The sequence below is a fragment of the Schistocerca serialis genome, chromosome 2, assembly GCF_023864345.2.
Source record: "Schistocerca serialis cubense isolate TAMUIC-IGC-003099 chromosome 2, iqSchSeri2.2, whole genome shotgun sequence".
In the NCBI taxonomy this organism is placed as follows: Eukaryota; Metazoa; Arthropoda; class Insecta; order Orthoptera; family Acrididae; genus Schistocerca; species Schistocerca serialis.
Genome location: NC_064639.1, coordinates 409,857,471 through 410,001,649, shown reverse-complemented (window position 1 = coordinate 410,001,649; position 144,179 = coordinate 409,857,471).

Genomic DNA, 144,179 nt, shown 5'->3' with positions numbered 1-144,179 from the left:
GAACCGGATGCTTAGCATGCCACACAACTTGCTGTTCTTCATAACAATGAGTGACTCGCATCCTGTGTCATCTGGATCCTTGCAAACCAATACCAGCATCTCTGAACTGCACAAGTGGGAACTCTCCCTGCAGTATATCCTATGTTCCCATAACCCTCCTGGCCTCAACCTTCATTAGTCATTGTCCTTATCCATCTACCTCCTTCCCTGTTCACATACCAGCACCACACAGCCTACTACCCCACCAACTCACACACAGTCTTTTTTACTTCTCTCCTTTTCCACTAACACCTGTTACTCCCCCTGCCCTCTGTCTAACATACCAATGGCACCTAGTTGCACTAACACATCCCCACTTCATCCCTGTACACTCCCACAAGCAGCACTTTATTGTCCCACACCCCTACCCTGCTATCCCTCCCTCCTCCCCACCCCAGCCTCCTCCTTTCCCCCACCAGTCAGCTGATTCTCCCTTCATGCACTGCTGCTCTCGGTCTGGCTTCAGTAGCCAGAGAATGTGATCATGGGTGTGTGTGAGTTGCATTTGTGTGTGTGTGTGTGTGTGTGTGTGTGTGTATGTGTGTGTGTGTGTGTGTGTGTGTGTTGTCTATTTCTGACATATGCCTAGTTGGCTGCCTGACATATGCCTAGTTGGCTGAAAGTTTAGTTTCTGACAGTCTTTTTGTTGTACCTATCCACAACTCAGCACCTCCACTATATGGTGAGTAGCAACTATCCTTTCCATAATATTGTAAATTTAAAGAAACAAAAGATATTGGCAATCTGATGTCTTTCACACTGAGGATAGGATCTGTTCTTGTCCTTGATACATGGGATGTGCAACACAAAAACTAGATCCAACCAGTTAGATAAAATTGAACTGAAAGACTTAAGCATTGTAAGTTTTCATTAAAGTTATTCGTGGATTCCTCAAATAAAACGTTTTTGTGTTCTGCTGAATGGTGCAAAAGCAAAATAATTATATGATAATGACTTAATTTATGCTGCTCAGCAGTATGCAGTATCAGCTTGATTCAACAGTTCATAAAAATGGGGAGGAATAAAATTTCTTCTGTTATTATTAGAATATGTAGAAAGTTCACAACCTACTATAATGCATAAGGTTCAGATAAATCTTATAATAGTTGGGTAGACATGCACAATGGAGATTGGAGGCATACCATGCAACAGCCTCAAATGATTATTAAAAATGGTGATCAACATCCTTTACTGTCAATACAGTGCCTCTTCCTGAAAACTACTATCACAGTAATTGCAAAAGGAGTGTGCATGAACAGTGTTTGATAACTGTTGTACTGAAATGATTGTATGGTATTTTTGGCCAGGAGATCCCATCTGATGTTGTTCAGCTGTCTAGTGCAAGTCTCTATATTTGATGCCACTTCAGAAATTTGGGCAACCATTTTAAGCAAGAAGAAAATTCAAAATAATGATTTAAAAAACTAAAATGTTCTAATCCAGTTCTTTCTCATTTTCATCAAAATTGGCTTGCTATAATAATCACTGTCATCTAGAAATATGACAGCAAAAATTCAGGTATACATCCCAATATTGCAAGCTGAAGATGAAGAGGCAGAGAAAGTAAATGAGCCTATTGAATGGCTAATTCAGCATGTAAAGGGAGATGAAAATCTGATTGTCATGGGGGACTGGAATGTGATTGTACAGAAAGGAGTAGAAGAAAGGGTTATGGGAGAATATGCACTTGGTGCTAGGAATGAGGAAGGAGAAAGATTAACTGAGTTCTGAAACAAAATTTCAGCTAGTAATAGTGAATACTCTGTTCAAGAATCACAAGATTAGGATGAATATATGCAAAAGGCCAGGAGATACAGGAAGACTTCAGTTAGATCACATCATGGCCAGGCACAGATTCCAAAATCAGAAACTATACTAGATTGGAAGATATATTCAGTAGCAGACATAGACACAGATCATAATTTAGTGGTGATGAAGAGTAGGCTGAAGCATAAGAGACTAGTCCAGAAGAATCTATGCACAAAGAAGTGGTATACAGAAGTACTAAGGAGCTAAGAGACATGTTTAAGCTCTCTGAAACTATAAATACTCCAATAATGAACATCTCTAAAAAGGGTAATCACAGAAGCTGATAAGAAAAACACAGGTACAAAGAAGGTAACTTCAAAGAAACTATAGGTATTATAAGAAATACTCCAGTTGATTGATGAAAGAAGGAAAACAAAAATTTTCAGGGAAATTCAGAATACAGAAATTCAAGTCACTTAGGAATGAAATAAATAGAGATTGCACAAAAACTGTGAAGAAATTAAAAACAAATGATTGTCAGATGGACTGACTCAGCAAACAGAAAAGTGAAAACAACTTTTGGTGAAGTTAGAAGTAAGGGTGGTAACATGGAGACTGCTATGGAAATCCGCTGTTAAATGCAGAGAAGAGAGCAGACATGGAAAGAGTACATTAAAGGCTTGTAGGAGGGGGAAGATTTGTCTGATGACGTGATAGAAGAAAAAGCAGGAGTCATTTAGGAAGAAAGAGGGGATCTAGTATTCCAAAATTAAAAAGAGCTCTGAAAGACTTCTAATCAAAGAAGGTAGAAGGGATAGATAACTTCCATCAGAATTTCTAAAATCACCGGAGAAAGTGGCAACAAAATTGCTATTCACGTCAGTCTGTAGAATGTATGTTTCTTGTTACAATATTAGCTTATTCCCAAGAATAAGCATCTTTCTCTCAGTTAATACTTGGCAGAAATCAAACCTGCATTTGGATCAGACTTCCTTAACTCTTGTGCTGAAAGGTGTGCAGTATACAGCTGCATCCATTTTCAATAATTTACCACTAGAATTCAAAAATCTTAGCAGTAATCCACAAGCTTTCAAATCTAAACTGAAGAGTTTCCTCACAGGTCATTCCTTCTATTCTGTCAACGAGGTCCTTGAAAAATTAAGCTGATTTCTGTTGTATTGTTGATTGTGTTTACTGAAACTTATGGTTTGACATTTTTGGGTTCATAAACATTTTATTTTTATCTGTTGCTACTTTTATATTGTAATTTCATGTACTGACATGTTCCATGACCTTGGAGATTGCTTCTCAATTTGGTCCTATGGAACTTGGCGTGTAAATAAATAAAATAAATAAATGGAAACAAGACTAAAGAAAGATCAGGACACGTCCATAGGATTTGTCAACCTGGAAAAGGCATTAGACAGTGTCAAATGGGGCAAGATATTCAAAATTCTGAGAAAAATAGGGGCAATCTAAAGGGAAAGATGGACAATATACAAAATGTACAAGAGCCAAGAGGAAGCAACAAGACTGAAAGACCACAAATGAAGTTCTTGGATTAAAAGTAGTGCAAGACTGGGATGCAGTTGTTTGCCCCTACATTCAAACTACACATCAAAAAAGTACTGATGGAAATAAAAGAAAGGTTCAAGAGTGGAATTAAAATTCCAGATGAAAGGATATCAATGATCAGATTCAATGATGACATTGCTGTCCTCTGTGAAAGTGAAGAAGAATTACGGGATATGCTGAATGGAATGAGCCATCCAATGAGTTCAGAATATGTATTATGAGTAAATCAGAGAAAGATGAAAGTAATGTGAAGTAGCAAAAGTGAAAAGAGTGAGAAACTTAACATCAGGATTGGTGATCACTAAGTAGATGTAGCATTCTGCTACCTAGACAGCAAAATTACCCATGATGGTTGGAGCAAGGAGGACATCAAAATCAGACTAGTATTGGCAAAAAGGACATTTGTGGCCAAGAGAAGCCAACTTGTTTCAAACATGGGCCTTAATTTCATGAAAAAATTTCCGAGAACTTACATTTGGAGGACAGCATTGTATGGTAGTGAAATATGGACTATGGGAAAACCAGAAAAGTCAAAGCGTTTGAGATGTTGTGCTAAAGACGAATGTTGAAAGTTAGGTCAACTGATAAGTTAAGGAATGAGGTGGTTCTCCACAGAATCAGCAAGGAAAGGAATGTACGGAAAACACTGACAAGAAGAAGAGACAGGATGGTAGGACATCTGTTACGACAGCACAGAATAACTTCTATGGTACTAGAGGGAGCTGTATAGGGTAGAAACTGTAGCAGAAGACAGAGATTGGAATACATTCAACAAATAATTGAGGACATAGGTTGTAAGTGCTGCCCTGATACTCTGAGATGAAGAGGTTGGCACAGGAGAGGAATACATGGCAAGTCGCAACAAACCAGAAGAATTCAAAAGAAGCCTGTGTCCTCATTTGCATCTCCAGAATGTTTCCGACATTCCTATGTTTATTTACTTTATTTATTCATTTATTTCTTTTGCTTTTTTTTGAAAAACTTAATTGAACAATGATCTGCAATCCACATTTTAGTAAAAGAAGGGCATAAAATGTAGAATACTACAAAACTGTCATGTTTCAAAGGACTTGATAGCCTAAACAGAATGACTTGATGTTTTACTTTGTAATGATATTGTTTTCACTTGAAAACACTTTTCACATATAACATTTTTTATTTGATGAAAGTCAAGAAAAATTCAGAACGTCAGTGAGATATCTGAAATTGTGTTTCTTTAAGCAACTCCTGAATGTTTGGCTCAAACTACTTAAAGCACATCTAAGATCACTCTCCATGTCCAAGTGACTGTGTTGTTTTGTTTTCATGGTGGCTAGTGTTGAGAATGTGGTCTTACATAAGTATGTGGAAGAGAACTGTATGAGGACTGTTAAAATTTTGTTTTCCTCTTCTAGATAAATAATAAGGAAACTGGCCACAAATTCTTCAAACTTCATTTGTTCAAACTGTTCTTTAGCACTCAAATCACATTTCAATTCAACTGCATTCTCTTGTGTTTTATCAGGAAGAAAATGCACATCAATTGTGAAGGATGAGCTCACTAATTAGCACTGCCAGTCTTCTAAAGTTAAATGAGAAAAATAAAGTTTGAACTCTTCTTGGAGCCATTACAGGTGTTCACTGACGATAACTCTCCACTCACTGACTTTATACTGTTGTCTGTCTATAAATTAACTGAATTGAGGGAATGATGAAAAAGTTACTTATGGGAGTATGAAAATGATGCTTCCATACTTGTGTCTTTTCCTAGATGGCTCTTATTGCACCATCGGCATTCATTATTATGGTGTTTCTACTTTTTAGTTTCAAATTCAGATTATTCAGAGTTTCAAAGAAGTTTTCACGGTATGTTAAGGAAATATATAAAGTTGTAATCAGTGAATGAATGATTAAGCTTAGCTTTCTCTTGACTAAAAATAAGTAGTTGTACCTCCAATATCGATTAATACAGCCTGCTAAGCATATTTCCCTTTAAAAGCCAATGGACGTAAGGTAGAAAGATTAAAGATTGGTGTCCAGCACTGAGATCATTACACAGGGCTTAGAAAAATGAGTATTTACCATCCTGACTTAATTTTATTAACTGCTCTGATAACTACTTTTGGTGCCGTACTCAAATTCTCAGGTAAAGTTTTAGAAGCCAGGGCTTGTCTGTGGATCACACAGTGAGACAAATAGGTTTGGGCTTTTTCTTCCTGTGGCAATACTATTAAAGCCAGGATGTGAACCATTTCAGTCAAAAATTCACTAATAGCAGAAACTACGTCATAACCTTCAATGTTTTTTCCAAGTTTTTAGAAAACATTATTTCTTCCATTATTTTCTTCGTGTCCACAAATCAGCAGTATACTATTAAATGACATTGTTGTACTATATCAGTATAATCGTTACACTAAATAAATAAATAAAAAAACAGAGACAATTCCAGTCTTTTAAATAGCTCTTCTTTCACATTCATAGCCATTTATTCACATCCTACTTTGCACAGTGTTGTTTGAAAGAGGTATCTTGTCCATTTTTTGCTATCTTTACCAAAAACAATTATCACTGCTTTAAGAATGGAAGATTTGATTAACATCTCATAAATGGGACATTTTTTTTTTTTTTTTTTTTTTTTTTTTTTTTTTTTTTTTTTTTTTTTTTTTTATTTTAAACAGAGAAACTTCCTGTAATGCTTCAATAACTTTCTCATTTTCCTACTGAAAGATCTGAGTAGACTACAGTTTCATGTGATATAAAGAATTTCCTTTTTCCTACAGAAAAACTCTTTTGGTTTATTTTTTAACACCAGATGAGCTGTTGTTATATGACACTGCAGATGCACAGGCTGCAATGAATTGTTACTGAGCACATTATAACACACATCACACTGTGACAGTTGGACACTGTCTTCTTCAATAAATGTGAATCTGTTCTTAATATATTCTTCATTAAATGATATTCTTTTAACAAACATTTGCACTCAACCTACAAGACCAATGAAAATACTTGTGGCATTGATAGGTCACATTGACCACACAAATTACAATCTTTGGAACATTAACCGCTCTGATGAGCTTCCATGTTTAATTCAGTCTGCCTTTGTACTTCATGCAGTGTTCATGTGTATCAGTCTTTATGGTAAAATATATGTGTATACTGAAAACTTGGGTACTGTTTATTACGTATATTATGATCCGTATCCAGAATCCCATATTGGTAACCCCGGACAAAAAATTCTACGTCTTCCACAATGGCCACGCCGGTCATATAGAATCAACAGATTTCACATCCAATGCCATGGCTACATCACTGAACATTCTTTATGACGATTTGGAGGCCCAGCTCTTAGGACCAAGCCAACACAACCCTCACCCGTCGGTTATTTTGCAGCTAACGGACAATGGTCTATGATCTTCAACGAGGATAACCTCTACTTTAGCAACTCCACAATGACAAAGTGTTATGCAGTTACCTCAGATTATGGACTCAGGTTTTGTTTCATCAGATTCCACACAATAATAAGTGAAAAGTGAAGTGGACACTCTACTAAATAGTGTGACGATCGATCGTTCATATGAAGTTCACAGGGACCGAAATTTGCACACGTGCTTTGATCCTCTATGCGCCATGACATTGGTTACAGTAGTCCCATGTGCAACACCATTTGTGCAAAAGAGACACGCAGTCAACTATTATCAAGCTATGCCAGCCTCGCCTTCCTCAGAAATCAGTAACAGACATTTTTACGCATCCAGTTCGCCAGAACAAAACACCGGATCAGCGGCCCAGTTTCATGACCACGTGGGTACGAGTTCATTCAACACAGCCTCTTCACCCAGCAATGCTGTACTATGTCAGTGGGACCGCCAACAGGTTTCACCAGAGTTTTATGGTCCTACCACGAAGGGTGCGGGGCCAGTGTGCTCAGAAAACTCTCGTTGTTGCACTTTAAGCTCCAGGCAACCCCCCCCCCCCCCCCATCCCCCCTCGCTCACTGGAGGCCTAGATTCTGACCATACAACTGCTCACTCCTTCCGCAGTACCATCTGCATCTGCTGTGCCGTTGTTTCCGAGTTGGACAATGTCAGTGCTATTCCTGCAATTTCCGGTCCAGTTTATGGCCCCTCATTACGCGCCACTCACCCGTTAACTTCCACAATACTGACCATGCCTGACACATCATGCTTTCAGGCGTCTCCAGAGACATTACAACCAGCCGGTGTTCTAAACGTGTGTGCTAGTAACATTTCCGCTCTGGTGATGCTGGATCGCAGCATGAACTCTTGTGAAGTGGGACTGTAGGCCTTCCAAGACACTCCGAAACAACCTTCATCTCCACCTCGATGCTGCCTACCCAAGCTACCTCCCCTATATGAGGAAAATCCAGTTTCATGGTTTGCACTGGTGGAGCGCCTCTTCGAGCTGCATCAAGTGACTGATGACAACTCCAAGTTCCTATGTTTGGTCACACCCCTTCACGACCACTCGGATTTAATTTGTGATCTCCTACTTTTGCCTCCGCTGCCACCAAAGTACGAGCTCACCAAGAAAATGATACTGGACTGACTGCAGATCAGCTGTATGCGCTCCTGCACCAGAAACACCCAGCTCATGCACCATCGCTGTGCGACACTACACTTGCTGTTTACCAACTGTCTGCAGGCAGGGGCAGGGCCCATTCTACTTCCACAGCTTCTACACCACCAGGCAGTACTCGTTCGCTCTCTCCTCATTCTGAGCACTCAAGAATCACCCACATTCCATACATCCCAGCTTACGTCCCAGAACAGTCACCGCCACTGCCTCATTCGGCCGATCCGTACTGTTGGTACCAAAAAATTTTTGGGGCTGAGGCCAAGAAGTGCAGGTTACCTTGCCAACACCCAAATGCTGATCGCAGGAACTAAGTGTCACTGAATACTGCAGGGAACTTCACAGGTGTCCCCTAACATTGCACTCCATCCACTCGTCCACTAGGCCAAGCGGTCGTTTATATGTGACAGATATTTTGTCGCAGTTTGTCTACCTAATTGACATTGGAGATGATGTGTCTATCATACTTCAATCATTGGCTCCTACTGACTTTTCACCAACGATGTCTCTCCTACGAGCTGTAAACACATCGACGTTATGAACTGTCGGTTCTGTGAAAGTGATGGTGCACCTATCCCCTTCTCTGCATTTCCCGTGGACCTTCTACATAGCCGACATCAACGAACCAATTCTCGGTGTGGATTATTTTGTCCCATTACGGGCTCTCCCCGAATGTAGTCCAGTGTTCAGTGTTACACTACCTGTCTAACACTCAGATACTGTGCTCTATCACCCATTCTCCTCGTTCCATTTCTGCCGCAACATGGGATTTAGTTCACGAGTGTTCCACTCTCGTGGGCAATATTGTAACCTGCATCACTAACGTACTTTCAGAATACAACTCAGCAGTGCACCTCCACTGGGAGAACGACGAGCTGAAACAATGCATTGCTCACACTTACAATGAGCTAGCCGTGGCCCACACCTCACAGTTAAAACTGCAATCTGCAGTTCCTTTACCAGATTGAACTTCATCACCAAGCATCAGTTTGAACACTCATCAGGTTAGTTCAAAAACATTCATTGCATGTGACAAATTGCGTTCAGTGACCTCCACACTGCCCAAGCGCCCACTACACCCCGTGCCTCGTGTTTCAAACAGTGTGTCTAATAACAGTCGCTCGCACAGCACGACCACGCCCACTATGCAGACAGCCACTCCACTCGTTGATAAACATTCCCCCTCTCCCATGCACCAGCCAAGCAACTCGGTGGCCATCGCTGTCCCTTGCATGATGCCAGCACGTCTCTTGCCTGCAGCAGTTGCCCAAGGCAAAGTTAACAACAGACAGTCACTGCCCACCCCAATCCGCTCTCTGCTGTGCACACAGCTGACCTCTACAAACAAGCACATGCCATGCTTGCATAATAGCATGTGACTTTTGTGCTGCCTTTTCCCACTCTTGCCGGCCGAAGTGGCCGTGCGGTTCTAGGCGCTGCAGTCTGGAACCGCAAGACCGCTACTGTTGCAGGTTCGAATCCTGCTTCAGGCATGGATGTGTGTGATGTCCTTAGGTTAGTTAGGTTTAACTAGTTCTAAGTTCTAGGGGACTAATGACCTCAGAAGTTGAGTACCATAGTGCTCAGAGCCATTTGAACCATTTTTTTCCCACTCTTGCTAATGGATATGCCTGATCGTGCCCCAATTGTTCCAAAACTCGACGTCAGAACATTACTCTGCCTCATGTGCAGTTGTCAGTTTCTTCCATCACTGACTGGATGACACACAAGATAATTACCACTGCTGGCCCTCCTATTGGACACAGGGTTAGACGCCTCAACTCCATTAAGTTGGTGTGGCTCGACAGCAAATTAATGAACTTCTGGAGGCGGGCATCCTACAGCCATCGGACAGCAACTGGTCTTCACCAATTCACCTCGTCACCAAACACGATGGTTCTTTTCGAATTTGTGATGATTACAGAGGTTTAAATGCTCGCAATGTCATGGAGAATTACCCTGTGCCAAACATAAATGATTTCACTCATATGTTATCGGGCACCACAATCTTCAGTGTGATTGACTGCATACATGCTTATCACCAGATTCCTGTAGTGCCGGAAGACATTAAAAGACTGCAATCATCACACCACTCAGTTTGTTCCTGTATAACTTCATGATATTTTGGTTTAAAGAACGCAGCACAAATGTGGCAATGTTTCATTGACTCCATTTTATGAAAATTCAAGTTCTGCTTCACATACTTGGATGACATACTCATTTTCAGCAAATCAACTGAAGACCATGAAGATCATTGGTCCCAGGTCCTCCAGACTTTGGCATTCAATAGTGTCAAGGACAACAAAGAAAAATTTTAATTGTGTCAGTCTTCTGTGACATTTCTGGGTTACACTATCTCTGCAGATGGAATACAGTCTCCCAAATCCTGCGTGCAGGCTATAATCATTACCACCCCCAATTACGTACAAAGAACTCAGACGTTTCCTAAGTACTATAAATTACTACCACCTTCTGCTGCTGCCATGCAGGCCCCGCTGACAGACTCGCTCTCTGGCAAACAAACTTCAGGCGTTAAACCAGTCTGTTGGACTAGAGGATTTCAGGGCTCTTAAAACATCATACTCACCCTCCCTGATCCGTCTGCCGATTTGTTTATCACTACAGATGCCAGCAACATCGTGGTCAGGACAGTATTACAACAGAGCAAAAGTGACGCGGTTTCACCACTTCATTTCTTCTCCAAGAAATTGTCTACAGCACAGAAGAAATATTCCACTTTTGATAGCTTCTGGCAGAGTACGAGGCTGTCAAACATTTCCACACTGACATCGAGGGCAGTCCTTTCTTCATTCTTACTGATCACCCCCCTCCCCCCTCCACACCACCCTGCCCCCTCCCCTGATGCTTCCGCTACTTCGACCTGGTCTCTCGATTTACTACAGACGTATGCTACATCAAAGGCATGGAGAACATCCTCGCTGATTTCCTCTTGCGGATCAATGCCGTTTCAAGTATTGTCAACTTATCTGATCTTGCCACTCTACAGGCTTTGGGCAAGGACACTCAGGGTCTGCTCACAGATCCGCAGTCTTCACTCGTGTTTACCAAGGCTAAGTTCCCTGACATTTTGGATGAAGTGTGTTGCGACTCTTCTACGGGCACTCTGTAGCCTTTGCTCCCACCCAAGCTGCACCGACAGGTTTTCAGTGCCTTGCATAATCTCACCCACCCTGGCATCTGAGCCTCCACTCACTCATCACTGAGCATTTTGTGTGGAATGATGTGAAACGGGACTGTCAAATATGGGCATGCAGCTGCATTTCCTGTCAATGAAACAAAATAGGACGTCAAACCTCTCCACCACTCAGCAAGTTTGACATCCCTAAGGGACGTTTCTGTCATGTACATATCAACCTCATTGGTCCCCTGCCTCTGTCAGAGGGCCACAGGTATGTCCTGTCCACAATAGACCGAATGTCTCATTGGGTGGAAGCCGTCCACTTACCCAACATCACAGCAGAAACTGTGGCCAAGGAATTTGTTTCTTCTTGGATCACTAGATTTGGCTGCCCATCCACCATCACAACCAACCAGGGTCAATGGTTTGAATTTGCACTTTTTACGATTCTCTTTAATCTTTGCGGTATTAAAAAGATCCATATGACAGCTTACCACCCGCAAAGCAACGGGTTGGTGGAACGATGGCACCGGACCCTTAAAACTGCACTCAGGTGCTAAGACTGTCTCTGGTCCGAGGCACTTCCTTGGGTGTTGCTGGGCCTACATTCTACAATTAAACCAGGTTTTACCTGGAGAGCTAATTCTCCCCCAAGATCCCAGGGATTCCCCCTCCTTCCCAGACTTTATCAGAAGGATGCATGTACACTTTAGAACCACTCGGCTACACCCACCTGTCAGGCATTCCCCACCTGACACTTACGTGCTGATCACACTCAGAACTTGCTCACATGTTGTCAGACAACCCTTACAACCCCTTACCTTGGCCCCTTCGAAGTACTTCAGAGGGGCGAGACGACATTCGACATAATGATAAAAGATCGCCCGCAAGCTGTTTCTCTACACAGGGTCAAGCCTGCCTTTGTAGACTCCAACACCCCTCTGCCATCCTAGTCGAACTGCCCAAGCATATGTTCTTTTGATGAACACGTTAACGAATCTGTTCCACCTATGGTTGGGTTTTCTCCACCCAATGAGTCACCACCTCTGTTCGCGGGTTCTTCAGGCATGTCATCATCATCCCCATTCACAGGTTTTGAAGACATTTCAGGTACTAGAGACGCGGATGCCCCATCCTTCGTTTTGCGCTGCAGTGTACCACCTGACCGCATTGATGATGTGCCGATTATGGTGTTAGATAATCATGTGCTTGTACTGCTCACTGACAGGACAGACCCAACCCTCACCGAGGAACTCAATGTCAAGATAGTGCACAGCTTCTCCCTCCCACAAGAGTGTGACCTGTCATACATTCAAGCTTTCATTTCTTCTGACGGCTCAGTATGCATTCGGGGAAGGCACGTTCACACGTCGCCTCCTCTCCTATACTCCTATACCGCTACTCCCGAGATGATAGGCTGTACTCTGTATTCTGGGGGGGGGGGGGGGGGGTCTGTGTGGCATTGATAGGTCACATCAACCACACAAATTACAATCTTTGGAACATTAACTGCTCTGATGAGCCGCCATGTTTAATTCAGTCCCCCTTTGTACTTCATGCAGTGTTCATGTGTATCAGTCTTCATGGTAAAATATATGTGTATATACAAAACATGGGAACTTTGTATTACATATACTATGATCCATATCCAGAATCCCATATACTATTTATTTTTAGAGCATACAACAGGCATAACACTGAGTTAAGAATGCAGAACACCGGCTGAAGAATGTTTTGTGTCAGCAGTAACTTGGTGACTTGGGAGGCAAATCTGATGATGTCAGTTCCAAAAAAAAAGCACTCCTAACAGTAACAACAGCTGCCTGCAATCATTCCTCCTCCCTCCCCAACCCCCTAAAAATTCTTTATGCCTTCCCAGCAGGGGTAGACCCCACATGTTGTGAAGCACTGCTGTAGATAATAAACTTTACCTTCTTTGGAAGCGGTTGTACAGATACTGTGGACTAGATATGTTGGCTTCAGACTCCTTTTGCTCCACTGCGTAGCCTGTGTTTGTCTGAAAAGTTACTTAAAAGACCAACTACCACTGAATGAGTTCAGACTCTTTTTTGCTGTATGTGTATTCAGTTCCATTACAATGAGTACATTGCATTTTTACAGTTGCTTACAGTTCCAAGTTATACAACATTAGCCTTTTTCAACATATGTTGTGTATCAGGGCTGCTAATGAACAGCTGACTTTTTCTTCCTCGAGGCGTCAACAGGAAAGTCTCCAGCTCCTGGGTTTCCATAGGATGGAGTGTATCGCCTAGGTGAGATTTAAGTGGCATGGAATAATCACTTGCTGCATCAAGGGCAGCAACATGCTGTAATATTTTCATGATATTCAAGTTTGCAGATATGCTGTGTGTGCCCCAGCACACAGTATATGTACAAAGGAAACAAAAATTCTGCACACAGAATGTGGAACATGACTATTAAACTAAAAAAGAAATTCCTCTTATAAATCCTCCCCACTCAGCCACGCCACCTTCTAAATAACTGAACACAAAATCTGCTTTTTCAAATCCTCGCACCATCTGGGGAACAACCTAGAGAATACCCTTACAAAGTAAGTGTGGTGCAACTCCACATTTGGTTTAAATTTCCAGAATTATTTGACTAATATTAGTAATTCTTCAAGCAGTTCTGCTGACAATCCATTACTGCTGCTAGCTTTCCTTCTCTTTAATTCCTTTTTTGTCTTTTCAAATTCTCAAAAATTTTCCAAAATATCCCTTCATGCTTTTCCAAATCTTATGCAGAATGCGGTGTACCAAGAGTCAAATCTACTTTGCCTTGTACCTTTTGATCTATTATCTCGTACATTCTCACTTTCATGTTATTGAAGAGAGACCCTGTGACAGCCTTCACCTCATTGTTCTAACATATCTAATTTCCCCTGTGTGTTTGAGAATTGTTCATGATTCTTTTTTTTTTAAACTCCCATTTGTTAAACTTTTTCATTCCTTAATTACATCTGACTGAAACTCCTTAGTTAACCCAGTTACTGTTGTTTGTAAGTTAGAAATCGAAGTATGCATTTCTTTTTTCTCTTCTCTAGATCCCTTTATATGTTTTTTTCTAAATTTGCAGACACTGCAGATAATTCTGCTCTAAGATCTACCCAGTTTGTATCAACTTTAGTAGACAATTCTGTTCTAAGATTTAGCTGTTGGTATTTAATGTGTTGATTGCTTTATTGAATTTCTTCTACAGATTGCAACATGCTTTGGATGACTATGGGCGAAACCAAGCTATAACAAGATCTACTGTTAAACATTCACTGCAGCCAACTGACTCAGCATTGACCTTACACTGCATCATACTATTAAACTTTATTGGACAATTGCACTCCTAATTATCTCACCCATAAACCACAACACTGCAATCAGATGGAAAAACAAGTATGAAACTACAGCTCACCACAGGTTTGTTATGATCTTGCTGATTAACACCGTGCAAGACATGCTAGTGCAACACAGTGGGTTAACTGCTATGCTGTTGCTGCTGCTGCTGCTGCTGCTGTCACCAGCAAATAGTTGATCAGACCATACTCAGCTGCCATACTTTGACACAGAACCACAGACATGCAGACACAAATCTTCTCAAGAATAGATTTAATACTCTCCTCTGATTCTCAGCTATTGTTGTGGGCATTAATATTTATGCTTAAACTGTTTGACCTCTTATGAATTTTCCGTTTCAACTGCAATGCCAATAATAACCCAAGCACCGGGTAATTGAAGCTGACCAATTGTTATGAACAACAACTGCAAATACTGGAGAAAACTTTCTTCATAAGGCAACAATTTTCTTTTAATGTTGACTTCTTCTTGTCTTCTCAACTGAATGTTATTACTTGCTAACATAGACATGTCCAATTGTCTCAGTGTGGATGATGAACATGCAATGTTTCATGCCAAAATGCACCATAATATAACTACATGTTGCCCCATTTTGCACATGCACTGTATTCGTCCTGGCACAAGGTGCACACACACACACACACACACACACACACACACACACACACACACACACACACACATGACTCACAAATGTCTACTACAATAAAAAAAGAAAATTTAAATTTCTGTTGAGAATCAAGAATATCATTTGTCAGATTGAAAGAGCCAGATTGAAAGACCAAGCTATAACACATGGCTTTAAGCCAAAGTTCCCTTAGTTCCCAATAGAGGCATCAGTATGATGGAGAAATGAAAATTGGAAACATTGCAGAACCAGGGCTTCAGAGGTTATGAGCTGTGGCAGAGATACTGGTCTCTCCAGTTTCATGATTCAAATGCAATGTTGGTGAGTGCCAAATTGAGGAGAGGTCATCAGATACATTGCAATATCCACAAAGTGTACAAGCATCAGGCAAAGAAAAGGCAGATTTGTAGAAAACAGAATTCATGAATGGGCTTCATGGCAGGTACACAGGAATTATAGCTGATGGAAGTGTCAAATGAGTGTGATATAGCCTTAGCCTGTCAAAATGTATGACTACAGTATGGTCTGCTAACTACACCTCAGCATCCACATTGACACAAGCACTGAGAACTTTTATGGGCCCCATAAGATGGGGAAAATTTATTTGTTTTGACTGCAGGATTTCTTAGTGAGGCTCAGCCCCCTGCTGGTAGGGTAGCAATGTGGTATCTTTGCTATCCCTCTTTATCTGCTTAGCATTTGCTAAGTTTAGTGGGAGCTCATCTTTCTTCCGTACCTGTCTTCATAAGGAGTGTCACAGTTGATTCATGTATGTGACTGTTACAGGCATACACATAGTACAGTGAGTAATTATCAGAATTATTGTGAGTTTTGTTAGCATAATAAGAAATCTTTATATTGTCTTGTGTAGATGCTGAAATCTGGCATTTGTTTTAGGATGAAAATTGGTAGTTCTTCATTTCTTTATTGTCGAAAGCTTGAAAACTTGCACTGATAAGGAAGTCATGAAATGTGTCCCTTGGTCCATGAGAATCACATCAAGTCTTCCAAAAGATATAACCAGATGAGTGACAAAAGCATCTGCCACTGTTTCCACTGTCATATTAACAATACTGGAATCAGAACTAGATAATGCAAAAAATTATTGATAAATGACAAAATGTATTTATATTCTTATGTTATTTGTGAAAATGGTCCTAGAATGTCCAAAGCTGCTAACTAAAAAGGTGTGGAGGTCTCACTTAAGAGTTTGCCACTGGATTCAGAGTCCAGCCTATTGTGCTCTCTTTGCTCAAGGATTGCAAGTGTGAATGTAATCTTCAATGTCACATTTTCATTCTTTTCACCACTTTTTGTTGCTGTTCATCGACTTCTTGTCTATTTGCCACTACAAAAGCTTGGATGGCACTGTGTTATAAAATTACACTTGAGCAAGTCTGGTGTTACCAATTGATTTTCTTGTGGAGTTTGATGATACAAAATGCCATCTATTTAAAAAGCAGATAAAAATTCACTTGATGCGTTCCTGAGGGACAATCTCAACTCCTTCCATATTATCACTGTAAGTGTAGAGCAGATGTGGCTTGAATTCAGAGAAATACTATTGACAGCAACTGCGAGATTTATACTGAATAAATTAACAAACAATGGAGCTTATCCCCTATGGTACACAAAAGAGGTCAAAGTACTGTTCCAGAAACAATGAAAAAACATGTCAAATATAAACAAACACAAAATCCCCAAGATCTTTTACAGAAGCCTGGAATTTAGTGTATACTTCAATGCAAAATGCTTACAATAGTTTCGACAACAAAACTTTCACTCAAAACCTGGCAGAAGATCCAAAGAGATTCTGGTCATATGTAAAGTATGCTAGCAGCAAGACACAATAAATGCCTTCTCTGCATGATAGCAATGAAAATACTATTGATCACTGTGCTGCTAAAGCAGAGTTACTACACACAGCCTTCTGAAATTCCTTCATTAGAGAAGACGAAGTAAATATTCCAGAATTCAAATCAAGAACACCTGACAGCATGAGTAACTTAGAAGTGGATATCCTTGGAGTACTGAAGAAACTTGAATCATTTAATAAAAGCAAATCTTCCAGTCAAAATTGTATACCAGTTACGTTCCTTTCAGAGTATGCTGATGCAATAGCTCCTTACCTAACAACCATCTACAACCACTTACTTAAGAAATATCTGTACCAAATACTGGAGGGTTGCACAGGTCACACCAATATTCAAGAAAGGCAGTAGGAGTAATCCACTAAATTACAAGCCCATATCATCAATGTCGATATGCAGCAGGATTCTGGAACACAAATTGTGTTCAACCACTACAAAATACCTCAAAGAGAACTGTCAGGGAAGTCACTGTTCATATTGACTGAGGGAAAATCATCACATAAAATAGAAGTCATTTCTGGTATTTCCCAAGGTAGTGTTACAGGGCCTCTATTTGTCTAAATGATTTATCAGACAATCTGAGCAGCCATTTTAGGTTGTTCGTAGATGATGCTGTCATTCATTGTCTATTAAAGTCATCAGAAGATCAAAAACAATTGCAAATGATTGAGATAAAATATCTGCATGGTGCAAAACTTGACCACTGACCCTAAATAATGAAAAGTGTGAGGTCATCCACATGAGTGCTGAAAGGAATCCATTGAACTTTGGTAACATGATAGATCAATAAAGTCTTAAGGCCATAAATTCAACTAAAGACCTAGAAATTACAATTATGAACAATTTAAATTGCAAAGAACACATAGAAAATGTTGTTGGGTAGGTGAACTAAAGACTACATTTCATTTTTAGATAACTCAGAAGATGCAACAGATCTACTGAAGAGATTGCCTATACTATGCTTGTCCACCATATTTTGGAGTACTGGTGTGTGGTGTGAGATCCTTACCAGATAGGATTAATAAAGTACACTGAGAAAGTTCAAGGAAGGGCAGCACATTTTGTATTATTGAGAAATAGGGGAGAGAGTGTCATGGGCATAATATAGGATTTGGGGTGGGCATCATTAAAACAACGGCATACCTCACTGCCGTGGGAGCTTCTCACAAAACTTCAACAACCAGCTTTCTTCTCCAAATGTGAAAATATTTCTTTGATGCTGACCTACATAGGGAGAAATGATCATCAAAATAAAATAAGGGAAATCATAGCTGACACAGAAAGATATAGGTCTTTGTTTTTTCTGTGTGCTGTTCACTAGTGGAATAATAGAGAAACAGTGTGAAAGTGGTTCAATGAAGCATCTGTCAGGCACGTATGTATGATTTGCAGAGTACCCATGTAGAAGTAGATGTAGATATAGATCTTCCTACACAAATTCAGAAAGAGTAGCTAATTTCTGACATTCTGCATCTTGTTTTTGCATCTCCTGCAATTCAGCAATAAATACCTCATCTGTTTGTACCATACACACTTTCCTGTTTAGTGCATCAGCACTTTGGTGTAATTTCCAAGGTTCATGGGGACCTAGTAATCAAATGAATTTTTAGAGCCACAATAATGCAGCATGATCAGTGAGTACTGTGAAATAACTACTGTAGAGGTAGCGTTTCAGGTAACTCACGATCAAATGCCAGAGCCAACAACATTTTCTCAGTTGTACTATAATTAATTTCTGCTTTGCTGAGATGATGGGCTGCTCCTTTACATCATTCTGAACTTCTCTTAAAACAAAACTGACAGCATGTTTACTAGCATTATTCACTAGCGTCATAGGACAGAACAAACAGTTTTTCCTAATCTGGGTAAATTAATAGGGGGGATTTTGTCGGAATGCCTTAAATTTATGTCATCATCATTTCACATTCAGCAGTCCAACTGAAAGGCATCCTTTCTCAACAACTTTGTTGAAGGCTTTGTGACAGTGGCATAATCTTTCACAAACCTGAGGTAGTAACTGGTACAAGTAAGTAATGATTGCAGTTATTCAGCATTCTTTGATGCTGGGAAATTGTCAACTGCCTCTGTGAGATAATGATCTTGCCTTACACCAGCAGAACTTGTAATGTGGCCAAGGTATTGCACCTGTGACTCTGCAAAAGAACACATTTCTAACTTTAAACTTATGTTGCCACCTTGCAAAGGTGATAGTACATTTCTCAGCCATTAGTCATGTTCTTCTAGAACCTGCAAAAAGTCACTGATGTCATCGAGATACAGAAGCACATGGTGGTTTTCAATCCATTCAGTAATAAATCTGCAACTGCTGAAAAGTAGGAAGTGCATTTCTCAAACCAAAAGTTCTTTGCAGAAACTCATATAGTCCAGAAGGCATGACAAATGCCAACTTAATCCTGTTGTGAGGTATGAATGTAATTTATGACAGACTGACTTTATATCTAGAGTGCTAAATTATTTGCAGTTTCCTTATCAGTCAAGTGTTTCATCAATACAGAATAGCTGGTATGTATTGGGGGTTATTACCCAATTAATGTTCTTCTTGTGTAAGATAACAGTAGACAATGCACAAGGGCTGGAGGAGCGCTGATTTATTCCAGTGTGTAATTGTTGTTTAATGCTTTCCTCCACAATCAAGTGTAAATGATAAGGAATGCAATAAGGCTTCGAGGATGTCAGCTGTACATTCCTTTCAGATTTTCATGCTGTATTAAAGCTGTAGCCAGTAAATTCTGTCTTCCTTCAAATGGGCACACCAATTCCTCCATTACTGTATACAGCACATTCCTGTCTGGTTCTGAAAGACACATTAATTTTTCTTTCAATTGTTTCCAAAGAGGTGGTGTGATTGCGTTCAGCACTGAAGTTTCTTTATATTCTTTTGATTTACATTGCCACACTCTCTTGTAGGCTAGCCAGTATTGCTCCACATTGAACTGTAACATTCTGTGTTCCAAAGTGATCTCAGACTCTGGTCACCATCCATAGAATTCTTCCCATTCCAACACACATGGTTTCCAGTGCACCGGCTTTCAACACTAAGATATGTAGTTTAGCACAGGCTTACGAAATAGGCCCTTTTGCAGGACATATTCACATATTTGTAGTGCTGTAACCACCACATTTTAGCCCCCATGCCATTTGCATGACCAGATTTCCATTACTTCTTAAGCCTCAAAATCTTTCCCATCCTTGGTCCTATCTACTGTGTGGTCAGCTGCAATCTGCACTTAAGCTGCCAGTCTCTCAACAAAAGGCACAACAAGAGACATGACACATATTGAAGTATGAGCTGGTAGCTTGCAATGCATATCATTCATCTTGCTTTTGAATACAAGGAGGGAATCATTGCTACAAGAAGAAAGTGAAATAAAATGTTTCCTTTGCTCTTGAAACAGTGCAAGACACACAAAATTACTGTAAAGAAAGGAGGGATGCCACACCCACCTCACAACAAATTTGCACATTTATCACCTCAGTAAAAGTATCTATTGCACTTGCCTCTGCCTCTTCTTGTATGGCGTTCTTTTATCCCTATTCCAAACCCATGACATAGGTTTGGCACAATATAGAATGAATATGGTTACAAATGCCTCCAAATCCTCCCCATTCAATTTCTGGAAACAATAACTTATGCCCTTTTTATCTGTACAACATTCTGCTAGTTCCTTAGCTAACACATCAATACTGCTTGCATTCTGCAGTCAGTCAACGGACTTCACATGCACTCTACCTCCTCCTGTCAACTTAAATCATATCACATTCAAATGAAAATCATCATGGAAGGAGCATCTGTAGCTGATACTGGTGACATTTTGTACAAAAAGTGTTCACATTCTTAGAGGGTTTCCTTTGAAAGAGAGTACAAAATTTACTGCAGGGAAACTGCTTACCAAATTAGTATATCACACAAGCAAGGGGACTTCTGTATGGATAGTGGGCCAATCAGAAGTTGTTTGGATATTTAGGCCAATTTCACTTGTAACTGTTCCTTTAGTTCATAATTTCTTAGCATAAGAGTCACTAATTCCCTTGCAGATCTCTGAGTGGATCACCACCAACCGCCTCTGTGGTTCTTATTAATTGTGACCATGCAGGAGGCACAATGCCCCCTCAAAGTAACAGGCAAAAAGTTCAAATTCTCTTATGCAGGCAGGCTACACCATCAGCTCAGGATTCTGCATTTGAAAACAAAAGTACAGCACCTCACACTCCCTACATCTCTTGCTGGCTGCTTAATAACTGAAAAACGTATCTGTAATTATGCTTACAATCTTTAGTGGGTGCAACATGATGTCACGAGAAATGAATGGCAGCAGTGTGACAAGAGAGATGGCGGTGGTTGACTGCTGTACATGTACAGCACATGATATGCTTCATGGTACAGAAGACTTTGCACCAATGCAAGACATGATATGCCTGATGCAGCATGGGAAGTCGGGCTGCAGCCAGGCTGCGCTTCCAGTGAACAATAAAGTAACAGCGTAGACTCTGTCTCTTAGCAGGCAGTACAACTTGTTCACATATTGCCTATTTCCAAGTCAGCCACCAATCATTTGATGTTTGATTCATGGTAAACTTTAATTGAAAAACTTGCAGCCTTACTTACATACCAAAAGATGAGGTGTCTCTCTTCTGACATCAGTTTATACAGATTTCAAGTGGTGTCTGGGATGTTTGCTAGGAGAACCATCCAGGATGTAGAAAGGGATAATGTGTTCTTTAATAATAAATATGCAAATCACAGAAGCTTCATCTGTATACTGTATTAATAATAAAAAATCTCTATACTGTGAGGGCATACTGGAAAGTAATGCATCTGAATTTTTTTATATGAAAATTCTTAAAGCTTTCTAAATAAAACAAATATTAGTAACATTCTACATCTTTATTCTTCATACCAACATATTTGCAGGCCTCTGTTGCTAGAGGGCTCCAAAACATAGCATGTAATATCGTGGTGTGTAACATAACTGTGTTGGTGCTTGAGAAACAGTGTATTGTAATGGAGTTTTGAATTTAGAGAGTTTGTCCACATATGGAGCACCTTCTCCTTCAGCATAACAATGCCAGAGAACACATGAGCACTGCAATGTCTGCAACAATCTGATGCCTTGGGTTCACTGTCATGAATCATCCTCCACACAATCACAACTTGGTCCCATTCGATTTTTGTCTGTTTGCAAAACTTCATCTTTGAGGACTTCACTTTGATAGTGAAGAAGTGGTGCATGCAGAGATGATGATGTGGCTCTGTCAATAAAGTCAAACAGTCTACAATGATGGTGCTGGTCTTTAATCAGGAGAAACATGTTCTTTGGCAGGAAAAATATGTTTAGGAATAAAAACCATAGAAATGAAGAACAAAGATCTAAAATGTTAATAACATTTGTTTATTTAGAAAGTTTTAAGCATTCACATATAAAATAGTCAGAGACATTACTTTTCAGCATGTCCTCATGATTACTTATCAATGGGAATAACCAGTTTTTGAAAATAATGTAATTGGACAGTTAAAAAATGTATTCATCAAACAGCAACAAGTTCAAACATATGTATAAGTTAAAGAAATGTGCAAGATTTCTTTCCTTCCCATCCCATCCAATAATTCTGCCCTGGCATGGTGTTCTGGGTTACTTTTATGTAATTCTCTCTATTTTCTAAACCTCACCAGTCCTTTTCCTTCATTTCTTTCCTTTCCCCTTCAGCCCTTCTGCCAGAAGGTGGAGGTGTTGGCACTGAAAGCTTGCACAGTTCCTTAACTTTCATGTGTGTTTCCTCCTGCTGCCACCGGCTGAATAAATTTTTTTATCTGGCCAATTACATTATTTCATGTATCGGTAACCAGAGACTGTGGTCATGTACGTATGAGTTGAGTTTGTGTGTTTGAAAGTCCTTTTGTTGTGCTTATCAGCGGCTCAACACCACTACTATTTGGTGAGTAGCAATCTATCTTTTTCGTAATATTGCAATTATATTATTTATACTACTTAATGATATTTGTTCGTACACCATCAAAATTCCATTTGGTAAATTGCAAGGAAAGCTGCCACTTAAAATTGTTTGTGCTTCCTTTGTTATACTGAGTAGCTGCTGTTTATTTCCTGTTGATAAGCTATTTGATTGCATTGGTGTTTTTGAAACAAAAAAATTAAAATTCATTACTGCTCATAATGTAGCTTTACAATGAATATTGCTACTTGCTACACAGAATTATCTGTTTAGTGGTACACATAAAGTATTTATTCACAGAAGCAAGCTGTAGGAATGCTAAGTTAAGCAGTTAACCACACATCTTGCAGAGACATTCTTTATAGCAAGTAGCAATGATCATTGTAATGGCATTTTTCAGTCCTTGAATGTGGTTATCATGCTCTGTAATCTGTGGGACTGGCCAATGAGATATGGTTTTAATTTCTTCTGAATTGCTTGGGAAACCAAATTTCTTGTTTTATATTAGTTGGGAGTCTACAGAAAATCATTGCACCAGAGCACATTACTCCACTCTGAACCCAAGCCAAATAGGCAAAGTCAAACTTAAAATACTTTTTTGTTTTGTACTATGATTGTGTAGATCATAGCTCAGCTGAAATTGATTTTTATTGTCAGTAACAAAAGCCATTAAGGAGTAAATATACTGGGAAGTTAGTGTAAGAATTCCAACGTCTCTAAAAATGTCCGTGCAAGCTATATTCCTACAGCTTGCTTCCTATGAAAAGTACTTTATGTGTACTGAGCTAAAAGACAATTATGTAACACAACAGTGAATTAAATTACACAAGTGTCCAATATCTCAATCTTTAAGTTAGCACAGTGAGAAATACTTCAAACTGAAAACATATTGAACTGGTTTTATTGTTTAGTTTATTAATGTGCTACCTCTATGTTAATATTTATTACCCATCTGGACAGAGAGAATTTTACACAGAGTGTTATTGCATTTGGTTTTTAAATTTTTGAAAAGCACCACACTTCCTTCCTTTCAAAGTAAGTATTTAAACTAGTAACGAACTAGAATTTTCATTTTTCTATTGTGATGTATTAAGATAAGAAGCGTAATTCACATCAATTTTATATTTTGCGCTATAGTGTCATCAAGTGCAGCTTTTTCAATGATATACGCAAATGGATGTACAGCTGTTCTAGAAATTCTTTACAATTAACTTGAATTATCTGGGAATATTTTTATACAACAAATCAATTTCACGAATCCAAAACACAAGAAAAATTTAATAAAAAAACTACATTATTTTCCTCCCTTTTCTTCACTTGCTTTGCAGGCTCTACCACTTTTCCCACTCTATAGCATTTGACGCACACTCAAACTCTTCTTGCATCATCATTGTTGATAGTCTGATATTTGATGAATGAAGGATGGGTCTCAAAGGCAACAGGCAAGGTGCCTGCCTGTGATTCCTCTTCCTTCAGGAGTAGGGAACACTGAGAGAAGAAGGCTTAGGAGGGGAATGTCTGCCCATTAACTGTAGCTGGTCTCTGCCAGACTCCTCCCTCTCTACTTGCCTACTCAGCATCCCTTTTTTCTTATGCAAGTCAAGAGAGAGATTACAAAAACCTGGACTGGCCTTGTGACAGCCTCTTCTTATTTGTCCACATAACCATGGTAATGGTTGGCCTATCCACAGATTTCTTTCCCTTACCCTTCTTAAGTGAGTTAGTCTCTCTTATTAAGTGCAGTATTCTTTATATTGTGTTTTTGTGAAAACTTAAGAAGCATCACCATAGTTGTAGCAATATTTTACAGAATTATTACACAAATAAAACTTTATTTTTCAGCATTTCAATGAATATCTCACCTTCCAGTTTACAGTTATTCACCTCAAGGTGACTACACCTCGTTCCAAAATGACTACCTGGTGAAATCACATCCCAAGGGAGTCTTCCGTACAATTGAAAGCACACTCAAAAATCATACACACATTTAAAAGCTTTATTTTGACTATTTGCCACAATCATATGTTCATGTTAACTTGATCAGTGCTTAATTGACAGCAGTTTGCTGCTTTTGTATTACATTAGCCCATTTTTCTATTTCAGAGCAAGAAAAATAATTATTATGTATAACACTAGTACCTGTGGAAGCTCACACCACCACTTATCATAAATTTGATAGTTTCTTGTGGTGACCATTTATTACATCTGCTGTACGTAAATTGCAGTGGGTTCAAAAATAAAGTAAAAAAAATATATAGCATCCAAAAGGAGATTTTTTTATGCAATATTGTAATTCATCATAAATTTATTCTACTTACCATTAATAAGTTTATTAAACAAGAAGAATACTTCACATAAGAAATAAATTAATGCAAAGAGTACAGTTCTACCTTCAGCTCAGCAGGGTTGCCATTTCACTGCAATCTCACTCCAAAACATTTAGTCACCCAATTTCTGTTTAATAAGACTACCTTATAATCTTAGCACGCAATTTTTAATCTGTTCTCCTAAAAGAATTATTATTACAAGGACTAATAATTCCATGGTATATGGAAACTCTCAGGTTTGTGCAGTTCTCCTTATAGTATTGCTTATTTGTTCATTTTGTTGCCGTGCAGTACTTACGGTTTCAGCCATTTACGTAAAGGTTTACTGAACTTATTAGTCTGTGGTGTGGATTTGAAGCCTTCACACCCCTGTGCCTATTCATCATGACTTCACACACGGCTTGTTATTCTTTGTCAAACTCACAGTCACAGACCGATTTGGAATAGATCCTTGTACACTGCTGACCTGCACTTCTTTCTGCAACTTATTCCTATTCCCAAAGCTCTTATTATCTAACACAACCATGTCCCATTTTAAGTTTATGGATTTGTTTTAACCCCCTGATTTTTTCATTCCAGCTTACTCTGTTCTGCACATTTCTTTACTTTCTATTCTTTTAATTTCACCTTTCACTGGACGCTACCACCCTTTTTTCTTTTTAATTTTGCAATTCTTCACATGAATGGAGAACTGCTCCCAAAAAATTATAATGACTAAAACATTATTGTGAAAACCAAAAGCAATACATAACTACAAGTACCTGAAGGACAGAAAACTATATAGAAAAAGGAAAATTGTTCTACCCAGCTCAAGAAAGTGCACAGCCACCCAGCTGCGAAGCTCCTAAAACAAGAAGACCCCCTCCACCCTATGTTTCTTAATTCATGTACCTATTCATTTCCAACACATTCCTTAGCACATTCAGCTTCTTTGACTTATGGTACACTTACTGGTATGCATTAGTGTGAGGAGAACTATACACTAAAAATGGGTCATGATAAATAATATGATTATGTATATTTACTTGATCTGCTTATCACTCAGTCCTAAGCCAATGCAAACCAATCATCCATATCTCTCGTTATTCCTCAAATTTTTCAGTGTAATGGATTTCTGAGGCATTCAAATCCTGGTCCTTACTTTTTGTAAAATCACAAGGTGGGTTTCACCTACATTTAACTTGAGCTGGAAGGCATCAGAATCGAGTTCACATGAATAATAATTCAAAAACCAGTGCCTATAATTGTGCCAACACTAAAATGAGAAATGATCAAGAAATGGTGCTCAGTCAAAATGTCATTAAATTTCAAACACAGTAGCACCTTGCACTTAAAAGCTTTGGGCAATTTACCCATCACCTGAAAAATTTTGAAACCATGCCCCCACATTACAGCCATTCCTTCTTTACTTGAAAAAGAATCAAAATAATTCTGCACCACAGCAGAATCTCTGAACGGTTGTTGACTAATATATCACAATCCACATCACCTATACATGGACATACAACAGTGATAACAGTAATTAAAGTTGGCATAGGATAATTTTCTTCACTCTAATCTTCAATAATGACTACACTCAAAAACTTTGTTACCTGGAGAATCTTCATTTTGCACTCTTGCCAGAGACAGGTTCATAAGTAGCCTATCATGAAGTGACAGGTGGATAGCTGCTGTGTCTCATATCACATTTCATGTGCATCTAAAAGAAATGTAGCGTTATTATCTACCCTTAAGGGTGGTTTCTGTTCAGATTTACCACCAAATACAAATCTATATATGCTTTCTCTTTCACTATCGGGCAAGTTTGTGCCTATCAACTTTTCAGCATTGATGAGTTCCAGTCTCTGTCCCAGTAGTGAGTTCTTGAAGGAATCTTGTTCTACATTATTTTTCCAAGTTGATATGTTAACTGACAACTAAATTTTCTACCTTTTACTTTCTGTCCTCCATTGGTTTGTTCCCTTTCAATAAATAGGATTGCAATTCTGAAAATAACACCAAATTTTATTCCATCAAGAACATCATGGTTGCTGGAACTGCTATACATGGGTTCATCCTGTGCAGGACGTGAGTCACTAGCAGTGCCCCATACTTGTCTCTGAATGCCAATGATGTCACCATTTCACATTTCTTTTCCATTCTCTTTAAAACATTGTTCTTCATCTTTAACATTTAAAATAAACATGTGAATCTCAGAAATCATTGTCTCTAGTCAGTCCAATACTGAGACACTATTTAGTTTAATTGGTCATGTGCAAGGTTTTCATACCCGACGTCACACAATGGTTTCCATTATTTTATAGACTTCAGGGTGTCCATCCAGGTCATGTTGTAATTATGCTGTGACCTGGCCAGACACTTGAGAAGTCTATAAATTAGAGATACACTGAGAAAACAGGTCACATATGGTTGCCATTATGTTGTGTGCATCCTGGGTCTCGTTACCAGTTCCAGCTACAAACTATATGAACTAGCTGGCTACCACCTAGCTTTTATTAAGGGTTCTTACTTCTGCCATCATGTGCATGCAAACTTACTACCCAAACCAAGATTTTTTTGTAATTGTCATAATTGTCCCTGGGTGCCACAATTAACTCTCAACAGATGTAGCGAGGCAACATTCTCTCAATACTGCTAGAAAATATTTACTGTCCTTGTACTGAAAATGCTTTCACTAATACTCACAAAAACCTTTCATTGTGCTGTGGTTTGACTGATATCATTCACCGATCCAAAAGTTAACCAATAATTCCTACTAAAATTGTATGGACCAATAGCAGAAATTTATCACTAAATTCTTTGAGAACAATGTAGACATGGAAAATTTCATTTACCCACTGAACTGCATCTACTTTCAGATGCCCAGTAATAACAGAAATCTGCTCTTGCTTCAAACAAGATACTGGTAACATTCTCATAAACTCTTTTATACACATTTCAATGCAGCATCAATTGTAGATCAAAGTAATCGAACTTAATACATCTTATAAATATAGCATCTGCTGAGGCATCTGGTGTATGATTTACCATTCATTGAGACAATTGTTTAATTTTGGCAGTTTCTTGTCTTCAGTAGTATTATGTGCCAGCTGTACACTTTGAAAAGACAAATGTGCTTTCTGCTCAGCATCCAGAGTTTGATTTGTCTCCCCTACATAGTTATTGAGACTAGAGCAATGTTCTTGAGTAATGTTAGTGCTTGTATGTGATAAATCATTATGCAAGACTTTCAAGTATGTTGCTTGCTTTCCTTCTATGTTTTCAGTGAAGATGTCATAAGAGTTTGCATTTGACTCCCACTTCTTCTCAGTGTTTAGCTTCAGCAATAAATTAAGTTCTGAATTGAAGTCACAAGCAATAACCTTAAATTTGAAATTTACATGTTCATTCAGTTGTACTATGTTGTTGGTAAACTGTTTTTCAATGTCCTGTTTCTCTTCCGATTTCAGGCAGAGATTTTGGTTGAACCATGTGTCCAGACATCATTAATCTCAGTTTCTACATTTCAATTTGAAGTGGCACTGCCATTTCTCAGTTACAATCTGAAACAACTGAGTATGTCTATTAACTGTTCATTGCTCACATGAATGACACTCATCAAGTACATGATTTTACTGTTCTATTTTGTCTACCTGGGGTATTGAGTTCACACCATTTTGAGTACCTTTCCATTAACTCTCCACCTGTTGGCTGCAACTATGATTGGCTTACAGTTACACAGGGTTGCATTGTTTATGAAACATTATTATAGCTTGGAGGACATTGGTCATCCATGTGAGTGCTACTGCTACAATCCAGAACAAAGCAAGTGTATGTTACTTTACTTATTTCCTAGATTCAGTCCAAGTTTCATGTGCACAATTTTAGGCATATTGAAACTAATTACAGTTAACTTGCTTATTACCTAGAATACTTACCTGTGAAAAGTAAATATTATCTATACCTTTAATTTGTGGAATACATGTCAAAGGTAAAAAGAACATAGCACAGAGGTTAGCAGATTCTTGTGTGACTGGAATGGTTCCATGAGCAGAGTGATGAAGATGCTGACAGTAATACTGCTGACTTTGAGAATGAGAACTGTGTACATGAAATAGTCATGATTGAGGAACAGAACAAGAAGAGTCAGGAAATGGTGAATAAGAATTGCAGAAATAAATAAATTAAGAGGACATATTTCTTTTAGGAAAAGTTGGAATAGTTAAATGGAGGAAAAGTAAATATCCTACCAATGTTAGAACAAGGTTTTGTAATATCATCATGCATTTATCTAGAGCAAAAAAATGAAGCTCCTACAACAAAGAAATAGATACTGCAAAAGTTATTTTTGGGTGAAAATACATTACTCATTATTGCAACATGTACTAATATTTACATTGATGAAGTTTGTGGTAGCTTTTCTAGAGAAAGGAGTGCTAAAGAAACAGATGTTGTGGAGATCAGAGCATTCGTTGGTTTGTAACATCTGTGTGGATGTATGAGACGATTTAGAATGAGTTTATTGAATTTGGGGGATAAATCATGGTTCAGTGAACCTGAATCATGCTGCTTATGCATGAGTGAAAATAAATTCAGATTGCATATGAGATGCCTGTGGTTTGATAGTATGCTTGACAGAGGTGTTTGCAGAGAGAATGACAAGTTGGCTGCTATCAGAGAGATACTGGAGCTACTTACAAACAATTGTCAAAAATATTTTTAACACTAGTGTATACCTTACTATATTTGTTTATGAAATGTATTATATTTAGATTAAAAAAAAACACTCCTAACGTCCTTCATATACACCACTTATTGTGTCCAGATACACCGTTTATGTTGTTATGACATTTATCTGTCTGACTGTGTCAGGAATTATCATGTGGGTAATGGAGGGTTAAAGAAAATGTCATAATATTTTTCCCATTTGATTTCACATCTGGAGACAGTTTTTCCTTTATGGATTCCATCATTATGTGAGTTTCAACATCATGTACTCAATTGCTTGATTACATCTGGTTCTATTTATCAATCTCACACTAGGCAATTCTTCATCAGTTTTTACATCATCTTTAATAAGAGTGGAATACATAACACAACTGAAAATATAAAATTTCTTCCATTCCGTTATTGTGGCTGATACAGCAATCAGTGAGCTAAAGATACAGTCTCGGTCAACAACAAAGACTACAATATTTTTGTCTCAGTCGAAAGGTTCAGTGCAGCTGAAGTCAAATTTAATACTATCAATATCAATATTATCTTCAGTATCAGCGGGTGATGTAGAGCCTACTTGTTCACTACTATCAGTCATTCTGTTCTGGAATATTACAAGAGTGCTTAGCAGTTATAGCACCTTTTGGCTTAGCTTCAATTGTGTCTCTCAGTGCATTGACTGCATAAGTGCTGCCAGCTGCCATACTGCACTTCTGTCTCATATGACTATCTTCTTTTTGTTATTTGTCTTTAACCGTGTGGTAGTGGAAGATTGTAGCACTCTCACTGCTGGCTTAAAGGACAGACCACCACCTGACAGGATCATTCTTACTGCATTTTTTTTAAAACTCCCTGTTATATGTACAATGCTTTCAAAACTCTTTTATCTCCAATGCTTTCAACATCTGTATTCGTCAGGTTCATCAGCACCTTGGTATCACTTTTCCAGTGGCCTTGTCATAGTGGTAATGCCAGTAAGGTAAGCACTGTCAAGCTTGGCTCGCACTTGGGTGAGTGACAGTCTGGGTCTGCCAATTGCTGTTGGCAAGCAGGTTGCACTAAGCCCTTTTGAGGCCAATTTAGGACAAAACTGACAACAGCCCAGAGAGCGATGAGCTGACCACTTGCCCCTCTATATCTGCATCCATTGATGGGTGTGGGATGAGGATGACATCGCAGTTGGTCAGTACCGTTGGATCTTCTTTGCCTGTTTGGATGAAATTGTTGTGACACCACTTTGTAGTTTAATTTGCCTATTTCCTACTTTGCAACAGTTTTCACCAGAAAGGTAAAATGTAAAAAATACAATGTCTCAAAAAAAAAAAGGGAAAAAACTATCAGCAGTACCAGATAGTCAAGTTACAGGCAAACACCATCACTCTCCGAGTCCCACTCACCTGCTTAGTCAAACAAGGTGCTAAGTTTAGTGATGGAACAGCCCATAAAACTCACATGCTTCACTTTCACTGCACAAGTTCTGAACATGTACTCATTCTGGCTGAATGAAATGATAAACCAAGAAGGAGGTTAGATGGGTGGCAAATAAACAGAAAACTTGTCTGGTAAAAACAGACTATATTTTTGATGTCCTGTGTCCTCCAATTATGTTGGTAGATTTCAGTGTCCCATTGTAATCAAAGCAATACGTACAACATACCACAATTCAAGGGGCATCATGAGAGCCAATGAAAACACCCAGGTTCCACACATTCAGAAATGTCTGCATAAACAGTTCTGCCACGTGAGAATTTATAAATTAAATGCCAGGATACTGACATACTTCATGGCCTACACACAAAAGATTTCCCCATCCTTATCACATAAACTCACTGTCATCCTCATAAGGTAACCGGTGATAAAACATTGAGAACATCTGGAGCAAGATATTTAACATAGCTCTACTTACCAATACAATGGAGAGCAATGACTCAGAGGAGTGGCATAAGCTATGTTCATTTGATCTAATCATGTCTGAGTCTATAATCATTGTCACAATTCTAAATAAAACTTTTGTTCAGCAAGAAAAATCACTTCCTATGCAACTGTACATATTTCACTTGTCAAAATCAAGTAAACAGCTACTTCTGCCTACTACTACATTGAGATTCAGTTGCCAACAGCAATATGATATCTGCTCTTGGTCAATCCTCATCGCGATCCACCTCAATTCCCTACAAGTAAACTCCCCCCCCCCCCCCCCCCTCCTCGCTGTGCCCTGTGCCATCAAATATGTCTCTTGCCATAACACACATAATTAAAATGCTTTTGCTAGCACAAAGCACAATCTGTGATGAATGTTTATACCCTCTCAGACAACTATTACAACAGTTATAGTATGTATATTTCTTATCCAAACAGTATCTTTACTAATGGACTCTTTCATGTCTCTCCCACCTCACAGGCAAAGATGAAACAATTGCTCTGGGCCCAAAAGGCCTCTTACTGTCTCTTACTTTTTAATTTTCCCAGAAATGTATCAATACACCAATCTCCTAGAAGGTCTGAGAAACCACATTAGTCCCTCCTTATAACACATCTTCTGCCCAAATTACCATCCCTGCTGTTTTGCTCTATCATTCCTCTCCTCCCCTTTTGGAACAATGGCAAACATGGCTTCCTCTCACTACCTTGAATTCTGCTGCTCTGCCATCTTCAAAACTGCTCAAACCATAATTCTGATTTATATGCAAATTGCATCAATTGATTGGAAATTTTCTATTGCATATTTCCCAAGCTAGTAAACAGTAATTTACTTTTTTTCTTAACTTACACCACAAGGTAAGATTCAACATATTGCTATTCCTACCTGGAAGAATTCTGTATTGGGACCTTGTGTCTCCAAGTACATAGTGTGAAAAATTATATATAAAAATAAAGATGAGGTGACTTACCGAACAAAAGCGCTGGCATGTCGATAGACACACAAACAAACACAAACATACACACAAAATTCAAGCTTTCACAACAAACTGTTGACTCATCAGGAAAGAGGGAAGGAGAGGGGAAGACGAAAGGAAGTGGGTTTTAAGGGAGAGGGTAAGGAGTCATTCCAATCCCGGGAGCGGAAAGACTTACCTTAGGGGGAAAAAAGGACAGGTATACACTCGCACTCACGCACATATCCATCCACACATACAGACACAAGCAGACATATTTAAAAGACCAACAGAAAGAGGAAAATAAGACGACAGAAAAGATTTCAAAATGCAACAGTGACAATAACAAACGTAATTGTTGGATTCAAATTAATGATATCAATATAATAGAGGGAAACATTCCACGTGGGAAAAATTATATATAAAAACAAAGATGAGGTGACTTACCGAACGAAAGCGCTGGCAGGTCGATAGACACACAAACAAACACAAACATACACACAAAATTCAAGCTTTCGCAACAAACTGTTGCCTCATCAGGAAAGAGGGAAGGAGAGGGGAAGACGAAAGGAAGTGGGTTTTAAGGGAGAGGGTAAGGAGTCATTCCAATCCCGGGAGCAGAAAGACTTACCTTAGGGGGAAAAAAGGACAGGTATACACTCGCACTCACGCACATATCCATCCACACATACAGACACAAGCAGACGTACATAGTGTACCACACACAATCTCATCATATGACCACCTTATGTGTTGGGAGTATTACTGACACATCAGTTTCATTCTTTCCATTTACAACATTTTAAAACTTAACAACTCGATGCTGATCCTTCATATCTGGAATACTTTCTCCTCTGAATTATTCTTTTATCCTTTTTTCAGACATACACATTTTACAAATATGAATGTTCTCCAAGTTTTTAACAGGTTCAGAGCTGGGACTTTTTTTAGGGCTACTTAAATGTTGCCACTCATCTTCCAAAATATTAATAATACTCCATGCCTCTAGGTCTAGTCCCCATCCCCTTCCTCCCAATAAACTATATAGTGTGGATGCCCTAGGCAGAATCTAATCTGAGTTACAAGAGCCCACACTTTCCAAGAACAGTTCACTGTCAATGTGTGACCAATGTGGATAGAAGTATAAAGTATTTCTCAATTCTGTCTCACCAAAATACTGACAACATTCCTCAAACTAGTAATTCTGCCTTCCACAAGCGGCGCACAGGACTGCAACCCTAATAACACATAACAACCAGATGTGAAACAGCAGCACTTGTAAAACAAATGAATGAGAATGTGAGAATGAATTGGAGACCATGGTGTATGAAGGCACACGCACACACACACACACACACACACACACACACACACACACACACACACACACAATCCTCATCCCCTTCAAAATACTCTCCATTACATCTAATACATTTGTCCCACCAGTATTTCCACTGTGGAAAACGTTTCTTGAAGTCATCTTTAGAAACGGCTCACAGCTCCTCCCTGATTTTTCTCTTGACTTCTTGAGTGTTGTCAGATCAGTGTCCTTTCATGCCCCTTTTCATGTGTGGAAATAAGAAAATCTCACACAGAGACAGATCAGGCAAGTAAGGTGCAAGAGGCAGAAAAACTGTCTAACAGGGAAGGCTGTGTGTGCAGATGCATTTTCATGGTGGAAGAACCAGTCTTCTGTCTGCCACAAATTGGGTCTTTCATGATTCACTCTGTTATAGGTCTACAATCTTCTTAAAACTTCCAAATAAAAGGTTTGATTGATTGTCTGACATGGGGAACAAACTCTGAATGATTAAGGCAGTTTATGGATGTCCAGAACGAGGTTTGTTATCAATCAACATGTTGCCATTTTTAAACAAAGAAAATCACTCGTACACATGAGTTTTGCCCATAGTGTCATCTTGGTTAGTTGTTTTCAACATTAAAACAGTTTCAACAGCATTCTTACTGAATAGATTACAAAATTTCACAGGTTCACTTAAACTTGCCCTCATAAAAGCGAAACAAGAACAAAGCAGCTCTAGCAGAAACAATCACTGCAGGTTAACGGAACAAGCCAGGCTGACAATGCAGGTGGCACTGAAGTGGCAATGAGTTATGCTATACATGCCTGGCTGCAGAAATGCATGCTACACAAGTTCCACCCTCAGAAATTTCATTGCAGTTTTGTTTTTTGGGTACCCCGTCAAATCTAAAAGAATCTCTCCGAATTACATAATTCAAGACGATGGCTTATCAGTACAGTAAGATGTTACTTCTGACATTTACCACAGGTTTGGAATTTGAAAGATGATTATTTTTCTTTGCAACTATAGATATTTTCTTCACCTTGCTCCAAATTCTGTCCATCTGATTTCCAAGAAAATTCCACTACTTTGAGATGCAGTTTAAATTTTCTGTTTCTCTGACAGTTTATTTTGATTCATTTGTCCCTGTTTGGCAGTTACTGTGAGATAATTACAAGTTCCTTAGCCAAAGATTTAACCATTCAAATTCAGATTATGAAAGAAAAGTAAACAGCTTAGTATGATTTACCATTATTATTGAAATCTTTCCTGTAAATGATTATCAATTTGTTCTTACTTGCAGCAACATACTTACAAGCATATTCATATTAGCAGCAGGTGGCTGTAAGTCTTCAGCACCTCGTCTCATGTGTCCACGGGCAACTGCTTGACGAATAGCATTTTGAGCATGAAGAATAAACAGCTTTGTAGTTTTCCCTAATTTTTTCACAAGAACTTGTCTGTCACAAAACACAGACCACTGAAAATTTTATCATATTTTTATTAAATTGAATGTAAATAATAATAATGATGCTAATAATAATAAAACAAGAAAGTAATTTTGCAATATAAAACTTATATAATGTTATTTATAATTTTCTTAACTATTCAAATTATTTTGAATGCTTTATCTGATCTAAAGGAACTAAGTTCTTCTTTTTCATAATAACAAGATAATCTTTTAGAAGTTGCATGGCATTTACCTCATCATTTATTTTCGTATGTAATTTGATACACTTCATTGTTATTTGGTTGACACATTATTATTCTCTTCATTTTATCAGGTTTGCTATTGTACAGCTAATATCTTTGTTTAAGGAGCAAACTGGAACTGTTTATCTTTGAAAGTATCTCACAGACATGGTGCCTGCATCTGGCGTCTTTCAGGAATTCAAATATAAATCAAGAAACTGAATCACATTAGCATCCCATTGGTAAAATGGAACATTAAAGAGACAACATTATCGCAAGAATAGATTTCTACTTGCAATATAGAGGAGATGATGACTTGCACACAGACACAAAAAGAGACTGCTATACATTTGAGCTTTCAGCCACAAGGCCTGGCCGCTGAGGCCTCAACAGCTAGAGACGGTGGTCATGTGTGTATGAGTTGTGTATGTATGAATGCGTGTGTATTTTCTACTTTGGAAGAAGGCCTTCTGCCCAAAGAGCCCAAATGGATAACTGTCTTTCTGTTGTGCCAGTCTGCAACTCATCTCCTTCATATGTCGAGTAGCATTCTTTCCTTCCCACAGTATTGTCGTTACTCCATACTGGTTTCTCCATTGTTTGAACACTAAAGATGACTTTTCACAGTCAGAATTTCTGTCCATCATGGGGAAGGAATACCAGAGTATAATGCAAAAAAGCAACTTATCATTAGTGAAGAAAAAAAAATTACACACATTGACCCAAATACCCACAGAAACAGAGTAATACTGGGATGAATTATTTTGTTCTTGTTCTTGTTCTTTTGTGCCTTCTTCATCCTATTGGTTGGATGACAGGTGTTGGCAACAATGCAGTCATTAGTGTCTTATCTGTTTGCACAGTCTATGAAAATTTGTCAAAAGCCTAACTTGAATAAAAAACTAATGAATGTGAAATGAAAACAAAATGTACAAATATGTTACAGCTGCTTCAGTGCCATAACTATGAAATATGACTCCATCCCATGAACAGTTTTGAGAAGGTGAATTGGTCTGTTATTCACAAGTGTGCTTATGTCGTTCATCCAAGCCTTACACCTCAGTCGTGTGTTTACATTTTGCAGTGTGCAGTTGCAGATGTAGTGGTTATAAAGCTAACAAAGCTGACAAAGTCATTCTTGCACTGTTACACAGTTATTAAATTTAATAGTTTTCATTTCTTTTTTGTGCTGTTTGTGGCAAAATAACAAATTAATAAACTTTTGGAAATGTTTGTTTGCTGTGTTTTTTAGGGTTTTATGAGCATTGAAGTCATTTAGTAAATTTCATGCTTTAGCTTTCAGCTGACATTTCTTATTCTTTCTAGTGAAATATTTCAGTAAAATTCTCATTCAGTGTTTTAACTTCATTGAGTGTTACAGTGGCTGCTTGAAATTTTGGTTTCAGCTAATAATTTTGTGAAGTTTTGTTGGTATTGGTATTATCAGTGGTTTACAGTATTAATATAAGCAGTTGCTTTCTTAGTAGAGAGAGAATCTCAAAACCGCTAGTGTTAGTTCTATAAATAGCTCTACTGGTGTAAGTTCTATAACTAGTTCTACTGGTTTAACTGAAGTTAGGTAAAAATCAAACAATGGAAAGTCCAGGATGGAATCTAACAATACCAGAGAAGGAAAGTTGCTACTCACCATATAGCTGACATGCTGAGTCGCAATAGGCACAGCAAAAAAATTACACAATTATAGCTTTTGGCCATTAAGCCCTTTGTCAGCAGTAGAGACACATACACACACGCGCGCACACACACACACACACACACACACACACACACACACACACACGCACACACACACAAACACAACTTGCACACATGTCTGCAGTCTCAGAGAACCAAACCCACAGTGTGAGCAGCAGCACTAGTGCATGATGGGAGTGGTGACTGGGTGGGGGTAAGGAGGAGGTTGGGGTGGGGAGGGGTAGGGATAGTATGGTGGGAGTGGCGGACAGATAGGTGTTGCAGTTCAGACGGAGGGCAGGAGAGAAGGTGCAGAGGAGGGAGGGGATAAGTAGAAGAAAGGAGAGAAATACAAAGAAATTAAAAGACTGGGAGTGGTGGTGAAATGACGGCTGTGTAGTGCTGAGTTACGAGGGGAATGCTCCTCTGTGGCTGGACTGTGGGACTTTGGGAGGTGGTGGGAGACTGGAAAGATAAGGCACGGGAGATTTGCTTTTGTACAAGGATGGGAGGAAAATTACGGTCAGTGAAGGCTTCAGTGAGACAGTATATTTTGAGAGGGACTGCTAGTTATTGCAGATGCAATGACCACAGGTGGCTAGGCTGTACGGAAGGGACTTCTTGGTATGGAATGAGTGTCAGCTGTCAAAGTGGAGGTATTGTTGGTAGTTAGTAGGTTTGATATGGACAGAGGTACTGATGTAGCCATCTCTGAGGTGGAGGTCAACATCTAGGAAAGTGGCTTGTTGTGTTGTGTAGGACCAGGTGAAGCAAATGGGGGAGAAGTTGTTGAGGTTATGGAGGAATGTAAATAAGTGTCCTCACCTTCAATCCAGATAGCAAAGATGTCATCAACGAATCTGAACCAGGTGAGGGGTTTAGGATTCTGGGTTTTTAGGAAGGAGTCCTCTAGATGGCCCATGAATAGGTTAGCATAGGATGGTGCCATGCGGGTTCCCATAGCCATACCACAGATTTATATGTAGGTAATGCCTCCAGAGGAGAAGTAATGGTGGGTGAGGATATAGTTGGTCATGGAGATTAGGAAGGAGGTTGTTGGTTTGGAATCCAAAGGGCATCTGGAAAGGTAGTGTTCAATGGCAATAAGGCCATGGGCATTTGGAATGTTAGTGTACAGGGATGTGGTATCAATAGTGATGAGCAGGGCATCGTGTGGTAAAGGGACAGGAACTGTGGAGAGTCGGTCAAGGAAATGGTTGGTATCTTTTATACAGGAGGATAGCTAACGTGTAATAGGTTGAAGGTGTTGGTCTACAAGAGCAGAGATTCTCTCAGTGGGGGCACAGTAACTGGCCAGAATGGGGCATCTTGGGTGGCTGTGCTTATGGACTTTAGGAAGCATGTAGAAGGTAGGAGTGTGGAGAGTGGTAAGGGCAAGTAGAGAGGTGGACTCTGGGGAGAGGTTCTGGGATGGGCCTAAGAATTTGAGTAGTGACTGGATATCCTGCTGGATTACTGGAATGGGATCACTGTGGCATGGTTTTTAGGTGGAAGTATCTGACAGCTGATGGAGTCCTTCTGCCATGTAATCCTTGCAGTTCAAAACATTGGTGGTGGAGCCTATGTCTGCAGGTAGGACTATAAGGTCGGGATCAATTTTTAGATGGTGGACTGTGGTTCTTTCCGTGGATGTAAGGTTAGTTTGCATGTTGAGGGATTTGGGGAATGATGGTGAGGCAAGGGTTGAGGTTAAGAAATTCTGGTAAGTTAACAGGGGGTGGTTTGGAGGCAGTGGGGGTGGATCACAGTTGGATGGAGGAGTGAACTGAGTTAGGCAAGGTTCAATATTGGTCTTTGGTTGAGTCTTATTGGTCATGTTGGTGGCAAAAAAGTGTTTCCACTGTAGGAACTGGGAGAAGGAGAGAAGGCCTTTAACTAGTCCTACACGGTTGAATATGGGAGTGGGGCAAAAGGTGAGGCCTTTGGAAAGGACTGACATTTTTTTGGGAGTAAGGCTTCTAGAGAAAACGTTCATAATGGTGTTGCAGGTCTGTTTAGGTTCTGGATTCTGTGTGGTGGTAGGAGGGAGTTTTGGAGGGTGGGGTAAGTGTAGTAGGTCTGCGAGACAGGGTGGGCATGGGGAAGGTTTGGAGGTTCTTGCAGAAGTGGTGGACAGTGGTACTCTGAGGTGGGAGTAGGAAGTGAGCAGAATGGAGAGCTTTTTGAGGTGGTGTTGTGCATGTTGCTCAAGTTCCTGCAGGGCAAGATTTTCAATGTGTGTTATGGGTTCCAGGAATTTGGGATTACATACCAAGAGAATTTTGCAGATGGAGAGAAGGTACTGCAAGGAGGACTGGGCTTGGTTGATATGGCTTTGCAGGATTATGTTGGTGAGGGCTAAGGATTAGCGGAATCTGAACAGGTGGAGGTCATTGTGGAAGGAGGGGTGGCAACCAGAGATAGGCTCAAAGTAGAGAATAACTAATCATTAATAAATATATGTATATTGTGTGGGTAGCAGGTTTGAGGGCTGATAAGTGTAAAGAAGGGGGATCGCAGATGTGACCAGATGAGGTGGATTTAGAGGGTGCAAACAGGGACAGAACAGAGAAAGTGTTGGAGGTGGGGAGGGGTTCATAGTTAGAGATGTAAGACTGTGTGGCACCAGAAAAGTTTGGGAGATAACATGCAAAAATACAGGAACTGACGCCGGGAGCATGATCAGTTTGAAGATGTAGGCTTAATTATATTGGCAGGAGTAATGTGGGACATAAGATGCTGCACCAGCAATCAGTGTGGTCTTGAGGCCGTCTGTTGCATGCAGCCGAGATGGTTGATACAGTGTGGCTCATAAGTAGAGCGTGCAGTGCAGTTTGTAAGGCTCCAAGAGAAACACGGGAAAGAAAAGAAAGAAGGACATTGAATATAGTGCTGCAAAATAAAGTAATTACAAAGGAAAACAGCACAGGGTTAGGACCAAAGAAAAGCTGTCAGGCAAAAATCCAGGATGGAATGTAACAATACCAGAGTAGGAAAGTTGCTACTCACCATATAGCGGAGATGTAGAGTAGGCACAACAAAAAGATTCACACAATTATAGCTTTTGGTCATTAAGGCCTTTATCAGCAGTGACACACACACACACACACACACACACACACACACACACACCACACACACTCACGGAAACACAACTTGCACACATGTCTGTGGTCTCAGAGAACTGAAACCACACTGCGAGCAGCAGCACCAGAGCATGATGGGAGTGGCGACTGGGTGGGGGTAAGGAGGAGGCTGGGGCAGGGAGGGGGAGGGATAGTACGGTGGGAGTGGCGGACAGTGAGGTTTTGCAGTTTAGATGGAGGGCAGGAGACAAAGTGCGGAAGAGGGAAGGGGTAAGTAGCAGAAAGGAGAGAAATAAAAAGAAATTAAAAGACTGGGAGTGGTGGTGAAATGACAGCTGTGTAGTGCTGGAATGGGAACAGGGAGGGGTTTGGATGGGTGAGTACAGTAACTAACGAAGATTGAGGCAAGGAGGGATACGGGAACGTAGGATGTATTGCAGGGTAAGTTCCCACCTGCACAATTCAGAAAAGCTGGCATTGGTGGGAAGGATCCATAAGGCACAGGTTGTGAAGCAGTCATTGAGATGAGGGATGTCATGTTTGGCAGCGTGTTCAGCAACAGGGTGATCCACTTGTTTTTTGGCCCCAGTTTGTTGATGGCCGTTCATGCGGACAGACAGCTTGTTGGTTGTCATGCCTACATAGAATGCAGCACAGTGGTTGCAGCTTAGCTTGCAAATCACATGACTGGTTTCACAAGTAGCCATACCTTTGATAGGACAGGTGATGTTAGTGACCGGATTGGAGCAGGTGGTGGTAGGAGGATATATGGGACAGGTCTTGCATCTAGTTCTATTACAGGGGTATGAACCATGAGGTAAGGGATTGGGAGCAGGGGTTGTGTTAAGATGGACGAGTATATTGTGTAGGTTCGGTGGATGGTGGAATGCCATGGTAGGAGGGGGGAAGGATAGTAAACACGCCGTTTCTCATTTCAGGACACGAGGAGAGGTAATCGAAACCCTGGCATAGAATGTAATTCAGTTGCTCCAGTCCCGGATGGTACTGAGTTACAAGGAGAATGCTCCTCTGTGGTCGGACTGTGGGACTTTGGGAGGTGGTGGGAGACTGGAAAGATAAGCCATGGGAGATTTGTTTTTGTACAAGGTTGGGAGGATAATTATGGTCAGTGAAGGCTTCAGTGAGAAATATATTTTGAGAGGGACTGCTCATCACTGTAGATGCAATGACCACTGGTGGCTAGGCTATACGGGAGGGACTTCTTGGTATGGAATGGGTGGCAGCTGTCAAAGTGGAGGTATTGCTGTTGGTTAGTAGGTTTGATATGGACAGAGGTACTGAAGTAGCCATCTCTGAGGTGGAGGTCAACATCTAGGAAGGTGGCTTGTTGGGTTGAATAGGACCAGAAGTTCTGGGATGGGCCTAAGGATTTGAGTAATGACTGGAGATCTTGCTGGATTACTGGAATGGGGTAACTCTAGCATGGTTTGTAGGTGTAAGTATCTGACAGCTGACGAAGTCCTTCTGCCACTTAGGTAATGCAAACGCATAATATTTTTCCAGTACCTGTAAAATTTTACCATGAGTGAGAAGTGTGGGCTCTGTCATAGGTTTGTGGGTAGTGGGTTATGGTGTGGGTTTTGTTCAAAGTATTTCCATTCAGGGGAATACAGTGAGGAAGCCAGTGGGCATTCGGGAACTGGCAGTTGGCAAGAAAGCAGCTATGAGGAGGAGGTATTCAGACAGTTATACTTTACGTATATGCAGTAGAACTGACCAGCTGTCAGAGTTGAGTGGTGAGGAGCCTCTTGTAGCTGTAGATGTAGGGAACATGCAGCAGTCCTCTGCAGTTAGGAGGCCTAGATCAGGTGCAAAGTCTAACAGATAGAAGAAGGTTCTGCTGCTAGGAAGTTCACACAATAGAGATGTGGACCAGCAGTTGCAGGAAGTGTTGGGGAGTGAGTACTAGGTCACCAGCATTGTGAAACCTAGTGCAGGGTTTGCTCAGTGACTGATAGCATAGGGGAGTTACGTAGGAATTTTACGAAGGAGGATTAGGTAGTGATAGTGGATGGAGCAGGTAACAGTCTTGTCAGAGATGAGGAGTATGATGTAGGTGGTGATCTAGTGAAGATAGCTACTCAAGCTACTCAAACTGGTGGCACAAATGTGCATTTCATGCAACTGTTTCAGCATCATGATCAGCCTAATCTTAATGCAGCTTAAAAATATAATTAGGAAGGCAAAGAGCGGGTAGTATGCAAACAGAATAGCTGATTCACAGGATAAAATTAAAACCATATGGTCAGTTGTGATGGAAGTGTCTGGTCAGCAGCACAAGGTTGATGATATAATGTCAGTTTGTAGTAAAAATATTTCTGTTACTGAGATGTCAGATATACGTATGGTACTTCACAATCATTTTCTGAGAATTGCTGGTGAATGAAATAAAAATTTAGTTTCTACAGGGAATCATATAACTCTCTTGGCAAATGTCTTTCTGAGACAGATGTCTGAACTACTCCTCTGAGATACAAACAAGGCAGAGACTGAGTCAATAATTGAATCACTGAAGACTAAGGACTCTCGTGGATATGATGGAGTGCCTAGCAGTTTATTAAAGTACTGTGCTGCACATGTTAGTCCTGTACTTAGCCATATTTGTAATTTTTCCTTTAGGAATGGTCAGTTTCGTGAACAATTAAAGTACTCAGTAGTAAAGCCGTTTTATAAAAAGGGAGAATGGGATAATGTAGACAAATTTAGACCTATTTCTATGCCATCAGTGTTTGCTAAATTTATTGAAAAGGCTGTGTATGTAAGGATAATTGTTCATTTTATATCACACAATTTGCTAACAAATTTACAGTTTGGCTGTAGAAGTCATTTACCAACTGAAAATGCTATATTCTCTTTTCTCTGTAAGGTACTGGATGGGTTAACGAAAGGTTTCGAACGCTTGGTGTATTTTTTTATTTAACTAAGGCATTTGATTGTGTTGTTCACATAATATTGCTCCAGAAGTTGGACCATTGTGATGTGGGGTCTGAGTGGGGTAAGGTCAAGCGGGGGGTGCCTCAGGGATCAGTGTTGGGGCCACTTCTGTTCCTTATTTACATAACTTATATGCCCTCTAGTATTAGGGGTAACTTTAAAATATTTCTGTTTGCTGATGACACTAGCTTGGTAGTAAATGATGTTGTGTGCAGCATTGGCTTGGTTTCAGATAGTGCAATTCATGACATAAGTTCATGGCTTGTAGAAAATAAACTAATGCTAAATGGCAGTAAGACACAGTTTTTACAGTTTCTAAAATACAATTCAATGCAACCTGACATTTTAATTTCTCAGAACAGGCATATTATCAGTGAAACTGAACAGTTTAAATTTCTTGGTGTTCAGATAGATACTAAACTGTCATGGAAAGCTGACATTCAGGATCCTGTTCAAAGACTTAATGCTGCCATTTTTACACAGTATCTGAAGTGAGTGATCATTCAGCATGAAAATTAGTCTACTTTGCTTATTTTCTTTCGCTTATTTCATATGGTATTATATTTTGGGGTAACTCTTCCCATTCTAAAAGGATATTTTTGGCTCAGAAATGGGTGGTTCAGGCAATAAATGGTATAAGTTCACGAACCTCTTGTAGATCCCTATTCACAGGTCTGGGTATTTTGACATTGGCCTCTCAAGATACATATTCCTTACTGTCATTTCTTGTTAACAATATTAGCTTTTTCCCAAGAATAAGCAGCTTTCACTCAGTTAATACTTGGCAGAAATCAAACCTGCATTTGGATCGGACTTCCTTAGCTCTTGTGCAGAAAGGTGTGAAGTATACAGCTGCATCCATTTTCAGTAAGTTACCACTAGAATTCAAAAATCTTAGCATTAATCCATGCACTTTCAAATGAAAACTGAAGAGTTTCCTCATGGGTCACTTCTTCTTTGTCTGTCAAAGAGTTCCTTGAAAAATTGGGCTGATTCTTGTTGTATTGTTGATTGAATTTAGTTAAACGTATGGCTTGACTTTTTCAGGTTCATACACATTTTATTTTTATCTCTTATTGCTTTTATGTTGTACTATCATGTACTGACACGTTCCATGACCTTGGAGATTTGCTCCTCAATTTGGTCCTACAGAACTTGACATGAAAATAAATAAAAATAAATAAATAAATAGAGTAGCTGAGGTCATCCTGACTAGATCCATCAGTGAAAATTGAGAAATCATTGTTGCCAGCATGTTATGAAAAATGATGTTACAAATTAAATTTGCAGTAGCTTTCTCCTTGTGTTCCAGAAAACAGAAAATTACACTGGGCCTTCTGGGAGTTCAGGATAAGAGCAGGCACCAACCCTTGTCAAGAACTGGAACATGGTCAACATTAAGTATCACAAGGCCTGTTATATGCATATTCCAAATTACATTTTCACTTGTGAAAATCTTATTTCCATCCTTGTGCCCTATATCACGTACAATACCAGTTACTGTAAATCAGAGACATTTCTATATGCCTGATTCTACATGAGGATTTCCCACCAGATGGACAATGCTGGCTCACTGGCTCGTTAAGCTTTGTACAGTAGTTCATAAGGTGTTAGTTCCTTAGGCTGCTGTAGACAGACTAATTCCCTAATGGCAGATAACCTTCACGAGCTTCAACATGTAGGTTTTACTGCTAAACCAGTTTCCATAATCCAACTGAAACCACAAGAAATCCTTGTAAAACTGGAGCAGACTGCCAATTGATCTTTCATATATTCATTCATTCATTGTGTTCTGAAGATCCCAACAAGGAACAGAACTTTCACGGCTATAGAATAACTCAAGGTACTGTCATAACCACACATGCACTTATAATGAAGTTTGAGGGTAAGTGACCTCAACTACTCTTTCATGCTCAAAATTGTGGCCCTCATCATCAATGCTGAGAGATTTGATATGGGTAATGAATGATGTAAATCCATACATACCACATTCTCTCCTGAGAAATTCAGGTCCGTATGTACGTTCTATTCCCAGAATCTTTTTAAAGCCAGTTGACACTGATGAGTTGCTTTTCTAGGATTGGGGGTAAACATTTAGTGAAACTGTCCACATTTAAGAAGCACCATAATGGCCTCCCTCTATGAGACAGGAAATTCACTTGTTTCCTACATTTAATTCAATAGGTTTTTTTTTCCAAGTGCATTACAGGGTGTTAAATTTAGTCCTCAAAGACCCTGTTAGTGTTATCTTTGTGGTGAATCAGGGCTGGACCCACACTGTCAGCACTGGTTGCTTCTATGAAATAGTTTGTGATTATCTGGAGTAGATCTCCTGGGATGGTCTTTCAGTAAACATGGCAAATGTAACAGGGCACCTAACACTTTGCTCAGAAGGGTTCAATGTGGACATAGTGAAGTGACCGATGATGTTCAGTAATTCAGCCTACTATGTCTTCTTGCTCTCATTCATAATTTGGCTGTATCTGTCATTACTAGAAGAAAGACTATCAGGTTCTCAGCAGAGACAGTGTGCCTTCCCCTGGTTACAAAGTGACACACTCCACCAGTAGCAGAGTCTCTCAAGATGGCTTGAAAGCTTTGGAATGGATGCAGCAGCAGAGTGGTGGATCACATTTGTGATATCAAAAGGCACATATGCAGCCAACAGCAATACGCTAGTCTTGCTGTTAGCCATTTCACCAGCTTTGTTTCATTTACTGCTCACTCTGCTAGGTGCATTCATATCAGGAAATATTCAATGAAGGACAAATTATCAACATCTTTGAGTCTCAGCAGTATCTTAAGGGCTGGAGAGGATACTGAGAGATGAATGGCAGAAAATTACTCTGTAGAGATGCTCTGTTGCCTGTTCAAGAGGCATAGTTCTTCTGTATATATGATGCTTATAACAGCTCAATCCTTGGGAAAAATAAATTACTGCAAAGCAGTACAGGATGGGGATCTCTATGATGAGAGTGTTGACAGCATCATTGTCTATAGCTTTGTTAGGGCGCAGCTAAGGGAAGTATATTGTTGTACAGTATGGCACGTGCATTATTGTAGCAACTGCTTACAATTGAAGAAAAGACATTTTTAATTGTTTGCATCAAAGTTGCTATTTTTTTCATTGGCTAATAAATAAATATTACTGATGTACCTTCATTCATGATGGGTGCGATTTCAGAGATCGCACATCCAAACAGTTCACAGACCTACTTGTGGAGGCCACCTAGGTTGGCCCCCTGGCACACTCTGATATATATATCTCCTCCTCACCATGTCTGGTGACAGCAACTCCATCAGTTGTTTGGTCTGTACTGTGGCAGGCTCGGATTTGGCTTGGAAATCCAAGCTTTGCTTTGAAGATCCAGTCGCACGAATTGAAATATAGTTGCCCAATGGAGTTATACATGTAGATGTAATTAGGCTTGGGCTTAGATTTGCAGAGCTTTTGTTTATAGTCCAGGTTCTTTATACGGATATGCTCAAATTATTCCACACTCTTGTGTACAGTTGAGTGCCACTCTGATTGGTGAAATGCAAGCTCCTCCCAATGTTTGCTTGGAATGCCACAGGTTGTGAGGTGGCATTTGATGGTGTCTTTATATCACACATGTTAGCCACCTTGCCGCCGCTTTCCACACGAGAGCTCTCAGCAGAACACCGCTTTGGGAAGTCTACTGTCGTCCATGCGTATGATATGGCCACTCCATGTCAGTTGGTGTTTCATTAAGAGAACTTCAATGCCAGGTAGTTTCATGGAATGCAAAATCTCTGTGTTTGGAACACAATCTTCCCATTTCGTGTGAGAATTGATCTCAGACAGTGAAGATGAAAGATGTCTAGCCTCCTAATGTTAGCTTTATAACAGCACCAGGTTTACGAGGAGTAAAGTTGGTAATATTATTGCTTTGTAGACCAAAATTTTAGTTTGTAGTCTGAGATCATGTGATTTACATACTCAGTGATTCAGTTTGCCAAAAACTAAGGCTGCATTGGCTATACGAGCTGCAGTTTCTGTTGTCAGGCTGTTGTCATTTCTAATTTGGCTACCTAGATATTTAAAGTGTGACACATTTTCCAAATGTTTGTTGTCCAACTTAATACTGCAGTCATCTGTATTGGAACCTCTAAGTGGTTGTTGAAGGACTTGAATCTTGGTGATGCTTGTGACTAAACCAAATCTTGTGCAGGAGTTATTTAGCAGTTTCATATATGTTTGGAGAGATTCAGGAGAATTAGCCATCTTGCATACGTCATCTGCGTAAAGAATTTCTAAGATAGATATTTTATTTACGTGACTTTTTGTTCTGAGGTGAGAGATGTTGAAGACACTCTGTTCTCAAGTGAAGACCCATTTGACCACTGCAGGCTTTGGGCTTTGGTTGTGTCTGTCATAGCAGCTGCAAAATAAAGTGAGAAGAGTGTGAGAGCCAGTTCAAAAATGGTTCAAATGGCTCTGAGCACTATGGGACTCAACTGCTGAGGTCATTAGTCCCCTAGAACTTAGAACTAGTTAAACCTAACTAACCTAAGGACATCACACACATCCATGCCCTAGGCAGGATTCGAACCTGCGACCGTAGCGGTCTCGCAGTTCCAGACTGCAGCGCCAGAACCGCACGGCCACTTCGGCCAGCTGAGAGCCAGTACACAGCCTTGTTTTACACTGCATATCATGGGAAATTGGTCTGAAAGCTCATTTTAATGGCAGATTTTTGCCGTCATATTGTCATGAAACTGTCTAATCAAGCTAATAATTTTGTCAGGGCAGCCGGTTTTCTTTAGTATAATCCAGAGAGCTTCCCATGGGACTCGGTTGAATGCCAGGAAAACCAGGTCTACAAAGCACATGAACAGAGGGTGATGTTGCTCTAAGCTTTTCTCTTGCATTTGTTTGACAACAAATATGGCATCTACTGTGCCTCTGATCAGGTGAAAGCCACACTGGGTCTCCGATAGCACTTTTTCTGCAAGGTGCGTTAGCCGGTTGTTGAGTATGTGAGCCAGGACTTTCCCTGCTGCTGAGAGAAGAGAGATCCCCCTGTGAGAACTGCAGTCAGAAATGTCACCTTGGACTCTGTGAATCTTGAAAATGTAGGCATCTTTCCAATCTTGTGGGATTATTTTGCACTCCAAAATCTTTGAACTTAGAACAAACAGAGGGTTTTTAATGTCTGGTCCACCATATTTATAAAGTTCTGATGGTAAGTTGTGTAATCCTGGTCATTTGTTACTTTTGAGCTTAGCCACTCTGTTGCGTCAGCCAACAGGTTTTATCTTTGCCATAAACAGGTGCTATCTTCCTTGATTTTGGACCAAAGATAGTTTTCAGGCACTTGAAGAATCTGCCTGTTTGGTTTGTGTCAGCGTGTGATTGCATTTCATTGGCTTTATTCAGCCACCATTTGACTTTGAGAGCGTGTACCTTCAGTTTCAGGTTGTAGTGTGCTACTTTACGCTTGTCAAGACCATGACTGCGAAAAGATACTCTGAAACCATTAACAAGCTTTTTTGATCTCTGGATCATGAATCTGCAAACCAATCTTAGTTCTTTTTCTGAGGTTTTCGTAAGACTTCCATGGCACATTTGCGCAGTTTGGTAGCATATATATTCCAGTGCTCATCTACAGAGGTAGATTCAGGTATCAAAAGCCCATCAGAACTGAATGCATCATCCAGTTTTGCTCTCATAGTCTGATCATGAATCAAGACTTTTCAGGATAATTTTGATGGTATTTTGTGTGATGCTCGGCATGGTGTTTTCAAAGTTGTGTTTAATTTGGACCTCACAAGTCGATGGTCTGTCCAACCCTGAGCACCTCTCATGGCACCAATCTTTTTTCCATACGATCATATAATCTAGAAGGTGCCAGTGCTTAGATCTTGGGTGCATCCACATTGTTTTATATTTATCAGGTATCCTAATATATGTATTTGTCGAACAGAGTTCAAATTCACACTCTGATAAGCCGCCGAGGAAATGGTATTATTTAAGTGATTGTAAACATGTGCTTGGCTTGTTCTTTACCCTATATTACTGTCATCCAGTCAATGTGTGCAGTGCTATGCACAACCTGTATCTTACGTGTTGCTCTATAAACTAATATTTTCCATAAATCATGTTTGTCCTTGCTATAGAAGACTTGGCAACCAGTGAGGGTTATGTTTTCCTTGCATGTTAGTGTCAGTGCTAAGTCACCCAACAAACATCTTAAGGGAAGAAATACTTCAGTGTATCATTGCCCAGCAGCAAGCTTTCACGGAACAACAGCAGACTCTCACCATCGCTCTATCAGGTAGCCTCTGCATGTTCGCAGCAGGCTACTCTCCCTTCAGTGCAACAATCACTCTTTTCTTCCTATGATGCATCTGATGAAGATTGGGACTCCTACAAGACATTGTAACACTAACATTTCCAGGTTTTTCACATGGGTGATGCAAACCTGTGTGGAGCTTTCTTTCTTTCCTGGCTTTTGCCATGCATAATTATCAGTTGATGTGCCCACTTGCACTTTTGCAAGACCTGATCAGTTTATCATTTGATGAAATGCACAAACTTCTTTCAACCTATTATGTGACAGAATGAATGTCGCTGCTATGTGTGTAGAATTTTACCATTGTCAGAAATCCGCAAACCAACCTTACAAAGCCTTGGCTGCAGAATTTCACGAGTTGAGCCATCATTGTAAATTTGTCATAAGTACCCATCATGAATCCTACTTTGATCACATGATGTGTGATGTTATTATTCATCTGGCGCTGGATAGGGAAGTCAGCAAAAAAGCACTTCAATATGAGAATCCAATGCCTATGGATGTACTCAACATAGCACAGTCATTTGAAATGTCACAGGATGTAGGTGATCAAATTGTTGCATAGGGAGAGATGTCGGAAGTTACTCAGTCAGCCCTGCCTAGGCACACTGCAAGTGTTCAGGATGACAGGGAAGCCATTGCAGCAGTACAACCTTCGACTCAGTGTCACATGGGGTAGCATCAGTTACAGCCACAGCAGCAACGGGCCTCATCACAACAGCAACTACCTACCCGCCCCCCCCATTTCCTTCTTGTCTCTATTATTTCCGTCAACATGAACATGTTGGTTGCATGCTGTAAGTGTTGAGCTATTTGCAACATGTGTTGAAAGAAAGGCCACATTGCATCAGTGTGTAACTTCTTGTAAATGTGGTTGACACAGTAGTTTCAGTGGACATAAACTGTATCTCTACAGTGACTGTCTTCCTGAACAATTGTTTATTGACTTGTGTGTGTTTAATAAACTGCTAAAAATAAAAGTGGATACAGGATCTGCATTGCCTTTATAGTGAACGTGCAAATGTACATGGGCTTCGGCCCCCTCCCCTCACACCGATTTTATTAAGTGGGTTAGCTACAACAAACAACAGATTCTAATCCTAGGTCAATTCTCCACTCCTGTATCTTACAAATCTGTTGTTCATCCTCTCACTTTCCTTGCTGTGGATCATTCCCAGGACCATATTACCATAAAAGAGTCTGCCCAGGTCTTTTTGGGTGTGGCGGGTGCCTGTTGCATTGTATTGCTCTGTCAAGGCCAAATTAGACTATTTGATGTCGCTCAATGTCACTTAACCTATTTTTTCCAGTGGGTGGACTACACTACTGGTCATCATTAAGAAGTCAATGGGTAAGTGAAACACAGTATCTAGTAGATATATACCCTTTGCCCCGCCCTCATGAGTTGCTTGAAAAATTATCAGGTGGCCCCTATTTCTCCAAGACTGATTTATCAGAAGTGTACTTCCAGCTCCCCTTAGATGAGGCCACTAGGTGCCTTTTCATTGTCAATATACCTTTTGGCCTATACCAATATCAACACTTGCCTCTTATTACTGCTACCATACCCACAATTTTTCAATTTTTTGTAGAACATCTGACAAGCTCTGTATCTTGATGATATCATTGTTTCAGATTCTTCCACTGAAGACCACCTAAGAAATCTCTGATCTTTATTTTCTGTTTTGCAATCTGCAGATCTAAAGTGCAATCTTGCAAAATATCAATTTATTTAGCCATCAATTGAGCACATAGGGTTTGAGGTTTCTCACTCAGGAATCAATCCATTGTATCACCATGTTGAAGCAATTGCAGCTTTGCTGCTGATGACTTCTGTTAAGACACAACTTTACCTAGAAACACTTGTTTCTAGATAAAGTTTTGTACTACCATAAGTTTTTGCCACACACAACCACTGTTGCTCTGCCCCTGCATATGCTTTTGCATAAAAATGTACCTTTTTTCTGGTCCCCAGCTTGTGACCGAGCATTTGCTTTGCTTAAATCTCTCCCATGTCTGGCCACTTTTCAGCAGGGTCACCATCTCTTGTTGGGTACAGATGCCACTCAGTATGGTCCTGGAGTGGTGTTGGTGGACAAATATCCAGACAGGTCTGAAAGGCCCATTGCTTACTCTTCTAAAGCTTTAACTTGCACTAAGCAGCGGTATTCTGAGATTGCAAAGGAGGCTTTAGCTATTGTGTTCAGCCTCAAGAAATTCATGTCTTCTTCTATGGTTCTAAGTTGAGCCTGCCTGGCTGGCTGTGTGCTCTAACGTGCTGCTTCCAGAGCAGGAAGGCGTGCCAGTCTCTGGTAGAATCTGCCCGGCGGCTTCATGTCAAGATCTGGTGTGCCGGCCAGGTTTTTAAGGTGATTTTCCATCCACCTTAGCAAATGTGCGCTGGTTCCCCTTATTCTGCCTATACACTGTGTTGGTGATTGCTGCGCAAACACCATTTCCATGTACATATACTCCATAATTATTCTACCATGCAAACATTTGGGGTTACACTCATCTGGTATGAGATGTTCCCAGGGGGGTCCACTGGGGGCCAAACTGCACATTAACCCTGGGTTCAGTGTGGAGCACCTGTGGGGTGGGTGGAATGCTGTGGTCTGTTGTGGGGTTGTGAACAACTGAGGGCTATGGCGGGACAAGGCCTCTTCATCATTTCTAGGTCCCCGGTTAAATTCATACATGCATACATGGCTCTAAGTTCCATTTAATCACAGATCACAAGCCAGTGGTTGCTCTATTCAACCCTTGTGACTTCCATACTGGATAAGGCAGCACATCATTTGCAGCAGTGGGTTCTCTTTATCATTATCAAATCCATTACCTGCTGACAGCACAACACGCCAATGCCAATGTCTTGCCTCACCTTCCAATCAGGCTGGACCCACTATTCAGTCAGAATGAATTGCTTTACTTCTGTTTAGATACTGAGAACTAGAGCATGATCAATGGTTTTCCCATCACTAGTGCCACAACAGCATCATCCGTTGCTGCGGATCCTGTATTTTGTCAGTTCCTCACTTTTGTACAGCATGGTTGGCCAGAAGAAACTCCAGACCATGCCTTGGATCCCTTGAGTAATTATTTCTTCCTCCACAACCAGCTTTATGTGTTTGATGGGTTTCTTCTGTCTGCTATGGTGGACACTGCTCCCTGTAATGTACTACAGCTTCTGCTTGTCTGTCAATGGGGGACCTCTCGCACCAAAGCTTTGGCCCACCTTCATGCATGTTGACCGAGCATAAATGGGGACATTATATGACTCATCTCTGCTTGCACTCACTGTGTTGAGCAGCAGGTGACCCCATGGGCCTGTATGGGCCTGTTTTTCCTCTGGCTGATGGTGCAGCACCTGTGGGTGTGTCTAAATGTCTAATTTGCTGGACCCTTCCTAATCAGTATTGGCTCACTACAGTGGACACCTATACCAAGTTTCTCTACATGGCACATTGTCCATCCATGTCTGTAGTGTCCACTATTTTGGCCCTGTATAAGATTTCTTCAATTGAGGGTCTTCTGTATACCAAGCTTAACGATAATGGCCACCAGTTTCTTTTTCGAAAATTTGCATCTTTCATCAGGCTAGTGGTGTTTATCATCTTACAGCTTCCTTATTTCATCCATCTCTCCATTTAAATATTATTTTTTCTATAAAGTGAGATTTGAAAACCATTACATGTTGTTGCACATTGTCTTTAAAATTGTAATGAAATAACTTCTGCGTATTCTTGTTTGACCGTAATAATGCTATTGTGAATGAATATTATTATTTGCTGGCTGAGCTCAATTATATTGCATTTAGAATATTACATATTACAATTTTTACAAGAGGTGTAGAGACACATAAAGATTCACATTGGCCTGTGTAGAACTTATTTAGCACCTGTAATAATGTTTGCTGAGAGAGAAATACTTAACTGTTGTATTAGTTAATGCGTTCATTGACTTTATATAGCAGAACTCTGTACTGCTGACAAGAATATTATGAGTGCCTAAGTTAATCCAGGACAACTCTCAAGTTAGGCTTTAAGTCAAAATCCATTAAGAAAATGTTTAGAAATTGTACTGCTTGGATTCTGTGCAGTTATGAAAATGAAACAATTTCAATTATTGCAGATCATGTGCCTCTTGCATGGTTATTTGAAATTCATATCTGCCACCTAATAATGGTGGCTGCAGCTCATCAGTGATGATGCTCGAACAACTAAAAATGCTAAACGCTGAAAAATCTTGATGAATTTGACATGGAAGGGTATTTACAATATATTGAAATATTTAACAGATTCGCATGCACCCACCCACACACACACACACACACACACACACACACACACACACACAAACACTTGATTAGTTGGACTATTAACATTGAAAGCAAACAGAAGAGACAGTGAAATCAGCGCACATTACATCTTTATTGACATATATATTCTTCGATTATTACATTAATTACAAAAAATAATTTTTGATAGATAAAATACATATTACATTTTCAACACACAATGACTCTTTATGTTTTGTGAATGTTTGTTAGAAAAATATTTATGTTATGAGTCGTGCTTGGGTAGCTCACGAAAAGCAAAGGTCCAGAGTTTGAGTCTCGGCGTGGCATACAGTTTTAATCTGCCAGGAAGTTTCATGTTAAATGGCATTTATAATATACAATGTTAGTTTTGTTTAAAATCATGTACACAGTGAAATTCGAGTTTCTGTTTACGTATTACTTCATATCACAATTTTTAATACAATTTCCAAAAGTTTGTGTTACGTATTCAGCTTCATATCAGTTTTTCTTATAATGTTTCAGTATTACAAAAAGTCTTTTCAGAGGCAAACTTACAGAATTCTGGATTATACACATTTGGCCTCATTAAGTTCATTTCAGTGAAAAAAATAAACATATTTCAATGTAAGTTGTTTCTTGTGACCGCTGCCAAAGATGTCATACGCCCTCACCTCATGTAGTGTCATGAACAAATACCTGTCAGATAGGTAGTGCCTGGCTGGAACAGGAGTTGGGCATTGATCTCACAGCCTCCAGAGCTCCATCTGCATCTGCATGGCTGCAAGCACCTCTGCCCATTTCCACTGGTGCCTCCTCATCTTGGGTTATTCGGTTTGCCTGGACATCTCATCAGTTATTTATTAGTAGAGGTTTTTTCTGCAGGGAGAAGGCACAATATGGTTACCTGCTATTGTTAAGTGTGGAGCCAGTTCAGTAGAGATTTGTCACTTCATTTTGTGTGACCACTCTTGTTACACTTAATGTGACACTGCCTAATCAGTTCATCACAGAGTTTGCATCTACCACTTGATTATGAACAGCCATGGTTATGTCACTAATAAGCAATTGTGAGTGTGTATATATTGGTGACTAACCACTGATACACACCATTCTAGTAACATTCATTGTGGTGACTCTTTGTGCATATTGTGCTAAGCGTCCATCCCACATGCAAAATTCAAATACGAGGGCTATCCACAAAGTACATTACGTTTTGGAATTAAAAATAAATAAAGTATTGCAAATTTTTTTTATTATTTACAGATGAAAGCCACACTTAAATACTACTTTTCTTCATAGTTTCCATTTAAATTATGGCACTTATCGAAGCGATGGATGAGCTTGGAAATTCCTTCGTCGTAAAATTCGGCCACCTGCGCCTTCAACCACGTGGTTACCTCTTCTTGAAGCTGTGCGTCGTCATCAAAACGCTGCATAGCCAACCACTTCTTCATTGCTGGGAATAAGTGGAAGTCGCTCGGTGCCAGGTCGGGACTGTACGGCGGATGAGGAAACAACTCCCACTTAAAAGATTTGAGAACTTCACGAGTGGCATTTGCCGTGTGGGCCCAGGCATTGTCATGAATCAGCAAGATCTTTGAGCCCAACTTTCCCCTGCGCTTGTTTTGTATTGCTCTTCTGAGGTTGTGCAGAATTTGGCAATACCTTTGAGAGTTTATTGTAGTGCCTCTTTCCAGGAAATCCACAAAAATCACACCTTTTCTGTCCAAAAAGACAGTTGCCATCACCTTCCTTGCTGACATTGTCTGCATGCATTTCTTGCGTTTTCGGGGGGAATTTGTGTGCCCCCACTGCATTGACTGCAATTTTGTCTCTCAGTTCACATGCTTAACCCATGTTTCATCACCAGTAACAATGTGATCGTGTAAGGAGTCGCCATCTTTCTCATAAGCGTCCAAAAACGTTAACACTGCAGCCATTCGCTGATTTTTGTGAATCTCTGTCAAGACTTTTGGTATCAATCTTGCACAAAACTTGTGGTAACCAAGCTTTTTGGTAATGATTTCGTGCAACAAACTTCGTGAAATTTGTGGAAAACTCATAGAGAGTTCCGTTATTGTGAAATTACAGTTTTCACGGACCGCGGCATCAACTTTTTCGACAAGTTCGGCAGTCACTATGCTGAGTCTTCCACTTCGCTCTTTGTCGTGAACGTTAGTTCAGCCATTTTTAAATTTTATGACCCACTGATGCACTCCACGTTCAGTGATTATGTTGTCCCCATACACTTCACAAAGCTGGCGATAGATTTCTATCGATGTACAGTTTTTTGCAGTCAGAAACCTTATTACAGCACGCACTTCACACTTCACGGCATTTTCAATTAACACTGACATTTCAAACTGACACAGTAACTCAACGGAGCACAGCACGAACGTCTCACTAGCGCGGCAGGATGCCAACTGAGCGGCGGAAGGCCATGACAACAAGATGGTCGTGCTAGCCCCGCCCCTAACAGACACAAACAAAAACGTAATGTACTTTGTGGGTAGCCCTCGTAGTTGCTTGCATACAACTATTATCCACCCTAACAGCATCGATTGTGGTATCTCATCATTTATGCCTCTGTCCATACACTTAGGTTGTATTAGTTTTAAAGTTAGTTCACATTTTTTGGTGTCCACACTTCATACACAAATGTTACTGCATCTTCTCTTAACATTTTCACTATAAATCTCTGTGTTCATACTAACGGTTTGTTTCCACAAAATATTAAATATTGCACATACACTTTAACACTGATCATAAACAGTCACAATTTTGTTTTTTCATTGTTTAACAGCTTGTTTAGGATTCCTTAATAATATGTATTCACATTTTCAGTTGTACTTGTGTACAGATTGTCTTTATAATATACAATGTTAGTTTTCAGAATGAGAATTTCACTCTGCAGCGGAGTGTGTGCTAATATGAAACTTCCTGGCAGACTCAAACTCGGGACCTTTGCCTTTCGCGGGCAAGTGCTGTACCAACTGAGCTACCGAAGCACGACTCACAAGGTAGGAGACGTAATTTTTTTTTATTTCCCACATGGAATGTTTCCCTCTATTATATATTAGTGAATTCATTATATACATACATTATACATATATGATATATCTGTATTAATGAATACATTATATACATACATTATTATGAAAAGGATAATTGCTACTCACCATATAGTGGAGATGCTGGGTTGCAGATAGGCACAACAAGAGGACTGTCACAAAATAAGCTTTCAACCAACAAGGCCTTTGCCAAAAATAGATGACACACACTCACGCAAACCAGAAACGCAGCTCACACATAAGTGACCACAGTCTGGCAGCTGAAGCCAGGCTACAAGCAGCAGCAGCAGCAGTGCATAATGGGAGAGGCAGCTGGTTGGTGGTGAGGAGGAGGCTGGGGTATGGAGGGGGAGGTATAGCAGGGTTGGAGTCGGGGATGGTGAAGTGCTGCTGGGGAAGGAGCAGGAACAAGATAGAGAGACGGTAGGGCAGCTAGGTGCAGTCGGGAGGACAAATGGAGTGTGAGGGAGAGAGGAAGGGTGTAGAGGAAAAGGAGAGAAGTAGAAAGACAGGGTGCATTGGTGGAGTAGAGGGCTGTGTAGTGCTGGAATGGAAACAGGGATGGGGCTAGATGAGTGATGACAATGTTTAATGAAGATTGAGGCCAGCAGGGTTATGAGAATGTAAGATGTATTGCAGGGAGAGTTCCCACCTGTGCAGTTCAGAAAAGCTGGTGGTGACGGGAAGGCTCCATAAGCCACAGGCTGTGAAGCAGTCATTGAAATGAAGGATCTTGTTGGGCGGGATGCTCAACAACAGGGCAGTTCAGTTGTTTCATGGCCACCATTTGTTGTTGGCCATTCATGTGGACGGACAGAATGTTCATTGTCATGCCCACATACCGTGCAACACAGTGGTTGCAGCATAGCTTGTTTATCACATTATGGGTTTCACAGGTAGCCCTGCCTTTGATGGGATAATTGATGTTTGTGACCGGACTGGAGTAAGCGGTGGTAGTAGGAGGATGTATGGGACAGGTCTTGCATCTAGGTCTATTACAGGGATATGAGCCATGAGGTTAGGCGTTGGGAGCAGAGGTTGTGTAGGGATGGACGAATATATTGTGGAGGTTTGGTGGATCGCAGAATACCACTGTGAGAAAGGGGGGAAAGATAGTGGGCAGGAGATTTCTCATTTCAGGGCATGATGAGAGGTAGTCAAAGCCATGGCAGAGAATTTAATTCAGCTGCTACAGTCATGGGTGGTACTGAGTTACAAGGGGAATGCTCCTTTGTGGCAGGACAGTGAGACTTTGGGAGGTTGTGGGTGACAGGAAAGGTAGGGCATGGGAGATTTGTTTTTGTACAAAGTTGGGAGTATAATTACGGTCTTTAAAGCCCTCAGTGAGATCCTTGGTACTGGAGCTGCAACAGTCACAGGTGGCTAGGCTGTTTGGAAGGGACTTCTTGGTGTGAAATGGGTGGCAGCTGTCAAAGGGGAGGTATTGCTGGTGGTTAGTAGGTTAGATATGGACAGAGGTACTGATGTAGCCATCTTTGAGGTGGGGTTCGACATCTAGGAAGGTGGCTTGTTGGGTTGAGTAAGACCAGGTGAAGCAAATGGGGAAGAAGCTGCTGAGGTTCTACAGAAATGTGGGTAGGGTGACCTCATCCTTCATACAGATTGCGAAAATGCCATCAGTGAATCTGAACCAGGTGAGGGGTTTAGGATGCTGGAGGTTTAGGAAGGATTCCTCTAGATGGCCCATGAATGGGTTGGCACAGGATGGTGTCTTGTGGGTGACCATAGCCGTATCCCATATTAATGCTCCCAAAGGAGAACTAATTGTGGGCAAGGATATAGTTGACCATGGCAACTAGAAAAGAGGTTGTTGGTTTGCAATCCATCACATATTGGGAAAGTTTGTGTTCATTAGCAGTAAGACCATGGGCATTAGGGATGTTAGAGTAAAGGGAGGTGGAATCAATATGGATGAGCAGTATGATAAAGGAACAGGAAATGTGGAGAGTCAGTGGAGGAAATGGTTAGTATCCTGTATCTGGCCATAATGGGGTGTCCTTGGTGGTTGGGTTTATGGATTTTAGGAAGCATGTAGGAGGCAGGATTGCGGGTAATGGTTGGGATGAGGAGAGACATGGGCTCTGGGGAGAGGTTCTGGAATGGGCCTAAGGATTTGAGGAGAGACTGTAGATCCTACTGGATTTCTGAAATGGGTTCATTGTGTCCTGGTTTGTAGGTGGATTTACCTGACAGCTGGTGGAGTCCTTCTGCCAGGTAATCCTTGCACTTCAGAACAACAGTGGTGGAGCCTTTGTCTGCAGGTAGGATTATAAGGACAGGATCAATTTTTAGGTGGTGGACTGCAGTTCTTTCTGTACATGTAACGTTAGTTTGCATGTTGAGGGATTTGAGGCATTAAGGCAAGGCAAGGTTCAAGGTTAAGAAATTCTGAAAGGTTAACAGGGGGTGATTTGGGGGCAGTGGAGGTGGATCACAGTTGGATAGAGAAGTGAACTGAGTCAGGCACGCTTCAACATTGGACTTTGGTTGAGAGTGATTGGTAGGGTTAGAACTGACAAAGTGTTTCCAATGTAGGGACTGGGATAAGGACTTTAACAAGTCCTGCATGAATGAATTTGGGAGTGGGGCAAAAGGTGAGGCCTTTGGAAAGGAGAGATATTTCTGCAGGTTCTGTGGGGCTAAGGCTTTTGGAAGAAAGGTTCATAGCCATGTTTCAGCCCTATTTAGGTTCTGGATTCTGTGTGGTGGTGGGAGCGAGGTTTGGAGGGTGGGGTAAATGTAGCAGGTCTGCAAAACAGTGTTTGTCAGCTATGAGAGGATGTGGGTGATGTTTGGAAGTTGTTGTAGAGTTGATGGATGGTGGAACTCCAAGATGGGAGTAGAAAGTGAGCAGGGTGGAGGGTTTTTTGAGGTGGCATTGTGCAGAATTAATAAAGTAGTTTTTGAATTGAGAGGAAAGAAGTGAAACTGAGTCACTTCTGAAAAATTCTTCTGTGCCCCATATATATATCACCAATTAATTTGTTGGTAATTCTATTTATTTATATATTCATAATTTGTTTATGTATTTCTGTACAGTGTTATCAAACAAAGAGAAACCTCATCCTCACAAAATAATGTAACTTTAATCCTGGTGTATAAGTGACTTGCCCCTCCTCTCTAACCTTCCTCAACCTATCCTTCTTCCCACCATGAGGAGCAAGTTAATTGGTTGAAATAGCTTTTTCACTTTTAAATGTGTCTATCTAGATCACTGGAATTTGCCTTCTGAAGGTAAGTTCTAGTTGGTAATTCTGTCACTTTGTTGTTTTATTCTGAGAAATACGCATATGACAAAGTTTATAAGACTGTGGGTACAGGTGGACTTCATAGCAAAATAATGTCCCGAACACCACTTTAAATTAATAATGCTTTATTATAAGTAACACATTTGCACAAGTTAACTACATATTTCATCAGTAAACAAGAGACTGCTCAACTCCTCAGAACAGTCCAAAGATCATAGTACAAATATTTCACATTACTTGATACATCGATCTGCCACAAAGGCCTCCCCCCCCCCCCCCCCCCCTCAGAATTTGGAATTTGGAGCACAGGGTAGGAGAAGTTAAAGAAAGGGAGATGGAAGAAGGCGGAGGAGGGAAGTTTTTATTATTTCGTTTGGCATCAAGGATACATTACTTGAATTGAACAGCAATGATGTTACTGGTAACACAATATGCATATACTACATATAAAATAGATTACATTCATTTATGGTAATAAAAGTCTTAGATTAGATTGATAAATCAATAATATACATATGGATAAAAACACTAGAGTGAGTTACATGTAAAAGAGAAAATGTGGTTTTTACAAACAGTAATATTGACAAACAGAGCTTCAAGTTGTAATAAAAACTATATGTTAATATCTAAAGTATCCAGCCAGGAGATTGCTTCCTCAGAGACCTCATGTATGCTGGTCAGAGTTCCAGCATATTTCCGTAGGGGACACTCTGTGACTATGTGGTCTATTGTTTGTTGTTGGTGTCTGCAGTCACATGTGGCACTTTCAGCAATTCCCCACTTGTGCTTCAAGTCCTGGCATCTTCCATGCTTGCACGGAGGGAAGTGAGGACATGACATAATCTGGTAACCATGCTGGTTGGTGCAGAGATTGGCCGGCTTGGGGGAGTGGGACATGGATAAGTGTAGGTTGCAAGGGCTGTGGCTGATCACATTGGACATAACTTGTAAGCAGACTGTCCTCACTGATGGAAGCTCGAAGACAGCCATCTATAAGATCAGTAGGTAACTGGAAAACTCAGATGACTGTTAGGTTACAGTCAAGAGTCTCCGAGGGCATAAGGTGGTGCATAAATAACAAACAAATAGTCTTCATGATGTTGCAAGGAAATATTCTAGATAGGGCATGCAGAGATGGTGACAGTGAATGTAGCTGTGGCAGTAGAAGGTGTGGGCAGTGAAAAGAAAGGTATGACTGATTCGTCACACGCAGCACTTTCACTGCTAGTTACTTGTTGTGGCTACACTTGGGGTGAGCTCTGAGTCCTCATCACCTCAGATGTGGCTGGCAAGAACCAACGTCGGTTTAACCCATTGTAGGGAGATAGTTTGTGGTTTGCCATTTAGCATGATCATCATTGTATTTTCTGATCAACAAGAACTTGGTGAGGCCTTGAATATGGTGGAATTAAGGCCAAATGGACAATGTCATTTTGCAACATAGTAAAGTCAGAGCTTGTATGGTCTTCGTGGAGAAAAATTTGTGGGCATGTGTGTGCCCGAGGCTGTGGTATGCACATCTACGAGATATGACAGCAAACTTGCTTGCCTAGAGATGGCAGTACCTTGTTGGCAGTAGTATTAGAGTCGTCAACAAATTCAGCAGGTAGTATGACTTGGCATCACATGGAACCCACAAGTGGTTGAAGAGGAAAGATTCGAACTGGCAGCCCTGATCCATGGTGATAGATGAAGGGCAGGCAAAATGGGAGAGCCAGCAGGTAATGAATGCTCAAGCCACAGTATCTGCCAAGATATCTTTCAAAAGGACTGCCTCTACCAACCTCATTATTCAATCAATGACTAACACAATGTAGCAGCGGCCATTAGGGGAGGGGAGGGGGCTGGTGAAGTCCATATGTACATGTTCAAAATGTCCCTTCAGAATCTCAAAGTGACCAAGAGGCAGTTGAGAATGCTGACCAACTTTAACATACTGGCACAATACGCATGCTCGCGCCCACTCACAGCATCTTTCTTGATGGCCAATCAGACAAAATGTTCAGTGACGAGCCAAAGCATCACTCTGATGATCAGATGAGCTAGTCCATGTAGTGAAGAAAAGATGGTCTGGCAAAGGGGAAGAGGTGCATATGGCTGTGGTATGTTTGTCGACACATCACCAAGGATCGGTTGCATTACACCAGGGAAAGAGCATGGTAAGACATGAATGGAGGTGAAGTTGTTTGTAGTTAGCGACTGCACCTCAGGCCAGTTGATAAAACTGATTACTGTTACTGTCATATGTTGACTGAGGAAGTCCATATGCCAAAAGTGACATGGAGGAAGATCACTGGTAGGGTTATGTAGTGCATTGACAAGGGAATGATGGTCAATGTAAATACTTCCTAAATGCACTCTTTGGCAGTACGAAGTCTCTTAGCCAAAGAGCAGCACACTTTTGCATGGACAGGATGTCCTTCAGTGGCATGTAGCCTGTTGTAAGTACCATAGGTAATAAAGGTTTCCCTCAATGGATTTGAAGTCACATCAGGCACTCCAGGGCGGGGGACAACATCTATTAGACAGAGAAGGACTGACCTGAAATGTAGGCAGTAAAGGCTGTGAAGAGTGCTTCCTCTTGAGTGCGGTGTGGGCAGTGTCCACATCAGCAGAGGGTGCGATGGTGCAGGCTTCTATAGGCTCAGTGGGAGCAGTTGAGGTAGCTGCATAGCTCACTCACTCATCTGGTGCAAAGTGGCATTGTCTGCCTCAGCAGCAGATACATCATTGAATCCTCTGTTGTGGAGGAAGAAGTTTGCTTATGGTGAGAGCAAGACGCCAGTTCAACATGAACTTTCTTGGTGATGGCCGAGACTGTACCAGTAGTTGCAAGATTGGCTGCACAACATGTTCCATAGTAATGGGTGTCGATGTGAGTGCACTGCTGATATGTTATTGATGAGTGCTAGCAGCACCACATTTGCCATGTGTAGAGCTGCGATGTCAAGTTACAGGTTGAGCAGTTGGCACAATGAATTTGTCAGGTCAGAAGTGAGACTTATGAGTTCAGCTACCTGTGGCAGAGAGGCAGCAATCATCACTCTCGAATGTGTGGCATTGCCATGAAGAAGCCCTTGATCTGTTGGTCAGGGGAATGTTGTAACAGTATGGCTGTAGATAGATCTGGAGACAGTCTGTAGTGTCAAGAAAGCCTATGCCTTAAGCAGTTTCAATGATGTCAGCCATGTTAAGCATCCCAAACAAAACAAATTCTGGTTGAAATTTATGTCTGAGATGAGTAGCAAGTCAGTAGCATGTGTTATGAGTTGTTGTTGGATGGCTGAGAGTATTTTAACCATCCAGGGTGACCACAGTGCTTCATCTGATAGGACTGAAGAGTCAATTAGTGCTCTAATCTTTCACCAAAGTTGAGACAGTGTGGGCTTTTTGAGCAATACTTCCTGCACTGTGTGATGTATTGCCTCTTGTGGGGTTCTTGACAGTCATTTTAGAATTTTGGATTTTGCATGATTGTAGAAGTCCCTCTTTTGGTGTTCCAAGAATGAGATCAGATGTCAAATCCATATGCTTGTGTAAAGTTGGAGGAATGAGATGAACCATGCTTCATTGGATAGGATGCCACGAATGTTCAGAATGCTGGTCACTAGAGAAAACCGCGTCTTCAGAATGCTCCTAGTAAGTGGTGGTAGTTGTGGTAATCATCCTGAGAAAGATGGCAGAGCAGATGGAGCAAAACTGACAAAGTTGTTAAGACTGTAGAGGCTGGTGCCATATCTGGGAATACCACTTTATACTGTCCTTGAGGTACATGGATATAAACTGGCGAGGCGGGCACAGTAGCAGACACGTTTGGTGTGGCAGAAACAACTGTGGTTGTCAAAAAATTCAGAATGCATGACTTAGTGCACTGTACACTGTTTACATGTTCAGGTGCACTAAAAATTCTCAATGTAGGAGTACCAGATTCGCTATTCATGCACTGCTGCTATTGCACTGGCTTGAATACTTGTGGATTGTCATTGAATCAGATGAGATTATGAGTATATATTGGCAGTATGGCATCATGGTGGAAATCCAGCGGCCTGGATTGTGGGTTCAGCTCAGAAACATAACAAATGGGTCATGCAACATTACAGAATGTTCATGCACAGAAAAGCCACTTCATGGAGTGGCACGATGTGTAAAATGTCCTAGGAAATGTCCATGCAGCATAGAAACTATTGAAGCAATGTTCATTGTGCACACTGTTTGTTGAGCAAATTGTACTGATGATGAAACAAATTGTTAACAGTTTTCAAATTTCACAAAATTTGAAGCACCATGGTGGCAAATCGGAGAGGGGGAAACAAGCACAGGCGATGATATGATGGTAAGTTTCGGTGTCATAGCATTCATTGTTGTCGGCTACATTACCCTGTGTTATTTTGTACATGAAAATTGCCTGAACCACGGAAGTTCACCAAAAACATATAACACAGGGTCACCAGTGTGGGTTCGGGCAGTTTTCATAGTGAAATAACATCCAAAACTCCACTTTAATTTAATAATGCTTTATTTTAAGTAACACTTTTAAACAAATCAACTGCCCAGTTACACAGTAAACAAAAGACTGCATGACTCCTAAGTAAAGGCAAAGATCTTAGTACAGATATTTCACATTACTCAATACATAGATCCACCACAAGCCCATCATTATCTGAATAATTAGGATCATTGTTGATTTTTCTGCCATTGTAATTATTAGCTTATCTATACCTCTAAAATTACTGAAATATTACTTTCTTTCCCTTGTTTAATGTGATCTGTAATGAGAATTTCTAAAAGAAATGCAAGGGAAGGCGTAAAGGCAGTAAGCCTTTCCATGTAAAATAAACGCATAAATAAATAAATAAATTGCATTGGTCTACAATCTCTTATTTTACAGTGTATAATTAATTATTATAATTCTAGCTTGTGTTAAAAAAAAAATTTAAAATAACACTGATGCTCTTGAAGATTTGTAATTTTTCAACTTCAGCTATTTTTCTGTCTCAAATTGTTCAATAATCATTGCTTATATTAATTTTCAACAAATATTTATACACTAAACCAAAACAAGGATAAAGGCACATTTAAATGTTTATGTTATTATGTGGAATATTCCTTAAGTGTCTTAGTCTTTTTTTAAATCATATTTGTTGTATCATGAATGATGTATAGAATGATTTATGACAGACCCTTTCTGTCACAGTATTATTCCATTTCTTTGTGGAGAATTTAAGTAATTCTGTTCTGGTGACCCTTTCATGCCACAAAATTCATCTGTAAATCTGTGTAAAAATGTGTGCCTCTTCAGAACAGTTGTGCTTAGCACTCTTGTGCATATCAGTACTATGTTCCTTTTAACATTTTTACAGTTATGACTAATCCAAACAAATGTAAAATCTTTCACTATATGCACAAACTTAAAGGTTCATGCAACTGTATGACATTAAAACTCAGATTTCTCTGCTCTCTCATTCTGACAGAATACACATTTACAATGTTGGGTGTATAGCCTTATGTCACACACGGCCTTCTCAGTGCAGTAGCCAGAGGTTCTTGGCTATAAAGCCTATTTAGGAGGCTGGACTGTGTTTCCATATCTCATCACATTAGCATCATTGCCTTCTCTGTAATAGTTTTTCATTTTATCTCTTACAAACAGGAAGATGGTTTCCTAATTTTATGGCTTCATCAATCAGAGTTCATTTAGTGTCTAAAAATAAAAAACAATTAATAATGCACTGTATCTAGTAAGTGGCAATTTTAATAAAAAGTACAGGATGATCAACATAAACCTGAACTATTTCAATGTGTCATAAGCTAGAAGAAATGGGAAAGTTGTTTTAATGATCTCAGTAACTGTGGGAGAATCAGAAGTACCAGCCATTGTTGGGAAGTCAACTGATGTTTCTGTGCATGAGATCCTTTGTTCGGTATAATGTTGTGTTTCCTTGGCTCATGTTAGTTCATTCATAGCCCCGTCAGTAACAATTTGTGAAGTCTGTGAGTGTGCACTGCAGGCCACATGACAATAATGAGCAAATTAGTGATTCATTTGCAGTCTTTAGCTGGCAGAAACATGCAGTACACAGTTCTAGAATGGGTTTTTATTTGTGAAAACATACTGGAAGACAGACTCATTGGTTACAACACAATGGGCATTTTGGAGAGATTTCAGTATTGTGATGTTCCAACAAAAGCAACAGTTCTCTTCACTGTAAGGGAGCTGGAGACAAAAGGTGTACTAAACAGTGACAGTGACACATGTAGACCATCACTGGGTGCAGAGGTTACTAACATGGAAACTCTTCAAGGAAATCATTGGGTTGATTGATCCAGGAGACAGGCATTTGATATAGCACATGTCAGATAGCTGTGAAGAAATTGGCATTGCAACCATAAGAGTGCACATGATTCATGCTGATCATGATAAAAGACTGCATTACTGTCGAGTTGTTTTACTGTTAAGGCATGGTTCCATCTGTCATGTTACATCGCCACACAAAACAGCAAACACTGGGCTGGTGTAAACCCCCAAATCATCCGCAAAACACCATTGCATGATCAGAAGGTTGGACTGCGGTGCGTGGTATCAGTTTCCAGGATTGTAGACCCCATTTTCTTTGATACAGTCATAGACACTACAGTTTATTGGCCATCTTCAATATCTTTAACACATTTGTGGAGCAGCCGGATGACATCAAGCTCACAGAAGGTTATTTCCAACAAGATGGAGGATCATGTGACATGTCTAATGCTTCCTTGCAACTTGTAACCAGTTTCTTTTGTGACCAAATAATCTCAAAGAATTTGCATTTGGTGTAACCAATGGATTTTTATCTTATGGGGGATCTTAAAAACCAAATATACAACAAAAGACCATGGGAAACTTCAGAACTTCGTGAGGCCATTACACATGAAATAAACAACATTGGCAAGGATACACTTCACAGAACATCACAGAATATGGTGAAATGAATACAGTTGTGCATTGATGGTGTTGGGGGAGCATTTCCAACATTTGCTATGATGACTTTGTAACGGCTGGTCCCGGCGGGGGTTCGAGTCCTCCCTCAGGCATGGGTGTGTGTGTTTGTCCTTAGGATAATTTCGGTTAAGTAGTGTGTAAGCTTAGGGGCTGATGAACTTAGCAGTTAAGTCTCATAAGATTTCACACACATTTGAACTTTTTTTTTTACTCTGTGTGTATGTATGTATGTATGATGAAATCTCCCAGTTGTGTATTATCACTTCCCAAAATTGCACATCTCTCCCATTATTGGTTCAAATTAAAGTAGATCAGGTTTATATGAACAACACTGTACTTGATTTGGCCAAGCAAGTGTAGAAAATATGTGATATCTACACAACTGCAGACCTTGCAGGCTTTAAAAAGACTTGTGTGACATTGTAACTCAACAGTTACATTACCCCTTGTGATTATTTCACTTAATAAATGTACACTAATGTTTAAAAAAAGCCATTTTTATATAACATTTTGGCATTTATCGACTGCAAGAGTTGGCCACCTCATCTTTGAGAATGAACTTCTTTGAAAACTGTTGATCACAGTGCGTTCCGAACTCTGTATTTGAGCAGATGTGTTTGTACAAACATGATCCAAATAAAGTTAATTCATCGTAAACGAGTGAATACTTAATGTTGGGTTCAATATTACTGCACATAACATCTCGACCCTCACACTGGTGACCCTGATGCTCATGAATGCAGCTTATGATGCCAGAAATGTGTACTGGAACATCACCATGGACAAACAACGCAGCAACCCTTTGTTGGATTTCTACGTCCATCAACTTCGTATCGTGCCGCATCTGGATGCAGTGTCCAGGAAGTGTAATTAGTGTGTAAATTCCTGACTCCTGTGTGAATTGTGCTTTTTGGTAACTTTCATCTTCTCACACATCAACAATGTGACCGAGGCACACACGTCATCCGTCGAAACCCGCTCAACGCGTTGGTAATTTCACTTCCGGACAGTGCAGTGCTCCTTCACCAATTAATTTGGACAATTTTGATTTGCTTTTGTGTAATGAATTAACTTTGTGCAGTGCTTCGATACCAGACAATCATGCCAAACAATGGACTGGAACAAACAGGGACTATGTTGCAAATCCCAGTTCGCACAAACTCCAAACTACCGCTAAATCGCATGCCTGGTCGAATTCATAGGAACAGTTTCATCAAGGACATCCTATCAATCAACAACAATGCACCAATTTCACTGACAACAATGCTGGCTGTTTCTCAGTGCAACACTGGATGTGTCACGCCTCCCTCTACTCAGCACCCGAGCCACACCAACTCTGCTCGACCGCTACCGACAGCGACATCACGGCTGCCGCCTGCTGGTTCACTGAACTCGGCCCAGTCAAAACAAACAGCTGCACGACATATGATCCTGCCACGCCTACCGCACCCGCATCTTGTCAACAACTCGCCAACACTATGCACGCTTACCACCTGGCCGTTCACTACTTGATCGTGCCTGCAACTTATTCACCCACCCCAGAAGACAATTTCAGCCTTATTAATGCTTCATACAGCAGTGAACGTGTTCTCACTCTGCCGCCGCCAAGTACTGAGTTTTACATTTGCAATCGCACACACGATCTCTTCTACTCGAACTGTTACGTCAATACTGTGTTGCCGACCTTGTCTTGTATGCCAGGTTACCCTTTGATAGAGACAGATTCTGATTTCCACCTCATCTTACTCAGTGATGCACAGCAGACTGCTTCACGACATACATTTTCGCCTGAACAACTGCAACAGCTACGTGAGAAAATTGCGAAACACTACTTGTTGGTACAAGATCAGTTACATATGCTGCAGCCGACACCGGCCGAGCATACATTTTCGCCTGAACAACTGCAACAGCTACGTGAGCAAATTGCAACATACAACTTGTTAGTACAAGATCAGTTACATATGCTGCAGCCAACACCGACCGAGCATGACATGCAACAAGATGCTCCTGTCATTGTTCTGCCTCCGACTGCTGACGATCCTTCACCATTACTACCAGCTACAACTAATAGCCTGACGATCATGCTACATGGATCTATGTCTCAGATGTCACAACTGTCATGATTGCGACACCTCAAGTGGAAATTCTACATTAGTGATGTGATACAAGCAACTTATTTATGCCGCTGCCATCTTTCCTTGGTAGTTCCAGACAATTCATTTCTGTAGCATGGAATAACCAGCCACATTCCAGTGCCGCTTACTTTGCCCCCCTCTTCACTACCTCCACAATGTGCGACCAACACATCTGCCGTTTCTGCTTCGACAAGTGAGCATCTTTCCGCTCCGACACACGACCATGAAGCAGTTTTGCACGAGCAGCTTGCAGCCTTACGACTCGACCACAGCGCTGACAGCGACACACACGCAGCTCCAGTTCCATCGAACTGTGTCACCTCTCCACCACGAACCAGTAGTTCATCTGCCGATTCAACTTCTTCATGTTCACATTACATCTCATCGCCTTCCTGCTCCGAACATGGTTTCGCCGACCACTTTCGCCTTCCATCACCTCTCACCGTTGCCATGCCTCATGCACAGGGCTCCTGGCCACCCCCCTCAACCTTCGATCACGGCTGTTTCGCACATCAAAACACCGACACGATCAACTCCAAAAGGAACATCCTGCCATCTACCGCTGTAACACACTCACTGTCCATGGACTCTGACAGTGAGGTGACGCTTCCGTCTACACTGAAGTCATCCGCCGGCAAGGTCAGTCATGTGCAGCTTGCTGTTTTATCCCCTGCTGTGACATCAAGCACCTCTACAACTCCGTCATTACTGTGAGTGTTGCTCATCTGGCACCTCTTATGCAACCTGTTAAGTCACAGCATGCTTGCTCCTTTATGTCATACGGCCAATAACAAACTGTTACTGGACACGTTGCACTTACCGCGGTGCTCATCGGCAAATACTTTGGCAATACATCACATCACATCTTCGAAGCACCCCGCGCCTTTGATCAGATCAAAACCCTGCTGCGCTGCACGGTCTCGGCACAACGATGTTCTCCCCACCAACATGCCACTGCCTTCTGCTCCCACCGTCCCATCAGCAGCATGACACAGTCAACCTGTAGACGCCTTCTGTGCCTCCTTCCCTACACTGGTCGTGCCTACCAAGACATCGAGAAACGGTCCGATCGCGTCTTGCGCTAGTGCCTGCCACGACATGATCAGTCACGCGCACCTGCGCCATCATCTGGGTGCACATATGCCTCTCATCATCTTTACCATGCTCCGCACTACCATTGGGGGAGCTGTGGTGGTTATCGATTGCAAGAGTCGACCGCCTCATCTTTGAGAATGAGCTTCTTTGAAAATTGTTGATCACAGTGTGTTCCGAACTCTGTATTCGAGCGGATGTGTTTGTACTGACATGATCAAAATAAAGTTAATTCATTATAAACAAGCGAATACTTAACGTTGGGTTCGATATTACCATACATAACATCTCGATCCCCTTAACATCACGACATGCTAATCAACAAACCCTTAATTGCTACCTGTTTCAAACTACTTTTTCATCACTACAAAACATTAAATTTGTTATTGCAGCTTATATTGAATCATTACTGCTATGTAGTGCATTCCACAGAACAGTAGCAAATATTAAATGGACATCCAGTAAGCAAACTTCAGAGAACCACAGAGTGTGTGAAAATCAACATTGGAGTATGAACATATAAATACATTTTACCATTTGAATGACATTGAATCATAATGGTTTCTTATAAATTTATTTTTATTATTGGTGTCATCATATTACTGATCCAATAACACTTTTTATATTGCCTACTGGTGATCAGATTGCTCAAAACTAGTAGCAAATAAAAGTCAGCTTATGACATTCTATAAAAATAACTCTCCATAAATTAACCAACAGCTGACTTCTGTGTGGCACATAGAAATACTCAACAGAATATAATACTTACACCGTCTTTCAATTTCGTGGTCTTTCCCTAGCAAAAGTACACACATTCAAATTCACATGTGTGTGTGAATATGCATACTTTTGTTAGAGAAAGAGTAAGAGCTCAAAAACTAGTGTAAATAATGTATCTGTTGAGTGTTTATTTGTGCCACACTTTCTTTGAGTCATTATTAGCTGTGGAGCACAGCATACATAAAATATATTAAACTCAAATGTTATTTTAGATGGTTTCAAGGTGCATGTCTACACTTTCCACACTCTCCAAAATTTGAAACAAAACTATTAACAGAATAAACATTGACTTTTACCTGAGTGGAACACATAACATGATTGGGACCATATACTGATTCATTACAATAATCTGGTGCCTTGCAGTGAACTAGCAATGGACTAACAATCCAATAATATACAAGAATTCCCTGTGGAAAAGAAAAAGAGAAAATGTACAAGGTAGCCCAATTGTCTCCAACACTGACACAAAATAAATGTGTGACCATTTATTCTTGAGGTACTCACCAGTTGTCATTGCCTAGATACATTAAAGATTATGTGGCTGTGCTGGAACTACAGTGCACACATTTTACCTTGGTCTCTAATTATGAAACAGTAGAATATGTTAGACTTCAAGTGAGTTTTGTAGTGTGTTGTCTGTGACTGCCTTCTTGATTAAACAATACTGTGTGCTGTAGCACAATGGTATTCATTGGTGAGTGCTGTGTTTCAATGCATTGTGCTGTGTTCAGGGAATTATGGTAGAATTATGAGGTAATTCTTGTTCTACCATGTGTGCTACTGACAACTGATTCTTGTAAAATAAAGCACAGTAACAATAATGAGGGTAGATAATCAATAAAAAAAAAAGCATACACCATCTGTGGTGGATGAGTGGGGAGACAACGAGCTTGTATTTGGGAGAATGGCAGTTCAAATCCCAGACCTGTCATCGAAATTTAGGTTCACTTCCGATGAATGCCAGGATGGTTCATTTCAAAGGGCTAGCTAATTTGCTTTCTCACCCTTCCCCAATTTGGGCTTGTGTTCCACATGTGATCACTTCATCATGAATGAGACATTATTTTAGTTATTGGTGTGTTTCATGGATCATAATTATAATCTCTCACTATGATGTGGGATGAGTTAGTTTTACAACTATAGTACACTTTCAATGAAAAGTATACCAACATGGTAGACATTGTTTTGACAACACTATGTTCAATTTAAGAATAGTACTGATGCTTTTGAACTATGATTGATTAATGAAAACATATTTTGTAAGAGAGTAATGTACAATGAGGCTGTTATGAGCATGGCCAATTGCTTAAACAGTTGCATACAAGGGTCTCTAAAGAGGACACCAATCTTATGCTAATAACACAATGCCATGCAACAACTTTTTTCTCTGTAATAATACCCCATAATATGATGGTATAACATATTATTGATAGAAAATATGTCAGCTTTCATTTCTAAATTCTGATGATATCCATAGTGCTAAAGTTGCAGAGTTCAGGTGTTTAAGGAGATCTGTAACATTCAGATTCTCATCAATATAAACGCCTAACATTTTACAATATATTCCTTTTCATTTATTGATTTACCCTCATGAATTATTTCTAAAGGAATGATCAGGGTGTACAGCACAGAAATGGATATATTCTATTTTATACAAGTTCAGTAACTGGTCATTTGTAGAGAACTAGTTATTAACTTTGAAGAGAATGTTATCCACATTCATAAATGTTGAATTTCTCTATTAGGCTTGATAATATTTGTATAATCATAAAAATTAGTCAAAGCATTTAAATGGCTATCTATGGTGTCACTGAATATGCTGTGAACTGTGATCTTTTGTATCTTCTCTTTTATTTTGTGTCTTCATATTTGCACTTTATAATGTGATCAAAAGTATCTGGACACCCTCCAAAACATACATTTTTCATATTAGGATACTCCATATCAGTGACCTCAGTAGTCATTAGACATTGTGAGAGTGCAGAATGGGGCACTCCACTGAACTCATGGACTTCGAACATGGTCAGGTAATTGGGTGTCACTTGTGTCATACGTCTGTACATGAGATTTCCACGCTCCTACCCACTCCTAAATCCACTGTTTCCAATGTGACAGAGAAGTGGAAACATGAAGGGACATGTAAATCTCAAAAGCGTACAGGCCGACCTCGTCTCTTGACTTACAGAGACCGCTGCCAGTTGAAGAGGGTCATAATGTGTAATAGGCAAACATCTCTCCATACCATCACACAGGAATTCAAAACTGCATCAGGATACATTGTAAGTATTGTGACAGCTAGGCAGGAGGTGAGAAAACTTGGATTTCATGATTGAGTAGCTGCACATAAGCCACACATCATGCTGGTAAACGCCAAACAACGCCTCGCTTGGTGTAAGGAGCATAAACATTGGATGATTGAACAGTGGAAAAACATTGTGTGGAGTGATGAATCATGGTACACAATGTGGCCATCTGATGGCAGGGTGTAGATATGGCGAATGCCCAGTGAACGTCATCTGCCAGCATGTGTAGTGCCAACAGTGAAATTCGGAGGTGGTGGTGTCATGGTGTGGTCATGTTTTTATGGAGGGGACTTGCACCCCTTGTTGTATTGCATGGCACTATCACAGCACAGACCTACATTGATGTTTTAAGCACCTTCTTGCTTCCCACTGTCAAAGAGCAATTTGGGGATGGCAACTGCATCTTTCAACACGATTGAGCACATCATCATGATGCACGGCCTGTGGCAGAGTGGTTTCATGACAATAACATCCCTGTAATGGACTGTCCTGCATAGAGTCCTGACCTGAATCATACAGAACACATTTGGAGCATTTTGGAATGCTGACTTCGTGCCAGGCCTCACTGACCAACATTGATACCTCCATGAAGAATAGGCTGCCATTCCCCAAGAAAACTCCAGCACCTGACTAAATGTATGCCTGTGAGAGGGGAGGTTGTCATCAGGGTAAAGGGTGGGCCAACACTACATTGAATTCCAGCATTACCAATGGAAGGTGGCATGAACTTGTAAGTCTTTTTCAGCCAGGTGTCTGGATATTTTTGATCACATAGTGTATGAAACCAGTGATGTAAACTGTGCAGTGCAGTAAAATATGCAAGCCCTTTTTTACATCAAGAATTTTAATAAAGTGTTAAGTAATGTCTATCAGTGTTCTCAATACAACTAAATAATGAGAGAATCCTCAGTCTGTGGCAAAATCGTCAACAGGTTATGGGCTCAACTACCAAAGTAACCACCAACTAAAATATCAGGAATAATGTGCTGTTGTTTGAAGTCCACAATGTGCTGTTTTTCAGAAGAAAAACTGTTTTACTCAACAAATATAGCAACAAATTGTTTGATTAATGTGTGTAAAGATGTGATAACTATGGAGATTGGCTGTTTGCAATTGAGAATATGCTTCTTCTTGAAGGACTGGCAAAATGTATCTCAGAAGTAGTTACAACAGAAGATGCCAAGGCCAAAGAAATAATTCTCACAATTGGTCCACATCCATAGACTCACATAAAAGAAGCAGAAATGACAGTGGGTTTATGGCAAAAACTGAAATCATTGTTTTATGAATTTGGTTTTACAGAAAAATAAACTTATTGAGGGAATTACTATCAACACATCTAGAATACTGTAATTCACTGACAAGCTCTATAAATCAAGTGGTCAAAAGTTGTGTGGAGCTGCTTTGGGAATTAATGATGAATGGATTGGGTCATTACTGTTAGCAAAATTACCAATGAAATACAGTCTGAAGATTATGGCTGTTGAAAATTCAGGAATTGCTATTACAAAAGATGCCTTTAAAAGCAAGATTCCTGATATGGAAGAAGAAGTAACCAGTGGTAGTGCTTTTAGATTGAAAAGTTGGCAAAATAAAAAAAAAGGTTTTTCAATAAGTGAGATCTACATCTACATCTACTCTGCAAACCACTGTGAGGTGTGTGGCAGAGGGCACACCCCATTGTACCAGTTATTAATGTTATTCCTGTTCCATTCACATATTGAACTTGGGAAGAATGATTGTTTGAATGCCTCTGTGCATGTAGTAATTATTCTAACCTTGTCCTCATGATACCTGTGTGAGCAACACATAGAGGATTGTAGTACATCCCTAGAGTAATCACTTAAAGCCAGTTCTTGAAACTTTGTTAATAGACTTTCTTGGGATAGTTTACGTCTGTCTTCAAGAGTCTGTCAGTTCAGTTCCTGAGGTATTTGAGTGACACTCTCCCATGGATTAAACAAATGTGTACCATTCATGCTGCCCTTCTCTGTTATTCCTATCTGGTACAGGTCCCACACACTTCAGTAATATTCTAGGATGGGTCACATGAGTGATTTGTAAACAATAGACTGATTGTGCTTCCCGAGTATTCTACCAATAAACCAATAAACCAGGTGCAAAACCACCTGCTTTACCCACAACTGAACCTATGTGAGCATTCCGTTTCACATCCCTGCAAAGTGTAACACAGGTGTTTGTATGAGTTGGCCAATTCCAGCAGTGACTCATTGATATTATAGTCATAAGGTACCATGTTTTTTCGTTTTGTGAGGTGCAGTATTTTACATTTCTGAATGTTAGAGGAAGTTGGCAATCTCTGCATCATATTGAAATCTTATCAAAAGCTGACTGAATATTAATACAGCTTCTCTCGGATAGTACTTCATTATAGATAACTGCACCATCTGCAAAAAGCCTGATTTTACTATTAATATTGTCTGCAATGTCATTAACATACAGCACAAACAACGAGGATCCCAACACACTTCCCTGAGACAGACCCAAAGTTATTTCTATTACTCTCCATCCAAATTAACATTCTGTATCCTGCCTACCAAAAAGTCCTCAATCCAGTCACAAAATTCACTTGATACCCCTTTTGATCATACTTTTCACAATAAGCACAGGTGCAATACTGAGTCAAATGCTTTTCAGAAATCAAGAAACACTGTGTCTAACTGGTTGCTTTGATCCAAAGCTTTCAGTATGTCATGTGAAAAAAGTGAGAGTTGGCTTTCACATGATCAATGTTTTCAAAATCCATTCTGGTTGGCATGGAGGAGGTCATTCTATTCAGAATACCTCATTATGTTTGAGCTCAGAATATATTCTAAGATTCTACAATAAATCAATGTCAAGGATATTGCACAGTAGTTTTCTGCATCACTTCTACTACCCATCTTGTAGACAGGTGTGACCTGTGCCTTTTTCCAAGAACTGGGTACGGTTCTTTGTTTGAGGATCTATGACAGATTATAGTTAGAAGAGGGGCTAACTCAGATGCAAATTCAGTACAGAATCTGGCAGCGATTCCAAGGGGCCTGGAGCTGTGTTCAGTTTTAGCAATTTCCATTGATTCTCAACATCACTGACACTAATACTTATTTCATTCATCCTGTCAGCCATATGATGATTAATTTGGGTCAGTTCTCCTGGGTTTTCCTTTGTAAGGAAACATTTCAAAAATGAGTTAAGCATTTCAGCTTTTGCTTAGCACCCTCAATTTTAGTTCCTGTCTCATTCGCTAGGGACTGGACACTAACTTTGGTGTCACTTACAGTCTTTATGACCAAAATTTCTTTGGATTTTGTGAAATGTCATTTGACAATATTCTGCTATGGTAGTCACTGAAAGCATCAAGCATTGCTCCTCTCTTGATAGCCAAATGCATTGCATTCAGCATCTCTCTATCTAGCCCTATGCTTTGTTTTACACCTGTTATACAGTAATCTCTGTTTCTTTAGGAGATCTCTTAGTCATCGTTGAGAAATAAGACTGAATATATATTATCAAATAGTGGGACATCAACACCAAGACATTAAGTAAGTTACGTGTAACAACTGAAAAAATCAGGAAATTTCAAAAGTAAGTGTCATAACAGTGGGAATAACAACATCAAAGAAACCAAAACCTCAAGTGGCTTTAGTACAGTGCTTGTAAGACGTTTTTTTAATAGAAGTGAATGGCATGTTGATTTGGATGCTAGTGTTCATCTCACAGCAAGTAAAAATTGGATAACAACATAATAAATGAAGTTAACAGGCATAAAATTGTGATAGTCAGTCATACAGAAATCCTAGTGCTGTGCTCCAGAGAATCTGATTTAACAATAGTGGCAGGTAAGACAGTAGTGCTGTTGAAGGAATGGTGTGTGGACATACTGACATTAACATCAGTAGTCCTAATTGTGTGGCAACCAAACAAGACAACCTTTTCCAATGAAGGCACTAAAGCTATGCATGCAGATCTTTGTGGACCAGTGGAGGTTAAGTTATTAGGTGATGAAACATATGTTTTCATTGCAGAAGATGAATATAGCCAAGTGGGTTTTGTGTATTTCTTAAAGGCATAGGATGAGACTTATAAAAAATACCATGAATTTCAAAACAATGGCAGAAAATCATTGAGAATGAAAACAGTGGGACAGATAATGGCAAAGAATTCTGTTGTGCAAGTTTTGACTTTGTGCTAAAAAGAACTTGGAATGTACATCAATTATACAATAGAACAAAATGGTTCAGCAGAAAGGATGAACAAAACTATATAGAAAAGCTAGATGTTTGCCATTTCATGGTAATCTCAATAAAAGATTTTGGGCTGAAGCTATTAACAGCGTGGTACATTTACACAATTAGTCACTGTGGCCAAGTTTATGGAATAAAACACCCTATAAATTGTGGAATGGCAAGAAACCAAATATTGGGAGGGACCTGAAAAATTTTCATTTGCAATAAACATTAATACTGATGCAAATTATGCCTCAGAGTTTGAGAATGCAAATTTACCTAATAAAGGCTGTTTCTTAGCAAATAATATTTACGAGGGAAAGAGTGAAATACCTGTATGTATAAATATGGAAAAGCAACCAATTTTTGATTACTGGCATTTTAAAATATCTGGCTATGCTGAAGGTGGAGGTAGAATGTGCATAAGATTGCAAAATAAAGAGTACACCTACACATGAACATGACGTTTCACATTGGTTGTTAAGCTACGATCTGGCACCACTTTATCTGTGGACTGTTGAATGGCCTATCAGACTGCATGCCACATATGGCTATATAGGTCTCAGCCTTGGGACCTACACCTGGATCAGAATAACAAAATGATTGATGACTAGGCACGGAAAAGAGTGATGTGTGTGGTTTTCTGTCACCCTCATGCAAAAATGGACATGGTAGTAACAGCTGTGCAATTCAGTACTGTAGTTTATTCAACAATTTCTGTTAATCCACAGTGATGAGTTTTCCTCTCAGGATCTTAATCCCTTTAGCACTTTGCTGCTCACTTTAGCTGTTACATGCACGCATTCTTCAGAATATCATGAAAAGAAACAAAGCACATGATCCGCTAGCAGCCAAAACTGTCATCTGCAAAGTGATTCGACAATGGCAAACAAACAAACAGCACAGGGCTGGATCTAGGGCTGAAGCACAGGGTCCACTTACTCCAGGTAGTAGAGTTTAGGGAGCAGTGAACTTGAGTGAAATTTTATTTTTAGGATATGTATAAAATATTTCTTCCTGCTAAAGTTTAATAAAATGACAGCTTTTGCAATCAAGTGCTGTTCTTTTCTCCACTGTCTGTATTCAGTTATCATGGTGCATAACAGGATCATATAGATTCCAACATAAATTAAAATAATGCTATAGAACTATACACATGTAAAAGAAGTCTCAAGCTTGAAGCATGTTCTCTACCGTTACATGACATTTCATTGTTTGCTAATTGCTAACGCTGTTTTAGTTATCTCCATTGCTTTGTTAATATGTGTGCATTTAAATTTGTTGTTTGGATGGTGAAAAATGAGTAGTGGAGCCATGTATAGAGAAATAGCAGAAGAAAAGAGGAATAAAAAACTGAGGTGTTGTCCAGGACACAAAATTTGGATTCGTTTTTCACAGAGCCTGCTGGCGGTAATGAAAATAAAATATCAGGTAGGATTATATGATATAAATACAATATGTAATGGATACCTTGAAATTGTATTAATGTAATCATGTTTTTAAAATCATATTTATAACTGTTTTTATTCTGATGTCATTATTTGATATTATTTTCTTTCCAACAATTTCAAGTGACCAAAATGGATCCTACATGCAAGAAAGGGAAAAACAAAGTTAAACAAAAAATTAGGCCATATGCATTTGTTTTGTTTCTATTTTTGGTTCTTCAAGTGAACCTGCATTATATTTCCATTTGTGAAAGATTTTAACTATGCAAAATATCAAATAGTTTCTGTTTTCAGCTATACATACATACATAGATGTATCCATTCATATATAAATATAGAGCATATAGGAATGGATTGGAATGCTGAAAGTTCTGAAAAATGACCTACAGATATGAAATAGGTGAAGAAATAGGATATAAATATGAATATAAATTTACGGATGAAAATATGTATCTAAGCTTGAAGCAAATAATGGTAGTTTTCTGTTGCATTGTCTCATGTGATGTTATAGAATTTACATTACTGATAAGTTTGTATATGTAAATTACGGGGCAACAACCAATTACCTTCCAACAACTTTTTTCTGTACCTGTTTTTATGCATCATTTTTAGCAGGCATTAAGCTTTTACAGTTACTGTAATACTACCAGCTTAGAAAAGGACATAAACAAATTACTCCAGGAAGTTTAGTATGGATTTAATATTTTTTGGTTTCAGGTGAAATTGAAGTTAACCACCAAGATGACACAACTAAGACAGAAATAGACAATGTAGTGAAACATCAAACACCAATTCCTGGAACATGAGACAGTTTAAGATTAGTTTCAAAAGGAGTTTAAAATGGGCCAGAAGTTAAATGATCATGGCTAGATTATAAAGAGGGCAAAAATGCTTTATAATTATGCCCTGCAGATTATTTTCTCACTTAGGTTCAGATTCTGAGTCAAAATCATTCTTAGTTAAAGAGGAAGAAATTGTTGATTGGAAATTCCTCACCGAAAAATTACCTGGCCATGAAAATTCAGCAAACCATAAGCTTTCCTCTGATTGTGGAAGGCTCTGAAGTCTTCTATTGGAAAAGGGGGCATCGATAGAGAGCTACAAGGAGTGTTCAATAAGTATGCAACACTATTTTCTCCCAGCCAGTTTCAGATGAAAAAATCCAGAATTTATTGTGTCAGATCATGAAATCTTCCTGCTTCATCCCCTATAGTTTTACGAGGTGCGACAATAAAGTAATGAGACTGATTTTCTTTGCAAGATGTGGCAACCCTGCAGTCTTGTGTAGGCACAATATCTTTGACCTTGGTCTATAAGCTGCTTCCAGTCTAAGCAGTACATCGATGCAACTGCTCAGTCATGAGTTGTGCTGTAATAAGTTAACACATGTTTGTGTCTCTCATCATGGAAATGGAACTGCATAGTATTGCACAATGGTATGCCATTTCTTTTTGTGTTAAATTGGGTGAAAACGCAATGACAATGTACAATAAGCTTCAGAAGGCTTTTGGAGGGAAGGTTATGTCAAGAGCTCAAGTTTTTCATTTGCATAAAATGTTTAGTGAAGCCAGAAAGAATGTTGAATATGAAGACTGCAGTGGACGACCATCAACTTCACGGATGGATGTCAACTTGTCCAGGGTGCGTGAACTCGTATGATCTGATCGAAGATTATCTGTGAAAATGAATGCAGAAGAACTGAACATCTATCAAGAAATGGTTCATCTAATAATAACTGAAGATCTTGGTATGAGAAAGTATTGTGCAAAAATAGTCTTCAAAAATGTTACACCACAACAGCGAGAAACACAGAAAAATGTGGCAGCCGATCTGTTAGAGCAAACGGAAATCAATTCAGAATTGTTGAGCCGTGTTATCACAGGTGATGAAAGTTGGTTTTTTCAGTATGATCCAGATACAAAACGCCAAAGTTCGCAGTTGTGCTCGAAGGGATCACCCAGACCAAAAAAATCTTACATGTCTAAGTCAAAAGTTAAATGCATGCTTGTGTGCTTCTTTGATTCCAAGGGAATTTGTTCATAAAGAGTGGGTGCCTCCTGGACAAACAGTTAACCAATATTACTACAGAGAAATTTTAGAAAGACTTTGTAAAAGAGTTCTTCATGTCTGTGCCAAATTTCAGTACTACCACAGCCACCTTATTCACCAGATATAGCTGTGTGCGACTTTTTTCTATTTCCAAGAGTCAAAATGGCAGTCAAGAAACACCATTATCAAACAACACAAGATGTCCAAAAAGCTGTGACAAGGGTCTTGGAGGATATTACAGAAGATGAGGTCCAGAAATGTTACCATCAATGGCAGAAGCACTAGAAAATGTGTGTGCACTCAGAAGGGAACGACTTTGAAGGAGGCAACACTAAACTTGACTAAAACGGTAAGCAAAATTTTTTTTTCACATCAGTCTCATTACTTTATTGTCACAGCTCGTATGAAGTTGCGTTTGGCAGCACCACTATGTGTAGCCTTCAAAATGATTGTAACAGGGATGCATTCCAAGCAGAGAAATGTCATTGAGTTTCTTTTGGTAGAACACCAGAACATGAAATATATTAATTGGCACTTGCAGAATGTATATGGAGACCTGATAGTGAACCAAAGCATGGTCTGTCATTGGGTGAAGTGTCTGTCATTGTTGCAACCAGATCATGCAAAACTGTCCAATCTCCTGCCTGCCGACCAGCTGCACAGAGCTGTGCTATCCTCAGGAAAATGAAGAAAAGACTTCAGCTTGTTCATCATCATAAAAGTGCAAATGAACTTGTCCTTCTCCACCACAATCCAAGGCCTCACAGAAGTCTGTGCACCTGAGAGTAGCTCACAAAACTTCATTGGACTGTTCTTCCTCATCCACCCTACAGCCCAGATGTCATACTTTCCAACTAACATCTGTTGGCCCAATGAAGGATGCAGTCTGCAGGAAGCAGTACATGGATGATGGGGAGGTTATTTATGCATCAAGACATTGGCTCTGATGTCAACCAGTGGAGTGGTAACATGCAAACACACAGACCCTTCCAGTAAGGTGGCATAAGAATGTTGCGCTGAATGGAAACTGTGTTGAAAGATAGGGTTTTGTAGACAAAAGAGTGCAGAATAATGAGGTGTATTGGAATGCTGAATAAAATCAACCTGCTTTCAGAAAAAAAAGTGTTGCATTTCTTACTGAACACCCCTTGACAAAACCAGATAAAAAAAGAGGAACTTCATTGAAGAGTGGTGTTGCACTGTATTATTGATGCTATTAGCAAAGCAAGGGAGTCCATTTAGGAGAACTAAAGAAGTGATTCAGGGAGTGGCAAATGCCTAAATACCATTGATCTCATATTACACTATAGTGGCCCACTTTGTCAACATACTGAACAGCACAAGAAATGGAAGATCAGCTATTTTTCCAAAAATATACAAGATCACACAGTTGTCATCAAAATAAGACAAGATATAATTAAAGCTATATGAGATGCTAAATACTTTTAATTGATGTTTTAATTGCACTCCAGATACCAACCACCGTGATCAGAGGACTTAAGTATTTCCCTAAGTCAAGTCAAATGACGCAGAAGTTGTGGAAAAATTTGTTGACTTTATTATAGTCAGATACAAAACAGGAGAATGTCTTAGTCAAGAGATACTACAAAAACAGAACAAGATGGGCTGACAATGAAATTCTGTGTACAAGTGCAGGGAAAGGGAGAGGTAAAAACATTGTTGCCTCTGGCTTAAGATATCAATGTAGAGGAGGTTGAGTGATCAAGACTTGTGAGTGGGCATCCAGGGTTGGTGTTAAATGACAGAATGGAAAATTAGATGAAATAAAGAGAATATATTTCAATGAACAGTATACAAGGGACATCCCAAGGGAAGAAGTTAGCAGGTTTCAGGCAGTCTAGCAGGACAAACAACTAAATAAGTGGGCAACGGAAGGGGAGGCACTTCAAAGTTGTGTTGGTAGCCGGCCATGAGGCACTGAGGTAGAGGCTCTGCCTCTCAAGAAAGACATCTGAGATAGTCAAGGTCTGGGTCACTAGAAAGAGAGAAGCAACTACAGCGTCCACAAACGTGACCTGCATCCCACACACACTTTTGGCTAAAACCGATTACATAAATTCGGTAGCGATTTCAGTAGAAGGCTCCAGGTGTCTCTTGTCATCAGTTTTAGCTGGACAGAACTGCCTTGGTTCTGAAAGGTAGGCAGTTTGTGTCATGTAGGCACAGTGGAAGTTACTCTGGGAAAAAAACTTGAAAAGATTTGACTGGGGCCTTTGAAATAAATTTTTTAAACCAATTCCCTAAAATATCCCTTGACTGGGTGCCACCCTTTACAACTGTAGAGGGCAGTCTTACAACAATGGGCCAAACATGGCTGGAAAGTACAAAGGGGACCAGTCAAACATGCTGCAGAAGAATGAACTGGCTTATTTTGTACCATGTGTAGCTCAGTATCTAAATTTAGACTGAGCAAATGCAGCCAACACATCAGACGAAGCTCAGATGTTTTTGGTACTATCACCCATTTATATCTATTCTTTATGGTGTCAACTTCAAGATGGGAAACCTTACAAAAATATGTGGCCAGAATTTTAAAATACCATAGCATGAGTAGGTGGTCTGCAGGGTACAGATGGCCAAAGCTGTTTAGAAGCATTATGATAAATTTATAAAGGCTGTGGAAGAAGTGGAAACTTATAACTTGTCAACATCATAAACGAAAACTGAGGCAAAATCTAATTTAAAGAATATGAGAAAACTTAAATTCATTGCTGTAACTTGTGTCTGGTATGCAATACTAAAAAAAAGAAAATAGAAAAAAATAGATCATGTCAATCAGTTTCTGCAAAGGGAAGGTCTTATGAATGGTGAAGCAAAGCAAAATATTCAAGATCTTTTGAGATTTATCAAAATTGGGGACTCCTGTACCTCTGAAGGTATTTCTGAGGCCAAAGTACCACAGTGAAACAACACTGGAATTCTTAGAAAAAAAGATCAGAGGAAAGAAAGAAATGGGTGATGAGCTTTTTGAGAATGAAGTATCAGAACATTCACTGAAAGATTTGTTCTGGATGTTCCTTGTTAGAGGGATAATGAGTTAAGTACTAGGTTCAAGGTGCTGGAGAAAATTTTTGCAAAGTTTAGTATTTGTGTGGTGTCCAAATTCAAGAAATAGAAGTAGTCTTGCAGGCCAAAGCAGTGGATCTGGCAGTTATCTATGTAGAAGATCTTAAAATGGAAGAATTTATTTTTGAAACTAAGTTTCAAACACAATGTGCTGACAATAGAGAGAGGTTTGCAAGATGTCAGTGAATCATCCACATTAAGTTTAACTAATAAAAATAAATCATTAGAGTGATATCTCAACATTACTACAACCTTACAAATATTCCTTATCATTCTAGTTTCTGTTTCCTCTGAGGAAAGGAGTTGCAACAGGCTGAAACTAATTAGAAATTATTTGAGAAGCATGATTATTCAACAATGGATAACACAAATATGGGTATAATCTCCATAGAGGACAAATGAGCTGCTTCCATAGCCAATGATGGGATCATAAACATTTTTGCTGCAAAAAATCTTGGAAAGTGAAATTTTAAATTTATTACTTGTACAATAAGTAATCAAGATTTTTTTGTATTTCCTAATAGTTCTATGTTTGTTTTGACTTTGAACTTGATTCAGTAACTGAACTAAGTTAATGTTACAAGATGGTGATATATTGAAATCTATTACATAAATTTCTGTTATAAAAATGTTGATTTTTGTATGGGGTAGGGGGCGGGGGGGATGGTTGCAAAGAAGGGCAGTAAACCTCTAAGCTTGCCCCTGTGCCAAAAATGCTAGGCCAGCCCTGAGACAGCATGACCAAGTTCATTCTCCAGTTGGTTGTTGTTACGGTCGCTGCCATGTAAACATTAGCTGCCTATCACTTTGTTACTCTAATCCATGTATAGCATTTCAGAATAAAGTAACTCATATTTTTGTCTGCTAGCATGCAGAAAAGATATGTTAGTTTTAGGTTGGGAGGAGGTTGCATTAAACTATGACTGTGAAGTATAATGGTAGAGTTGAGCCTGATCTAAACCATTACAGTGTGGTCAACATCAGCAAGTAATTGTGTGGGAGCCATTATCAAATGCTTTGGCTCTCTGTTTTGCCTTGGGTTGTGCATTGGTCATTGTTTTCTTTTCTTATTTTGAGTAGAACTCACCCAACACCATAAGGGATCAGTGATCTCTACGACCATATGTCAGTTCTGTTTTTGCAGAAAAAATAGGTGCAGGCTGGCTGTCCTATAAGAGGGAGGTTGCATTTGTTCCTCTGCAGCATTTCTCTTCCCTCAAGTAGTCAAAATTCTCATTTGTCTATGTGCATGGTCGGCTGCCACATTATAGTATCCATATTTATAGTGAATGGAAAACTCAACAAGTGCAATCAATTACTGACAGCTTTAACAGGAAAAAAATAAAAAGACAATCAAGGACAATTTTGGAAAAAGAAATAAACATTTTTCCAAAACCAAACATTACACTTTCTATAGATAAAATAAACTACTTATTCTCTTTTATTGTCATTTTATCTACTTGAATTGAATTGAATTGTGTATGTGTGTGTGTGTGTGTGTGTGTGTGTGTGCATATTAGGCACGTGTACCAGTTCATTTGGCTCTGTCATGTGTGTGTGTGTGTGTGCAAATTTTGCCAAAAATACATGCTGCATTTTCAGGTCCCTACACATTAGTCATCTCAGGATAAAAAGAAGCAAGGCCACAATGCGTATGCCTGAAGTTAAGTGAACAGAGCAGGATAAAAAGGCAAAAGAAATGATCTTGGTGGGCTACAGCAACATTAGAAAATACTACAAACTTTAAGGTCCTGAAACAAAGAAGTGAAAAGCTGAGATGGGGCTATAATGGAAACCATTAATGATGCAGAAACTGAAATAAAGAATCATGAAAAGATTATGAGTTCAATGGGGAAGGATGGAGAAAAAGAGAAGTTTGATCCTGTATCAAGAGAAATTACATGATGCTTTAGAAGAATCATTTAAATCAGAGGAAGAAACTGATGATGAAAAACTTGTTTCACAAGAAAATTTTATTTCATATTGTTTTATTAATCCATCCACCGACAATACAGATTGTACGGTTGATGTTCAAATGTACATTTAAATTTATGGGTAATTATTTCAAGAAAATGGAACATACAAATATTTAAATAAAAGAGTACAAACAAAATATGACAAGGTCATATAATACATAGTGACACAGAATAATACAAGATCATACAATACAAAGTAATACAATTTTATACACATGTATGCTTTGGTATTACAACTGCGTAGTCTGTTTTCCACAGGGCTTTGCTTTTGTCCTCCTTAGACAGCAAGTCCTTATATACACTACAATCATTAAGTAGAAATTTTACGTCATCACAACAGTTGTCTGTTAGATATGCAATTATAATCAAAAGTTTGGAGGTGAAAGAGAGTACTTTCAGTTTTGTCTTAATATAAAAACTATCAGAAAATGGTCATGGGCCTACATTGTCATTTACCAAGTAAAAACAACGTTTGAGAAGAATTTTCTTTTGATTCTGTTTTCAATTAGTTTTCATCCTGTAACTTCGGAAGTCAACTAGTAGTCTGTTGTAAAGTTTTGTACCAATATGATTCACATGTCTTTGAGTGTTTATTCTTTTGAATCTGTTGAGTATGCAGTACTGTGATATTTCAGGTATTGTAGGTAAGGAAGTCAGCATTTGACTGAATATATCTGCAAGGAAGGCCATGACATATAGAACACATTTGTATGTATGTAATGAAGGTATTGCTAGTATTTTAAGTGTTTTTATTTTTTTTAATTTTTTGAGGATTTGCAGTGTGTCTATGGATGAGTGTGTTGTTATTAGTGTAACCTTCTTCTGTAATTAAAAAAAATTGTTTTAGGCAGCAAGTGGTGGTACCCCAAAATATTATTCTATGTTTCAAGAAACTGAAAACAGCTAAAACATGCCATATTTGCACCCTCTGGGGTACAAACATCTGTAATAATTTTGAGAGGAAAACAGGCTGAATTAAGTTTCCATGAAAGCTTCATTACATAGTCATTATGACTGAAATTTCCATCAACATGAATCCCCAGCAATTTTGTAGATGTCACTCCGTCCATGGCTTTGTCACCCAACACTAGGTCAATATTTATGTTTTTGTTTATTTTCCCAAATTGCATATAATTTGGTTTATTTGTATTTATGTCAACCTGTTTGCATTGAATCAAGATTGGTCATTCATTAGGATTTGATCAGTAGTTGCTTGCAGCAGTTGCTTTTATGCACTTATTATCACACTAGTATCATACATGAATAGTACGGCATTGGCTGCACCATCTGATGAGTGGGTGTCACTTATATAGACTGGAAATAATATAGGAGCGTTGTGGTCTACTCTTTCCAGTTAATTTGCCTCTGATATGAAATTAATTTTGTGGTTGGGAGAAGCTAACATCAGTCCTACAATCTGTGTTCTGTTTCATAGGTACAATTCAGGCCACTTTTTCCCTGTCACTTGGATATCTAACATATCCACTTTTTCTAAAAGAATGCCATGATTGACAGTATCAAATGCTTTGGAGAGATGTAAATTTACTCCTACTATGCTACTGTATTTTTCTAAATTTCTGATTATTTGTTTGGTGTAGCAGATTACTGCTGTTTCTCTATTTTCCTGTTCCTGGAAGCCATGCTGATTTGTGCTTCATCAATTTTTCTAATATTTTGGAAAAATGCTGGAAGAAGGGATATTGGCAGATAGATTTGTTGCTGTTTTTAAATAATGAACTCACTTTTGAGATTTTCAACCTTTCCGGAGATGCTCCTTCACTGCATGACAGGTCGGTCAGTTGCAGTTGCAGATCTGTCACTGTTATGATAGACATTTGTACCTCATCTGCTCCTGCTGACAGCTTAGGTTTCAAGTTTTTTTAACACTTTGTGTATGTTTGTTGCCTCTATCCTCATGCTACAAGCAGCTTTTGAAATTTCTAGTTTGCCTTGGTATTGTAAATTTAGAGCTTAATGAAGTTGTTGCATTTATGAAATAATTCTTTATATAATTTGGTAAATCCTGGTTTTTTTTAAAATATTTCTACATTTTTGAGAATGATACACTTGTTTTCACATTCTTTCCCCATTTTAGTTTTCACAATACCCCATACAGCTTTCAGTTTGTTTCAAACTGCCTTATTAAATTATCATTACTCATAAGTTTTGCTTTGGCAGTTACTTTTTGATATAACCTCTTGTAATTCCTAAAATATCCTATGAACTGTGTATCTGTAGATGTTTTCAGTTTAGAAATAAATCTCTTTAGAGTTCTACAAAAAGTTTTGAAGGCAACTGTAATCCAAGAACTTGGCTTCATATTGCCATGTGATCTGGTTCTTGACAACTGCTGTGGAAAGCACATTTCAAAATATCCCATGAAAACTGAAGACAATGAGTTACATGCATCATTCATATCTGTTAGAGAAGTACTTTTGCGTAGAACTCATTGGTTAAGATATTTATAAGTTTTACACAGTTTTATATAGAAAAATTTCTTTTATACATGAACTATGCTTTTTTCTTTTCAGTGGCACTGAAGGAATTTTGAGGACAAAAGTATTGTGGTCTGATAATTTCAAATCAGTATTTGTTACTTCTACCTCTGTAGACCTTGTGTCTGAAAACATATCTACAAGAGAGTTTGTATTATGAGGCTCATCCAGAAAGTAAGTTTCCTGATGATGTTTTCTTTAAAGTAGACATATTTAGCCTGGTAAATTGGACATGCACAACAGACCTATGACATGACAATCAAATGCTGGCCAGACATGTCCTGCCTGGTGTCAATACCCCAACAGCAGTGTCACGAACTGGTGTCTCCTATTCATTCTCCCGCCACCTGCCAGGTTCGATCAGTGATAAGGTTCCTTAATGCACAAAATATAGCACCCACTGAAATTCATTTTAAGCTCTGACAGGTCTATGGGTAGAATATCATGAGGAAACAGATGGTGCTCACTGGTGTAGGCATTTTTCTGAAGGTCATCAAAGTGTACATGATGAAGAACACAGTGGGTGACTGTCCCTCATCAATGATCAGCTGATTGAACTGATGTGGCAGCGCATCCTGGAGAACCATCACCTCACAATTGCTGAGCACACCAGCCATTGTCTGCAGATATTGTGAGCCTTGTTGCACGAAATTGTCACTCAACACCTGTTGTTCAGGAAATTGTGTGCTACATGGGTGTCAAAAAACCTGACACCCAAATACAAAACAAAACACTTTGGAGCAGCAGCGGCATTTCTGCAGTGGTGTCATGATGGCAGCAATGAGTTCCACAGCAGGATCGCCATGGGCAATGAGATGTGGATTTCTCACATGACTATGGAAACCAAGCAGCAGTCAATGCATTGCCTTCACAGTGCATCTCCAGTCAAAACAAAATTCAAACAGACTCTGTCAGTGCAGAAGGTGATGTGCAGGGTGTTCTGGGACAGAAAGAGCATCCTTCTCATTGACTACCTCCCCAGAGGTGAAACAGTGAATGCTGACTGTTACTGTGAAACAATATGGAAATTGTGACATACCGTTCAGAACAAGAGGAGTGGAATGCTTACTGCAGGTGTTGCGCTGCTCAACAACAATGCTCATCTCCATATGGCTTGGTGGACAGCAAGTATTTTGCAGACGTTTGGATAGGAAATGTTTCATCCTTCAGCTTATGCTCCTGATCATGCTCCCAGCAATTTCCATCTTTTCTTGCACATGAAGAAATTCTTGTCCTCCAGCCAGTGTTTTGTCAATGATGAAGAGCTGAAGACAACTGTCACACAATGGTTTCATTCACATGTGGCAGACTTCTACAATACAGAAATACAAAAGTTGATCCCACAAAATGACAAGTGTCTCAATTTTTTTGCTGACTATATCAAAAAATAGCTAAAACATTGCTGTATCTGTTGCCAATAAAGTTTTTTATGTAACTATGTTGTCCTTGTTGTCCTGCATGTGCCTCATATTTGTAAGCCTTGTGCATCCGTGTATGGTGGAAACAGGTTGAAACAACACAACACATTTAACAACTGATGTTTTAGCCTACTTTCATTCATAATATTTATAATGATGTCCCCACAAACAATTATAGTGCCTCTTTCAGTAAATAGAATGTTAAGCAATGTTTCTAACTGATTAATGAAAATGTATGCATCCCCAATACATGGCCTGTATATTGCTAAGACTATGACTTTTCCATGTATTGCATACAGTTGTATAGTGGGCACTTCAAATGATTTTCCACACTCAGTGATTCAGCTTCACATCTTCTTTTATACCTGACACCATACCTTTTTAAATTTCAACATTTTATGGACAGAGAACCAGCAACTTCGTTAAATTTCATAAAGCATTTATTAATGAATCTATCTATTGTGCCTCGTCGATCTTTCAAAGTGCCGCCGCACAGTTATGCATGTCCTCTACATGCAGCGCTGTCTGCCGCCCATGCAGCAGCAGCGCCACCTAAGTGGTCAGCCAGCCAGCAGCCGCTAGCCTTGGACTCAGTTATGATTTGACTGTTAAAGTGTACGCACGTCTTACTCTGTTTACTTGATCTGCGACCTTCATGTATTGCGTCTTCCTTGAAATATATTTGTTCAACTTGAAGTTATTACAATTGGCGATGAGGTAGTGATTTTTCTTTTCCATCGTTGACCCACATGTTTCCATGGCTACTTTAGAGCAACTATTGCTAGGTCTCATAGAACAGCAAATGCTTCTCACAAATACGATTCGTGATTTCGTCGCGGCATCAAGCACAGGGCGTCTCTTGCCGTTGTGTCTACCTACTTTTCCTACTTACGACGAGATGGCGGAAGACTGTTCTGATTACGAAATACGTCTTCAACAGCACTTCTTGGCATTTCATGTGCAGACAAACAAACATATAAGTCTCTGTCCCTTTCATGGATTTCACCTCAAATGTATCAGTTGTTGTCGCAATTGGCTCCTTTAAAAGATCCTGCGTCTTTGTCCTTTCCTGAAATGTGCTCACTTCAGTCCGTCTATTTTCAAAAGCAAACGCATTTGGTGGCCTCTCGTGTTGCCTTTTATCGTTGTCAAAAACAACCGAATCAATCCTATCGTGCTTGGGCTGTTGAACTTAATGGCCTCAGTAGAAAGTGTCAATTTGTTACTGAAGTTCACAAAGAATCCTACGCCAATTCCATGGTACAGGATGCTATTATCCAATTGACGCCCAACAAAGAAGTTCGGCAATGTGCCCTTCAGTTGGCAAATCTGACTCTAGATGAAGTCCTATCCATCACTCAGTCTTTTGAAATTTCTCGCGCCACTGGAGCGCAAATAGAGGCATGGGGCGACGTCGGGGAAATACTGCCTCTGTGCGAAGTTGACGAAATGTGTGGCGTGTCCCCGCCAGCTGACGTGGCCGCAGTACGCTCCCAAGCGCAGCCTCGGCCTAACCGTAAACAAACCTCTCAGAAACTGCAGCAAAACCCACGGCAACTTCCTTCATGTCCGTGGTGTTTTATGAATCATTCACGAGAAGATTGTCCACAATGTTGGGCCGTGTGTCACAAATGCAAAAACAAAGGTCATGTGGCATCCGTTTGCGAATCCGACTGCATACATGATGTTCATGAACTTGATGCTGATTCTGATCCTGTGTTGTCTGTCAACTGTACTTCTTCCTTTTCAGGGAAGTTATTCCTCACTGTCCAAATACTTGTTCAAGATGTTTGCATGCAGGTGGATACTGGTTCTGCTGCTACTATCAACAATTCTCAGACATATCTTCAGTTGGGTTCTCCAATCTTGTCACCTGTCACTAGGCAATTACGGACTTACAATAAACAGAAGATTCCTCTCTTGGGACAATTTGATGCTGAGGTATCTTACAAATCTGTCATTTGCACTGTTCCCATATTTGTGGTCAACCATAGTAATGTGGAGAAACTTTTTGGTTTCGATGCCTTTCGCGTTTTTGGGTTCTCCATAGATGACTCTGTCAATATCGTCTCTGATGCTATTCCTTATGCTCAATTGGATTCCTTATCAATGACATTTTCATCCCTTTTTTTTCCTGAGTTAGGCCGTGCAAATGACTTTGAAGCTCATATCATGCTCAAACCCACTGCTCGGCCTAAGTTTTTTCAGGCTCGGCCCATTCCTGTGGCCCTTCGCGATCAGGTCAGACGGGAGCTGGATCGTCTCACTGCTTCAGGGATCTTGCTTCCTGTCACTTCCAATGAGTGGTCCTCTCCTGTCATTGTCGTAGCTAAGCCAAATGGTGATATTCGTCCCTGTGGCGATTTCAAAGTCAATGTAAATGCTCATTGCCTTATCGACACTTACCCTATGCCTCGACCTGAAGAATTGTTCACTAAACTTGCTGGAGGCTAGTATTTTTCTAAACTTGACCTGTCAGAAGCTTATCATCAACTTCAACTCGACGCTGCTTCCCAGCAGTTTCCCGTCCTTAACATGCCTTTTGGCATCTATCAATACCAACAATTGCCATTCGGGGTTGCCAGCACCTCTGCTCTCTTTCAGCGATTCTTGGAACAATTATTGCTCACTGTCCGTGGGTGTATAAATTACCAGGACGACATTGTTGTCACTGGCTCCTCCACTGATACCGTGATCCCGAATGATTCATGCCATCTGCAGGCTTATAAAAAAGCTGCTTTCCTTAGTCTCGTGCATAGGGCAGTCAATATACCTATGAGTGAAAAAGATAGGGCAACTGAAATTAATACCTTTAAGAGAATAGCGATGAATAATGGTTACAGAATAGATATGGTTAAAAAACTGTTACGGAAAAGTAATAAGCGCAAAAAGAATAAACCTGATGGAGGGAAAGTGAAAATTATCACGATGCCATACTACGGAAAAGTCTCACAAAAGATAGCAAATATTTTTAAGCCATACGATGTCAAAATAGCTTTTCAGACTAATGACCTAGTGAGGTATAGCCTTAAGCACGATATTGGCGAGAAGAGAAATAAGTTTGAAATATCGGGAGTTTATAAGATCCAGTGCAGAACTTGTGATGCAAAATATATAGGGCAGACAGGCAGATCATTCGCGATCCGGTATAAAGAACATAAAGATGCGTTCAGGTTAGGAAATTATGACAAATCAGCTGTTGCGAACCATATATATGAAACAGGCCATCCCCTTAATAGCATAGAAGACAACGTAGAAATATTGCATGTAGAAAAGAAAGGGAGGAAACTTGATTTACTAGAGGAATTTGAGATAGCTATCCATGAAAAGAAACAAAGCAATTTTCTAAATGCACAAGATAATTTTAAGGAAATGAGATTTTTTAGCGGGTTTTTAGAATTATCTTAGGGCAGGTATGTGACTTTAAACTTGTAGCATGTCACTGATGGAGAGTTGCGAGAGGCTAACGATGGCAGACCAATGCAATAAGGAAATCAGGTGCCCAATATCATAGCGTTAGAATCAAGCACACGGCTGTAACCATGCCACAACACCTAGGCACGTCAGTCCACAAGAGCTCCCGGCCCGGCGCAGTGCGACAGCATATCTGGTAGCTACGGGACGGCCATTGAATTGTGTCAACAACTTCAATAGGGACCGATGACCATCGCAGCCTAGTCCCTTTAAACCCACAAACCAACCAACCAACCAACAACTTCAGTGTAAGACGAGGACTCACAGTCCAATATACTTTTAATTCTGTTTTACTCTATGGACTTCCCAACTATTTGTGATGGTATTTTGTCTTTTTAGTCCGCTTAATTTCATGACATAGACTTCACAACCTGATGATGAGAGCGTTGTCTCTTGAAACGCGTTGTTAAAATATATGTATAAGAATCGTGGTTGAATGCTAACAGTGATAACCAGTATAACGACAACTGCTACCTCGACTCCATAATGGATTATATTAAATCTTCAAAATTTCCGCACACTTTTTCATGTCTTACAGACCACCGGACTTCATAAATCAAAATTTTGTCAGGCATCTACCACATAGTTGGGTTTTCAATTCTCTCGGGATGATATTCATCCGCTTCAGCAAACTGTCGCTGTGATTGATGCCCATCCTCACCCTACATCTGTTAAGGAACTACTGGTTTTCTTGGGGAAAATAGCATACTATCACAAGTTTTTACCATCTGCTGCTTCGGTGGCTCAGCCGTTGCAATGCCTGTTGCATAAAAACGTGCCTTTTCACTGGTCCTTGATGCGGCTTTCCGGAAATTGAAGACTATGCTGAAACAGGCCCCATGCCTGGCTACTTATCGACCTGGCCAACATCTTGTTCTTGCCACAGACGAATCTCAATACGGGGCAGTGCAGTCCTTGTGCAACCATTTTTCTGACAGTTCTGAACAACCCATTGCTTATGCCTCCAAAACACTCACAGATGCCCAACAAAAGTATTCTCAAATTGAAAAAGAAGCTTTGGCCATTATTTATGCTCTTCTTAAGTTTGGTGTTTTTCTCTATGGATCCAAATTTCATCTTGTTACAGATCACAAACCACTTGTTTCCTTGTTTCATCCAACAACCTCATTTCCGGACAAGGCTGCACACCACCTCCAGTGTTGGGCTCTTTACTTCTCTCGTTTCAATTATGAGATACATTTCTGGCCGACAGCTCAATATGCGAATGATGATGCACTGTCTCACCTTCCCATGGGTCCTGATCTGGCATTCGATAGGGACGATCTTTTGTGTTTCCACCTGGATGTTGCCAAGCAGCGGGTTGTGGATGGGTTCCTCATCACCGGGGACTGGCTGGCGGCTGCTACGGGTTCTGACCTATCCTTTCCCGGGTTTTACGCTGTATTCAGAAGGGTTGGCCAGATCGTCCGTTCGCTAAGACTTCTGATCCGTTGTGGAACTACTACGCTTTGCGTTACCGCCTCATGGCTGGGGATGGTGCTATCCTCCTTTGCACCGAAAATGCTTCGCCGCGTATTGTGGTACCTGCATCTTTGCCTGCTTCAGTTTTGCACCTCCTTCACCAAGAGCAGTGGGGTGTCTCTCACACAAAATCTCTGGCGCGCCATCATGTGTACTGGCCCGACATCGACTCTGAAATCACACACATGGTCTCTGCCTGTGGCCCTTGTGCATCACAGGCCGCCACCTCGAAGTCGTCTTTGTCACTGTGGCCTTTGCCTGAGGAGTCCTGGTGTGGGGCGGCGGGTGGAATAATTGTTAATGTTCCTATTATTTATTTATTGCTGTTGTTTGCCATTCTCAACACTGGCTCTCTAACTACAATATTGGCAACCAGAAAGTGATTAGCAAAACGTGAAACCTGTAATTAGAATTCCTAGTGCCTACTTCATCTGAGATATACATTTATAGCTACAGCTTATAGCTCTGAGGAATTAGGAGATTGTCTGGGATTCATAATCAAAAACCATTCTCTCTAAAATGTTCACTATACTTTGAAAGTCACAGACCAAAAACAATCCACACAATCCAACTACCAGAGTTCAGAGTCTAATGCGCTGATGCAACTATAACCGTTCAAATTAAATGTTTAAGTGAATGCTCGTCATAATTCGATGATAATGTTCATCAAACACATCGCTAATAATGGTAGAATGTCTGTCCTCTGGCGGCACGTGAAAATACGACATACGCAAACTAAAACTAGATCATTAAAGTCATCCCAGAATTAACACTTCAGTCGAAAACGATTTCATGGTTACGCGTATCCTGAGTAACTTATTACGGCATCCGAGGCTGTTTATATCAACGATATCGATATCGGCGCGACGCGCGACTCCCGGCACAGGTGGTGCGCTAATCAGCGTCTGGAGAGAACTGGGGCCTTTTTTTTCTCGCGCAGCGAACTCACATATAAAGCCGCGGTGCGGACAGCTAAGGGAACGCCTAATCAAATATGCTCTCCCGACTAACCGCTGGGCTAGTAATGCACCACTTTAAGTTATCGAATAAATCATTGCTTCCTTTGCTGATGGCCGATGAAACTCTCAATTTAAATGTGCAATCAGCACACAAGTAAGTAATCATAATAAAAGTCTGACGTGGCTAAGTCAAATATTTTGGGCGAGAGAATTAATTTAATTACACTACACACAGTAGACGAGCTCTGAACTTGCTCTTTGGAGATACGCTATAGCTGTAGTTTTATAGTTATTTGTTGAAACTTCTCACATTTTTATGATTATAGCAGATCTCCCTTCTACTTAAATTTAAACATCCTACCTTTATTTATTTGCCTACTTAATCTATCTTGCTTCCTTAATTTCTAAGACAAAAACCAGAAAATCATGAATTTCAACAAAAATTTTAATTTGTGAGATCCAGAATACTGTTTCTACTAAATTATTATGCAAAAGGAATCTAAATATAAATTTTTAACTTTCTAGCTCTTTTCTGTTGTGCCAATGATTTTTACAGAAAAACATCCAAATTTCGAAAATGGTTAAAGTTATTGAACTGATATCCAACACATATTGATGTTGTATTACTCCTGACATGCTAGAAACGTTTCTGGTTATTTACTTCATTTTAAAGTATTGCGCAATATTTATGACGTCAGAGCTAGTTACAGCGGACTAGGCTGGCACACAATGGAAAGACTGATGTGAATTTTATAAGGCGTGAGTATGCTGCTTCCCTACATCACCCTCTACTTAATTTTTTTGAATGTAAATGAAAAAAAAATTAATTACAAAAAGGGAAGCAAGAGTACAACTTAGCTCCCTATGAAAATTAAAATTTAAATGTAAACATATAGAAATATTAAAAGAAAACTTATTACCTACTTCAATTATTTCAATTCCTGGCATGTTCACTGCCCCTTAAGCAACATCATCACTCAAAATTTAAGCAAAATGAATGAAACACTTTGGCATACATATTGCCTTAGACAGACAAACATGTAAAATTATGAAAATCTTAAATTCATTAAATTGTCTGTAAATATTTTTACATACACAAATTCAAAGAAAATAACACAGTTATTCATTATACAAAAACAGATAATTATCTTAGCAGTCTTTTCTAAACCTGAAAGAAAATTTCACAAATCATGACAATTTCATTTTTACACACGTGGCTGAAGCCGCTTTGGCTGGCGTTCTACACTTCCATTCACAAGGGTAGAGGAGGGAAGTTGCAATGGTGCGCGTCCTTCACGTTCACTCTAAATTACATGGGGAAAGGGGAGGGGTCACTGTGAGTTGTGTCCAAGTCACTCCACGCTTTCACGCAGCCACCAGGCTGCCATTATCTGGTTTGTCCTGTAGAACAAACAAAAAGAGTGCCTCAGACTCTGTTCACTTAATATCTAAGGGTGGGTCACAATGAAATGGGGATGCATACATTTTATCTTTCAATATGTTACTGGAACAAAGTTAACAGAACTTTTTCAATTCTACTCTCGCGATTACTTAACTGTCATAAAATCGGTAAACAAATGGCTCAAAACGCCGTGAGTCACGTACTAGAGAAAATTTACGCTCAAGGCCTACAATCATAAATCCTATTTAATCTCAATTTATTATTTCTGGGCCGGAACACTGAACCAATGCTCGGTACATTCCTGACAAATCTGTATTTTATTTACTTAACTGACTCATCTTCGATTACCTTAGTCTTAGAGATAGTATGAGTATATTTGATTAGCAGCTATCTTCTCAGCCACTTTGTACATGTGAGTAACTTGTGGTAATAGTACAGTTCTGAGTAGGGGAAGGTGGGGGAATTACACGCATATGGGTAATCCCACGCAGGCTGATTTACGCAGTTTGAATGGCGCAAGCTGTTCCCAGTTGGTGCTACACCCTGCCGGCAGGAGTAACAACTACTACGCAGCTTACGCCAGCCATTTTCCAGTGGCATTGTTGGAGCAGTGAAGTATTGTTTATTTTCGGCGTGTCTCATGTAATTTTGGTCAACTGTATTTTGCAAGGTAAGTGCTACTATAAGTTGCTTTAATGTAATACTTGCGTATCAACTACTAACCCTAGATGAAACCTATAATTTAATTGTAGATTTGTCCCACTATTTGAATTAGGTTCCGAATTATGCTTAGGTTAGTCATTGAACTTACAGTGGGGTAATGCCACGCAGCTGTTGAGGTGCGTGGTATTCTCCCTTGCAGGTTATATTCTCAATAGTAACGAGTTTTTTTTTAAATTTCAGATATTATACAGAAAGCAAAATGGACGCAAGAGGAACTTTGTAAGGCTCTTGATGCCATCAAATCTGGAAGAAAAGAGAAGTATCAAGAGCTTTCGGGATTCATGAAGCTACTCTGCGAACGAGAATGAACGTTAAAATACCTAGGGTTCAAATCTTATTTTCGAGAGGACAGGAAAATGAGATTAGGGATCATGTTATTACAATGACCAAGCTGTTCTATGGCATTACATGCATCCAGCTGCGAAAGATTTCATTTGAGTATGCAGAGGCTAATAACATTGCAAACAATTTTGTTAAGTCATATAGGCTACCTAGAAAGGATTGGCTAGCTCTGTTTATAAAAAGAAACCCAGTATTAGCATGAGAAAACCTGAAGCAACTAACATTAACAGAATACAGGAATTTAATGAAGAAGAGGTTAATGCATATTTTAAAAACTTAGAACATGTCTTTGAAAAATATAAATTTAAAGAGGGGTGAGTGTTCAACGTCGATGAAACGGGCATAAATACTGAACAAAAGCCCGAGAGAATTTTGGCTCCTAAAGGTGTTGAACAAATACGTGGGGCCACATCTTGGGAAAGGGGGAAAACGTGACTGTGATATGTTATTTCAATGCTGCTGGTACCTAAACCCCCCCTCCCCCCCACCCTATTTTTATCTTCCCCAAAAGAGGATGTCAAATCTCTTCAGTAAAAGTGGACCAGTTGGAGAAATATATGGTTGTTCTGTCAATGGCTGGTCCAATGAGTCATTATTTTTCGAATGGATCCAACATTTTCAGAAGAATGTAAAATCAACTATTGATGACCCTGTGCTGCTGATTGTAGATAATCACAGCAGCCATATTTCACTTGATATTTTTGAATTTTATAAAAAAAACATTCTATTGTCATGGTAACCATACCTCCACACACTTATCATAAGCTTCAACCACTAGATGTTACATTCTTTTCTTCTTTGAAATCAGCTTCAGTCGTGAATGTGGCATGTATATGAAGTCACAGGTGTATAAAAAATTACACCATATGAGTTAGCAGAACTTTTTAATAAGGCATATATTAAGGTCGCTACCATGGACAAAGGGCAGTCAGTGTTTAAGGCATGTGGGATTTGCCTTTTGAATCCAAACAAATTTCAGCATGATGACTTACAACAATGTGAGATCTTCAGAGATGTTGTCCTTGAAGATCAAGAGGTTTCGAATGCAACAAATGGAAATGAAGTGGTTGCATCTACAAACGAGCCACATATCCCTAAAAGGAGTCAAGAACAGATTCCTGGATCTTCATCAGAAGATGTTCCACTTCTAGTAGGCCTAGAAGAGGTCACAACAACATCAACTAAAAGTGCATGTGTCAAGCACGTTAGTGTATTTGTCATATCTCCTGTTCCAAAACAAAAACAAGTTCTTCCTAAGACGAAACAAGCCAAGGAAAAGCCTAAGGGAAAGTCAGTGATACTTACAGCAACTCCAGAGAAGAATAAACTGCTAATGGAGTTATCAATAAAGAAACAAAAAGAAGTCATGAAAAAGAAAGCTGAAGGAAACAAGAAAAGAAATCTTAAGGATAAAGCAGATACGCACAGAAATCTGCAACTTAAAAAACTCTCGAAGAAGAAACAGACATTATATAAGAAGAAACACCACCAAGAAAGTAAAAGTAGCAGCGAGGATGAACTAAATATGGACTTGCAGAACAATTGTGATGACGATGAAATGGATGATATTGATCCATTGGCGATTTCAGGAGATGTCTGTTTAGTTTGTGGAGAGTTTGGGAAAGATGGAGAACTACGATACCAATGTATTTCTTGTAGCAGATGGAGTCATGAAGAATGTAGTGGCTGGAACACTCCAAAAGGTTACAAGTGCGATCTTTGCTGTATGAGAAAATGAACTCTTTTCACATCAATAAAAATGTAAAAAACGAAAATTATTAGAGATGTTCGTAGAATTACATTATTTCGTTCTTAAATACACTGTTTACTATTTGTAGTAACTAATAAGCAAATAGAAATAGCAAGTATTGTACATTTTTATGGTTCGTTTGTTTCACGTGTTATTAGCCAGTACTTTGCGTGTCATTACCCTCAGGGGTGGGGAATACCACGCATTTGCACTTTTTTTTTATTTTAATGTTCAAAATTAAGGTACTGTTTACAACTATTTACAGACTGGCAGAAGTAAAGCTGTGAGTACCGGGCGTGAGTCGTGCTTCGGTAGCTCAGTTGGTAGAGCACTTGCCCGCGAAAGGCAAAGGTCCCGAGTTCGAGTCTCGGTCGGGCACACAGTTTTAATCTGCCAGGAAGTTTCATATCAGCGCACACTCCGCTGCAGAGTGAAAATCTCATTCTGGAAACATCCCCCAGGCTGTGGCTAAGCCATGTCTCCGCAATATCCTTTCTTTCAGGAGTGCTAGTTCTGCAAGGTTCGCAGGAGAGCTTCTGTAAAGTTTGGAAGGTAGGAGACGAGGTACTGGCAGAAGTAAAGCTGTGAGTACCGGGCGTGAGTCGTGCTTCGGTAGCTCAGTTGGTAGAGCACTTGCCCGCGAAAGGCAAAGGTCCCGAGTTCGAGTCTCGGTCGGGCACACAGTTTTAATCTGCCAGGAAGTTTCATAATTATGTACTTACTTCATCGAAGTGTATTTATGCTGAGCTATAAATAATGTTTCACATCTGCCATTATGTTACTCAATTATGTTGCTAGTGTATGTACTTATTTAACACTCACTCTATTAACATTTAATGCATAGGATAGCACATTTATTTCATATCTATAGTGTATTGCAGCTGATCAGTTTGCTCACATAGCAATCCATTTCCACTTGATTGGATGCTGAAACCACAGGTAGTCCCTCTCGACCTACCACTAAAGTGCATTAAGTAATTATGGCCGAGCGTAATGCTAAATTCCTTAAACCTATAGGACACCATGAGCTGCTCTGTCTCATCTAACATAAGGGTACCTATGGTCGCATTCACGCCTCCACCTCATAACTTCAATACGTGTAGGTGTGTCCTGTCACACACTACACCAAATAACGGCCAGCTCCAATCTTATAAATATTTCAATGACGTGTCCTTCACGTCTCAACCACAAACACTGTTCAATTCCATTACACTGCCATTCCTTGCTACACAAGGTGAGTTCATTCTTACAACTTATCTGCATATTTTTCATAACACTAAGCAATCTCTTTTGCTATCAATTAGTTAGCTCTACAGCATACAATAGGATTCTCTGCCACTTCAGATCCTGCTTGTACACGAATTTGTATATCTTTTTAAATTACTGTTGGTGGACCATTTCCAATAAAACAACAACTTTGTACTTATAATATTACCAGGGTTCTATACACACTTGTTACTCAAATACCTTTGTACCTTAATTACATCATACTTCTCTGTTGTTTATATCACTGTTAGGTTTGTCACATTAGGTATTTTCTTCACTAATCGGTGGATAGAATGGTTACAGAACTCATGGTTTGATAGCCATGACGGAAAATTTTTGTATTGCAAAGAAGGAGTCGAAGATTTGGTGGATAGGAAAGATGAAGATATAGTGAGACCTGAAATGGGAAAGAAGATCTCACCCAGCTGGGACTACACAGCTGCCACACTGTGCAGAGGTTACAGAACAACCTCCTCCCTACAGAATCCATTAGCTCAATGCTGGCTTGATAGTCATACCGGAAGATTTTAGTATTTGAGAGTAAGAGCCGAAATTTTGATGGATAGGAAAGATGAAGAATGAGTGAGACCTGAAAAGGAAAGAAGATCGCACACAGCTGGGATTGCACAGCTGCCACACTGTGTAGAGGATACAGAACAACCTCCTCCCTAGAGAATTCATTAGCTTAATGCTGGCTTGATAGTCATACCGGAAGATTTTAGTATTTGAGAATAAGAGACGAAATTTTGGTGGATAGGAAAGATGAAGAATGAATGAGACCTGAAAAGGAAAGAAGATCTCACACAGCTGGGACTGCACAGCTGCCACACTGTGTAGAGGTTACAGAACAGCCTCCTCCCTACAGAATTCATTAGCTTAATGAACTTCTTTAGGTCGATCACGTTCCTGAGACCGAATAGCTTTTTACTCTTAGGGTACTCAAGTCTATATGCATTGGCATGTGGTTTTCCTATGATCCTGAAAGGTCCTTGGTATACGAAAATGGATTTCTTTGTTTCTGCATTTATTTTCTTTGATTTTTCCTTGGTTTTGACAAGGACTAACTGACCTATTTCAAAACTGGTGGGTACAGCTTTTGCGTCATGACGCTTCTTTCTTTCTAATGTTCTTTGGCTTATATTTGCCCTAGCCCTTAACTTCTTTTCGTCTGTGGATATTTGCGTTAGAATAAGGAATTCTACCATATCTGCAACCACATTGTGTGGTTCTTGGCCAAACATCAATTCGCAAGTCGCAAAACCGGTTGCATCATGCCTTAAGTTGTTAATTACATTCTCAAAATACTTCATGTGCTCTGCCTAACTTGAGAGTTTCCGAGCACAATAAGTCCTGCAAAGCCTATTCAATTCTCTCATAATACGTTTACTCATATTTCCTTGGGGGAAATACGCAGATATTTTCAGATGTTTCACTCCGGCCTTATCCAGACGTTCTTTAAATCTATCAGAAGTAAATTGAGGCCCATTGACTGACAGCAAATTCTTCGGAACGCCAACGTTCACGAAGAAATCTTTTTCCAACTTTTCTACCAACGTTTTTGCATTTGCTCTTTTAATTGGGTATAGCTTAACATATTTACTAAATCCATCCACAACAACAAAGACATGGGTGCACCCACCTCTCGAAGCAGGAAGAGCACCAAACAAATCACAAGCCAGTAATTCTAGGGTTTCAGTTGGCTCTACTGAATGCATGTCCCCTTGTATTCTGGTGTTAGCAGCACGGACTTTCTGGCACACTACACAAGATGCTAGACGCTTGGCAACACGACGATACATGTTGTCAAACACAACCTTCTCTTTCAATTTGGCAATGCACTTCTTTGCACCGTAGTGCCCATACCTCAGGTGTACATAGTCGGTTAGTAAGTCCACATGTTGTGAGGGAAAGCACAGCTTCCACTCTGAAACTCGTACATTTTTCCTTCTAAACAGAATACCTTCATGCAGACAATAGTATTGCGAAACCTTAGGATAGTTCGCATTTCCTAAATAGCTCTTCACTAATTTCAGCTGGTCATCTGCATTCTGCTCACGTCTCAAGTTCTTAATCACCCTCTTTAATGCACTTTCTTCCTTTACTTCGTGCAACGCAAACATTCGTACTTCACTTAGGTCAGTTGCTATAATTCCCACGTCATCACATACCTCCGCAGTTCTAGATAGCCTATCAGCTACCAGGTTGTCTCTCCCTTGAATATATCTAACCTCAAGGTCAAACTGCTGGATATACAATGACCATCTTACCAAACGAGCATTCCTCAACTTACAGGTCTTTAAAAAGGTCAACGCCTTATGGTCACTGTAAACAATTATCTTGTGACCTAATAGATACTGCTCAAATTTCTGTACCCCAAATACAATTGCCAATGCTTCCAGTTCTGAGATGCCATAATTTTTCTCTGCTGTCTGTAAAGATCGACTTGCGAAAGATAGGTCTTGTGCACTTCTTGTTCGTTCTCTATTTCAACTTGGAATATCTCAACAGCTATACCATAGCCACTAGCATCAACAGACATACAGAATGGTTTTTCAAAATCAGGATGATGTAAAATAGGACTATTAATTAAATATTGTTTAAGCACCTCGAACGCCTGTTGGCATTCTGCTGTCCAAACCCAAGGGATATTCTTTTTCAGCAGGAGGTGAAGACAGGGTGCATTAAAAGCCTAATCACTAACAAAACGCCTATAGAAGCCGAAAAGACCGAACATCGATCTCAACTGCTTCCTGTTTCTGGGAGCCTCAAATTTTTCAATGACTGCTAGCTTGCCTGGGTCAGGCAGAATACCTTTTCCACTTATCATATATCCAAAGAAACCTATTTCCTCTTTAACGCACTCTGACTTTTCAATCTTTAGTTTCATGCCACCTCTCTCAATAGCCTCTAACACTTCCTCTAATAAAAGTATGTGTTCTTCCCAGGTAGGAGTTGCTGTTAACAGATTATCTACGTAGTCTGTTATTTTATTACTTAAGGCTGGTCCTAAAACATGGCACATCACATGTACGAAGGTACAAACAGAGATATTAAGTCCGAAAGGTACCACACGGTATTGGTAACAAACTCCTTCGTACAAGAAAGCTGTGTACTTCCTTGAACTCTCCGCCAGTGGCAAATTCCAATATCCACACGTGATGTCCATAGAGGTTAAGAATTTTACTCCCCGGAATTTTTGCAATAACTCGTCCATGTTCTGCGGTCTAGCACTTTCCCGAACCACTATTTCATTCAACCAACGAGCGCCCAAGACCAATCTGACACTCCCCTCTCTTTTTGGTACAACAACAAGAGGATTATTGCACTCACTGACCGCTTTTTCAATCACACCCCACTCTAGCGTTCTCTGTATCTCCTTTCGAACCGCCTCCTTCCTAGCTACATGTATTTGGTATGGCTTCCTGAAAAACACTTGGCCAGGTTTCACCTTTAATTGACATTCATAACCTTTGACCACGCCAGGTCGATTTGAAAATACCTTATGATGCCTTTTTAAAACGTGTCTCAATTCTTCCTTCTGATTAGCTGAAATTTTATCGATTTCCTGCAATTTAGCTTCTATTTTGTCCAAAATAATTGCTTCTTCTTCTTCTGCGTTTAGCTTACTTTTACTAAGATTAACACCTTCGTCCCAATATCTCCTATTTTTCATAACTGGTATAGGCAGCTCCCAAGTTTCATCATTAGTTACTACATGTTTATCAATAAAAGGTACCGTAATTACTCCGGTTATCGGCAAGACCAATTTTAACTGGCTTCTTTCAAAGTCAACAACACTCTGATATTTCGACAAGAAATCTATGCCAATTAAAACCTCAATACTGAGATTGTTTACAATTAAGCATGGATGATCAATTAAATTACCATTAATATCAAAGGGCAGTAAAGCTTCTTGCTTTACCGTTTTTGACACCTTGCCAGTAGCACCAATTATTCTTAGTCCTGATACCCTCATTACTGTAAGCTTGTCTTTACCAGGTAATGCATCAAAGAAGGACTGAGATATCGCACTCACCTCACTTCCACTGTCTGAGAGACAACGTACATTGATACCCAACATATTCACTATTATTATAGGGTGGCTTATTCTAGGTTGTGCAGGTGGTTCCTCAAACTCATCCAATTGTTCCTTTTGGATTTGTCTCCAACTAAAGTGATCGACATCTGTCTTCATTACATTTAGGTCAAAGTGTGTAGGAGTTTCCTGAATTACATTTTGAGCTGCTTTTTCCAGTCGGTCTATTAATTTTAAATCGAAACACCGCACGACTTCATTACATTTAGTTTGCTGAACATGACCCAAATTACTGTAGTCTGAGCGATTCTGCGCCTCCAGACCGGGCATAACACTAGTTACAGCTAAATCACTTTCACTATTATCGTCGGGTTCCTTCTCAAGTGACAACTGGTCACAGCTACTGGGTTCATCGACCCACAACAGGCTACCCTCTACATTCTCACTTACCTCCTGTCCTAAATCTATTAGTACAGTATCAACATCCTGCACAGGCACTTTAGATAAGAGCACATCATCCTTATCGTAAATATAAGCATGAATTTCTTCTGCTTCTTCACCTGACAAGTCAGTATTTTGTAGCTCTTCCCTACCGTTACACTGCTGCGCCTTCTCTTTCTCTTCCCACTTAGAAAGCGTCTCTAACATGGTATCTATCAAATACTGTGAGTGGTTTAATATTTCTGCAGTATCATTGGATGCTACCGACCCATCATCCGAATCCTCAGTTTGAGTATTCTGATCTGTCATACTAATTACTGTAATTACTGGCTTAGGAAAAGCAACCGCCTGGTGAGCGCCAGTATCCTCATAGACGGGAACTAGTTTTCCAGCCTCTGCCTACTACTGTTACCTTTATTTGCATTATAGTTAACTGGCACAGCATTGCTTTCAACACTGTTGTTTACTTGCACATTTTTGTTAGGAACAAAATTACTATCATTTTGATGCCATTGTTGGTTCTGATAATTATTTCTCCAATTCCTACCTCTCTTAGGATGGCGAACACCTAGTGTTCTGATGTTTACATTGCCATTCTGCTCGTTCTTAAAATTACTACTAGTGTTATTACCATTTCTGTTGGTTGGTTGGTTAAAAGAGTAAAGGGACCAAACTGCAAAGGTCATCGGTCCCTTGTTTCATAAAAACACAGAGCACAGTGAAACTATCCACCAGTCAGGCGAAGCACTAAATTAAAAATTCCGGGGAAAGAAAAGCCCCAAGGTCAATGGTAAGACAACACGGAAAACGGAGCACAGCAACAAAAACAACATAGAGAAGAAAGGCAGAAGGAATTAAAACTGTACAGCAGAGGACTGTGGCTGGCTGATCACGAAAGTAATAGGATGAGCCAGCCACTCTGCAACACATTAAAGCCTCCAGCCTAAAAGATTATTACGTGCTTGCTCCTCATTGGCAGCAACCCGCTCTACACGTTCCAAATACTCAATGAAACGATCAAGATTGTCTCTAGGGGCAGATATAACTCTAGTTTTCCAATACCATGGCAGTTTGGCTTCAAGACCTAGTATTATCATTTCAGGTTTCAGCTTTTCCGCCAAATGTGACAAACGTGAAATCCATGACCTAGCAAACTCTAATAGATTCCTTGCCTGCATTCAAGCGTTTTCCACTCCAAAATTCTCTCAACACTTCATTTTGCTTGTTGCTAGACCAATACTCATTAATGAAAGCTGTTTTAAATTCCGCTAATGTTTTACACTTCAACGTAACATCAGCTGACCAACGCATGGCGTCACCTGCTAGATGGCTTGTAATAAATGAGATTTTCTCTCGTTCAGACAAAGTTGGTGGAATCACATCTTCAAAATCGTTCCAGAAATCTAGCGGGTGGATATTTTTATCTGGATCGAACAGCAATAACTGCCGACACCCGATAAATGCGGCGTTTGCAGCTACAACTTGTTGCATACTACCATTACCAGAAGTTACTGAAGCTACTTTACTCTCAATGTTAGCAATGTTAGTACTAATATTTTCTACTCTCATTTCAACATTTTCTACTCTTTGCACAATATGAGTAGTATCAATTTTGATTGCGTCTACTTCTGCTTGAGATATGTTTACTTTTATATTAACATCTTTAAACCTATCTGAGCACCGTTCAGATTCCGCCTCGATCTTTTCTGTTAACTTGTGCTCCAGCTTCGCATCTTCCATTTGGAAGTCTTTACGAACCTCAGACACTTCGGATTTTACTGTTTTATTCATCTCAGATAACTGTTGAGCAACACTTTTCTTAATATCCTCACGGTTGTAATCAATTTTATAATTTAAACTGTCCAGATCCTCTTTCAACTTATTGCAGCCAGTCTTGAAGAAAGTTTCTAATTCAGCTTTATTGGATTCTAATTTATTGTCCATTGCCTCAAACCGTTTATTAAAATTGGTTTGGCTGGCCACAATCCTGTTATTTACCTCAATTATATCACATTTTAATTCAGCTGTCATTCTAGCATTACTGGCTGACATTTTTGCATTACTGGCAGCTATTGCTTGTAATATTACATTTAAATCAATAGCCCCAGTATCTTTGGGTTGCTCACTAGCTGGCTTTTTATCACACTCGGGTGACGAAAAACTAGCTCCAACACCAGAATCATCAAAACTAAATGAAACTTCTGATTGATCATTCATATCTAACTTCTCCTTCTTAAATTCTACCATCTCTGATGACTGTTTCATTTTTAATTCATCAGAGAAACTACCATCCAATAACTTAACACTTTCCGATTTCTGCTTTACTACAGGGGTCTCTACTATTGAATCGTTGCCCTTTTTCACACTACTGTCAGGAGACACTAGTTCGGATTTCACTTTAACATTACTATTTTCATGCATATTTACACTTGAACCGTTGTCTGGATTTACAGTTCCTTCAACAGACATAGGTCCTGATTTAGGTTTAATTTCTGTTTCTTTTTTCGGTTCCATTGCCGACAGTCTTTTAGTGCAGGTTAGTAAAAGTTTTAACAGCTTTTCACTTAACTTAGTTCCTTCTGTACGACGTATGGCGTTGCCGGCGCGGTGTACCAGGATTACTGATGTGACGCGGCGCGTTGAACTGCAGACGGCACCTCGACAACTGCTGTGTTGTGGGCGTAGCCCGCAACAGCAGACGGGGCTCCGGTCGCTCCGGCGGATGACTGTGGTGCGGCGAGACCGACTTCTCGCGATGCCAGCAGTACAGCTAGACTCAGCGCCAACTCCATCTATCCAGATGTGTTGTTAATCCAATTGCGTCATCCACATGCACACGTAACACTGTCTATCACTGTTCCGTTGCTCAGTTGCGTGTCGCATTTCACTTCCGAATCCGAATATTTAAAAATCACTTTCACTTTTACTCAGTTTGTTTCCCGGCCAATTGGCACCATATGTGGGGCGGGGGGGGGGGGGGGTGGAATAATTGTTAATGTTCCTATTATTTATTTATTGCTGTTGTTTGCAGTTCTCTACACTGGCTCTCTAACTACAATATTGGCAACCAGAAAGTGATTAGCAAAACGTGAAGCCTGTAATTAGAATTCCTAGTGCCCACTTCATCTGAGATATTCATTTATAGCTACAGCTAATAGCTCTCAGGAATTAGGAGATTGTCTGGGATTCATAATCAAAAACCATTCTCTCTAAAATGATCACTATATTCTGAAAGTCACAGACCAAAAACAATCCACACAATCCAACTACCAGAGTTCAGAGTCTAATGCGCTGATGCAACTATAACCGTTCAAATTAAATGTTTAAGTGAATGCTCGTCATAATTCGATGATAATGTTCATCAAACACATCGCTAATAATGGTAGAATGTCTGTCCTCTGGCGGCACGTGAAAATACGACATACGCAAACTAAAGCTAGATCATTAAAGTCATCCCAGAATTAACACTTCAGTCGAAAACGATTTCATGGTTACGCGTATCCTGAGTAACTTATTACGGCATCCGAGGCTGTTTATATCAACGATATCGATATCGGCGCGACGCGCGACTCCCGGCACAGGTGGTGCGCTAATCAGCGTCTGGAGAGAACTGGGGCCTTTTTTTTCTCGCGCAGCGAACTCACATATAAAGCCGCGGTGCGGACAGCTAAGGGAACGCCTAATCAAATATGCTCTCCCGACTAACCGCTGGGCTAGTAATGCACCACTTTAAGTTATCGAATAAATCATTGCTTCCTTTGCTGATGGCCGATGAAACTCTCAATTTAAATGTGCAATCAGCACACAAGTAAGTAATCATAATAAAAGTCTGACGTGGCTAAGTCAAATATTTTGGGCGAGAGAATTAATTTAATTACACTACACACAGTAGATGAGCTCTGAACTTGCTCTTTGGAGATACACTATAGCTGTAGTTTTATAGTTATTTGTTGAAACTTCTCACATTTTTATGATTATAGCAGATCTCCCTTCTACTTAAATTTAAACATCCTACCTTTATTTATTTGCCTACTTAATCTATCTTGCTTCCTTAATTTCTAAGACAAAAACCAGAAAATCATGAATTTCAACAAAAATTTTAATTTGTGAGATCCAGAATACTATTTCTACTAAATTATTATGCAAAAGGAATCTAAATATAAATTTTTAACTTTCTAGCTCTTTTCTGTTGTGCCAATGATTTTTACAGAAAAACATCCAAATTTCGAAAATGGTTAAAGTTATTGAACTGATATCCAACACATATTGATGTTGTATTACTCCTGACATGCTAGAAACGTTTCAGGTTATTTATTTCAGGTTATTTACTTCATTTTAAAGTATTGCGCAATATTTATGACGTCAGAGCTAGTTACAGCGGACTAGGCTGGCACACAATGGAAAGATTGATGTGAATTTTATAAGGCGTGAGTATGCTGCTTCCCTACACTGGGAGCGTACTCATGCTGACTTCATGGGATCTTTTTTAGGTACTTATTGGCTTCTCGTTATTGACGCCTACTCTAACTTTCCTTTCATTGTCCGTTGCACGTCGCCTACCACTGCAGCAACCACCAATGCGCTAGCTCGCATTTTCTCTTTGGAAGGCCTTCCCTCTACTTTTGTTACTGATAATGGTCCGCAGTTTGCCTCTTCCCATTTTGCGGATGCATGTCACGGCCCCTCCATTCCATCCACAGTCAAACAGTGAGGCTGAACGACTGGTCCACACATTTAAGGCTCAGATGAAGAAACTCCTGACTTCTTCTGCTGATGATGCACTTCTCCAATTTCTGGTTTCTTACCGTTTCACCCCCATGGGGGACCACAGCCCAGCTGAGCTCTTACATGGCCGACAGCCCCTTATGCTACTTCATCTTCTACGGTCTTCCACCTCATGGCAGCGGGTGCCTTCACTTGGCCGGTTCACTCCCGACGACCTTGTATAGGTTCGGGGATATGGCAGGCGGCCAAAATGGAGTCCTGGTCGCATCTTACGACACGGTGGCCAACGCCTGTATGAAATACAGACAGACACGGGTGCTGCAGTGCGTCATTCGGACCAGCTTCAGCCTCGTGTGCCGGCAACGCCTATTCTGGATGCCGCTACACCACCTTCGGCTCGGGATACTGGAATCTCTCATTACTCACAACGCCGTCCTCTCACCATCTTATCGGTGCCAGCACAGGAACTGACGCCACCAGGAGACGTGCCCATGCAGGAAGCAGATGGCCGTCATCTGTCGGATCTTCTCTACTCGCCTCCTTCTCCTACGGACGTGGACACATCGCCCATGTCTCCTGTTATAATAACCGGACTTGCCGCAATGGGCAGATTGGTGCACGGGACCCCAGCAGATTCAACCCCCATGTCTCCTGTCATCTTGAGCCGTTATCATCGGGGACACTTCCGTCCATATGGGAAGCCTCCTCCTTGAGACTTTACGGCCAGTCAAACAACACCTATGGATGTTAGCAATCTACAGGCCACCTCCATCGAGACCTGTGCAAAAAATTCAAAGGGGGGAAAAGTGTTGCGACTCGCCGATCTTTCAAAGTGCCGCCGTGCAGTTACCCACGTCCTCTACATGCGGCACTGTCTGCCAGCCATGCAGCAGCAGTGCCACCTAAGCAGCCAGCCAGCCAGTGGCCACTAGACTTGGGCTCAGTTATGATTTGACTGTTAAAGTGTATACACGTCTTACTCTGTTTACTTTATTTGTGACTTTCATGTATTGCGTCTTCCTTGAAATATATTTGTTCAACTTGAAGTTATTACACAAACATTTTTCCAGAGGCATATGGACTTCGGAGTGGTAATTAATGAAGACAAGTGCATTTTTGGGAAAGAGAGTGTACAGTTTCTCAGGTTTATCATTTCTGCAAAAGATCTACCTCCAAATCTTGAAATAGTACAACTCATCTGTTAACTTCCCAGTTCTGAGGACTTTCTAGGAATTTTGATGAGTCTTGGAAATGATTAATTTCTACCAATGCCATCACCCAAGAAGGCAGTTGTGAAACAGGGTCATTTGACTGCACTTCTGCTCTTCTAAAGGCAAAGTTCACGTCAGGCAACGAGAATGTACCATGAAATGAGAGTCTACTAGAGGTCTTACAGGATGCTAAGGATGCAATGGTGGAGGGTGTGCTTTTACACCATCCTATTCATGATGCCAAACTGGCTGTTACAGTCATCACCAGCCAGGAGGCAGTCAGTGCGACATTACAGCAGAGATCAACGGTGATCGGCACCCAACACACCTTGTCATTCTTCTCCTCTCTCTTGACAGAATCACAGTGCAAATGGAGCGCTACAGACCACGAATTACTAACCATTCACACACTCAAAGAATACCTGGAAGGCAAGCACTTTATTCAGATCACCCATCCCTTAAAGTATTCTTTTCCAAGATGATAGACCTAGCATCACCCTTTCAGTGTTGCATAGTGGACTTCAAAGCACATTACTCCATAGACATTATACACATAAGCAGTGTGAATAATGTTCCAGCTGATTAGTTATCATGTAGTTGTGCCAGCTTGAACGCAGTCTGCTGGAAGGAAAAAGCTGTTGATGAAAAGGAAGACTGAGTTGTCTCAGTTGTTCGCTAATCAGTCACAGGGTTTAGTGTTTGATAAAGTGGAGGTGGAAGAGCTGGGACTTACCTTATGGTGTAGTACATCAAAGAGTAAATATGTCCTTACATTTCACCGAGACACAGGAAAGATGTTGTCTGAGCCTTTCAAAATTTAGCATACCCAGCAGTCAGGTCTTCAACTAAACTGCTGGCACCTGGAATAAGAAAGGATTCCCACTGCTGGGTTCGATGGTGTTTAGGTGGGACTGCTTCCATGTTCCGAAAAGTGTAGCTACACGTTGGCGTGGTGGACTTTTTTACCCATTGACGAGAAGCATTCCCTATTTCCAATATTTTGCAGACACTGTGGCTATGACGCTACTAGTAGGCTGGTTTGCTCTCCATGGTGTACCGCAAGTGATCACGTCTGACTGTGGAAGAAAATTTGAGGCTTGTCTATTTCAACAGCTGATACAGGTATGTGACGGCAATCACATTCAAACAAATAGTCACTACCCCACAGGCAACAGGTTTGTTGAAAGATGTCACTGATCTCTGAGTGCTGTGTTAATGGTGCACAGTTCTAAGTGGGCAGAAGCTTTGCCTCCGATGTTGTCAGGCCTTCGATCAGTGGTGAAGAAAGACCTATGTTGTTCACCAGCAGAGTTGGTGTTTGGCGACCAAGTATATCTACATGATGATCTACTGACCAACAAACTCGCAATCCTATTGTCTGAGTCCTACGTCCAGCTTTCGTAGAAAATAAAAAAGAAAGAATGTCACAGATCAACATGCATCCTCTGCAATATTGTGGCAGAAAACAGTTTCCATACACAAGTATCTAGCCAAATCAGTGGATGTCTAGCTACAGGATGACACTGTACATTCCTCTCTCTGTCCATTCAAAGTACTGCACAGATTGCCGAATGACTTTGTGAAATGGAAAGCATGAAATGGTCTCCATAAAGTGGATGAAAGCTTCTCACCTCAACAAACAGGACAACAGCACTTAGGACTTCTAGTGCAGCTGCTACAAACCATGACCTTCAGGGGCCACACAGACCTTGGGCTACAGACCACACCATACTGCCTAAGACCTCCACCTATTGCTCCAGTTATAACACAGCCCAGAAGTTATCACACAGCTCGGAAGAACTGTTTGTTAGAAGTACTCTGTCATACCCTGGGCACCAAACTTCAAAAAGGGGGAATGGAGTAGTGGCAAATGATACAGATGAGCGGACACAATTGGCAGTGTTGTAATTCAGTGTGTTTTATCTTTATGTACTTCTTTGTTAATTTGTTCTGGTGCTCACTCTTGATATGTTTTGGCACTATCTCTCTGAGTTTGTAATTTGTGCTTTAAAGTAAATAAATTAAATATCTTGCAAGTGTGGAGATGTTTGATAGCAGCCAGACACTAAACACTATCAACTCAAAGTCTTCTTACTTCTTTTCATCCGGAGGTTGGAAGTATGTGGGGGAGGTGCAGCGAACAATTCTGAAAATGTCTATACACATTATACTGAAGGCAGGATGGGGGAGGGGGTAACTGAAGTGATGAAACGAGTCTGTGCAATGACTACACTCAAACTGCTTGCAGATCTAGACCTTCTGATGTTATGTGTTATGCCTTTATATTCAGTGACTCTGCTCCAGAAATTTGTGGCAAGATGACCTGGACAGGTCGTATCAGTGTGTATCAACTGTATCCATAAGTTGTGTGATTTTCAAGTATATCCATTCTACATGGATAAGTATGGCTGTTGGAAGGGCTAACAAGCATTGTTATGTATAGCTTGGGTCACATGAGACTGTGGTTCACAAATTAGCTATGCACTGTATGACATGTTTTCTCATGACACAGGTTGAACTGTTCACACATTTTTTTACATTTCTCTTTTCATTTCATATCACAATGGAGAACTGTTGGCAGCATAAATGTGCCTGTTCTTCAGCCATACTGATTACTGCACTACAAAAATATTTAAAAACATTAAAAGCTAAATGAAGACACCTGACATTGTGCTGTTGTTATTAGTTCCTGTTAATGTTACATCAGCGCTGTTATGAGGCAAATTTTTCTGAGATTCCATGACTATTTGTAGGTAAAATAGTTAGAAATCAATTGGGAGGAAGAAATTTAAATTTGACGTGGAAAGGGGGCTAATTTTATGGATATACACTGGACAAGGAAAATGCTGCAAAGGGTGGGGTAATGGGACCAGATATTGTTGTACTTATCACCATAAGTACAACAATACATTGTGCAGGGTTTAGTGGGAGTAGAATTATACAAATGTATCTATATTGGAAAAAAGAAATATGAGTGTCTGAAGCACATGTAAGAGTAGCATATACAGGTGGAATATGGAAAGAGTAGCTGTGAGACATACTGAGGCATTCAGAGGAGTGGATATTTTGAAGGATGGTGGTAAAAAATGGATATCAGTTTCAGTAATTGGAGGCATATGAAGGGAGTCCCTCAGACAGAATGATGGATCAATGAGGTGAATAGGCATTAAAAATTACAGTACAATGGAAAGGGGCTTTTGCTGAGATTTTTAGTTGTAGGTGGTGTAGGATTGGTTATTATTATGAAGTAGGGGCAAGGAATGCAGGATAACACATTGTTTTAGGGCGTGAATTGACTGCTTGCAATGTGGTATTGTAGTGGTACATGTTGCTATAAAGCAAAGGACCATGTTTCACTTTCCTTTCACTAGACGTATAAAAGATGTGCATACGAAAAACATGACTTTAATTAGTAGTAGCATAAAGAGCGTCTACAGTGTCCAGGTTTGTTGAAATTTATGTGCAGATATGAGAAAGAAAAATGTGAGCACAACACAGAATGTGATGATGGATGAATAATTTGGACTGGGCAGTGAGGGACCACTTGCACTTAGCAGTCATGCTTTGTGTGTGTTGTGGACTCCAAAGAAGAAAAGGACCTGATGACAATGGTCAAGCACTAAACAAAAATGAATGTGGTTATAAATAATCTATGCCATGCTATCTCAAGTGAAATATGAACTAATGGTTTTGGTGAAGCACTGAAGTGTCATGTATGAACATGTTGTCTGAAAGGCTTTGTTAATTATCAGTTGTTATGACTTGATAACTTATAGTAATACAGAAAATTATGGAGATAGTTTTTTGTGATTTTATAGTGAGTTATTTAAATGTAGAAGTTCTTTTATAGCCCTCACCCTCCTGCAATCAGAAAGGAAGTTAGTGGTTAAATACATGGCACTCCATAGCAGGACCACAAAATCAAGAGAAAACAAGGAGGCAACCAAGAAATTTGGAACAGAAGGTAACTGTTATTATATGGAAATGAGTAAAGAGTTGGCATCTTGCAACATATTTATCACTTAAAAAGTCAACCCACAACAAGAACAACACCTCAGTACATGGGTCAAAAGGTCATTGGAAGGCATATTTGGTTGTAATACATGTAGGTGTGGGATCGTGTTCAATGATAAATGAGAATTCATTGGAGATGACTTGAATTACCTATGCAGATCCATTGAAGTTGAGGCTCTGGTGTGCTGCAGTGAATGGTGTAATTGAAAGCTCACAATTTTTTGTCTGAGCGCCTGCTTGTAATGATGATGGCAGTTGGTAGGAGACCCTAAAAGGTATTGAGTATCATGATGAAATGGAGTGTGCAGGGCTGCTGCACACCGTTCTCCATACTGAAAGAGATGAAAAATGGCCACTGGGTAGGTTATCAAATCAAAAGGTTAAATATAGTGGCTGCTTACATCACGTTTAGTAATGGTGCTGACACACCTGATGCACTGTTGAGGTCATTTCACTATGTACGCAAATGTGCCATCCAGTGGAGGGTGGGAAGCCTTAGTCCCTAATATTCATAACTGCCTTGTGTTTTCTTGAGTTGAGTTGTTGGTATGTCTATTTTAAATGTTTGACGAGTGTTATGATTATGAACGGACTGCCTAAGGTTGTAACTGTTAAAGTTTTCTTTTATGTACAAAAGGCAGCTGTATATAAAAAGAGAAGGGACTGTCATTATCTGTAATTCTTTGAAGTATGACCTACATGATATGTTATTTTTGGTAATCCCAGAGATGGTCCTGATGGCTTGCTTCTGCCAAATAGAAATTTTCCTGGGCCATGGAGAATTGCCCCATAGAAGAATACCATAGCTAATAATGCATAATAGGAATTAATCAGCAGGCTTTCAGAAACACAGGTGTGTAATTTTTTCAGTAGATAGGTAACTCGCGAAAACTTTCGAGCTATGTTGTCTATCTGAATCTGCCAGGTTGATTTCGTATCTAAGTATATGCCAAGAAGTTTGGTAGAAGTGTACTCAATATCAGCATTGGATAAGCTGAAGAATATATTTACAGTCTTTTCATAGTTAATACCTAACTCACTGGCTTCGAACCACATATTGGATAATCTAAGAAAATCTTTACTTTGCTCTTTCAGTTTATTTATGTCCTTCCCTGAATTGATGAAAGTTGTATCATCTGCGAAAAGCACAGATCTGCATGGGATATTGCTGGGCAGGTCATTTATAAATATTATAAACAGTAATGGCCCAAGCACTGATCCTTAGGGAACACCTCTAGTGACATTCAGTAACTGTGACTTTTGACCATTGTAGCTTACAGTTTGCTTTCTGCTACTGAGATATGATTTAATGAGGGAGAGTTCCAGATCCCTAATGCCATAACACCATAGTTTTTCCAGCAGTATTGTGTGGTTTACAGAATGAAATGCTAGTGTGGCTTCTGCAGATAATTTGGATTCAGAAGAAGATTGTACAATAGAAACAACATTTTCAACAGCATTAATTGTTGATAACTGGGCCCTAAAACCATATTGAGGCTTGCTTAGTATATTGTTTTTTGACAAATGTATGTCAATTTGCTTTTGTACACAATATTCGATTATTTTTGAAAAAATAGGTATCAGAGAAATTGGACGGTAATTATTAGTGCAGTATTTATCACCCTTTTTGTGTAATGGAATTACTGCTGTCTTCTTTAGACATTCAGAAAATTACCACTGTCAAATATCCAGTTTATAAGTGTGCAGAGAGGGAATGATATCAAGTCGATTATTTTTTTAATCACAAAATTTGAGAGGCTATAAATATCTTCTGATCTAGAGTCACTTAACTTTGCAACTGATTTAATTACATCACTTATTTCCACATGCCCCCAATTACAGGTTGGCACAGTATCAGCAAAGTTTTGTAAAAACTGGTTTATATAAGTATATTGTGAATTTGATTTTGAACTCTTCTTATGAGGAGATGAGGGATTAGGGTTTGCTGCATTGATAAAAAAGAGGTTAAATTCATCTGGGGTGACATTAACATCAGTTGTAACTTTTACACTAAGACTGCCTGTACCTAATTCTGCTTTAATGACCCTCCACGCAGCCTTACACTAATTATTGGAGTTTGTGATGAAGTTATCATTTGCTCTACATTTTGCTAATCTGACTTGTGATCTATAGTGTCTCTTGAGGCTAACATACGTTGCATTATCAACGCTACCATTTTTACCTCATCATAGCATATCAAAACCATCAATCTCAGCTTCTGTAAATATGATGTGAACCACCTATGTGGAGTAGTTCGACCATGCTTTCTTGCCATAGTTTTGTTTCGTTTGGTAACCATTGGACGGGAGGTATTGAAAATTTCAGATAGAGTACTAGAAAACCTGCTACAAGCCTCCTCAACATTGTTGGAAGCATATATTATATTATTCCAGTTTAATACCTTCAGCTTATCCCTGAAGCTGTTTATGCTTTTATCATTTAATAACCTGACATACCGGGTTGGTTCACAATCCCCCATTGTTTCATTAATTGTTAGTTTTCTCCATATACCTTTGTGATCTGCCAGATGGTCAACATTAAGGAGTCCCAATTCAAAATCATCTTTATGTATATTTGTGATAAAATTGTCGAGACAAGAAAGGGACTATAATTTGCACGGAAGAGATTATGGGATCTTAGCATGTTTTTTTTCCTTACATCAAAATTTAAATCTCCTAAAATTCCTGTCTTGTGTTTGGTATATTTTTTTGTATGGCGAATAAGTTTATCTAAACACTCTACAAATTGATTGGCATCACTGTCAGGAGAATGGTATATTGAAATAACTGTGAGTTTTAATGTTGGTAGTAGCATGACAGCCACTTCAAGAATGCCTTTAACACATATGTCCCTAACATCAAGCACAGAATATCTTAACCCTAGGTTGTCACATATATATTGAGGAACCCCCATAACCTTCATTCGGTCTGCAGTAACTTTTAATTAAATTAAAACATGGTGCTACATACAGTTTTATCTCTTCTTCTCTTAACCAGTGTTCATTAATACATAATATTATTCTATTGTTTCCATTCAATACAACACCAAGTTCATCACCTCTATATTTCAGAGATCTAATATTTATGTGCATGAATAATATTGATTTTTCACAGCAAGAGCGAAGATGAATGGTGTCTTGGGCCCAATTGGATGCACACATGGTGGTTTGCCTTTCACTGGTCCTCATGTTTGGTGTGGAGATGGTATTATGTTTCGGTAGCAGCTGGACTTCCTTGTGGCAGACCGTAAAAAATCATTACTTCTCTGTGGTATTTTTTTGGTTCTGTTTGAGGCTCGGGTGGCAGACTTTTTTATTTCACTTCCTTCATAATTTAACTGGCATGGGGGATTTGATATAGGCCTACTTGATAACACATTAGTATGGGATGGCTGATTTGATGCACTAGATAACACTTCACTATGGGATGGAGATGATACAGTACTTACTGAGGTTTCTGTCTTCTTATCTGCTAATGGAGGTGACATTTTTGTTGTCTGTTTCTCAAGGTTCTTGTTTGTTTCACATGTTACATAGTTTATGTGGGCAGGCTTCGTGGAGGCACTTGATAACACTTTGGCATAGGATGGAGGTGGTGATACAATACTCACTGTGGTTTCCTTCCTCTTTTCTACCAGTGACTGCAGCGGAACTGCTACAGTTGTTGTTGACACCATTTCTGCTTCTGTTGCTTGTGCTTTTCTACCAGTGACTGCAGCGGAACTGCTACAGTTGTTGTTGACACCATTTCTGCTTTTGTTACTTGTGCTGCTGCTGTTATTGGTCTTGTTGCTTGAGCTGGTTCATATGTTGCTGGTTTTTGCTGGTGCTGCAGTTGTTACTGAATTTGATCGTAATGCTGTAGCAATTTGTGGTTCTGCAGCTGCTTTGTCATTGTCTCCAAGATAGATTCAGTTCCTGCATGGTTGCTTTCAATAATGTATTGGTAGTTCATTACAATGGCTGGTACTGACTCATAGATACTTTGTTTTTCATATGTTTCTAACGTTTCGTAAATTGCTTTGCACAGAGATGACTTGCCTCTTCTATTCAGGTGTATGCCATGTTTTGTAAAGCTGCATCTGTCCAGGAAATCGACTGATAGAAATCTTATGTTTAGGTACAATTTACACACTGTTTGTATCTGTTTATTTGCTTCCTTAATTTCGGCGTTCACACATGAAGCAGATATGAGGTCATGCCTTTGTGGTATACCAATAACAGTTACTTTTTGGTTCTCTATCGAACTGAGGGCAATTTTGAGACTGATAATAGCGTTAGCTAACTCGTTACAATACACGTCATTTGCTCTTCCAATTAATACAACATGACGATTTTTGTTGTCCAGTATAACGTCCATAATAATTTCCCGCATTGGTTCTCCTAGTTTCACATGACTGCATACTTTCAGATCGTAATGGTTTCGTAGTACTTCTGCCAGTCCGCGTCCATGGCTATCTGAGTAGATATTTAACTCAGAGGGAGTTTAATTTCAAAAATTAAAAACTTAAAAAACCGTTTAAAAGGTTTGTTCATGAAAAAATTTTGAATTTGTGAAAGCAAGGTTCAGCACCAGTATTAAAATTTATGTACAAGATGAGTCACTCACTATTGCCACCGGGAATAACTCCAAAAGAATGATAGTAGCTGAAAAGTTTGTGGGACAAAAGTTGCATGGGACAAAAGGGAGCATAATATGACGTTGGCATTTTGTTGATAGGCGGGGTCGCGTCAGAGGTATGAAGGTAAACTATGAGTTTTTTAAATGGGATGCTGTAGATTGGTACTTATTTTCTAATAGCAGCTATCGAGACGAAACCAATGAAACAGTAAGGTCTCTGAAGGTCAACAAAGGTCACAAAGGTGGCATGAACATCCATTTACAGAAGGTGTTCGAAGTGATGACCATTGGTATCAATGCAGTGCTGCAATCTTCTTATCATGGATTGAGTGGTATTCCTTATCACAGTGGCACTTATTGAAGCACATACTCTGACAATTCTCTCTTGCATATCTTCAGGTGTAGTTGGAACATCTTTATAAACAATGTCTTTTACGAATCCCCAATTGTCTCTGGAAATCATTTCTAGACATCAGCGAAAAATGTCCGGACACCCTTTTAGGTGGTGGGTCGTAAAATCAGGGCGGCAAGTGAAAAAAAAGCATCCCGTTTTAAAAAACAAAGTTGACCTTCATATCTCCGAAGCGACCCCACCTAGCAACAAAAAACCACAACGTCATTGTATTGCCCCCGATGTCCCATGCAACTTTAGTCCTACAAACTTTTCAGCTCCTATCATACTTTCGCAGTTATTCTTGGTGGCAATATTTAGTGACTCGCCCTGTATACCTGGGGTGTCAAGTAATAACAGGATTAACAATTACACGAAGATATAAGTCCTAGCTGACAGGTGGCTTTTACTTTATTATTATTCAATTTTTCCCTTCCATTTATAAGCAGACTGATAGTTTAAATTACAAATATATAGCCAAATTATATTCATTGTAATCGTGATTTATAATTAGACACTGTATATTTCTAGTTTAAAGTGTGTCTGTCTTTTTTGAGTGGAAAGGGAAAATAGAATAATACGGTAATAAAGTAAAAGCCACCTGGCAGCTGGAACTCATATCGTATAATTTTCAAATCAGTTGTTAGTTGACGCTCTGATTAGGTGTGCATTTCAATATTGCTTCACAAGTTCAATTATTTTTGATGAGTCACCCTTTTCGTATGTTCTTTTTATCTTTTCAAAATTTTTAAGGCTTGAGCTTGTATAACAAACGCTTGTCACTCTTTACATTCCTTTCATCTTCAAGGCAGATAATTGATGACGGTAGCCGCTGAAATGTAGTAATAAATAAAGATATTTTATTTAGCGATCTACACGGTGTGACTCATAAAACATTCACTATGATCGCGGACTCATACCGGAAATCTGTTTCTGCTTTTAATCAATTTAATGACTATAACACGCAGATGCAACATGTGCTTCAACCCGATGGCAGGCCTAAGCGCAAAGCAGTTGAGATTCTGAGCCCGGGCCGGTTTAAGGCTACCGGTACCGTAAGAACCGCAGTCTCGGATAGCCCCCGAGCTTGAAGCAGCCCCGTCATGGTCCCTGTCTAAATTTGGTCCTACTTAGCGCACAGTCCGCTTTCCTGCTATAAGAACAACAGTCTTCAAATGTAGAATGGTAATAGGCTGCAGTCACACTAATCCCGCTGTCGAGAGCACCTTCATTGCTGATTCTACTTTTCTTTAAAACGGACTGCTCTGATGAATACCGCAGCATCTCCACGTGCAAAAAAATGGTTCAAATGGCTCTGAGCACCATAGGACTTAACATCTGAGGTCATCAGTCCCCTAGAACTTAGAACTACTTACACCTAACTAACCTAAGGACATCACACACATCCATGCCCGAGGCAGGATTCGAACCTGCGACCGTAGCGGTCGCGCGGTTCCAGACTGAAGCGCCTAGAACTACTCGGCCACAACGGCCGGCTCTCCACGTGCACCGACAACAATACACATTTCCCTTTCTCTCTTATCAATCAGCAGCCGGCTTGCGCGGAAATTCCAGAAAAGTTTAGTGTAGCCGACCCGGTGAATGGTAGCTAGGTAAGTGCGCCGTGCAAGCCGAGACCGTCAGGCAGCCCGCAGTGACAAACTTCAACCCTTCCAACTGGCGAGCGGATTGGAGTTGCCACTGCTAAGCTACAGACAGGGCGCGTTCGAATCAAGGGCCCTGATGTTTTCGATATCTTGGTTCAGCAGTCCAGTTAGGCATCAAGTACGAACACAGACTGCGTGTCTATATCTGGTCCAATTGGAGCCGGTGATTTGTTTTATGCAGGAGTGTTGGACGGATTGTAGGTACTTGTTGGGTATCAACAAAAAAAAAATACAGGTGTGACATCCTAAAAGAGTTCATTAAATAAATTTTTAAACCAAAATGACAATGTTTCCGTGAATGAACAATCTGATATTAGAGGATACGGTATTACTGAAGTTTCATAAGGTGATAAGGCTGAGGAATGGTAAACATTGTTGGAAATTTGTTTGTGAGAGTGTCACTGCAGACAGGAACCGGACCATGCCAATATCAGCAAGATAAAAGAAATTCGTCTGAGGAAGATAACAGCCTTCAAGTTGTCGACGCTCTTAGCGACTCGGGAACTTGGCCAGATATTACAAATAACAATTTTAGGATAAGAGCAATTAAGGAAGGTCCGGAAGACATTGGTGAAAAAAATGTAAAATTTCCTGTGGATGGCTTGACAAGAATGTTTTTTTAATTAAAAAAAATTAAATAAATTTAAAAAAGACAAGAATGTGTTTTACTGTTTTTCATGGCTTACAGCATCTTCTAAATGACGAAAAAATTAAGCGAACGTGTATTGCTTTGATTGCCAAGTGTTCGGTTCGAGTGTTGGCTCTCTCATAAGAAAGTTAGCCACTCTTTTAACTCTAAATCTATTGTAGGTCCCTCGAACAAAAAGCGTGCCCAGTAGCCAAGGGCGCCCGTATGGCAGCTTGTAGTGGCAGGGGTGGGGGGTGATCTTGTAAGTAGGCACCAAAACGTTACAGTTCCGAACTGTTTAAAAAAAACTGCGTAATACTAATTTCTAAATCATTTTCTTGAAAGAAAAACACCCGAATGCACTACATTCTTCTTTTACCCTGATAGCTAACCCCTCTCCCTCCTCCCCCCCCCCCCCCCCCCCCACCCACCGCCTGCCACTTGATCCCGCGTATGGGCGCCCTTGCCAGCAATTGGAAGAAAGAACACGTCACACCCGTTTCCAATAACGACAGAAGAAGTGTCCAATATCCTTGATATCGATTTCACAGATTTCGAGAACATCGATCATGCGCAATTCAATTTGCACATTTCTCGCATGATACTGAAAGCCTTGGATCAAGGCAGTCAGGTGGATGCAGTAGTTCTTCATTGCCGAAAAGTGTTCCTCTCAGTACCACATATACACTTATTGTCAAAAGTCAGAGCATATGGGGTATCAAGCAAAATTTGTGACTGGATTGAAGGTTTTTGGTAGGGGGCACGCAGCATGTTATCTTGGGTGGAGAGTCATCTTCAGATGTAGAAGTAACTTCATGTGTGCCCCAGGGAAGTGTGTTGGGACCCTCGCTGATCATATTGTATATTATCGACCTTGCGGGAAAGTAACCTCAGACTTTTTGCAGATGATGCAATTATCTATAGTGAAGAAAGAAACTGCATTAGTATTCAGTTAGATCTTGATAAGATTTCAAAGCAGTGCAAGGACTGCAATTTGCTTTAAATGTCCAGAAATGTAAAATTGTGCGCTTCACTTAACGAAAAAAACGTAGCATGCTATGACTACAATATCAGTGAGCCAAAGTTGGAATCAACCAACTCCTGCAAAATACCTGGTTGTAGGGATACGAAATGGAATGATCATACAGACTCAGTAATGGGTAAAGCAGGCGGCAGACTTGGCTTTATTCGTAGAATGCTAGGAAACTTACAAATCACACGAATAAGCACAGGTGTATTAGACTGTGGCAGAGTGCCACAGAGATGTTGAAGTAAGCGAACTGGCAGACTCTTGAAGACAGAAGTAAACTATCCCAAGAATGGCCACTTACAATGTTTCAAGAACCAGTTTTAAATGGTGATTCTACAAATATACTACAACTCCCTACTTATTGCTCACATACGGGTCACGAGGACAAGATTAGATTAAATACAGCAATCGCTCTTCCCACACTCAATACGTGAATGGAATGGGAAGAAACCCAAATAACTGGTACAATGAGACACACTCTCCGCCATGCACTTCACAGTGGTTTGCAGAGTATAGATGTAGATGAAGATTTAGAAATGGTTTAAGGACTGGCAAATTTTATCAAAGCTTCTCTCTAACAATGGGCTGTCCCACAACCATTTATTGAAATATGCAAGTGGAAAGAGCTTTTGCAGGGAATAAAAGCTCAAATTTAACTAATCAAGTAACTCACGATCAAATTGATTAGGAAGAAAAGAGTTGTAGATTGGTTTTGTTAAGGTCATTTTCCCTAGTATATTTCTTCGCTAAAAGAAATCTCCCATTAAGATGCGCCCATGAAATGCTGCAAAATTAGTTTTGACTTTATCCATTTGTCTACCTACGTGCAATATTTCAACCAATTCATACAAGTTTAGTACATAGAAGTAGTGCGCTTCAAAAACCTCCTAGAAAAACATGTTTTTTCTGTGTTTTTGCGTGCAAAATTCGAATCGTTCACATACAAATGGTGTTTTCAAGTGAACGTAAATTTCAGTGCAATTAAAATCTTTTACAAAAGGCATTAATCGATTCTCACTATTAGCCTGGACGACAGCTGCAGTTCGTCATTCAAACCTTCCTTAAGATACTTGAACATAGCTACAGTAAGACAAATGTTCGAATGACTATACAAATGGCTGCCAGCCAGGGCAAAATCAAAACCTTTTTACCCCATGTTCCTAGCTGAAATAGGGACTGAGCACCAAGAACCCCAAACCGTGATTCTGCACATGGCCTTTTCAGACATATTTGTTACAGTGCTTCAATAATGATTGAATAATATAGCACTGTACACCAAAGTTAAGTCACAAGGAGCAACTAACCGTGGTTTTAAGAGTGGTACATGTGTTTTCGAAACCAGTTGTAACTGAAAAATATTTTTTATGTTTTTCTTAAGTTAGTGACACTACTGGAAGAAATCTCACAAAATTGTTGCTTCATATACCACATAACCTTGGTAGTCTCTGCAGAGAATAACATGGTTGGTAGACGCGCAATCGGTAGGGCATACATGTGGAGAATGGTAGTGATGGGAGTTATGGGCAGGCGCTGTAGGGGAAATGCCGAGTGCTAGATGGGAGGTGTCGCTCTAAACCAAAGACTACACAAACATTTTTTGTGAATAATAAGTGGAGCCCCTCCACACCCACAATTGCATGGTGACCATTCAAAAAATATTTACTGTCACCTCTGAGTTGGTTGGTATCTGAAAATGCAACAAAAGCAGCGATTTATTTTCGCCTGGCTTGATAACAATTTGCAACTTTCAGAGAAGTGTTATGAGCGGTTAATTTTGAGTAAAACTTAAATATTTCTCTCGTTGCCATGTTAAAATTTCTTCCTTTTGCCAAAACACAGCGGAGTTTACACAGTGTCACCTCACTAACATATGCAGACGCAATTGCAAGAGAATTCGGAAAAATTGGTTATTAAGGGAGGAACTGAGGAAAAGTCAGGTCAGTAGCTTATGAAAAAGCACATCCTCGGTACAAAAATGAACGTGTAATTTCTTCAGTTATGTTGTTCCAAAATCTATAGTATTTCGCATTTCACCAGCTATCGATGGCCCTTAAAAATTACATTCTTTCATCGAAAAAGTTTGTAGTTAGTTGAACGACAACACAGTAAATAATGTTTTCCATAATGACCACATTGCAAAACACTCTCCTTCTTTCTTGCTATCATTTACCATACTCTCGTTCTGATATCTCAAACCGTTCTTGAAATATGAGGAATGTTGTGGCTTTAGCGCTGGCGTGGCGCGATCACAAATGAGCGCGGCGCGATCGCAAATGCGTGAGCTACGTCAGATCAATTTTCTCGATACTGGTCACAGATAGAGACCTCCAGCCAAGTCCAAAGAAAAAGTCAATATGTTAGAGAAATTTCATTTGCAGCAACACATTATTTAATACGCACCAAACGCAGAGTCATAGCGACCCATAATTTTCATTGCAAACGCTTTTCGAATTTCGCGTAGTGTCCTGCTTCCCTGCAAATATCACGGTCACTAGGACCATGAACGGAATGATGGGAACATCACCATCAAGCTAACATATAACGCTATATGTAATGCAAAACTGAATTTTTTTTAGCGAATAGTTTCTGTAAAATCGTTTGAGAAAGGTTGCAGGGCGTGCGCCTCGATTGTGTCATTGCCGACCGGCCGAAAAGGGACGAACACTGCGGCCTCCCCTTCCAAAAAAAAGAATGACCTCGCCCAGCCATTTGGACGGAAACTGGTCAGCGCACGTCGGCCATCGTATCCTGCGCTGACTCGATACTGCTTGCAGATTGTCAGGGCGAACTTAAGGCAACGGAAGCAACACGAGGAGCAAGCTTGAACTTGATTGTTAGTGATGCAGTTAAATCATCGGATGTGTTAAGATTGTTCACATTATTTTCTGCTTCTGTGATGCGCTGGAAGTCACTCAAGGATCATATAAAGCTGACTCTGAAGCCACTAGCCCCTGTGTTATGCAAGATAGAAGGCTAGGATTGAAAGTGTTCAGGTTGTGAGATCTGAGATTAATAATGTAAGACTAGAATTATCGAATTGTATTGGTTAAAAACAGTCTTGGTTGCAATTTTATTTTTTTATTTTTCGGTGTTGCGTTTCGCCTTATTTAGGCATCTTCAGGTTATCCACATAGAAAACAGAGAACAAATACATCTACTTAAGAATCGCGATCGCGTTGTGCAGACTTGGATAACCTAAAAGCATGTATAAACAGATCAAATACTGTAAGAGCAAATACCTTAATTTGGTATTTCTTAGAAGAATCCTTTAGTCAGTGTAGACATGGGCATCGTCGAATATATCAGGCCAACATCGCCTTCGTTAAACTCAGTAAAAACTAGAAATATAAAATAGTAAAATCATTACCTTTTCTAGATGGACACGAGAGACACCAAGATCTGCATAACGCGTTCCCGTTCACAGCACAGGAGCGAGTAACAGAGTAAGATGGGGGCTCAGGTAATAAGCATAATGCACCACAGCGTCGTGTGCTAGTACTGAAGCCCAATACAGAATCACCTCAATAGGTGGCGCTGCCACGCAGCAGTGATAAGAATAAGAGATCGTAAACTGGATATACATACACACTAAAACTTCATAAATGTAATGCACAGATCGCTTGAACAACGAAGGATACCTAGCGACTGGGAAGAAGCGCAGGTCATTTCCGTTTTTAAGTAGGGCCTTAGGACAGATACACACAATTACAGACCTATATCGTTGAACGTCAACCTGTTGTGGAATTATGGAACATGTTTTATGTTCAACAATTATGACGTTTCTGGAGAAGGAAAATTTCGATTTTTGCAATCAGAGATCCTGCGAAGCTCAGTTCTCCCTGTTCCTCCATGATATGCGCAGCGCCGTAGACAACGGCGCTCCGGACGAGGCCGTGTTCCTTGACTTCAGAAAGCTGTTGACAGCGTCCCGCACTACCGTTTAGTTTATCGAGCATCGCAGCAGATTTACGACTGGATTCAAGACTTCCTTGCAGATAGAACTCAACACGTCGCTCTTAACGGAACAAAATGGACACATGTAAAGGTAATTTCCCGAGTACCCCCAGGAATTGTGACAGGACCGTTACTGTTTACCTACCTACCTAATTGCATGTGTTTGACAGGGGAAGGAAAGTTGTCCGTGAGCTGGACGGAAGTGTTATACAGTACACAGACTTTTGATCAACTGAGACGGGGATTGGAACAACAGCATAGGAAGCAGAATAAAGCGCGTTTTTTTTATTATTCAGGAACAGTTAGATACAGTGTACAACGAGGCAGTGGGAGAAAATGGTTCAAATGGCTCTGAGCACTATGGGACTTAACTGCTACGGTCATCAGTCCCCTAGAACTTAGAACTACTTAAACCTAACTAACCTAAGGACAGCACACAACACCCAGCCATCACGAGGCAGAGAAAATCCCTGACCCCGCCGGGAATCAAACCCGGGAACCCGGGCGTGGGAAGCGAGAACGCTACCGCACGACCACGAGATGCGGGCGCAGTGGGAGACTACGCAGACAGGATCAGGAAGTTGAATACTCACACCTGCTTGTTATTGAAGATTGATGAGGTGAACAAAATGATGCTGCAGAAGCCTGAGCAGCGAGCACTCAATGCTTTTCTGAACAGTTTCGCACCAGAGATGAGGGCCGTACGTATGGGGGTGCCTAGAGATCTTCATGCTGGGGTCAGGTAAGCATTGGAATACGAGGAAACGGATAGATTGACTGGGTTGAGGGACTGAAGACATACACAATATGATCAAAAGTATCCGGACACCCAGCTGAAAATGACTTACAAGTTCGTGCCACCATCCATTAGTAATGCTGGAATTCAATATGGCGTTGGCCGACTTTAGCCTTGATGACAGCTTTCACTCTCGCAGGCATACGTTCAATCAGGTGCTGGAAGGTTTCTTGGGGAATGCAGCCCCTTCTTCACGGAGTGATACACTGAGGAGAGGTATGGGTGTCGGTCGGTAAGGCCTGGCACGAAGTCGGCGTTCCAAAACATCCTAAACGTGTTCTGTAGGATTCAGGTCAGGACTCTATGCAGGCCAGTCCATTAGAGGGATGTTATTATCGTGTAACCACTCCGCCACGTGCCGTGCATTATGTACAGGTGCTCGATCGTGTTGAAAGATGCAAGCCGGCCTCTGTGGCCGAGCGATTCTAGGCGCTTCAGTCCGGAACCGCGCTGCTGCCACGGTCGTAGGTTCGAATCCTGCCTCGGGCATGGATGTGTATTGTGTCCTTAGGTTAGCTAGGTTTACGTAGTTCTACATCTAGGGGACTGATGACCTGATACGTTAAGTCCCATAGTGCTTAGAGCCATTTGAACCATTTGAAAGATGCAGTCGCCATCCCTGAATTGCTCTTCAACAGTGGGAAGCAAGAAGGTGCTTAAAACACATCAGTGTAGGCCTGTGCTGTGATAGTGCCACGCAAAACAAGTGGTGCAAGCCCCCTTCACGAAAAACTCGACCACATCATAACACCACCGCCTCCGAATTTTACTGTTGGCACTGCACTCGCTGGCAGATGACGTTCACCGGGCATTCGCCATACCCTCACCCTGTCATCGGATCGCCACATAGTGAACCGTGATTCGTCACTACACACAATGTTTTTCCACTGTTCAATCGTCCAATGTTTACGCCCCTTACACCAAGTGAGGCGTCGTTTGGCATTTACTGCCGTGTTGTGTGGCTAATGAGCAGCCGCTTGACGATGAAATCCAAGTTTTCTCACCTCCCGCCTAGCTGTCATAGTACTTGCAGTGGATCCTGATGCAATTTGGAATTCCTGTATGATGGTCTGGATAGATGTTTGCCTACACATTACGATCCTCTTCAACTGTCAGCGGTCTCTGTCAGTCAATGAACGAGGTCGGCCTGTACGCTTTTGTGCTGTACGTGTCCCTTCACGTTTCCACTTCAGTATCACATCGGAAACAGTGGACCTCGGGATGTTTAGGAGTGTGGAAATCTAGCGTACAGACGTATGACACAAGTGACACCCAATCACCCGATCACGTTCGAAGTCCGTGAGTTCCGCAGAGCGCCCCATTCTGCTCTCTCACGGTGTCTACAGACTGCTGATGTCGCTGATATGAAGTACCCGGCAATAGGTGGCAGCACAATGCACCTAATATGAAAAACGTGTTTTGGGGGGGTGTCCGTATAATTCTGATCATATAGTGTATATTTGCATTGAAATTGAAGTGTTTGAATTGTAGACAGACCGGAAATATGCAGAAGCAGTGCTACCACCCATGAAGGAGTGATGGAGTTAATGGAGGTGGCCAACAATTTAATGGGAATGGTAGTAGTGGAGATGCAGGTCACTGATAAGGGTATGGGGTGATAACAGTGGTGATCCAGGGGGAGAAAGGGTCCATTAAGCTTTAAAGGGAACCCCAGCGCCGACAATAGCAGTTTCTAGTAAAAATAAATTCAGTTAGAACGAATGCAGAGGCAGAATTTGTCTTAGTGGCTGTGACAGGTGGTACGATATACTCCATTAACACTCTTGATGCCACTGACACGTGCACCCGCGTGTCCAACGGGACACAGGGGCGCACGTGTCAGTGACCCCAAGAGTCTTAGAGGAAAGGAAGCGTTGGAATCCAACATGTTATAATTTGCATGCAGTAGGGGATAGTGATATATGACCACTGGTGTCAGCAGTGATGAGTTTTTTAATCGAAGCAACCAAGTTTAAGAAATGTGTGGAAGTTGTGTCTCAGGTGAGTGAGTGCTGCACAATGATCCTAGGGATGGACTTTCTGCATTAACATCATGCCATAATTGGTCTTGGACGATGTGTAATAGAACTTAGTGGGGAGACATTCCAACTAGGGGACACTGTTGTTATGTTGATCTGGTATAAAGAAAGTCTGACGCACATAACAGCCCAGATAAACCACGAGTTAACGGAGGTGGCCAACAATTTAATGGGAATGGTAGTAGTGGAGATGTAGGTCACTGATAAGGGTATGGGGTGATAACAGTGGTGATCCAGGGGGAGACTGCATGACTGTTTGTCAGGAAGCACGGGAGAGTCGCAATGAGGGAATGTGGAGCCCGAATTACCATTTGATGTTATGTGTAACAGAACCGCTCGAGGGCGTGGCGTATTGTTTGGTGTGCAATAGAGGGACGAAGGCAAAATAGTATCCGTCAAGGTGGATAACCTTGGCGACGAAGAAGTTAAGCTGTTAAAGAGAACATTATTGGCTACATTAGAGATTCTGGATGAAGAAGATTACCTCACTGGGAGTGTAGGCTATGACGACATACAGGTTGCAGCTAGGACTACGTTTCGTGGGAAATTGAAGCATTTTAAGGGGACGGAGAGGACACAACGGAGGATCTGTTGCTAGAATATCACGATTTATCTTTCCACAAGGGCTACTGAGTGCTACGCCAGTAACACAACACGGGATTCTGTTAGGAAAGGAAGCACAGGTGTACCGAAAACCGTACGGAATTCCATGAACGCTGCATACAGAATTGGAGGAATTTATAAAACAAGAATTGGCTGATGGAATTGTAGAAGAGGGAACTAGTCTCTAGGGGACAGGAAGTGTGATCGTGTAGAACAGGTCTACGGAGGGATCAAACAAGTATCGATTTTGTTGCGATTGCTACCAATTGAATAGTAAGACTGTGACATTCCCTACCAAATTCTGAACATCACGGAGACGATAGATAACCTAGGGCAAAGCCAGTATCTCTCGACAGTAAGATGAAGGAGTGGATACCACCAGCTAGAAGTCGCTCTTGAAGATCGACAAAAACGGCGTTTTCAGCACCTTGGGGTCACTATCAGCATATAAGGATGCCTTTTGGAATGTACCGGCACGATTCCAACGGTTGTTGGATGAAGAGCTGAAAGGATTGAATTCACTTAAACGTCTCGTACATCTTGACGATGTCTTTTTCAAGGGATATGCAACAGCATAGGCAACATCTGTGGGAAGTGTTCAAGAGGTTACGAGTAGCGCATGTGACACGCACCACGGAAAAATGTCACTCAGGTCTAGAAGAGGTTAACTATCAGGGCCATATCATTTGTAGGAACGGTGTGAGGATCCATCCGAAGTTAATACAGGTAGTACGAGTGTTTTCGGTGCCAGAAACAACCAAGGAATGAATTACAGTATTTCCTTGGCCTCATAAATTATTACAGGAATTCGTGAAGGGGTTTGCGGATATTACCAGATCGCTGATGGCAGTTGCTGAAGAAGGGAGTAAGTTTGTAAGGTCGACAGAACGCCAGGGCCGGCCGAAGTGGCCGTGCGGTTAAAGGCGCTGCAGTCTGGAACCGCAAGACCGCTACGGTCGCAGGTTCGAATCCTGCCTCGGGCATGGATGTTTGTGATGTCCTTAGGTTAGTTAGGTTTAACTAGTTCTAAGTTCTAGGGGACTAATGACCTCAGCAGTTGAGTCCCATAGTGCTCAGAGCCATTTGAACCATTTTTGAATGCCAGGAAGTATTAGTCGAATTGAGGAGACTAGTGATGTCGAGTCCGTTGTTGGTGTTTCCAGTTTTTGAGGAATTCATATTATCATGTGATGTGCCGAATCATACGTTGGGGCATGTTATCCTACTGCATATGCATCAAGACACTTAAACACAGCAGAGAAGAATTGTTCTACTACAGAAAGGGTATTGCTTACTTAGCTTTATAATTGGAGTGACATACTTTTAGTGTTACCTGTATGGAAGGGAGTTCAAGGTAGTAACGTACCATGCTACTTTGAGTGATTTTTAGGTTTGAAGAACCCATTCAATAGACTGACGAGGAGGTCGTTAAAACTCAGTTAATCTGAGTTCGAATAATCCATAAACCAGGAAAAAACATGAAAAAGCAGACGGGCTATGCAGAAAAATAGCTATAATACAGGAACGTGAGCTAGTGCCATTTAACGAGTAACACACACACACACACACACACGCACACGCACACACACACACACACACACACACACACACAGACACATGATCAAAAGTATCTGGACACTCACAAAAACATAGTTTTCATATTAGGTGCGTTGTGCTGCCACCTACTGCCAGGTACTCCATATTAGCGACCTCAGTGGTCGTTAGACATCGTGAGAGAGCAGAATGGGGCGCTCCGTGGAACTCACGGACTTCGCACGTGGTCAGGTGATTGGGCATCACTTGCGTCACACGTCTGTACGCGAGATTTTCACAAAGCTAGATATCCCTAGGTCCACTGTTTCTGATGTGATAGTGAAGTGGAAACGAGAAGGGACACGTACAGCACAAAAGTGTACAGGCCGACCTCGTCTGTTGACTGACAGAGACCGCCGACAGTTGAAGAGGGTCGTAATGTGTAATAGGCAGCCATCTATCCAGACAATTACACAGAAATTCGAAATTGCGTCAGGATCCACTACAAGTACTATGACAGTTAGGCGGGAGGTGAGAAAACTTGGATTTCATCGTCAAGCGGCTGCTCATAAGCCACACATCACATCGGTAAATGCCAAACGACGCCTCGCTTAGTGTAAGGAGCGTAAACATTGGACGATTGAACTGTGGAAAAACGTTGTGTGTAGTGACGAATCACGATACACAATGTGGCGATCCGACGGCAGGCCGGCCGGGGTGGACGAGCGGTTCTAGGCGCTGCAGTCTGGAACCGCGCGACCGCTACGGTCGCAGGTTCGAATCTTGCCTCGGGCATGGATGTGTGTGATGTCCTTAGTTTAGTTAGGTTTAAGTAGTTGTAAGTTCTACGGACTGATGACCTCAGAAGTTAAGTCCCATAGTGCTCAGAGCCATTTGAACCATTTTTGATCCGACAGCAGGGTGAGGGTATGGCGAATGCCCGGTGAACGTCATCTGCCAGCGTGTGTAGTGCCAACACTAAAATTCGGAGGCGGTGGTGTTATGGTGTGGTCGTGCTTCTCATTTTTTTTTCTCGTTTTTTTTTTTTTTTTTTTTTTTTTTTCGTGGCACTATCACAGCACAGACCTACATTGATGTTTTAAGCACCTCCTTGCTTCCCGCTGTAGAAGAGCAATTCGGGGATGGCGATTGCATCTTTCAACACGATTGAGCACCTGTTCATAATGCACGGCCAGTGGCGGAGTGGTTTCACGACAATAACATCCCCGTAATGGACTGGCCTGCACAGAGTCCTTACCTAAATCCTATGGAAAACCTTTGGGATATTTTGGAACGCCGACTTCGTGCCAGGCCTCACCGACCGCCACTGATCCCTCTCCTCAGTGCAGCATTCCGTGAAGAATGGGCTGCCATTCCCCTAGACGCCTTCCACATCTGTCTGAACGTATGCCTGCGAGAGTGGAAGCTGTCATTAAGGCTAAGGGTGGGCCAACACTATACTGAATTCCAGCATTGCCGATGGAGGGCGCCACGAACTTGTAAGTCGTTTTCAGCGAGGTCTCTATATAATCACAAAAATTATATAAAGTGCAACAAAATTGCGCTCTAGAAAAAAAGTATGGGGACCCCTAAATCAGACTTCACAGGCGGCCCCGAAATTCCTTATTCCAGACCTGTCCGAGTCCTATCAATGATGATCACAATTTCCTGAAAAATACACGGATGAAACTTGCTTTCATGTGCCCCCCGACGCAACGAGAGGTTCTGGGGCTCTGAGAACCTCCCCCCCCCCCCCCCCTATTTCAGCACAAATACTGTGCACGACAGTCCAAATGTAAAAGTGTGGTGGGAAGTACTTCATGACGGTGTGGTGGGGGCGTTTTTCCTTGCAGAGGTGTCAATGATATCGACTCTTAGACGGGCATGTTGGAACAGTTTGCGTTTAAACATGTTGCAAAACGTCTCCTCATTGGGGCTCGATTGTTAGCAAGGCTTAGGGTGACACATTTACAGGTCGATGGATTGGCAGAGGAGGACTCATTTCCTGGTCCCCAAGGTTTACATACGTAACCCCGTCGAATTTTTATCGTTGGCGCTTTATGAAGAATACTGTCTGCTCGACCCCGCCGGTGGACCTGCATGAAATGCGACCTCGAATCAGAGCAGCAGTTGCTCGCATTTATGATGGCATCGCTAGGCCGGGCAAGGAGAGAACTGGAATATCACTTAGATATCCTCCTTTCTGCAGATGGCATACATACGGAAGTCTGTTAAATGGCTATAAGACTTTAGGTGTTTATGAACATTATTCCATAAACGAATCTTTCTGCCTATCCCTACTGCTGAAATATACATTTTTAAAGATCAATGTGAATCACACTGTATGGTTAATATTCAGGGGACACGCCAAGCCGAACTAAGTACTCTGTTTCTCACATTTTGTGCCACAAACACACTATGTTCTCGCTATTTATTTTAAGTATTCTTCTGTTACGTCTTTTTCGTTATGTAAATGTTCATACGAGTATCTTTGAGCAACTGTGCAAATACATTAATGATAATGAGAAACAGTGCTGGGGCCAATACATTTCCTTGAGGAACTCAAATGTCAGCAGATTCTGCGCCTGAAAGATGTTCCAAGATGTATTTCAAGCAACCTATTTTAGGAGATTCTATTCACTGCCCTCTACTAAAATACGCCTAGGAAACATCGATATTACATGAATAACTTATGTTACCTTTCTTATCTTCGTTATCTTAAACTAAAAACAACACACAAAACAGTAGATGAACAGAGGCTCAGGAAGAAGAAATGAAAACACTGAATCTGCAGATGAAACTGTACTTCTGTCAGAGACGCCGAAGGATGGACAACTTCTTTAAAAAGAGGCTGGTAACGGTACGAGCCGCATTCAGTCAAGTGGTCCTGAGACAATTCTATGAGGATAATACTGAAGTCTCCTACTCCTTGACAGAGCCTAGGGGAACAATGTGGAAAACCCGCACCGCCATACTAGGGGGTGGTTTGCCATTGCCTGCCTCCGACCGTAATGGGGATGAATGATGATGATGGAGACGACAATAACACCCAGTCATCTTGAGGCAGGTGAAAATCCCTGACGCCACCGGGAATCGAACCCGGGACCCCGTGCTCGGGAAGCGAGAACGCTACCGCGACACCACGAGCTGCGGACTCAATTAGGATATGTGAGACTAAAAGTAGTAGATTAGTTTCACTATTTGGCAGTGGCATTCCTGACGATGGTTGGAGTAGAGAACATATAGAGTGACGTGACAAAAGTCATGGAACACCTCCTAATATCGTGTCGGACCTCTTTTTGTCGGCAGCTCGACGTGGCATGGATTCAACAAGTCGTTGGACGTCTCCTGCAGAAATATTCAGCCATGCGGCCTCTATAGCTGTCCATATTTGCAAAAGTGTTGCTGGCTTAGGATTTAGTGTACGAACTGACCTCTCGGTTATGTTTCACTGAAGTTCGTGGGACTCATGTGGGGGACGACCCTAGTGGCCAAATCATTCGTTCGAACTGTCCAGAATGTTGCTCAAACCAAGCCGAACATAACCATTTCCACTACATGACCGGTTCAGTTGCACCAGAGTCCATTCCATGTAAACACAGCCCCACCATTATGGAGCTACCACCAGCTTGCACAGAGCCTCGTTGACAACTTGGATCCACGGCTTGGCGCGGTCTGCGCCACACTCAAAGCCTACAAACAGGTTTTAGCAACGGAAACAGAGACTCATGTGAACAGACCGCGATTTTCCAGACGTCCAAGGTCCGACAGATATGGTCACCATATTGCATGTAAACGACAGATATGGTCACCATATTGCATGTAACGTTTACCTTCAGCCACGATACACAGCGACAAAGACATTATTGTCTCACCAACGCTGTACTACTAATTCTTATGTCATGTGTTTCTTGCTTTTTCTGTCGACATTGTTATTAAAACAGCACTGATCACTTTTCCCATTTTCTACAATGACGCACTATTTCAAAGCAATGCAAATTTTACAAATAAAAATTACTCCTTTTTTAAAAAAGGTTTTTTAAAAAAAATCTAGCACTGCTGCTGTGACTAAATGACATTTCAGTTCTTTTCCTCGGTTGTTAGTGAAAAATAAGAAAAACACCTGTTATAATCGAGACTAAATCAATACCGAAAATACCGGTTATTAGAACTAACATCTGTATCGGTTTTAATCGGTCGGTTTTTTCCCATTCCTAGGCTCAACCGAAAAACTGCTTTTGTTCGGAAATCCAGAAACTAAGTTCTGGGCACAGGGCAACACATTGCAGACAGCGAAAGCAAAGTCATCAAGAAGCTATTAAAGGAAATTCACACTTTAATATATAAATACAACGTGCTGCTAAGGAGAAATCAACAGACTGAAGAAGTAATCAGGTGTCTACTGCTGCTGGAAGAAAACCCGGTAGCAAACATGAACCAAATACAATCTCCAAAATTATATTTCCTCTTCAACCAGTTAAAAGCGTAGTACGTGCGTGAAAACAGTCAAAAATAGCATTCGGCGTACGAAATGCAATACCGTACGACTTTAGAGTGGGATGCTAGGATTGGTGCCTCTACGAATGAAAACTACTAGTTTGTGATAAACCATATGTGTGGCCAGTGCTGTGCTGCAGATGTGACTGGAATAAGAAACAGCAAAAATAGTGATGGTGACGCTGGCAGTGTGCCAAATACTCGCCTCCCTGATCTCACATCGTAGTCTGGAAAAAAGTGGTGCGTAGTGCAATAACCTATTTAGAAATTTGTCGTAAGAGGTAACACAATTTCATGGCCTCCGATACAAGTCTCAAGACTGCTTGCAAAAATTTAATCTAAACCATCAAATCTCAGTCTACACACAGACTCGGATATTAAGAAATTCTTTGAACAATACAATCTAGCAGACTAAGAACTGTGCAAGTGAATGCATCAGCTAGTTACGTTACCGCAGAAAAGACTTACGTAAATGTGAATTTTAAAATTCGGTACAGGTAATATAGCCGCAAGAAAAAATGGCCAGCACACCATCCTTCTTGACCAACACAACAGTCTATCTTACCAGCATAGAGCGTTCCATTCTGTTTAGTTCTTCGGGAAAGAACAATTCGGATCTCGTCTTGGATGTTAAGTAGCAATTCCTCTTGTATAGCGAGATCTTCACTGCAATTGTTTCAAAACGGACAATCAGCTGTCAGGTAAAGAGCTCAAAAGTTTCACAGTAAATGATGACTGTAAATATGCTCTGAGATCTACGTATTTTCTCTTAGGAGTCATATACTGCATATTCTCTCGCACAGACTACCGAGTAGGAATATCTATGGAATAAGCATTCAGGTAGCAACGTAGCAACATTGCAGTCAGAATAGCTCTTGGACTCCACGAAGATAACACAGTAAAAACCGATGTTGACTATATACAATTGACAATGTTTTCGCGAAAGCCTGGTGGCTACTATCCATTTTTATCGAAAAACGCTGTAAGATTACACATTCTACTCGCCACAACTAGCGGAAATGAAAGTGGATTTCCGACTACAGCAGCAATTAAAAAATATATATATATAAAAAACTAGGAGGGGAATGAACTTAGAACATGGGTTACGGAGTGCTTTACTGACGCCAAAGCGAGCATAAAAATGATCGTGAGATAAAAGCTGTAGCAACCGTCCCACTGACTCATTATTTTGGGGTTAATTTAAAAGGCTGCAAAACAAGCGAGTTTTATATGTTTGTACGTCAAATAAATATAATTTGTCTTTCGTCATTTTAAATGTAAGAGTGTTTAATCATGTCTGTTTACGTTTACTTAGGTACAAAACATTGTTGAGACTATTTGTTGACATCTAATCTCGCTTAGAGGCAATCAGTAAAGCACCGATTCTTTCAAGAATGGAACTACTATGTATAAAACAGCTTCGAACTTGACTACTTTACAAATGAGTTAACGCGTACTTGTTTGACGTTTAGCACGTACGCAAGGAAAGCTTAGAAAAAGAGTGAAATTGTATTTGTAGTTCGTTAGAAGTTGCAAGTTCTCCCATTGTCAAACACTGGATCAGCAGACTGTGTAATTCAGCTCCGTTTTAAGCGAAATCTAACTTTCATGCATCTCAGCGTGTATGATGTGTGTCTTGCCGGCCGCTGGTGCCCGAGCGGTTCTAGGCGCTACAGTCTGGAACCGGGCATGGATGTATGTGATGTCCTTAGGTTAGTTAGGTTTAAGTAGTTATAGTTCTAGGGGACTGATGACCTCAGATGTTAAGTCCCATAGTGCTCAGAGCCATTTGAAACAACTATTATCTTGCAGTACATTCAGTAGTTTATGTGAATAATGCCTGCAAAAGTGTTGCGACTAAATTTAGTAGAAAAGATGTAATAAATTAAAACGTCATGTGTGGTGCTGACGTTTCACTGCATGAACACCGAAAGTCAAACGGTAAACTTTTTCCTCATTATTTTGTGGGAGGTTTCGTAAAGGTTTACCGTTAACGTGTAAAGTTTGAAAGTCGATAAGCGCTCTCAGTCCCAAATATTGGATGAATAACGGCTTGGTAATTTGTGTGTTGTGAGTTACGCTGTCTGAAGATACACACAAGTTTCTAATTGTAGTACTTGTCTTACTCTGTTAAAACTTTAACCTATTACACCTTTTAGTGCGAAGAATGTAGCAACATTTTGAGTTTTTAAATTTGGTCAGTAATTATACAGGGTGATAGAAAATTCCCGTTACAAACGTATAAGACTTGTAGAGGGGAGTGAGTACATAATATTTTGAATAGGAATCTATGTTTGGGAACGTACCTTTTACGTTATATGGCGGTTTCAATTCAGATGTTTATCTCGTCCACTTCTGCTTGAGGCAGTACAATTATTAGGTAACAATTCGAAAGGAAACATCCATTTGTCACTTAAGCACATTTGTTTGTATTAACATTAAAATATTACGTGTTTACATTATACCAAAACGAAAACGAACCCAGCGCACTGTACGTACAGAAGAGTACTGATGCATTACAACAGCGTCTCGATATGGCGACCACTAACTTTGTTACAGACATTGTACCTAAGAAGCATGTTCAGGTACACTCTCTCCATCTCACCTGGAGCCTCTTCAGTTTCTAGTGCAGCGGCCAGAACCCGTACCAGGAAATCTTCCTCTGTCTCTGCAGGAGTACTGTAAATTAACTTTGCATACGACCCGTCAGGAAGTAGTCCACAGGCGCTAAATCCGTAGTACATGTCATCCGGTCTACCACACTGCATACCAGGACAAGCAACCCTGAGACTTTTTTATTTCCGTCAGCAGACGTGGACGCGTTATACATCTGAATTGACACCGTCCCGGAACGGAAACGGTACGTTTCCGGAAATGGGTTCATATTCAAAATATTATGTAGTCCTCTACAAGTCCTAGAAGTTTGTAACGGGAATTTCCGAACACCCTGTATGAAATACTGAAAATCAAATTTCTGTTGCCCCTGGAAGCCGTTATACAGGTAAAGTGGAGCTGGGCACGTGCTCCCTGATACATGAATGTGTTACCCGTTTGGCACCATAATATAGATATATAATTGTTTACAACGTGCAGTTACATCTGCTTTGCAACCGTATTTTTCTGCAGGAAGAGACGCAGTTACATTTCATTACAAATGCTCAGTTTTACAGTAGGCAGGCGTATCTGTATTGCACGCAACTTTTCTATAAGATGAGATGCCTGTACATATCATTAGAGGTGTTGAAATATGATCATCGCTACTTAACGTCCTTAGGTTAGTTAGGTTTAAGTAGTTCTAAGTTCTAGGGGACTTATGACCATAGATGTTGAGTCCCATAGTGCTCAGAGCCATTTGAACCATTTTTTGTACTTAACGTCAGATAGACAAGTGAACGTAGGAACAGTTCTGCAGAGTGACTCAACTGCCAGTGTGGGGACTTCAGCTGTTGATGGCAGTAGGGGGCCTTAGCGTGCGAGGTATGAGTTGTCCTCTTCGGCAGCAGTAAAAGGTGAGTCGGTAGGACGCGGTGTAGCATGGGACCACAGCGGCGGTGAATTTCGCAATGTACGCTCAAAAGACTCTTCCGCATTTTTGTTTAAATAAAGAGGCAATTGTTCTACCCTGTCCCAGCAGCGGTGGCAGCCCTTTACGCATTAACTATGACCACGACACAAGTGGACTTAAAAAAAATGGTTCAAATGGCTCTGAGCACTATGGGACTTAACATCTGAGGTCATAAGTCCCCTAGAACTTAGAACTACTTAAACCTAACTAACCTAAGGATATCACACACATCCATGCCCGAGGCAGGATTCGAACCTGCGACCGTAGCGATCGCGCGGTTCCAGACTGAAGCGCCTAGAACCGCTCGGCCACATCGGCCGGCGGATTTAAAACTTAGTGTGTCTCAAGTTTTGGGTTTCAAAGTTAAAGTAACTGGGAGGGGGTAAACTGTTTAAACTATGACAGTAGAGGAGCAGGGGGGGCGGGGGAATTTTTTTAAAAAGAAATGCAAGACGCACTGTTTTTGAACTTCAGGCTAGTGAATGATAACACCACAAGAAAACCTATGGTTTGTTTTAATTTCCTGCCGTTATAAGCTAGCACAAGCAACCTAGTAGTGTTCCCAGATCCACAACATTGGATTCTGATGTCACAGAGCTGGAGAAAACACAGGAAATCAGACAGTTATGCAGGCTGCACCTGTATGCCCGGGTCTACCGTCATGAAATGTGACGTCATAGGGCTGGCAAAACCCCGAAAATCTGACAGTCATGCAGGCTGCATCTGGATCCTCAGGTCTACCACCTTGAATTTTTTTGAACTTCATCCCATGGCACAATGCCTCTTTTGGATTACGTGAATTTTCCGCCATTTTACCCTGGACTCTGAACTGCCAGATCACAAGAGTGTGTATGTGTGTGTGTGTGTGGGAGGGGAGAGCAATCTTTTATGAAATTCCCGCCAATTTTTGAACTTTCTGCCATGTTATACATCAGGCAATTTGTCTATTTTGAATTTTCCACCAACATTTTGAACTTCCGTCCATTTTATGCAAAGAGTAATTCGCGTAGCCAGAGTGGTAGGGGAGAAATCTTGCATGTTGAATAACATCACAGGGGGAGGGGGAGAGTGAAATATAGCAACAATGCAGATTGTATGCCACCTGGCACATGTTATACATCAGGCAATTTGTCTATTTTGAATTTTCCACCAACATTTTGAACTTCCGTCCATTTTATGCAAAGAGTAATTCGCGTAGCCAACGCAGTTACTCCTGATGGATGCTCGATCCTTTCATGTGCAACACAAAGCACTTGGAGGAGAAGGCATGGGCCAAACGTAAATTTTGCAGTACCAGTTAATGCAAGTTGTTTTTCGATAACAATTATTTTTAATAGATAAAACAACTGGCGGATGTGCGGTTTCATGGAGTCAGAATATCAAAGGAGTGAGTTTTCAGATGTGCACAACGTATCGTCAGTACACACTGATTCCGAAAAGTCATGCAGCACTTGCCTGAAGTTTAAAAACAGTGCGTCTTGCATTAAAAAAAAAAAATCCCCCCCCCCTACTCCTCTACTGTCATAGATTAAACAGTTCGTCTGTAAGCAGTTTTGATTGTCATTACATCAATACCACAGAAGACCATTCAGTAGTACCATAGATTTTTTCCACGCGTTTAACAGATATCATAACAATTTGCAGTTGATATGTAGAATGAACTTGGATGAAAGCTTTGAAGATATAAATCACAGGGCATTTCGCTTGTTAGTGACAAATGACTCAGCTCATGTGTAAGCTCGCTGTGGGACAAGAAAGGATAGCCCCCCCCCCCCCCCCCCCTGTTTTTTAGGTTTTCTGTTAGACTCTGTCGTATTGCCAAGTGTCTGGTTTAATAAATTATGCTGCAGTGGTATTTCAAAAATGTCTTCCTATTGCACCAATTTGAAACTGTTTTGAAAACATTTGAACTAGATCTAGGGCGTGCAGCAAATTAACGACTTATCACACACTGAAATATTTTTAGGGAGGATATTCTTCCACGTTTACTTTCCAGTGGCGTACGTTTAGATCATAGGCAGTAGTGCTGCTGTTTCCCATTGTGACAACTTTAAAATAAGAAAATGGTTCAAACGGCTCTGAGCACTATGGGACTTAACAGCGATGGTCATCAGTCCCCTAGAACTTACAAGGGGAGGCCGCCAACTGTGAAATTCAGATTCGATTCATACTGCGCATAATAAAAGCTCATGGCCAGAGGTGTAATGTGGCAAAGCACCAAGATGCACTTCTCAGCCGTTGTCGAGAAAATCGACAGTTAAAAGAAACCGTTGCGGTGAAATACTCTCTACGATTAATTGTTTCCTACAGTGTCGTGGCGCAGCGGTAAGCGCTCGGGTTCGTAATCCGAAGGTCGTTGATCGAATCTCGCGCCATGCAATTTTATGTATTATTAGTTTTTTGTAGTTCAAACACTAATGAATTGCTTATGCATGTTGGTGAAGGCGGATCGCTCTCCAATTGTACCGCTTCCATTTTTCCGTTTGTTTAACAGGGTGTACCAAAGCTCTTACGTCCGCACTGATTTTCGACGATGTTATAAG